Source organism: Nomascus leucogenys, chromosome 10 (assembly GCF_006542625.1).
Source record: "Nomascus leucogenys isolate Asia chromosome 10, Asia_NLE_v1, whole genome shotgun sequence".
In the NCBI taxonomy this organism is placed as follows: domain Eukaryota; kingdom Metazoa; phylum Chordata; class Mammalia; order Primates; family Hylobatidae; genus Nomascus; species Nomascus leucogenys.
Window position 1 is genome coordinate 65,404,436 of NC_044390.1, and position 104,794 is coordinate 65,509,229.

The window sequence follows — 104,794 nt, forward strand, 5'->3', positions numbered from 1 at the left end:
TCATGTGGTTCTGTCTCATTGCAATATTGTCCCCTGCCCTCCTTCTTTGCAGCACACACTCATCCTTTGAGAGCCGGTTCAAACATCACCTCCTCAGACAAGCTGCATTCCCCACGCTGTCCCCTCTCCCAGCCCCTGTACTTTCCCACAGCTTGGATTATAGCAGAGTTTATCAACTGTTGTTGGTGGGCCAGTTCAGGTTCTTGACTTTGCGGCACAAAAGAATTTGAGAGCGAGTCCAAAGTAAGAGTAGGCAAAGAAGTTTATTGCAAAGCGAAAGTACACCCTGAGAGGCAGAGGGAGGGAGAGACAGCCCCTAGCGTCTCAAGGTAATTCCTTTCATGGGAGCTATACATACATATTCATAAAATATTGCTGAGTCCAGCATGAAAAGTATGCACTCAGCATCTACGTGCTCTAACACGCATTGCATGTATCATTAGCATATAAAATCTCCACCTAGGGGTGTATTTTCTATTATTCAAATGAGGAAAAGTTCACTATAAGCTAAACCTTGAACCTAGCTTGCACATGCAGAACCCTGGAGAAGTTCCCAGCTCCCCCAAGGCAGGAATTTGTAGCTCACAGCTTCTTGGGTTTTTGGTGTTGATTGGCTGGAGACTGGGGAAATACATCATGAATAAGTGGCTTTTGTTCTCTTTCCCAGGTCATATTGAGTAACAGGAACTTGCAACCATCTGGTGGTCTGCTGGTATCCTGTAGGACTGTTTATCTTGCAAAAGAGTTAGGTGCTGACTCACGAGAGTGCAAGCCAAAGAATCTACTTCGAAAGGGATCCATGGGGCTTCGCACAAGGAGACAAGTCAGTATGGCCTCCTAACCTTACTTATCCTGCCTCACAACCTTGATGCTATTCATATTCTGGCATTTGGGGCTGGATAATTCTTTCGTGGTGGTGGTTAGGGGAGGGTGTGGCAGGCCAGGTCTCCCTAACCGCTGAACAGGAAGGCCTTCGTAACAATTGTCTCAGCACTGATTGCTGATTGAGTGGTTAAGTTAAATATTAAAAGCTGACAGAGCCAGTGCCCTCATACAAAGGCTGGAATGTAACAAAAACCCACCAAGAGTTTTGCCCAGGCCTTTTCTGGGCCTTGAGCATGACAAGATAGTGAAGAAATTATTAACAGGATCCGTGTAGAATTAAACAAGTTTTATTGGAGGTCTGAAGAAACTCCTCAAGCCTCCACAAACAAGTTTATTGGGGGTCTGAAGGAACTCCCCAAACCTCCATGATTTAGCAGGAGACAAGATAAGGGTAATCGCCCCAGCACCTGGACCCATTTAGATTAAGTAAATTTACTGAGGCTACAGAGGAAGACCTTCAGGACTGAGATCTTAGTTATAGATGGGAAGAATTTAATCGCTTAAGTCTTTAGATGAATGCACTCTTACATGTAGACAAATAGCTTAGAAGGTATATGAGCTCTGGAAAACTTTGTAATTTTGAGTTGGTCTGGCAATATTTTCCAGATCTTCTCCCTGTGCCCAGTTACAGAAATAAACTCGCTTCTCTCCCAGTTCACCTACATCTTGTCATTGGGCTAAGAGAATAAGCAGCCTGACCCTTGGTTTGGTCCAGGAACAAGGGTGCAATGTCAGATGTTGAACAGCATCTCTAGGTTGTACACACAAGATGTCAGTAGCTCCCCTAGTCCAGTTTTGACAACCAAAAAGGACTCCAGATATTGTCAGGTGTCTATCAGGGTGCAAAAAAGCACCCAATTGAGAAACGCTGAACTAGAGCCCTCCTCCTCTGTATTACATAGATACTTGAACAAAATTAACTTTCTCTAGTTCTTCTTTTCAAGGTCACTACAAAAACCACTATGTTGCCCAATTTCTTTTTTTTTTTTCTTTTTTTCTTTTTTTTGAGACGGAGTCTGGCTCCATCACCCAGGCTGGAGTGCACTGGCGTGATCTTGGCTCACTGCAACCTCCACCTCCCGGGTTCAAGCAATTCTCCTGTCACAGCCTCCCAAGTAGCTGGGACTACAGGTGCCTGCCACCACGCCCGGCTAATTTTTGCATTTTTAGTAGAGATGGGGTTTCACCTTGTTGATCAGGCTGGTCTTGAACTCCTGACCTCAGGTGATCCACCCGCCTTGGCCTCCCAAATTGTTGGGATTACAGGCGTGAGCCACCGCGTCCAGCCGTTGCCCAGTTTCAAAACAATTTAGTGCATTCGAAGAAGTTTATTGCAAAGCAAAATTACACCCTGAGAGGCAGAGGGAGGGAGAGACAGCCCCTGGCGTCTCAAGGGTCTCAAGACCCCCAGTAAAACTTGTTTAATCCTAAACGGGTCCTGTTAAGAATTCCTTCGTTATCACATTTATGAAGAAGGTCTTGAGAAATCCCGAGGTTCTAATTTCTTTGTTTTCCAAACTTTTCCTGCATGCCTACTACATGCTACACCGATACAGGAGTTAAGAAAGAATTACTTAGGCCCAGAGCAAGGGCATGGGAGTCCTTGGTAAGGCTTTTCTTTTTAATGAAAAGCAGCCCCAAATCAGTTTCTAACAAAGAGCAGCCTGCAACCTGGGAACTTGCATGAGTGAATGACGGCAGGAACTAAGGACTAGACATTTTTAAGATGGCCGCTCCATCGTCCCTTCTCTATCACGTGTGCTGTAAGGAGCAGACAAGACGGCACCGATCAACTGGAAAGTCCATTTGCATGAGAAGATTAGGGTGGGGTTACCAGCCTTCCTTTTGCGCTATTTAAACATTATACCTGATCAAACCAATCTATGAGCCTTATGTGAATCAGACACCACCTCCTCAAACCGGACTATAAAATTCGCAGCATTCACCACCAGGTGGTATTTTTTTCTGTTCCAAGACCCCCTTCCTCTATAGAGGAAGCAGTTTCTCTTTCTCTTCTCTTCTACCTATTAAACCTCCACTCCTAAAATCCTCGTGTGTTTCCATGTCCTAAATTTTCCTGGCATGTGCCAGTGGAACCCCAGGTTTATACCCCAGGTAACCTAGCTGCTTCAGCTCCCCCAGGAACATCAAAAGGAAGAAGATACAGTCCCTGGCTCATATGAAAATATAAACTTAGACACATTAAAATTTTAAAGGGTTTATTTGAGCTGACATTCATGAATCCAGAAGTGCCAGACCACCCAGTGGGCACACAAGGAAAACTTTTATAAAGGTATTCCGGAAATCAAAACAAAGAAAATAGTTTCATTTGGTTAAAGGGAAACAGTAGCCTTAAAGTTTGTAATTAGAGGTCAACTGGCGGCTTCTGATTGGTGAAGTCTCTACTTAGAGTTTAGTAGGTAGTTTCGATTGGTTAAGCCTAAGTTTCATTTTTCTAGGATATGACCATTCACTTTGAGTTAGGTTTCAATTTGCTTACTTGGAAACAAAGGCCTTGGAACCATCTCAGCCTAACGGCTTCCCAATTAGTTATTCTGACAATTGGGAGAGCTCAAGTTCATGGGGTAAGGTTTGGGAAAGGGACAGAAACAGGTAACTTACTAAAACACAGTATGATAAGGTTCCTATAAAGATGGCAAAGGATATAAATTATGAGGATAATTATGGCCTAGGGTCTGAGGAGCCAAGGGCGAGAGCTTTCAGGGATGGGAAAGAAGTTAGAAAAGGCTTCACAGAGGAAGCTCCTTTCTAACTGCACCTTGAAGGGAAAGCAAGAGCTGGCCAAGCAGAGAAGCAAGGAAAAGCAGTTTTTTTTTTTTTTTTTTGAGACGGAGTCTCGCTCTGTCGCCCAGGCTGGAGTGCACTGACGCAATCTCGGCTCACTGCAAGCTCCGCCTCCCGGGTCCATGCCATTCTCCTGCCTCAGCCTCTCAGAGTAGCTGGGACTACAGGCGCCTGCCACCACGCCCAGCTAAATTTTTTGTATTTTTAGTAGAGACGGGGTTTCACTGTGGGCTCGATCTCCTGACCTCGTGATCCGCCTGCCTCGGCCTCCCAAAGTGCTGGGATTACAAGCGTGAGCCACCGCGCCCGCCCGGAAAAGCAGTTTAAGTACTGATAATATCAATTACAAAGCAAGGAGGTAGAAGAGGGGCTGGCAGATGTTTGGGTAATAGCAGTCAGTCTGCCACAGCTAGGGTAAAGGGAGCAAAGTCAGGTCCTCTCTCGGGAAGTCTATCTGGGGCCTGCTCTGCAAGCTGCAAGGGCCATGGAGTAAGTCCCTGGAGGATGACCATCATCCTTCAGTCTGTCACATTAAAAAAAAAAAAATCTGCACATAAATAAGGCAAGATTTTATCCAAAACAATTATTCCAATAAAGGGAGAAGAACCTTTGCAGGAGTGGAAGGTGAACTGCTGCAACAGGGAGGTGGAGACTGTTGTAATAGGGAGTGGAGGTCTCCCACGTACCACAAAACAACACCAAAAAGTGAGCTTCTATTCTAGTGGCACAGTCAAACCATAAACAAAAATATCATTAGCAAATGTGTTAGGTAACAGGGGTACCTTAATGGCGCCGGTTCCAGGTTCTTCTCCCCTCCTTGACCGGGCACTGTCTGAACCCGCCAAAGGAGGGCCAATCAGAAAGAAGCATCTCCCGCCTTCCCTTGGGCCTGCCCCACGTAGGCCCAAGGGATATAAAACCCAGCACACCAGCAGCTCTCTCTCTCTCTCTCCTCTTCTCTTCTCTCTCTTCTCTTCTCTCTCTCCCCCGCGCGACCTGACCTCTACCTCTCCAATAAAGATCTCTTGGCTGCCACCGGTGTCGTCTCTGACTAGCCTGTCGCCCTTCATTTTGGTGCCATGACTCGGATCAGGATTCCCCACCTTTAGGTGGGACCCCAATCCCCTTCCCAGGCTCAGTCTAGAACTCCGGCCAGCCTTCACCCATTTTCCTGTTCCCCGAGCTCTTCGCCCAACACCGGCCTCATCTCGGTAAGTTTTCCCCTCCCGGGCCTACCTCTCGGGCCAATCGCCAGACCCTAGCAGCTCCCGTGACGGACACATTTTGCCCGACGCCCTTACGGCAGTGGTAGGCCCGTATCATTCACTTCTGCCTCGGCCTGCAGGGAACGGAGTTTTCTCCCTCTCCTCCTCGCGTCTCCGGCCTGGGCCCCTCTCCTTCGCTTGTTAAAATCCTGGTACCAGGTGACCCACGGCCTCCCGCCTCTCAGAGGCTCCTCAGTCCTTCCGTTTCCGTGACGATCCATCCGGAGGCTCTGACTCGCTCCGCGGCAAGCAGCCAGCAGGGGGCGCCCTGCCTAGCTGGTCGCCGTCTATTCCTTCCTCTCATTATGGGAGGCTCTGCATCCCTGCCGGCCGACTCACTCAAAACTGGCCCACCTATTCCCTAGACAACCAAAACAAATGGCCTCCTTATGGCTGTCTCGATCCTGATCTTCTTCGGGATCTCTACAACTATTGCGTGCGAACAGGAAAATGGGTAGAGACCCCATATATTCACGGCTTCTTCCTCCTACGGGACACACCTAACCTCTGCCTCCCTTGCGAACCCCAACAGCTCCTTGCCGCTCTTAAACTGCCAACCCCTCCCTCTGCCCCCGACTTCGACCCAGCCGACGAGCCCCCCCCTCATACCACCACCCTCCACCCCGCCTTCCGGCCTCCGGCCCAGATCAACCAGACGCCCCTCCCAGCGGCGCCTGCCCACCCCCACCAACTGCACCTACACCACTGCTCCTCCAAACTTCCCAGCCCCCGAAGGCTGGTGCAATGGCTCCCTACACAAGTCTATCAACTCTTCCACTGGTGGCCCCTGTGTTCCCGTCACTCTCTTTCCCCAACTCACCCTATTACCCTTCTCTGCTCATCAGCACACCGACACAAGAGAGCAGTTTTCCTACCATTCATTTTCGGGCTATCCCTCACCACCTCCCTACTAGGCTCAGGACTAGGGGCTGCCTCCCTAGGTTACAGCGTGTCTCAGTTTTCCGATCTCAAGATTCCGCTTTACAACGTCAAATCACATCCCCAGCAGGGGTAACACTTCAAACCGCCGAGCTCCAGATTTACTCACCGCTGAAAAAGGCGGTACTTGCATCTTCTTACAAACATTAAAACTTACATAACATTAGGAGGAAACTAATAGGGGCCAAGTCGTCCCCATCATTGTGGGACACCCTGAAGACCCCCTCCTAGCCTGGATCCTCCCATTTCTAGGCCCTCTCATGGGTCCTCTTGTGCTCTCCTTCCGTGCCTTCTCAAATCCATGAGACAGCAAGTCTCATCCATCTCTAACCAAACCTTTAACCAGCGTCTCCTTAGACATCATCTACTCCTAGCAATCAAGCGAAGCACCGGCTGACTCCAGAGACAGACTCCGAGCGCCTTGTCTCAGTTCCACCAGTTCCTAGACGATCTCCGCAAAGACTGCTGGCTCATCACAGACCCCTCCCTGCCCCTTGGCTGGCTACAAGGAACATTCATGGACTTCACAACCGAGGAGGTGTTCGCATACAGCGCCCTACTGCTTGGCCTTATCCTCCTGCTGTGCCCCGTACACAACCCCCACAGTCCTGCCATACCCCTCCCCCACGACGCCCCCACTCAGCAGGAAGTACTCAGACGAACTACAAGGCCCATTTCCCCACTTCTTAAGAAAGAAAAAAGGGAGGAATGTTAGGTAACGGGGGTACCTTAATGGCGCCAGTTCCAGGTTCTTCTCCCCTCCTTGACTGGGCACTGTCTGAACCCGCCAAAGGAGGGCCAATCAGAAAGAAGCATCTCCCGCCTTCCCTTGGGCCCGCCCCACATAGGCCCAAGGGATATAAAACCCAGCACACCAGCAGCTCTCTCTCTCTTCTCTTCTCTTCTCTCTCTCTTCTCTCTCTCCCCCGCACGACCTGACCTCTACCTCTCCAATAAAGATCTCTTGGCTGCCACCGGTGTCATCTCTGACTAGCCTGTCGCCCTTCAAAATGATATTTAGCACAAAGTGTTTTTGTTACAGGAAAGGGGTTCTGATCCAGACCCCAAGAGAGGATTCTTGGATCTCATGCAAGAAAGAATTCAGGGCTATTCCATAGAGTAACGTGAAAGCAAGTTCATTAAGAAAGTAAAAGAATAAAAGAATGATTACTCCATAGAGCAGCCCCGAGGGCTGCTGGTCGCCCATTTTTATGGTTATTTCTTGATGACATGCTAAACAAGGGGTGGATTATTCATGCCTCCCCCTTTTAGACCATATAGTGTAACTTCCTGACATTGCCATGGCATTTGTGAACCGTCATGGTGCTGGTAGGAGTGTAGCAGTGAGGATGACCAGAGGTCACTCTCATTGTCATCTTGGTTTTGATGGGATTTGGCTGGCTTCTTTTTTTTTTTTTTTTTCCTTTTGAGTCAGAGTCTCACTCTGTTGCCCAGGCTGGAGTGCAGTGGTGCGATCTCAGCTCACTGCAACCTCCACCTCCTGGGTTCAAGCGATTCTCCTGCCTCAACCTCCCAAGTAGCTGGGGTTACAGGTACCTGCCACCACGCCCAGCAAATTTTTGTATTTTTAGTAGACAAGGTTTCGCCATGTTGGCAGGCTGGTCTCAAACTCCTGACCTCAGGTAATCTGCCCACCTCAGCCTCCCAAAGTGCTGGGATTACAGGCGTGAGTCACCGCGTCCAGCCTTGGCTGGCTTCTTTACTGCAACCCGTTTTATCAGCAAGGTCTTTATGGCCTATATCATCCTGTAACTTAGAATGCCTTAGCCCTCTGGGAATGCAGCCCAGTAGGTCTCAGCCTCATTTTACACAGCGCCTATTCAAAACGGAGTTGCTCTGGCTCAAATGCCTCTGTCATTTTGAAAGTGTAACGGGTAAGAAAGTGCGTGACGGATAAAGTGTGAGAAAAAATAAACAGGGTTAAACAAGAGGAACGGAGTCCTCAGGGTTGGAGAGGAGCGTGGTTTCATCAGCACGGGCTGGAAAGGCCTTGCTGGGAAGAAAATTGGCCCACAAACTACCCTGGCACCGCCCCCGGCTGCGGATTGGCTTAAGCCCTCAAGATCCAATTGGGCACAAAGGTTGGAGGAGGGAGTTGCAGTTGCAGTTCCTGATTGACTCTGGCAGCTGTGCATCAACTCCCAGGGGCACACGCCTGTGGGCACAATGCTTCTTCTGCCTCATTGATTGGCTGTAGAATAACCTCAGCAGCCTCTGATTGGCTGTAAAATAAGCCCATGCAGCCTCTGATTGGCTGTAACATAAGCCCATGCAGCCTCTCATTGGTTGTAAAATAAGCACATGCAGCCTCTGATTGGCTGTGTAAAGTAAGCCCATGCAGCTGCTGATTGGCTGCGGGGTGGATGCACTCACCTAAGGATACGAGCTAGCAGGTCTTGCAGCGGCTATCTCTGTGCAGCCGACTGAGGATCCCTGGTCGCACAAGGCTGTGCCTGGCCTGTTGGCGTCCCTGGCAGTTGTTGGGTTCTGGCGGTTGTTGGGTCCCTGGCAGTTGTTGGCGGTTGTTGGGTTCCTTCATTGAACCTGCACTAACTGGCCTTCCAGTCAGCGTCAATCGGCGGATCCTTGGGCCGTGGGGCAGCCGCAGGTCGGTTAGGCCACCAGGGCGGCTCTCGTGCCAGTGAGGCCCCTGAGAGCCGTTTGGTCAGACAGAGGCTAAATGTGAACAGTCAGGCGGTGAGATATAGTCAGGGGGTTCGCCAGGAGCCAGCGTTCCCCAGCCTCCACCACATCAGTCACCTGGTCAGCCAGAGGGCAGCAGGGGCGACATCCATCTACCAAGAAGGTAAGCAAGCGGCTTGTGGGTTCACAATCAGGTCAGTGCCCTTATGAGTCAACGGTTAGTCCCCTTGAAAACCAGTTAATGAGAAAATCCACTCCCTTCAGAACCTGCCCTGTTCATTGGTTAATTAGGCTCCCGCTAAGTCGGTCTGTTGGTAAGTTACACCCCTGCAAGGCACCCAATCATTACTCACACAGTTATCCCATGCGTGTCTATCAGTTTCATTGTTAGTTATCCTGGCTTTCCCTAGAAAATCGTTTTCCTCACCGTAAATAGGTCAGTCATTAGTAAGTCAGCCCTTCCCTTAGAAAGCCGAACACCTTTGCATCACTCACACCCTGCTAAGGAAATACACAGATGGAAGTGTGCTGAGAACAGAGAATATCCTGGAGCCCTTTGGAACAAGAGACAGAAGGAAAATTGAGAGACGTGATGGTCAAGGAAAATAGGCCCGGCGCAGTGGCTCACATCTGTAATCCCAGCACTTTGGGAGGCTGAGGCCGGCGATCACTTGAGGTCAGGAGTTCGAGACCAGCCTGGCCAACATGGTGAAACCCCGTCTCTTCCAAAAATACAAAAATTAGACGGGCATGGTGGCCCGTGCCTGTAGTCCCATCTACTTGGGAGGCTGAAGCAGGAGAATCACTTGAACCCCAGAGGCAGAGGTTGCAGTGAGCCAAGATTGTGCCACTGCACTCCAGCCTGGGCAACAGAACGAGACTCTGTCTCAAGAAAAAAAAAAGAGAAAGAAAGAAAGAGAGAAAGAGAGAGAGAGAGAGGGAGAGAGAGAGAGAAAGAGAGAAAGAAAGGAAAGAAAGAAAGAAAGAAAGAAAGAAAGAAAGAAAGAAAGAAAGAAAGAAAGAAAGAGAAAAGAAAAAGAAAATATAATGGGTGCATGGGGAGTCATCACATGTATGCTCTAAAGCTGATGGAGAGAAGAAAGAAGAAATCAGAATTTTGTAGTTAAATGGATCATTACATCTCCAGCAGTAAAACCCACTCATGTTACACATGAGGAAATAAGAGGAAGGAAAAATACTTGACCACAGTTATTCAGTGTTTTACTGGCAAATCCTGGGCCAGGACTTAGACAAGGCTCATTCCGACCATCTAACATGGGCTTTTAAATGGAAGAAAGGGGAAGGAAAAAAAAATTGACAATGCAAAAAGAAAGGGGATATGTGGCGTGAATGAGAGAGGCATTTAACGACCTGGAAACTTGGGCAATATCTTTTTTATGTGAGAAGGAAAAAGGGCAATCAGTCTGGAGGCTAAGGGTTGGGATCACAGACCACTCAGAGAGGTCTGGTAAAACATGCAGAAATATGGAATAGGAAAGGACAGGGCTGGTTCCAGAACTCTGGGAAGGGATTAGGGGTGGTCAAGAGTGGTCCCAGGCTGAGTGTGTTGGCTCACGGCTGTAATTCGAGCTCTTTGGGAGGCTGAGGTGAGACTATTGCTTGAGTCCAGGAGTTCGAGACCAGCCTGGGTAACATAGTGAGACTCTGTCTCTACAAAAAAAAATTTTCAATTAGCTGGACGTGGTGGCTTGTGCCTATAGTCCCAGCTACTCTGGAGGCTGAGGTGGGAGGATCACTTGAGCCTGGAAAGTTGAGGCTGCAGTGAGCCGTGTTAGTGCCACTGCACTCCAGACCCTGTGTAAAAAAAAAAAAAAATGGGGGTTCCAAGTTAAATGCTGATAGGAGCTAAGCAGGGAACCTAATACATAGTAACTAACCTTTTTTGAGTGCTTACCAAATGTGAGGTTCTGTTCTACTGACTCATTTAATCTTAACAACAACCCTAAGATGGGTGCTATTATTATACATGATTTTAAAATGAGCAAATAGGCCTAGAGAGAGGTGAAGCCACTTGCACACTATAAAACAGCTAACCTTCATATCTAGGCTTGAATTTAAAATATCTTGACTTGAATTTAAAATAAAAAAAAGATATTTAAAATACCTTGACTTGAATTTAAAATAAAAAAAGAGAGAGAGAAGCTGGTTGTTTGAATTTTTTGTGAAGTGCCCTGATTATTAAATGTTATCCCATTTTAAAAGTTAATTTTAAAAAGTAAGCATTTGTAGGCCAAACAAAACTCATTTATGATTCTTTTTAGCCTCTGAAGCAGGCTGACAGTGAGGGAAGTGACTTACCCAGAATCACCCAGGAAGTAGCGACAAAGATTAGGTCTTCGGACTTCTGGTCCACTTCCAGGAAAAATCTAAGTATACTGTGTGTCACATCAGGGCTAGCTGATTTATTCTTATATTTTATTCATGAGGAAATGAACTTGGAAAGGAGAATGAACTTCACCATGCCTATATAGCAGTTTTTAAGGCAAAATAGAATCATGAAAAAGACACCACATTCGTAGTCAAAGGCTGAGTCTGAAATCCATCAACCTAACGGCTACATGTCTTGGGGCCAGTCACAGTACTTTTCTGGATCTCTGCCTTCCTCTTTGAAGTGTTGATAATGAGATGTACCTCACAGAGTTGTTGAGACTAAGATAAAAGTTAGATAAAATTTCTACGTCTCTGGAGTTGTAAATGGCAACCACAGTTTCTCAATAGGTGTTAACCAAAAAAGTAGTTAGCAGTCATAGCATGATTTAGTCATTCAGAATTGATTCACAGCAGGGCACAGTGGCTCATGACTGTAATCCTAGCACTTTGGGAGGCTGAGGCGGGAGAATTGCTTGAGCCCAGGAGTTCAAAACCAGCCTGGGCAGTATAGCAAGACTCGACTCTCTGTCTGCAGAAAATATTTTTTTTAAATTAACTGGGTCTAGTGGTGCGCCCTTAAAGTCCCAACTACTCGAGAGACTGATGTGGGAGGACTACTTGAGCTCAGGAGTTCAAGGTTGTAGAGAGCTGTGATTGTACCACTGTACACCAGCCAGGGTGACAGGGTGAGACTCCATTTCTTTAAAAAAAAAAAAAAAAGGATTGATTCACAGTAGCCAAATAGTAGAAACAACCCAAATGCCATCAACTGATGAATGGATAAACAAAATGTGGTCTATCCATACAGTGGAATATTATTCAATGATAACAACGAAAGGAGTACTGATATCTGGTACAACATGAATTAGCCTTGAAAGCATGCTAAATGAAAGAAGCCAGACACAAAAGACCACATATTATATCATTTCATTTATATACAATGTCCAGAATAGGCAAATTTATAATTACGGAAAATAGATTAGTGGTTGCCTACAACTAGGGGGTGGAGTTGGGGTTTGGGGAAACGGGGAGTAAATGTTAATGGATATTGGTGTTTTTAGAGAGGTGATGAAAGTGCTCTGGAATTAGGTAATGGTGATGTCTGCATATCTTTATGGATATACTAAAACTCCTAAATTGTGTGCACTTTAAAATGGCGAATTTATGTTATATGGATTATATCTCAATAAAAAATGAATTATAAAAAGGTTAGCTACCTGTAGACCCATGGCTAAATAAAACCCTGAGAATTTTAGGGAAAACTAGATATCCACGTGGAAATTGGACACTTACTTTATACCAAATACAAAAATAAACTCAAAATGGGTTAAAGACTTAAATATAGCCAGGCGCAGTGGCTCACGCCTGTAATCCCAACACTTTGGGAGGCCAAGGAGGGTGGATCATTTGAGGCCAGGAGTTCGAGACCAGCCTGACCAATATGGTGCAACCCCATCTCTGCTAAAAATACAAAAATTAGCCAGGCATGGTGGAGCACGCCTGTAATCCCAGCTACTCAGGAGGCTGAGGCACAAGTATCGCTTGTACCCAGGAGATGGAGGTTGCAGTGAGCGGAGATCATGCCACTGCACTCCAGCCTGGGCAACAGAGTGGGACCCTGTCTCAAGAAAAAAAAAATGACTTAAATATAAGACCAGAGATTGTAAAACTACTAAAAGAAAGCATCGGAGAAAACTTCTGTATATTTACATGTAATACACAATAAAAATTATTGGTTTGGGAAATAATTTTTTGGATATTTCTGCAAAAACACAGGCAACAAAAGCAAAAATTGATATGCAAGATTGCACCAAAGTAGTTTCTGAACAGCAAAGGGAACAATCAACAGAGTGAAGAGACAACCTACAGAATGGGAGAAAATATTTGCAAAGCATCCACCTAGTAAGGGGCTAATACCCACTCGATAGCAAAAAAATCAAATAACCCAATTAAAAAAATGGGTGAGGACCTGAATAGGCATTTCATAAAAGAAGACATACCAAAATGGCCAACAGGTATATAAAAAAAAATGCCTGATGTCACTAATCATCAGAGAAATGCAAATTAAAACCACAGATATCACCTTATACCTATTAGACGGCTATATCAATAAGGCAAAAGATAGCAAGTGTTGATGAGGATGTGGGCAAAAGTAAACCTTGTTCGTACACTGTTGGTGGAAATGTAAATTGGTATAACCACTATGGAAAATAGTATGGCGTATCCTTAAAAAATTAAAAATAGAACTACCATATGATTCAGCAATCCCACTTCTAGGCATATATTTGACAGAAATGAACTCAGTATCTTGAAGAGATATCTGCATTCCTGTGTTGATTACAGGATTATTCACAATAGCCCAGATGTGGAATCAACCTAAGTGTCCATTAATAGATGAGTAAAGAAAATATTATATATGTATACATGCATGCGCACGTGCACACACACACACACCATTCAAATAATGTCATTTTGTTCAACATTGTCTAATCATAAGAGAAAAAAATCAATTCCCCGCCAGGACCAGTATCTGTGTGGAGTTTGCATGTTCTTATACATGGTAAAATTGGTTTCATTTTACATCATTTCACTTAAACTAGGAGTTTCCAAGAACTGAATGATGATGGTGAGGATTTATTGTACACACACACACACACACACACACACACACAGTGGAAGTTATTCAGCCTTAAAAAAGGACATCTTGCCATTTGCAACAATGTACATAAACCTGAAAGACGTTATGCTATGTGAAACAAGTTAGACACAGAAAGACAAGTACTGCATGATCTCACTTATATGTAGAATCTAAGAAAGTCAAACGCATAAAAACAAAGTATAGAATGGTGGTTGCCAGGGCTGAGGGCTAAGGGAAATGAGATATTGGTCAAGGGGTACAAAGTTTCAGCTAGGCAGAATGAGTAAGTTCTGGAGGTTTCATGTGCACCATGGTGACTATAGTAAATGATACTGTACTGTATACTTGAAATTTTATGACAGTAAACATTAAGTGTTCTCACCACCAAAAAAACGGTAACTGTGAAGTGATGATTATGTTAATTCACTGGATTGTGGTAATCATTCCACAGTGCATACATACATCAAAACATCATGTCGTACACCTTAAGTATATACAATTTTTATTTGTCAGTTATACCTCAATAAAGCTGGAATTAAAAAACTGAAAATTCTATAATCTCATCTGTGATCACTGCTCTATCCATAGGTAAGCACTGGTATCAAATTATACATCATTCTAGATCTTTATTTTACTCATTCATGTATGTATAGTTATGAGTGTATTATATATGAATATGTAAATATATCTTTACATATTATATATATAAAGCTTTTATATAAATGACAAATAATCCAGTTTTCATTTAAAGATTGTGAAGTATTTCAGACATATAGAAAGATATAAATATGGTATAATGAGCATACACCCACCACCAGCTTAACATTGAAAACACTGGCTGGGCACGGTAGCTCACACCTGTAATCCCAGCATTTTAGGAAGCCCAGGCGGGAGGATTGCTTGAGCCTAGGAGTTCAAGACCAGCCTGGGCAACATAACAAGATCCCATCTCTACATAAATTAAAAAATTAGTCAGGCATGGTGGCACATGCCTGTAATCCCAGCTACTTGGGAGGCTGAGGTGGGAAGATTGCTTGAGCCTGGGAGGTCAAGCCTGCAGTGAACTGTGAATGCTCTGTTGCACTCCATCCAGCCTGGGTGACAGAGCAAGAACCTGTCTCAAAAAAAAAAAAAGAAAGAAAGAAAAGAAAGAAAGAAAGAAAGAAAGAAAGAAAAAACACTACCCCTGGTATACCCCCTTCCCCAAACACATCTCCCACTCTCAAACATAGAGATAACTGCTATTACGAATTTGACATTTTATTCTGTGTACTAAGGAACTTAACCTTGCCTGAAGAGAGGGCTGGCCTTTGCCCTTGGCTTCTGGAAGACACTCCCTAGCTCTTAGAATGTCACACCTCATATGGGGTGTCTTTGTTTGCCCAGGGACCTTGCATCACACTGAATATTCTAGAAATGTGATTTAGGGTGAGGGCTGGCCACACCAGATAATGTCAACAAGGTGATTTAGAGTGGAAGCAATACCAGATAGTCTAACAATGTGATTTAGAATAGGGGCTTTGGATCAAATGGTATCAGCTCAACTTCAGGAGGAGCTGGATGCTAAGATCCACCATGAGGGAAGTCACCATGTTACACGATGGAGGCCCAATAAAAACACTGGACACAAGGCTTGGGTGAGCTTCTTTAGTTGACAATACTATGCATATTGTCCCACATTATCACCAGGAAAGTTAAGTTACGCTGTCCGTGACTCCACAAGGAGAGGATAACTAGAAGCTTTGTGTGGGGAACTTCTGGCCTCTGCCCTGTGTGTCTTCCTTTGGCTGATTTTAATCTCTATCCTTTAGTTGTAGTACACAGTAATCATGAGTATAACAGCTTTCAGTGAATTCTGTGAGTACTTCTAGTGAATTACCAAACCTAAGGGTAGTCTTGGGGTTCCAAAACCTTGCAAATGATTTGAGAACTGAGGGTAATCAGTTGGTGTCAGAAATGAGGGAATCTTGTGGACCATTCCCTAACTTTTCAGTTGTATCAGAAATGTATCACTAGAACAGCCTTGACTCACTGAAACATGTGGTTTGAGAAGAGGAAGGATGTGAAGTCAAGATGATAAGCCTTTGATTCCTGGGCTGCCCTGCGGTCACCCGTGGGTATAGAAATGCAGCTGTTCTGCAAACAGTTACAGGAGGTAAAAGTTACCATTGCTTTTTCAATACAATGGATCCAACCCCCAAGGAGCTGACCCACTGGATGCATAAGGAAACAAACTAAATAGGCAATCCCTTTGCTATTTTCATCTGTAATCGTTAAAATGAAAGTGGCTGAGGCGGATCCTGATGCTGGCCCAATCTTGGGCTCTGGCCAGCCTGAGCTACAGCTGCTAGCCTCAGGGCTGCTGCTAAAGGGAAAAGTTAGGCTGAAATGACAGATGGCAAAGAAAATTAGAGTGGTTCACCAGAGAGTGAGAAAAGACGAACATTTCTAAGAGGGTGGAAATCTTTAAACAGTTATTAAGAAATGAGATGAGTTAAGCGGACATTGAGGGAGTCAAAACAAAGAAGGTCTCAATGGAGCACTCTTTGAAATTAGGTGGGGCGGTGAGAACCCAGACGGGCCTCCAGTGTTGAAGGGCCCCCATCAAGTCTGCTATATTTACCCTGGTTTGGAGGAATTTTAAAAGCCAGAAGGCAAACATGACAATGCGAAATCTGACCTCAGATCTCCTGCAGGAACTAACATGTTATCTAATCAAGATAAACGACAAAAGGGCCTGGGTTGTTTGGCCTGACCCCTAACTGAGGATCCAAAGTCATATGCACATTAGTGGTAAAATAGTCAGGGGATGGATAAGAGATATTCCTGGGACTCACGTGGGAGCCTTATACACTGCGATTCCAAAAAGGTTGGTGAAATTCTAATAGCATCTATGGTTAGATTGCAAAGACATAGGATTGCAAAAGTGGATGAGATTCAGGTGAAACTTTGGATGACAACTGGAGTGTTTGGAGAGACTGTGTGAATATGTTATGTGAATGTATTTACCTAAATGTATTATAAGGAAAGATATTGTGTCCAACTAGGGAAGAGTTCCCCTACGTACTGTTATGAAACAGAAGGCATGTAAATCTTCCCTTCAACCAATATTGATTGAATATGCTAAATAGGAACCAATAAGATTGCCCAAGCCCACACTAATTGTTAATTTGAAACAGTACAGGATATCTGGTGGACAAAACATGTTAGAAGCTTAATGTTTGCTTTATTTAGGCGGACTGGAGCTAAGGCCGGTGAGCACCACCCAGTGGTGAATGCTGGGATTTGGGGCCAGAAAATGTCCAATTGAATGACAAGTAGCTGCCTATTGGGCTTTGGGTCTGCCCCATCATTGAAGGACATAATAATCCTGACACCTGAAATCCTCACCATGTGTTTGTAATGTTGGAAAAACACTGTAGTAAGGAAGGCCATGCCCAAAAGAGTCTCATAATAAAATGGAAATTGTTTATATAGGAACATGCTACCAGGGAAATGCAAGGAGGTACTCGTTATATTTATGAACAGGTGGCCTTTTTCCCTACTGAAGAGCTGCGAGATCCTATTATTACTTGGATGATGTCTGTTAATAGCTCTTGATTGACCAGCTAAGAGCTGTTTGATTTATGGATGGCAATTCCAAAGTGAATTAATAACATCCTATTTGGAAGACTAGCACTCATACTGAGGAAGGTAAAAACAAGTCACTTCAGTGGGCTGAACTGCCTCTACATTTGGGTTTTTACCAATTCATGGGCAGTGGCCAATGGCCTGGCCATATGGTCAGGCAGATGGGCAATGGGAGACTGTACTATTAAAAGGATGCCTATATAGGGTACAGCCTTATGGAATTCACTATAGCCAGTATCTCAAAAGACCTGTTCATACCCCCTACAAATGATAAAATAAACAGAGAAACAGACCTCCTTCCTCCCAAAAAGGCAGTTAATATCCTACCTTTTATGCTGGACATTTCTTGGCAACTTTTAAAGGATTTTTACTACTTGTGCGTGCATTCTTAAACACTTGATTTTGCCCAGTTTTTTTCAAATTTTTAAGAAATGCTGCCATACATTATTACTTACTTGTGTCTGGCTTTGTTCATTCTATATTTTATTCATAAGAATGGTCCATGTTGTTGCATCTAGCATTAGCTCATAGGTTTTTGTTGCTGTGTAGTATCTCATTTTTTAAAATTCTGTGTTTACTGCCATTTGGATTGTTTAACTTTTTAGCTATTTTTAAATAATACCACTGTAAACATTTTTGCATTGCTTTTTGGCATACATATTCACAAACATTTCTATAAAGTATATATCTGGGAGTGGAATTGAGGGTCATAGAGTATGTATATGTATCTTCTGCTTTGATAAATAACTTTGTTGCCCCGATTTATATTTCCACCAATAGTGTGTGAAAGTTGAGTACAACATTCTCACCAAGATTTGATATATTTTCTTGGATATGTACTGGTATCTGATGGTTTTAACACGCATTTTGCTGGTTATTAATGAGATTTTAAATATTTTCGTGGAAATTTTGTTCAGATTTGTCTTATGATCGAGCTATGGTCAATTTCTGTAAATGTTCTCTGTGTGCCTACAAAGACATCGTATTCTGCAGTTATTGACTGCAGTATTCTCTACACATTTTTGGTCAAATTTGCTGATGAAGTTGTTGAAATCTTTATATATTCCAATAGTCTGTTTGTTCTATCAGTTTCTGAGAGAACAGTGATTAAAATGTCACACTACTATTGTGGATGTCTGTTTCTTTTTATTTTTGTAGATTTTTTGCTGTATATGTTTTTGGACTATGTTAGTAGGCAAACACAAATTTTAAATATATACTTTATCCCTGTTAATGTCATCTTATCATTAGGAGATATGCCATTCTATCTTTGGTAATGCCTTTTGCTCAAAGTCTGCTTTATGGGATGTTAATGTAGGTATGTCTACATTACCTGGCTTTCTGGTTGGTATTTGCTTGGTATATGTTTTCATTCTTTGTTTTTTTTTTTTTTTTTTTTTTTTTTTTTTTGAGATGGAGTCTTGATCTGTCGCCCAGGCTGGAGTGCAGTGGCGTGATCTCAGCTCACTGCAAGCTCTGCCTCCCAGGTTCACACCATTCTCCTGCCTCAGCCTCCCGAGTAGCTGGGATTACAGGTGCCCCCCCACCACACCCGACTAATTTTTTGTATTTTTAGTAGAGATGGGGTTTCACCGTGTTAGCCAGGATGGTGTCGATCTCCTGACCTCGTGATCCGTCTGTCTCGGCCTCCCAAAGTGCTGGGATTACAGGCATGAGCCACCGCGCCCAGCTTATTCTTTGGTTCTTTAACTGTCCTTTACACTTATGCTTTGGTTGTGTCTTTTGTAAACAGCATAGAGTTTGGCTTTGCTTCTTTTTTCCAATATGATGATCTTAGATTCATAACTGGATAATTTAAGCCATTTATATTTAGTTTAATCACTGATGTATTGGAGTTTAAATCTAACATCTAGGTACATGATTTCTACTTGTCCCAACCATTCTATATTCTCTTTTGTATCCTTTCTGTTTGTTTCTCTGTCTTTATTTTCAAACAAGCTTTTAAATCAAAGTACAATTTTATACAGATAAATATTAATACAGATAGTAAGTATACAACTCAAATTATCACAAAGGGAGCAGACCAGTGTAACCACCACTGACGTCAAGAAATAGAGCATTAACAACACCCCAAACACTCCACTCATGTACTACACCATTCATTACCCTCTTTATCCTTGCTATGTTCTGGATGCAAGCACATTGTATGTGTTGCAAGTATGTTCTCCAGCCCTGTAACTTGCATTTGTCCTCTTTCATGGTATCTTTTGATGCAGAAATTAATTCTGATACAGTCCATTTCATCCATATTTCCTCATAGCTAGTGCTTTTTGGCCCTTTTAAAGAAATATTTGCTTACCTAAAACTTACCAAGATACTCTCCTATATTGTATTCAAGAATTCTGCTGACCAATATGGTAGCTACTAATTACATATGGCTATTGAACCCTTATATTGTGGCTAGGCTGAATTGAAGTGTGCTGTAAGCGTAAAATATATACAAGATTTTGAAGAGTGTATAAAGAATGTACCAGATCTTAACAATTTTGTGTTGGTTGCATGTTGAAATATTGGGTTAGGTTCAATATGAATAACCTAGTGAATGGCCTAGGTTTCTTTCACTAGGTTAAATGAAACATCATTAAAATTAATTTTAACCATTTCTTCCTTTTTAATGTGGCTACTAGAAAATTTAAAATTATACATGTAGTCCACATTTATAGCTCACATTATATTTCTTCACACAGCACTGTTCTAGAAAAAAAGTCTAAGGACTTTCCCAATGTCCCTAGAAGTTATTTTTATGTATGACATGAGGTAGGGGGTCTTATTTCCTTTTGCTCCATGCCTATCCAGTTATTCTGACACAATTTATTCAAAGGAGAGTCCTTTAACTTCTATGCAGTGCCATATTTATCCTAAACCAAGTGATCACGTATGTATAGGTATTTTTCTCAACCATATAGCCTGTCCCATTGGTATTTTTATTTATCCTTGTGTCAATACCATACTCTCTGAATTATTATGTATGTATGTATGTATTTTATTTATTTACTTACTTATTTTGAGATAGAGTCTTCCTCTGTTGCCCAAGCTACAGTGCAGTGGTGTGATCACGGCTGACTGCAGCCTTGACCTCCCCACCTCAGGTGATCCGCTCACCTTAACCTTTCAAGTAGCTGGGACTACAGGTGCATACCACCACACCCAGATAATTTTTGTATTTTTTGTAGAAACAGGGTTTTATCATGTTGCCCAAGCTGGAATTACTATGGACTTTTAAGTCATGATATCTAGTAGGAATTGGAATTGGCCATTTTTTTGAGACAGGGTCTCGTGCTGTCTCTTTTTTTTAATAGAAATTTACTGAAAACAAATTTATTAAATAAATATCTACATGGGATATCAAAGGGAACATTGTGCCATGCTATACAACATTACTTACACCATTCATTTCAAATTTTATGGCAAAACAATTATACTGTGGTGGGGAGATGTTGTTTTACACTTCTCACCAAAATAAACATTATCATATTTTTCCTGAGAGAATGTCAACACTTTTCTATCTTAAGTGATCACACCACTGCAATCCAGACTGGGTGACAGAGAGAGAGAAAGACCCTGTCTCAAAAACAAAAACAAACCGGGCATCGTGGCTTATGCCTGTAATCTCAGCTCTTTGGGAGGCCAAGGCAGGTCAGGTGTTTGAGACCAGCCTGGCCAACATGGTGAAACCTCATCTCTATTAAAACTACAAAAATTAATTGGCCATGGTGGTGAATACCTGTAATTCCAGCTACTCTGGAGGCTAAGGCAGAAGAGTTGCTTGAACATGGGAGACGGAGATTGCAGTGAGCCGAGATCGAGCCACTGCACTCCAGCCTGGGCGACAGAGTAAGATCCCGTCTCAAAAAACAAAAATAAAACAAAGAATAAAGGAGACATGACACCGAGGCTTCACAAACGATCTTAGTTGCCTCCCTGTCCCTACATGCTCATGAGCGTCTCATCCCATATAATTCCTGCTTCTCCAAGTGAACAGGCCTTCACGATGACCAGAGACAGAAGCCCCTGACTTGGCTAAAGATACTTTCTGCTCTCCCTATCCCCACATCCTCTTTCAGTTACCCATCACCTCCCTCCTTCTGAACCACATGGTTCTGATGTCAGAGCCAGCGTACTAAAGAGCTTCTGCTGTTCCTGAGAACTGTTGCTGCTGCAAGTGATGCTTCCACTGCTACAGCTGGGTAAGTAAGGTGAGAAGCAGCACTGGAGGTGTGTTTGGAAGCCAAGACTCCAGGGCCTGGGTGTTGGCAGGGCAGAGGATGGGCTATGGAGGCATGGAGAAAGAGGACATACGGGCATAAGTACCAAATAATCAACGTGAATTAGACATCTTCTGTGTGTCAGATTTTGACAGGGCTGGGGTGTCTGAAGCAAATAGCAAATTGGGAAGGGAGAGGGATGGAGAGTGCGGGTGCTATGAAGGCATGATGGCACTAAGAGCTGTTTAAGACATTACTGGAAGTCCTGAAGTTAAGTTTTTCAGCGTTTCCATGGGCACACTTTGCCAGATGGAAAAGACAATTCAAAGAACAGCCATAGAGGGGGCCGTATATGAGAGTGCCCCGCAAATTCCTCAACAGCGCCCCGCAAGTGACTCAGGTAAAGAGACCGAGATTAGGAGCTACTGGTTAGGGGAAAACTACCCCTTTCTTCCAGTAACCTCAAAAAACTTCAATGAAAAAGTGTGTGTCAACACTGAAGACAGATTCCTCACTATTAGAGACCTTGATGAATGTGACTGTTCCCTCCTAATCAATGCTATTCATCAAATGGCCACCATGTCCTATCTGTTCTAAATAGACCGAGGCAGTTTCCAACATTCTTACACAGAAGACGCCATAGTACATTTGGCTTCCAGTGAATGTTCCACCAAAGGCCACTTGGGACCGGGAAGAAGGAAATTAAGAAAGGTGTTCTGTTTATTGAATGGGTAATACTTCACTGTGCACTGAGCTGGGTGCACTGCAAATCTTGGGGCATTCATTCTTATAACAATGATAATATGAGATAGGTTCAGCAAATATCCAGATTTTCCAGGCTAGGAAACAGCAATGATAAGGGGAGTGACTTGCCCAGCAGCATCCAGACAGTAAGTGATGGAGGGAGAATTGATTGTAGAACCTAAGAGGAACATTGCAGGTGGGAAGAAGAGAAGCAGAGTAGGAGCTGGCTTGGACTTCTAGCCTTGCGAGGTAGGTAAGGGATCACAGACAACATAGAGCCTCAGAAAATTTACTTGCCACCCCTCAAGAAGGTCTAGCGATCAGGTTCAGGCCAGATGAGTGGAGAAGATAGAGGGGAACTGGTCTGTGAGGCCTGAATCCTGTGGGCTTCCAGAAAGTCCTTCTGAAGCTCCTTGTGAATAGCACATAAAGAGAAGGCTGCATCCTGGAGAAACTGGAAGAGGGAAGTCAGGATGCCTTGCTGACTCCTGACCCTTCCTCCCCACAGTACCTGCTAAGCTGGTCAACTCCTCTTGCTCCTTGGAGAAGACACTGCAGTGCAGCTGTTCCTTCCATGGGATTCCCACACCCTCTGTGCAGTGGTGGATGGGAGGAGTCCCCGTGGGTGTGGATGGCATGGATGGCAGCCTCCAAGTGACTTCCACCATGCTTGGCCCCTGGGCTAACAGCACCATCAGCCTAACTGAAGAGCCAGAAATGGGCATGAGACTTCTCTGTGAGGGGAAGAACCAAAACGGAACCCACGCTTTGAGCATCCTACTGATGTCAAGTGAGGGTGGAGGGGGCTCGGTGACTGGGTGAGGACAATAAGCGGGATGGGGACAGTCACTGGGGCTAGAGAGTGGAGCAGAGTTTTGGCTCCAATGCCAAACTTCTCACATGCTCTCTGCTTCCAGGAAAGAGTTCTGTGGCTTCCCAGGCCTTCGTGAAAGGGCTGATCCAGGGTGCTATCTATGCGGGAATTGTAATTGTGCTGCTCTTCCTCTGCCTCCTCCCTCTCATGTGAGTACTAGGGTTAAAATTCACCTGCAAGCCTACTACCCGGCAGGCCCTGGCTGCAACCCAAGAAGGGGCTTGGCAGCCCTGGAGAAGGCAGCAGCGAGTTCCCGGGGTGCTGTCTGTGGTGGGCCTGCAGGGCTCAGTACTCATTAGCTTGGTGGAAAGTATTAACAGTACAGGTTGAGTATCTAATCCAAAAATCCAAAATCCAAAATGCTCCAAACTCCGGAAGTTCTCGAGGCACCGACATAATGCCACAAGTAGAAAATTCCACACCTGACCTCCTGTGATAGTTCAATGCACACAAACTTTATTTCATGCATAAAATAATTTTAAATATTATATAAAATTACCTTCAGGCCATGTGTATAAGGTATATATGAAACATAAATGAATTTTGTTTTTATACTTGGCTCCTATCCCCAAGATATGTCATTATGTATAAACAAATATTCCAAAATCTAAGAAAAAAAAATTGAAATCTGAAACACTTCTGGTCCCAGGCATTTCAGATAAGGGATACCAAACCTTTGTATGCAGATGCCCAGAGGCATGTTTGAGGCATTTCCAGTGTCTTTGTATAGTGTCAGGTGCATTGAGAGTGCCAGGTAATGGCTAAAAATGAGGTTGAAAGACATCGTTGGTGTTGGTTCACAGGGTGTTAAAACTTAGCTGTACATATTAGCTAGAAGCATGGAGTGAGAAGGGCTGAGTTGCAGGAAGTCAGGCCAGAGAGTCGGGCAGGGGAGCCTGTCCAGACAGCTTCGACTGAATCCTCAGTTCGGAGCACTCTTAGGAAGAGTGCTAAGCTGTGAAGGAAAGCTTGAGCTTGGGGTGGGACACAGATTAGAGAAAGTGACAGCCAGAAGGTCAGAGGCCAGGCAGGAAGCTGGTACAGGGGACTAGGCAGGAAGCTGGTACAGGGGACTAGGCAGGAAGCTGGTACAGGGGACTAGGCAGGAAATAGTAGGCCTGACCTGGGGCAAGTGATGAGGGGCAGCCAGAGAGGTGGGACTTGGGCATGGCCAGCTATGGGGAGACCAAGATGAGGAGTGAGGTGTCAGGGCAAACTGAGGAGCTATTTTCAAAGTATAATCAACTGGACTTGAAGACCAGTAACAATCTCTCTGCCAGTTGCAAGGCCCTTTCGTAGCTGACCTCATCTGAGCCCCACAGCCTAATAAGCAGGGTATCCCCATTATTCAGAGTGTGAAACTAATTCCCAGAGAGGATGTGTGGCTTGCCCTAGGTCATACAGCAAGCTGGTACTGTTGTTGAGGCTCTAAATCAGAAGTTCTGGTCAAGATAGAGCCCATTTGGGGATTCAGGGAGATGGAGAGCCAGAACCAATCCAAGGCTTATTTCCTTAGAGTGAAACATATCAGAAAGAAGAAGGCGAAGAAAGCTGCAGCGATCAGAGCAAAAAAGAGCTCGAAAGTCAGAGCAAGCCAAGAACTCGAGATGTCTCTGAAGCCTGAGGAACCAGGAAAACCCATAGTCGCCACATTTTCTGAGAGCCGCATATTGGTATGTACCTATTGCATCTGGAATCTAGTCTATCAGAATACTGATAATCAGACCCACAGGGAAAGGAGACACAGTGTTTTGAAGGTGTTCTCATCCTCAATCCTGCAGGATACCTAATGCTAGAGTGTGCTTTCAGGTCATTTTATAAATAGGAAGCTAAGGCCCAGAGAGGGGAAGGATGAAAGTTAAGAAAAACAATTTAAAGAACAATTAAAATCAATTTACACACACACACCGTACATTGAATCCCCACTGAAAAGGCAGTTGGGGAAAATCCTAATAGCAGTTGTAGCATCAGAGTGGAAACCAAGGATTTGGCCTCTGAGTGTATGGCCGGCAGCAGTCAGCTTGGTGTAGATGCCACAGGCCAAGTCAGCCTGAAGTGGTTAGAGATTAGGCCAAGCCCAGGTTACTCCTTCATTCACCCTGTACCCCACATCCTCAGCAGGGCTTGGAAGATACAGTGTCCAAGGTTGCTAGGCCTCACTGTTGTTTACCCATTTATGATTTTCTAGAATCAGAATTGTCCTGCTGCCCTCCTAACACCCTGCATGAACAGTTAGTGTCCTTTTGTGGATAAACCATGTGTTAAATTCTGCCAATATTTCCTGCAATGTCTCCTAATCTTTGTGCTGGGCAATGCTGGGGTCTCAGAAATGGGCCAAACCTAGGCCTTGTCCTCAGAGAGCAACTAGACTGGTGGAGAAGGCACCTGCACCTTAGGGGATGCTGAGCTAGGGAGTTATGGTGGTGCAGAAGAGGGAGGGACCAAACCTACCTGAGGAAGTTAGGCAAAATTCCCTGAGGAGTCTGGGGAACAGTCAGTGTTACTGGTACTGAAGATGTGCAGAGAGGAACCAGAGGCAGAAGACCGAATTGCAGGCTCCAACCATGGGGTTGTGAGGAAGGGCTAAGCCAGGGCTCACTCCACGTTGCCTTAATTCTGTGCACAAGGGGGTGTCTTTTTAAGATTTGGATACCTCACCTCTAGACCTGTTCCCACATTCTTTTTTCTTTGTCCTATTTTGCACCTCGCTTTTAGGAAAAGCAAGATAAATGAGCCAGCTAAGCCTGTGGAATGTGCATCATACCTGGAGTCACCATTATCCCTGGAATTACAAAAGTCTGCAAAATGTATAGAGCCCACAGAAACCTTAGAGGCTATAATAAACCTGGAGCCCCCTGGACTCTTCTCAGCTCACAAAACCCTCTCAATTCCCACACATCTCTTACGCTCATTCTCCATGAACAAGTGGTTACTCTTAGACCTAGTTTTAGAACCTCTGAAGACAAACTTTGTAATTTGTTGTTTGGCTAAACCAGAAGAAATCTGCACCACCCTGGGAAGGTGTCAAAAGAAGGAAAAATACATGTGACGATATGAATCAAGTCCATCAGCAAGTTGCTTTTGAGCGCCTACTGTGTGTCAGTGCCTGAGATACACCTACAAGAGCGCCAGGCTTTCAAGCCTTCATACCTGGATAGAATCCCAACGTCAGTGCTTGGTGGCTGTCTATCTTTGGACAAGATCTTTCATTCCCCAACCCTTGAACACCACATGACCCATACCTGGCTGGAGAGTGGGTGAAAAGTACTGTTCAGAGATGCAGGTGAGAAAAAACATGGTGATGGGCCCTGAATGCCAAGATTCATTGGAACTTTGGAGCTTTATCTTGTAGGACCTTAACCTGACTCCCTTAGAATGTAAGTTCCAAGAGAACAGGGACTTTGTCTGCCTTGTTTTCTACTTTTATCACCAGCACCCAGAATGATGCCTAAAATACAATAAGATCTCAAGAATGTTTGTCAAATGATTTAATTAATTAATTAATTATAAGCTGTTGTAAGGTTTGAAGCAAGCAAGTAGAGTGACCAGATATATACAGAAAAATCATTTCCCTACCCTGACCCCACATATGACATATTTGGAATGGGTAAGGCTGGAGGTAAAGATGCTAGTTAGGAGGTTATCGCAACAGTTCTTGGCCAGATTGAAACGCAGGCATGCAAGGAATGGGAAAGGGATTCTGGCATTAGAATGAACCACAACTGTGTATTGTTCCTCTCAGAATGGATGACAACCTCCTTTCTAGCCAGATGCTAGTAGATTTTTTTTTTTTTGAGACGGAGTTTCACTCTTGTTGCCCAAGCTGGAGTACAATGGTGCAATCTCAGCTCACTGAAACCTCTGCCTCCCGGGTTCAAGCGATTCTCCTGCCTCAGCCTCCCAAGTAGCTGAGATTACAGGCACACACCACCACACCCAGCTAATTTTTTATAGTTTTAGCAGAGACAGGGTTTCACCATGTTGGCCAGGCTGGTCTTGAATTCCTGACCTCAGGTGATCTGCCCACCCCGGCCGCCCAAAGTGCTGGGATTACGGGCGTGAGCCACCGCGCCTGGCCAGATGCTAGTAGTTTTCACTGAGTGGAAAGAGGGTCATCTCTTCCCTGGGGCAATATTTGGGAGTAAATACAGTGATCCTGTAGCACCAGCTAGATGGTCATCTTATACTCAGGGTGGACGTTTATGTTAGCCCCCACATGTATAAGCACCTCTCACAGGAAGTTCACATTTCACAGAAATATCAGATGTGCCACCATGTGCCAGATAATGAGGGGAAGAAGAAAGACACTGGCCCTGCCTCCATGGAGTCATGGTCTACGTAGATAGACAATGAAGAAATGCAGACGAATTTATAGCTTAAAATGTTGATAAGTGCTAGAAAGAAAAAAGGATAGAATACTACGAAAAAGCACAGGAAAGGAAGCTAGGTTGGATTACAGAGTCAGAGAAGGCCTCTCAGAGAAAGTGACACTTGCCTTGAGATTTATTGGATTCTTAGGAGCTGGCTAGACAGAGGGAGCAGTAGATCCTAGGCTCTGACATGAGAGCAGTTTGGTGAGTTCAGGAGCCCAGAGCAGGCCGCTGTGACTGGAATTGACTGAGGGATGAGCTCCTGAACGGCCAGAACTTGCAGGGCTTCAGGGGCTCTAGTGAGAAGTTTAGGTTTTGTCCTCACTTGTGAAGGGTTATTTCCTCTTATGCTTTGTAATTCTGGAAAGTGCAGATTGTATGAGAATCATATTCAGTGGAGCTGTATGAGAATCCTGTGCAGCAGAGGTTTTGAGTTGAGGATAGAAGCCTCTACATAACAGGTATGGTGTTTGCTTCTACTAAAGATACATCCTCTGTTTGGGAGGGAGAGGCAGACAAGGCTGGGGAGAGGGAGAGTGCCAGCGTTGGGAAAGAAGAGAATAAAATGTAGAAGAGGAATGGGAGAGGCCGGGCGCAGTGGCTCACGCTTGTAATCCCAGCACTTTGGGAGGCCGAGGCGGGCGGATCACGAGATCAGGAGATCGAGACCACGGTGAAACCCCGTCTTTACTAAAAATCCAAAAATATTAGCCGGGCATGGTGGCGGGCGCCTGTAGTCCCAGCTACTCCGAGAGGCTGAGGCAGGAGAATGGCGTGAACCCGGGAGGCGGAGCTTGCAGTGAGCCGAGATCGTGCCACTGCACTCCAGCCTGGGCGACAGAGCGAGACCCCGTCTCAAAAAAAAAAAAAAAAAAGGAATGGGAGAGAGGATGAGGATCGGGTTGGAGATAGGTCAGAGATGGGTTTGGGAATGGGAATAGAGAGGCTGGGCTTCATCGTGTGTCTTGTTTTCTTGGTGATAGGGGCCTCGGGTGCAGGACAGGAAACAAGGAGTACACAGGGTGCCTTCTGACCAGCCCTGGGGGTCCAGCACTGGGTATTTTGTTCCTTAGTCAATGCCTTGACCTCCCGCACGTACTAGGTTGAGAGAGGAACGTCCCTTAGCAACTGATTAGCCTGGAGTCTAGAGTACTGGTGGGGGTCTGTAACCACCTGCCCAAGGAAAAACGATTCTCTCAGTGACCGGGGGACCCAGTAGCGACTGTTGCTTCTGACTAGCTCAGGTTCTGGAGACCCGCGCGCTCCCTTATGCGGCTGCGCATCCCAGCAGCTCCCGCGAGAAGGGTCAGGCGCTGATTGGCTCTGGACAAACTCGCGTGAGCTTGCGGGGCGGGGCTTCACGGGGTTGGTATCCCCGTGCAAGGAGGTTGGCGAGGCCTCGGGGGACTCCCAGTTCAGCGAATCGGTTAGCCTTCTTCTACCTTAGTCACTTCCCCGTGAGGCACTCCGTGTTTGTGTACACGGTTATTCCACGTGTCAGTCAGTTCATCGGGTGCATCTGGAGTCATTGAAAACAGTAATAGGAAGTCACACAAACCCGCTTGATGCAAAAATTCAGGAGGACATTCGGTTTTTAAGGAAATAGTGCTGACGAAGGACCAGGCTGGAGCTCTTTGGAACCTGAGACTGGGAGGTAAATATGGAAAAAGAAATGATAATTTAGGGGGAGGGAAAAGAGATCACCTGTGAAGACAACTCACGCACACACCAGGGCCTGGAGAAGGAAGTGAGACTGGAAAGAGATCAGAATTTTATTTTTATTTCATTATTTTATTCATCTATTTAATTTGAGACAGTGTCTTGCTCTGTCACCCAGGCTGGAGTTCAGTGGCACAATCTCAGCTCACTGCAGCCTCGACCTCCCAGGCTCAAGCAGTCCTCCCACCTCAGCTTCCAGAGTAGCTGCACCCACGATGCCAGGCTAATTTTTTAAATTGTTTTGTAGAGACAGGGTGTCGCTATGTTGCCCAGGCTGGTCTCAAACTTCTGGGCTCAAGCGATCCTCCCACCTCAGCCTCCCAAAGTGCTGGGATTACAGATGTGAGAGATCAGAGTTTTTGAATATGAAGGACTCTTACATAGTCTGCAGTAACCCTCCCATTTTACCGAGGAGGAAAAGGAAGGGGAAGCAGAAAGGGGACAGAACTTGCCCAGAGCTATCCAACAAGTTACTGGCAAAGCCCCTGCTGGAACCAGCCCAGAGCTCTTCCCAACCTTTGATTCGAGGTTGTAAATTAAAGGAGGAGGAGGAGGAAGGATTTTGATAGTGAAAAAAAAAGCAAAAGTGGGTTATGATGCAGAGATAGGATTTGTTATCTGGAAGCCTGAGTAGCATCTTGGTGTAAGGAGGGAGTCGTTTTTTAAGAGAGACAGAAATCAGAATGGAAAAGCAGAGGGCTGGTTCTTGAATCAAAACATCACTGAGAAAAGAGATGAGTAAAGAGCGGTCACAATTTAAATGCTGAGGGAACCAGGCAGGTGATGTGAATGATAAACACTTGCCTAGCACTTATTTTGTGCTGGGGTCTGTTCTGAGAGTTTTACATGCATTCATTCATTTAATCCTCCCAACAATTCTGCCAGATGAATCCTGTTAAAATCTACCTGTTATAAGTGAGGAAACTGGGGAAACCCAGAGACGGGAGGTAATTTGCCCACAGTCACACAGCTGGCAAATGGTGGAGCCAGACTTAAACTCAGGCAGGCTGACTCAGCACACGGTCTTAACCACTGTGTTATATGCACCTCCCAGGTGGGTGCAGCAGGGAGAGCAGGGGCAGAAATGGACTGGAGAACAATTGTCCAATATTAAAGGGAAAAGTTAGTATCTGCCATGTGTTGTCAGATCTAATTTATTAAAAAGTAGCTGCAAGTTCAGACTTTTATGTGAGGATCCTGATTTTTAAACATTGCAACTAATTAAAGGAAGTCTGTATGCAGGTTTCTTAATGCAGGCTAAATAAAACCCCCTGCATTTTAACTGCCTCACAAAGCCACTAATTTGCAAACTCTAGACTATCTTTTAAACGAGGAAGCAGTTCCCTAGTGAGGGAAGGGCCTGGCCCAGAAACACCCAGAAAATGGGAGGCAAAGCCTTTGGACTGCTGGCTGTCCATTCACAGAAGAATCTAGAACCCTTCCTTTGAACTGGCTTCACATCCAAGTTGTATGGGTTTCCTGTTGCTTTCATAAGAATTACCACAACTTTAGCAGCTTTTTTGTTGTTTGTTTTGAGACCAAGTCTCGCTGTGTCACCCAGACTGGAGTGCAGTGGTGCAATCTCGGCTCACTGCAACCTCTGTCTCGTGGGTTCAAGCTATTCTTATTCCTCAGCCTCCCAAGTACCACCACGCCTGGCTAATTTTTAAAACATATTTTTAGTAGAAACAGGGTTTTGCCATGTTGTCCAGGCTGGCCTGGAACTCCTGGCCTCATGTGATCCACCTGCCTTGGCCTTCCAAAGTGCTGGGATTATAGGCATGAGCCACTGGGCCCAGCCCAACTTTAGCAGCTTTTAAAGTAACACTCATGTATGGTCTCACAGAAGGTCAAAAGTTCTGGTGTAGCGTGGTTCCCTTGGTTTTCTGCTCCAGCTTTCACAAGGCCTGAATCACAGTGTTGGCAGGGCTGTGTTGCTTTCTCCAGTCTCTTTGGATAAACCCATTTCCAAACACATTCAGAATCAGTTCCATGCTTTGTAGTAGTGAGGTCTGCATTCCCTTGCTAGCTGCCTGCTGGGGTCATTGTCAGCTTCTAGGAGCTGCCCTCATGGGCTCGTGGGTTCGTTCCTTCATCTTCAAAGCAAACAATGGTGAGTCGAATCCTTCTTATGCTTCACATCTCTCTGACCTCCACTTCTGGCTCATCTACGCCCTTTCTTTCTCCTGAATCTCTCTGACTTTTCTGCTTTGCAAGTTTCACGTGATTACATTCCATTCACTCAGTGCGGGATGATCTCCTCAATTTAAGATCAGCAGATTAGTCACCTTCACTCTATCAGCAAAGTCCCTTCACTCCATCAGCAAAGTCCCTTCACTGAAGCATGTAGATTAATGTTTAATTGAATAACCAGGGCACAGGAATCTTGGAATGGGAGACATCTTTAGAATTTTGCCTACCACACAAGCCCAGGGGGAAGACATTTGTAACTCACATGGTGCATAACTATATGCTTTTCCCACTGTCTTTCTCGAACCTTGTGAGGTGGACAGGACAGTTTGATTTATTCCCATATTTTATACATGAAGCATGGGACTCAGAGAGGAGAAGAGGTTTCAACCATGATGCCCAGCAGTTCTGAAGGCAGCCTGGCATACCGGAAAGAACACTGGGTTCGCAGTCCAGGGACCTACATTATGACTTCAGGGTGTCAATTTCTTGGCCCTGTGAACCTGACCAGTTCCTATCCTATTCTGGGCCTCAGTTTCCTTATCTGTGAAGTGATGCAGTGCTGTTGTGAGGTTAAGAATGATAAAGTATGTGAATCTCCAGTGCACAGCACATGGGCCACCATGATTGTTTAGTATTTATTTATTTATTTAAGATATCTGCAGAGCCACAGCTAGAACCCAGATTTATTTATTTATTTATTTATTTATCTCTGTCTCTTTCTCTCCATCTCTCTCTCTTTCTCTCTCTCTCTCCCAAGCTGGAGTGCAGTGGTGCCATCTCTGCTCACTGCAGCCTCTGCCTCCTGGGTTCAAGTGATTCTCATACCTCAGCCTCCCGAGTGGTTGGGACTACAGGTGCATGTCACCACGCCTGGCTAGTTTTTGCATTTTAAGTAGAGAAGGGGTTTTGCCATGTTAGCTAGGCTGGTCTCGAACTCCTGGCCTCAAGTGATATGCCCCCCTTGGCCTCCCAAAGTGCTGGGATTATAGGTGTGAGCCACCGCGCCTGGCCAAAATCCCAAATTCCTTGGTTCCAAATCTTCTTTCATTTGATAAAGCTTTATTATGCACCAGCTGTATTCCAGATTGTGTATTGGGTACTAGAGACACAAAAGTGACTCAGACTTGACTTTGAAAGGTGGACTCCATTATGTCACACAAAAGTACCTTCGGCATGACACACAAAGGCCACCCAGAAGTGGTACACAAAGGTGATTCCAACATGACACCCGAAAGATATCTGGATATGACTAACTTTCTCAAGGAACTCACGTTCTGGTCAGAATAGATACAGAGTGACTTCCCTGCGTACTGTGAAGGGGCAGAAGCTGCCCAAGGAGAGAAAAGAGAAACAGAGGGGAAGTAGGGTTGGTAGTATTTCTAGCAGTCTGCTAATAATCTGTCAAAGTTTGGAGTTTATTTTGACAGTAAAGTGAAGCCAACAGATGGTAATTAACAGGGAACTGACATGATTGATTTATAATGTAAAAGGATGCCATGTGGATGTGGAAATGTGAAGGGGCAATGGTGGAAATATCACTGGAACAATGGAGTAATGGGAATGCCACTGTCCTTCCTCAGGGGCAGAGCCCCCTGTGGAGTCTCCTTGTCATCTTCCTCTAAAAGTTTTCTAGAAGTCCCCGAAGAGTCTCCTACGTCTTCACAAACAGGCCCCATTCATCTGGTACCTGCAAGCATGGAAGCTTTACTTTTTTTTGTGGCGGGGATGGAGTCTTGCTGTGTCATCCAGGCTGGAGTGCAGTGGCGCGATCTCGGCTCACTGCAACCTCTGCCTCCCCAATTCAAGCAATTCTCCCACCTCAGCCTCCCGAGTAGCTGGGACTACAGGTACGTGCCATCACGCCAGGCTAATTTTTGTATTTTTAGTAGAGATGGGGTTTCTCCATGTTGCCCAGGCTGGCCTCAAACTCCTAGGCTCCAGCAATCTGCCCGCCTCGGCCTCCCAAAATGCTGGGATTCCAGGCGTGAGCCACTGCGCCTGGCCTAGAAGTTCACTTTTGGCTAGATTCCCTGGTAAGGCATCTTATCAGTTTCCCAACTAGCACGACAATCAAATGGAGAAGAGATACGGCAGTGGGCTGTGTGGGGTTGTTGCAACAGCTCCACAAGGTCATCAGAAAACCAGGCTCCCCATCTTGTTGTCGGCAACATCCCCAGATCTCTAGCTTTCATCCTCACAGTTGTCTCATAGACGGCTGCACCATCTCCAGCATCACATTCATCTTCCAGGAAGGAAGAAGAGGAAGGTGAGGAGGAGGAAATGATGGTGCCAGTGTCAGAAAAGCAGAACTCCCAAAACTCTCCAGCAGATAGCCTCTGAAGTTTGGTATTTTAAGTAGACAAGTCTGTCAAAATGTGTGCTCGGTAGTAAATCTAGCGGAGTTAAAGGTTTTTATTTATTTATTTGTTTATTTATTTTTGAGATGGAGTTTCACTCTTGTTGCCCAGGCTGGAGTGCAATGGTGCAATCTCAGCTCACTGCAACCTCTGCCTCCCAGGTTCAAGCGATTCTTCTGCCTCAGCCTCCCCAGTCGCTGGGATTACAGGCGCTTGCCACCACCCCCTATATATATATATATATATATATTTGTATTTTTAGTAGAGACGGGGTTTCACCAGGCTGATCTCAAACTCCTGACCTCAGGTGATCCACCTGCCTCAGCCTCCCAAAGTGCTGGGATTACAGGCATGAGCCACCGTGCCTGGCCAGGTTTTTATTTTTATTTTTTGCATTGTTCATGAGAGGTAGAGTACAGTCCTACAGATTGGTATACAATTTAGGAAAACAGAGATGTCAATTACAATGTTATTATTACCAGAGCAAGAAATCATCAAATAAGACAACCCGTCAGAATTCCATTTTATTTGGGGATCATTTTCATAAGACATGGAATAATTTCTAACATCTTTGTAGTCTCATAAGACCATTTTGTTTAAGTTATTCTTCCAAGAGCAGATTCGTATTAACAAAGACTAGAACAAGTCAGCAACCGTCATGAATATTCATACAAAACTGTATATTGAAGAGGAGAACATAAATGATATTCTTATAAACAGTCTCAGTTTTGCACAACATCAAATCAAATTCCTTGAACCATTTTATAACACAGAACAATATCTTTTGATTTATTGCTGCAGGGGCAGGAAACATGTCCTTCAACTCTTTCTGAGAGTCATGTACTTTATAATGAAAACTTATGTTTTTAAAACCAAGCCCTGGAATTTTATTAGCTAGTATTACATGGAAAAAAAAAATACCCTTGGGAGCTCAGTTGGGATGGCAAAAAAAAAAAAAAAAAAAAAAAAGGAGAAAAGCTGAGTAGGGTTTTATTCACTGATAGTGATTTGATAACATTTTTCTTCTCCTTGGCTCACTGGCCAGAACTCTGCCATATGGCCACCCCAGATGAAAATGAGACAAGAAAATAGAGATATTGTTTTTCAAATTGGTGGCTTGATCACCTGAACAAATTTGAAATAATAAGGAGGAAACAGAGGTTGGATATGAGGTAAGCAACTCTCAGGGTCTACCTGAGATACTGCCCTAGAGGAGATGGATAGCTAGGGCTGCTGAAGAGAGTCTGAGAGAGGAGGCTTCTTTCTGGATGTGAGATCCAGGAGAGAACTTCCAGGAGGAGGTTACATTTGACCTGGACTTGGAGAGAGAGGGAGGGTTTGAATGTGCGCAAAGGACAGAGCTGCAGAAGGACGCCATGACACGGGGAGTGGCCTGAGTAAACAGGCAGAGGAAGGATGTGTAGAGCATCTGTAGAAAGGATCCCCATTTCGGCTGGTGCATTGGCTCCCGCCTGTAATCCCAGCACTTTGGGAGGCCAAGGTGGGCAGATCACCCAAGGTTAGGAGTTTGAGACCAGCCTGGCCAACGTGGCGAAACCCTGTCTCTACCAAAAATACAAAAATTAGCTGGCCGTGCTGGCAGGCACCTTTAGTCCCAGCTACTCAGGAGGCTGAGGCAGGAGAATTGCTTGAACCCGGGAGGCAGAGGTTGCAGTGAGCTGAGATCGTGCCATTGCACTCCAGCCTGGGTGGCAGAGCAAGACTCTGTCTCAAAAAAGAAAAAAAAAAAAAAAAAAAAAAAAAAAAAAAAAAATATATATATATATATATATATATATATTTGGTATGGAAAGAATGATGGTGCAGGCATGGGGGCTATCAAGGTAAGGGAAAAGCGGGGCAAAATCAGGGAGAGCTCAAATGAAAGGCAGGGGAGTTTGGAATGTATCCTATCAGCCACTGAAATGTTGTTTATTTCGCAAATATCTCTCTTAAATATGTCACCTTCTCTTTGTCCCCCATAGCTATTGTTCCAGCTCAGACTTCATCCTCTTTCTCCTGGACTGTTGCTTCCTCCTCATTGCAGACCCAGAGGGACCTTTAGAACACCCAAACCCGTTCTCCCATGGTTCAAAACCATTCCATAATTTCCATGACTTCCCCCATTGACGTGGGAGGGAGTCCGAGCTCCTCAGCTTGGCATTTGAGGCTCTTTGAAGAGGCAATGGAGTGGGAATGCAGACTAGAGAGAGGAAAGCAGTCATGGTGTTGAGGCTTCACAAAGAGCGTGGGGACAACCCCTGTTCTTTTGTTTTTGAGGCAGGGTCTCGCTCTGTTGCCCAGGCTGGAGTACAGTGTTGTGACCACAGCTCACTACAGCCTCAACCTCCCAGGCACAAGAGATCCTCCCACCTCAGCTTCCTAAGTAGCTGGAACTACAGGCATGTACCATTATACCCGACTAATTTTTTTTTAACAATTTGTAGGGAGAGGGTCTCCCTACATTGCCCAGTCTGAAACTCTTGGACTCAAGTAGTCCTCCCACCTCAGCCTCTCAAAATGCTGGGATTACAGGCGTGAGCCGCTGCGCCCAGCCCAACCTCTGTTCTTGAAGATCCCCAGCATCTGGTCCCATCAGGCCCCTAATTCACAAGATTAACAGACCTTAGCGGTGGATTGAAAAGACAAGAGCCCCTAGAAAGTGGTGGACTTCTTTCTAGCCTCACCCCATGCTTCTTACTGCTGCCCCTCTCCTCATCCATTCCAAATCCTGCCCTCCAGGACAGACCAATCTGAGGTCAGAGTTAGCAGCAGGATACATCCTGGTCCTCTCTTGCCCCTGAGATCTCGCTGGGGCTGATGGCACTGCCACTGCTATGGTTGGGTAAGTAGAAGGAGAGGCAGCATGGAGGCGTCTTGGGGAGGTAAGGGTGGGTGGGGGTGGAAGGCAGACAGGGCTGAGGTAGGATGAAGGCCGAGGTAAGATGAAGTACCTAAAAAATGAGGTACTTGGCCAAGCACAGTGGCTCATGCCTGTAATCCCAGCACTCTGGGAGGCCAAGTTGGGCAGATCTCCTGAGGTCAGGAGTTGGAGACCAGCCTAGCCAACATGGTAATACCCTGTCTCTACTAAAAGTAGAAAAATTAGCCAGGTATGGTGGTGGGAACCCGTAATCCCAGCTACTGGGGAGGCTGAGTTGGGAGAATCACATGAACCGAGGAGCAGGTGTTGCGGTGAGCCAAGATCGTGCCACTGCACTTCACCCTGGGTGACAGCAAGACTCTGTCTAAAAAAAAAAAAAAAAAAAAAAAGTAGAATCTTTATTCTACAATATAGATCCTCAAAAAACCCTCAGTCTTTGAAGACTAGAGTTCAGGTTCAAGCTCTACCACCTTCAGTAATTCTCTTCAGTTTGCTCACCTAGACAATGGGGTGTTCCCCTTCTACAGAGCGAAAGGAAATTTATTTGTGGAAACCATTCAACCACAACAATTCTAGTTTTCACAAGGCTGTTGGGGAGGGGAGGGGGTTCCAAATGAGCTAATGGTTGGTGAGCACAATTATTCACTAACTGTTCACTATGACATGGTCTCTTGTAATGTAATGTGACTGAAGTCACAGTCTGCAATTATCATTACAGGGGGCCACGTGCCTCTGTAGTTATGGTCCTTAATTATCACAATACTGTGGCATCATTAGTATTATCATACCCGTTTCTCTGATTGAGAAACTGAGATTCAGAAATGATGCAACATGGCCAAGATCACAAGATACAGTTAATACCAACAAGAAGAGCAATAAAAAATCCAGCAGACTAGATTGGAGTGGTGCAGTTTAGGAGTCCCCAAGATGCCTCTGATTCAGTGATCCACAAGAAGGACTCAAAACTCAGCAGAACTGTTTTACTCTTGATTGCAGTTGATTCTAGCAAAAGAATACAGATGAAAATCAGTACAGGGAGGAGGTGCATAGGGCAGGGTTCAGGAGAGAGCAGGCATGAGCTTTCAGCTGACCTCTCCCAGTGGTGTTGCACCAACAGAGCTTACTTCTTTCAGCAACAATGTGTGGTGACATGCACAGACGTGCCAAGAAGAGAAGTGCACCCAATCCTTGGTGTCCAGGGTTTTTATTGTGGGTCTGGTCACTGACTTAGCTTAGTCTTCAGCCCCTCCAGAGATCAAGCTGATGCCCCAGGATCCAGGGCTCCCACCATAAATCATAGAGTTAGCATCAACTGATGAAGTCCAAGGTCCCAGGTAAACAAAGACACTTATCAGGCAGGATATCCCAAGGGTTTAGAGATCACCTCATAGGAGCTGGACAAGTGTCAAGCCTTTCTTAGGTAAGGTGACTCTTTCAATGCACAGATATAATACAGGAGTATGCTAGGTGGGTCTGTTTTTCAACTTGGATCTCTCCTTACAGGGTTACTTTCTCATGTTTTGATGGAAGTCAAGAAGATACCAGTGGAAGAGGGGCTGTGGACTACAATCCCTTGTGCATTTGAATTTCCCAAAGAACCCCCAAGCAATTCCGTGATCATGTGCTACTGGCTCAACAAAAACATCAGCTCCCTGGTAGCTACAAATAAACCCAGTGCTACCGTTGGTGATAACACCAAGGACAAATTTTACATGACTGGGAATCTTGCTGAAGAAGGCTGTACCCTACTCATCCACATTATACTCAAAGGGAACAGCATAACATATTTATTCTACGCAGATCTAGGAGAACAAAAAAGTGCTTTCCTGGGGGAGAATATCAAACTCTTTGTGTCAGGTGATGTTCAATATCATCCAATAAGTGGTTTGGAAAGAAGGAAATCCAAAAGTGGTTCTGGTGATTATGTGGTTTTTACCTGATGGGCACTGGGCTTTACAAAACCTTAGGTATTTGAGTTTTACAATGATGCAATGAGATCAGTATAATAGGTACCTTTACTTTTCTAAATAGAAATGGCAAAGAGAGAAGCAACTCGCCCTGTATCATCCAACCAGTACAAAATAGAGAGGAAATGATCACAGATTGGGCTGGGAAGGGGCAGAGTCTAAGGGGAGAACTGGTCTGGAAAAGGGAGGCAGAGTAGGAGCTGCCACTAGCACATGTAGTCTGGGACTCAGGTAAGGGGTCAGAATGTAGAATCCTCATTCTACAAGGTAGATCCTCAGAAAACTACTCACCCTCAGTCTTTGAAGACCAGAGTTCAGGTTCAAGCTCTACCACCTTGAGTAGTTCTCTTCAGTTTGATCACCTGGACGCTGGGCTGTTCCCCTTCCATGCAGAGAGAGGAAATCTATTTGTGAAAAACCATTAAACCCCAACAATCCCAGGTTTCACAAGGCTGCTGGGGAGGTGAGGGGGTTGCAAATGAGCTAATGGGTGGGGAGCACTTTGTAACCTGGAAACACTGCATCAGTGAAGTGTCCATGAGGGTCCCTTTTCCCCCAAGGTTTGGGTCTACTTCTCTCTTCTCTAGAGCTAACCCAAAAGCCAGAGCTTCACATCCCAGAGATTCTTTTGGCTGAGAAGCCTGTGACCTTGAACTGTACCCTCAAAGGCACCTGCAAAGAAACCAAAGCCCTCTTCCACTCCCGGAAGAACTCGGCCGTCTCCAGCAGCTCCTCCCCAGTGCTGCACTTCACCCTGAGGCCTGGGGACCATGGCAACACCGTTGGATGTCACTTGAACTTCTCCCTAGCCAATGTGACCAAAAACAGCTTGGTCAATCTCCAAGTGGTCTGTGAGTGCTGGTGGGCACAGGCAGGATCCTGAGAAATAGTGGGCTGAAGAAAAGGGAAAGAAATCTTAGGAGCTGTCACATCTTCCCCCTGACATTTGGGGCTGAAAGGCCAGAGGTAGGAGCTGAGCCCGAGTCTGAGGCAGATGTGGAGAGAGGATGAAAGGGGACTGTATTGAGTCCCAGCCCCACTCTGGGTTGCCAGAAAGTCTTTCTGAAGCTCCTTGTGAATAGCGAGTAAAGAGAAGACTGGGTCTTAGGGGAAGTAGAGAAGCAAAGTCAGGACATCTTGATGATCCCTGATTCTTCCTCTGCACAGCACCTGCCAGGCTGTTCAATTCCTCTTGTTCCTTGGAGAAGACAGTTCTGTGCAGCTGTTCCTTCCACGGGATCCCCACGCCGTCCATGCAGTGGTGGATGGGAGGTGTCCCTGTGGATGTGAACAGCATGGATAACATCCTCCAGGTGACTTCTTCCACACGTGCCCCCTGGGCCAACAGCACCATCAACCTCATCGGGGAGCCAGAAATAGTCATGAGACTTCGCTGTGAGGGGAAGAACCAATATGGAATTCACACTTCCAGCATCTTCCTGATGCCAAGTGAGTATCCAGGGACTTATGACTGAGCTGGAAAGAACACCTAAAGACCAGATGCGGATGGGCACAGGGCCGGAGGAAAGGGTAGAGCGTCTTAGCTCAGACTTCAAAGCCTTTGGAGAAAAGTGAATCTCACTTTCCTCCAATTCCAGATAAGAAAGCAGTTTCCAGTGTGTTCGTGAAAGGATTAATCCAGGGCATTGTATATGGAGCCATTGCATTCTCATTGCTCTTCTTCTGCCTCGTCCTCTTGTCGTGAGTATCAAAGTTCCAATTCATCAGCAGCCTTTCCCAAAGCCTACTACCTTGATTTATGTTCTCCATTTCCTTCCTCATACTTTCTTCTAATTTATTTTGCTTTGTCTTTTTTTTTTTTTTTTTTTTTGAGACAGGGTCTCCCTCTCTCACCCAGGCTGGAGTACAGTGGCTCAATCACAGCTCACTGTAGCCTCCACCTCCCTGGGCTCATATGATCCTCCCACCTCAGCCTCCTCAGTAGCTGGGACTACAAGTGTGTGCCACCACACCTGGCTAATTTTTGTATTTTTTGTAGAAATAGGATTTCACCATGTTGCCCAGGCAAGTTTCCAACTCCTGGGCTCAAGTGATCGACCCACCTTGGCCTCCCAAAGTGCTGTTGGGATTACTAGGCATGGCCCACCGCCCCTGGCCTTGTCTACCTTTTAAAAATGGTATCGTTAACTTTCTTATATCGTTAACTTTCAGCTACTCTTCTTTTTCAATATTTGTATTTAGGGCTATAAGTTTCACTCTAAGTGTGACTTTAGCTGCATCTCACAAATTTTAATATAAATATTTCATTATCATTTGGTTAAAATATTTCCAATTTCCATTATGATTTTTTGACCCATGAGTATTTTTTGTTTGTTTGTTTTTTGTTTGGTTTGGTTTGGTTTGGTTTTGAGACAGAGTTTTGCTCTTGTTGCCCAGGCTGGAGTACAATGGTGCGATCTCGGCTCACCACAACCTCCGCCTCCCAGGTTCAAGTGATTCTCCTGCCTCAGCCAACCAAGTAGCTGGGATTACAGGCATGTGCCACCACACCCGGCTAATTTTTTGGTATTTTTAGTAGAGATGGGGTTTCTCCATTTTGGTCAGGCTGGTCTTGACCTCCCAACCTCAGGTGATCCACCTGCCTCGGCCTCCCGAAGTGCTGGGATTACAGGCGTGAGCCACCTACCACCCCTGGCCGGACCCTTGAGTTTCTTAGGCACATTACTCTCTTTTTAAATGTTTAGCTTAAACTGAATAAGGTCAGAAAATATACTATGCATGATTTCAATTCTTTATTTTCGTTGTAACACATTTTTTGTTTAGTTTTTATAAATATTCCATGTGAACTTGAAAAGAATGTATATTCTATGCCTGTTGAATGCGGTATATATGTCTCTGTGTGTGAGTCTGTGTGTGTGTACACAATCACATACATATACATATATACCCTTTAAATCAAATTCATTAATCATGTTTAAATCTTCTCTACTTGTACTGACTTAATTGCCTGCCTGCTCTAATGATAAGAGATATGTGTTTTTAAATCTCCCACAGTGATTGTGGATTTGTTTGTTTCTTCTTGAAATTCTGTCAGTTTTTGCTTTATAAATCTTGAGGCCATGTCATTAGCTTCAAGTCTATTTTAAAATGTGCATACAAGGCCGAGCATGGTGGCTCACACCTGTAATCCCAGCACTTTGGGAGGCCAAGGCAGGTGGGTCACTTGAGGTCAGGAGTTTGAGACCAGCCTGGCCAACATGGTGAAACCTCGTCTGTACTAAAAATAAAAAATTAGCCGGGCATGGTGGCGTGTGCCTGTATTCCCAGCTACTTGGGAGATTGAGGCAGGAGAATGGCTTGAACCCAGGAAGTGGAGGCTGCAGTGGGCCAAGATCATGCTGCTGCACTCCAGCCTGGGCAACAGAGTGAGAGACTCTGTCTCAAAAAAAAAAAAAGTGCATACAAGTATCTTCCTTATATCAGACACCATTTTTCTTCTTCACCTTTGTATTAAAGCCTATTCTGTCAGATATTAGTATAGCTCCACCAGCTCCTTTTTTTACACCTACTCTCAATCTGTGATCTTAAGGTTTAGATATGTGTTTCATAATCAGCATATGATTTTGACTTTTTTTAGTCTTGTAATTTTTAAATTGGATTTAAATTAATTTACTTGATGTAATTACTGGTGCATTTAAATACTGATGGTATTTCAATGTACCATCCTAGTTTGTTCCATATGTTTCTTTTTTCCCTTTACTTGTCTTCATTTGGATTGGCTGGGTATTTTTATCAATCCATTCTTTTCTTTCTACTAGTTGAAAATTATGCGATTATATGTTTTTAAATATTCTTTTACTGGTTACCCAGAAATCACAACATCTATACTTCAGTTATCAAAGTATATATTTGATAATTTCAAAGTATAAAACCTTTACCCTCCTCCAGATAATATAAAGACCTTAGAACAGTTGAACTCTAGTTTTCCTCCTCACAACTTACATGCTATTTTTATAACATGCTTTGTGGATTTTATCAATTCCAATATACATGTTATTTCACATTCAAACATCTCTGAAATAGAGATATGTCTTCAACTGATGGTGATTTACAGTTGCTGTTGGTCCCAGGTGGCAGTCCTGATAAAGTTGTCATTGCCTGCAGGTGCATGAACTCTGTCATTGCTGTTCATATTATCACTTTAATTGAATTATTTATTCATTGATACATGTTTACTTTATTGCCTTTTCAAACATTTGCAAAAGTATTACATTATTAGCTGGTACTGAAACAAAGTTATTGTGTATACAGAAGGGCACAGAAGTAAAAGAGTAAGCATACCTTTCATTCTGTGACACCTGTAACATTTGTTTGAGAAATGACCAGAATTCCATATTTTTTTGTAAAGCAACAATCTGGTGCTTTATAGAACCTAGGAAAGAGAGATACCCACATGTGGATGAAGCCATGTTACTTTTTCTTGTAAGATAAAAAGCAAAAGGGTAATTTATCTCATAAACTGTCAATGCAAATGAAATCAGAAGAAATTGCTTAATCCTTCAGAAGACATTTTTAAAATTTAAATTAACACGACATGGGATGATTCATGTGCTGTTCAGGACTGTGTTAGTTCTTAATAGTTTAACTGGCAACATTTTTTTTCCCTTAGTGATATATAAATTATGCATCTTACTATTAGTGGCATTTTATTATGAATGAAATACCGATTCTATATTTTTGAGCCCCCAAAGATATCACCATCATCTTTGGTTTTATTTTGTACATTCACTGCTCATTTTGATTTACATACATATTTACCATACTCTCTATTCTTTATTCCTTACATTCTGTTAGTATTCTGAGGTCTTCCATCCAGAATCTTTTTTCCTGAAATATATTCTCCTGGGCTCAAGTGATCGACCCACCTTGGCCTCCCAAAGTGCTGTTGGGATTACTAGGCATGGCCCACCGCCCCTGGCCTTGTCTACCTTTTAAAAATGGTATCGTTAACTTTCTTATATCGTTAACTTTCAGCTACTCTTCTTTTTCAATATTTGTATTTAGGGCTATAAGTTTTGCTCTAAGTGTGACTTTAGCTGCATCTCACAAATTTTAATATAAATATTTCATTATCATTTGGTTAAAATATTTCCAATTTCCATTATGATTTTTTGACCCATGAGTATTTTTTGTTTGTTTGTTTTTTGTTTGGTTTGGTTTGGTTTGGTTTTGAGACAGAGTTTTGCTCTTGTTGCCCAGAAAGCCCTTTAGAATTGGTTTTCTGGTAGCAAACATTCTTGGTTTCTTCTCTCACTCTCTCTCTCTCTGTCTACCCCCACTCCCCACTCTCTTTCCCTCTCCCTTCATAGTTGAAAGATATTTTGGCCAGACGTGGTGGCTCACGTCTGTAATACCAGCACTTTGGGAGGCCAAGGTGGGTGGATCACTTGAGGCCAGAAGTTTTAGACCAGCCAAGCCAACATGGTGAAACCCTGTCTCTACTGAAAATACAAAAAACAAAAATAGCCAGATTTGGTATTGTCCACCTGTAATCCCAGCTACTCAAGAGGCTGAGGGAGGAGAATCGCCTGAACCCTGGAGGCAGAGGCTGCAGTGAGCTGAGATTGTGCCACTGCACTCCAGTCTGGACCACAGAGTGAGACTCTGTCTCAAAAAAAAAAAAAAAAAGGTGTATTTGCCAAGTTTGGAATGCTGCACTGCAGGCATTTTCTTTCAGTATCTTGAACTATTCCATGTTCCACTATATCTTGCTTCTATTATCACAGGAGAAAAGTCAGCTGTGACTCTCATCTGCTGCTCCTTTGAAAATGATCTCTCCTTATCTGTCTCTGCCTTTAAGACCTCTTTGTCTCTGACATTTCTGATTTGGCCTCACACTTTACACTTTCATAACACCAACTTGCCTATTTGTCTGTGACACATGCGTTTCTTGCCCTGCAGCTTTGCTGACAGTGTGGCTTCTGCCCAATACTCCCCCTCATCTGCATTTCATCTTCTACCCCTGCTCCCCTCTCACACCTGGCTGACATTTACTCATCATTTAGGACTTAGCCTACACCCCTTCCATCACACGCTCTGGAAAACTTCCCCCGGCCTCTCTCCAGGGCCAGGTGTCTTTTCAGGACTCCTGTAGGTCTCCTGGACTTTTGGGTATTAGCACTAACACTTCTACTTTGATGTGACTGAGTGTGGATATCATTTTTTTAGATTTGTCTTTATTTATATTTATTTGGCCTCTTCAATCTATGCTTTGGTGTCTTTCATCAGTTCTGGAAAGATTCTTAACCACTGTTTATATGCCTCTGCTCTTTGTTTTCATTATAGGGCTCTTATCTGATGTTTGTAAAGCTTTATCTGTTTCCCCTCTTACCCTGTGTCCTGTATTTTCCAGAGAGAGGGAGTCAAGTAAACAAGTAATAGGTTAGAGGTCTGTATGAGGGAGATGCTAAGAGAACCCTACTCTTTCACTGTCTCTATCCTTGGAGCAGAGGTAGGGGATCAGTATTGCCCAGATATCCTTTAGCTTGCCTCTAATCAACCCCCTCCAACTTCACAACTCTGTCAATATGCCAGGTGTTTCTCTCTTTCCCCCAATCTCTTATCCTGTCATGTTCAACAATAAGGTTTACCTACTTTCAAGGAAAAAATCAACTCCCCAACACATACAACGTTATTACCGTTGACATTGAGTGATGTACTCCCTGCCTTTTTTAGGGAAAGAGACTTCCTTCCTCCCGTCCAAGGTAAGCCTCACCTCCTCTGCTTGGGAATCCTTCTCCTCCACTGCCTTAGGAGCTGTACTCCACCAGTCATCCCTTCTGGCTCTTAAATTTTCAATCATTCTTTCTTTGCTGGCACAAATCTCTCCTGCCTCAGCCCCACAGGCTTCCTCTATGTACTATCCAATATTCTTTTGAGAAAGTATCTTACACCACTTCCTGATTCTCATCACTCTTCCACTTGTTCCCCAGCACCAGGCCACTGACACGACATTGTCTAAAGCAACCAGTTATCCTTATTCTCAACGTTATTCTCAAAATTCAGTGGTAGGTGTTCTTTCTCTTGTTCACCTTTAGGCAGAATTTAGGACTGGGGTTGGTGGGGTGAGGCCCTCCCACCCAGTGGCTTATTTTCATAGCAAGGGAAGCATGGCAAGGCTGTCTGCTGAAAATGAGATGGGTGGGAGCATGGGGGATCCGTGGGGGATTGAGAAGAGGCGTGATGTGTTAGGGTGGTTGGAATAGCCACTGGGGAGAATGAGCAGGATCTGTATAAGGACAAGGAGAGCAACCACTGAGCAGTAGCAAAGGCCCAATGGTTACTGGAGATTAGTAATCATTAATGGTGGCAAGCGTCATTGCTATGTGACATCTCCTCCCAGCAGTGGTCATTGGAAGATGTCTTAGTCCATTCAGGCTGCTGTAACAGAATGCATAGACTGGGTGGCTTATGAACAAAAGGAATTTACTTCTCACAGTTCTGAAGGCTGGGAAGTTCAGGATCAAGGCACCAGAAGATTCGGTGTCTGGTGAGGGCCTGCTTCTTGGTTCACAGACGGCACCTTCTGGTTGTGTCCTCACATGGTGTACCGGGAAAGGGAGTTATCTGGGGTCCCTTTATAAGGGCACCGCAATCCCATTCATGAGGGCTACACACTCCCAACCTAATCACTCCCCAAAGGCCCCAGCTCCAAATACCAGAACACTGGAGATTATGTTTCAACAGAAGAATTTTGGAGGAACACAAACATTCAGACTATAGCAGAAAAAAAGGAGTAGATGATGGCATTGGTCTAGGTTTGAGTATTCACGGACAAGACGCCAGGAAGGGTGATGGAGTGCGGAGGTGGGAGACGGGCAAGCGAGGAGGCTGGAAGGAGAGAGAGAGCACTTTAACTGGGGAGCCATTGTACCTAGTGGGGTGGGGAGGGAAAGAAAGGAAGAGAAACAGAGAGTCTTCATAGACTCTAGAAAATACAGTGTCTTGGAATTGAAGCTTCCACCTGTGACATCATATAATGGGAACAGTTGGAAGGGGAGCACCAAAAAACTGGATGGATAGAAGAACTAGGCAGATCATGAGGTATTGGAATTTACATTTTCATAAGTGGAAAAGTTTTGGGAGATAATGAACCCTTGGTAGTTAAAGGAAACAGTTGCATTCATCAGTTCTCTTCCAGTTGTGAGTTATGAGGGCTGTATTCAACAAGCTCAAAGAGAAAGGGAACACTTCTGGTCATCTGTTGCTATGTCTCTACCCCTGTCTTAGTCCCTCTGGGCTGCTACAACACAATGCCATAGATTGGGTGTTTTGTGCATAACAGAGATTTATTTCTCACAGTTCTGGAAGCCAGGAAGTCCAAGGTCAGGGTGCCAGCAGGTTCAGTGTCTGGTGAGGGCTCTCTTCCTTAGAAATGACATCTTCTCACTGTGTCCTCACTTGGTGGAAGGGACTGGGGGTCTCGCTGAGGTCTCTTTTATAAAGGGTCTTGTCTCATTCAGGAGGGTTCCGTCCTCATGAACTAATCACCTCCCAAAGGCCCCACCTCCAAATACAGTCACCTTGAGGGTTAGGATTTCAACATGTGAATTTGAGCGGGGGGTGTAAACATTCAGACCATAGCAATCCCCCAAAATACAGTGGCTTCAGACAATAATCATTTTAGTATTTTTCATGATTTCCTAGATTAGGAATTTGGGCAGGGCCCAGCTGGCTGATTCTTCTGCTCCCTGTGGTGTCACTTGAGGTCACTTGCATTGGGCTAGCATGGAGAATCCAAAATGCTTTCATTCACAAACCAGGCATTTTGGTGTGGACAGCCAGAAGGCGAGGCTCAGCTGGGCCCCTCTTTCTTTCCACGTGGGCTCCGAGTCTCTCCGTGCGCTCTCTTCCAAAGCAGAAGCTGCCAGTCCTCTTAAAGGACAGGCCCAGAATCAACAGCACATCACTTCCACAACATTCTCTTAGAGCAAGTCACAGCCTGGCCAAAATTCAAAGGGAGAAGAAATAGACTCCACCTCTCCTTAGGAAAACTGTCCAAGGATTTGCCACCATTTTTAATCTGCTGTAGGAACAGATTGACTGTTAAGTCTAAAGGTATGCATTAGTTTGCAGGAGCTGCCATAACAAAATACCACAGACTAAGTGGCTTAAACAACAGAAATTTGAGGCCAGGCATGGTGGCTCATGCCTGTAATCTCAGCACTTTGGGAGGCTGAGGCAGGCCGATCATCTGAGGTCGGGAGTTCGAGACCAGCCTGACCAACATGGAGAAACCCTGTCTCTACTAAAAATACAAAATTAGCCAGGCGTGATGGCGCATGCCTGTAATCCCAGCTACTCGGGAGGCTGAGGCAGAATCACTTGAACCTGGGAGGTGGAGGTTGCAGTGAGCTGAGATCTCACCATTGCACTCCAGCCTGGGCAACAAGAGCGAAACTCCATCTCAACAAACAAACAAACAAACAAACGAAAAACAGAAATTTGTCCTCCCAGCATTCTGGAGGCTGGAAGTCCATGATCAAGGTGTCAGCAGTGTTGGTTTCTCCTGAGGCCTCTGTCCTCACTCTCTTACTGCCTCTTCTCATGGTCATACCTCTGTGCACACACCCCTTGTCTCTCCCTCTTCTTGTAAGGTGCTATGGTCTGAATGTCTGTATGCCCCCTACCCCTGCTAATTCATTTGTTGGAATCCTAACCCCCAAGATGATGGTGTTTGGAGGTGGGGCCTTGGGAGGTGATTAGGTCATAAAGGTGGAGTCCTCATGGATAGGATTTGTGCCCTAATAAAAGAGCCCCCAGAGAGCCATCTCCTCCCTTTCACCACATGAGGACACAGCTAGAATTTGCTATCCATGAACCAGGAAGCAAGCCTTGCCCAGACATCAAATATACCAGCGCCTTGATCTTGGGCTTTACAGCCTCTAGAACTACGAGAAATAAATTTCTGTTGCTTATAAGCCACCCAGTCTATGGCACCTTGTGATAGCAGCACAGACAATCTAAGACATAAGGACACCAGTCATATAGCATCAAGGCCCCACCTGAACAGCCTTCATTTGACTTGAGGCGCTATTTCCAAATACAGTCACATAGACTATGGCCTACCCATAACGATCTCATTTAACCTTAGTAACCCCTTAAAAGGCCCTATCTCCAAACACGGTTACATTCTGAGCTACTGAGGGTTGGGACTTCAACATATATATCTGTGGGGACACAATTCCGCCCGTGACAGGCAGATCTACACTTCAGGCATGTCTGAATCCAGGCATGCAGATGGCTTCACCAAGAGTCTGTCTTGACCCCACCCCATGGCTCTGCTTCCTTCTGGTTAATATGAGCTCTGGAGGCTCTCTTCACCTTACAGGCAAGATGGCCAGCCCCAGATTCACGTCCTCCTCTCTTAGCTAACTCCAGCTGACAGAGAACTTGTCTTCTCATGGTGATTTAGCAATCCCAGGGAAGACTGATTGGCCCTGCCTGAGTCAAGGGTTGATGCTGCCTCTAACAGCCCATCCCAGCTGGCTCCCCCAGGAAGGGATTCCAGCCATCGCCACCAACAAAAAGGAACCGGCCTCAGGAGCTCTGGGAGCTGACGTGTCGGGGTGACAGTTGGGTCTGTCCATGGGAATGCCAAAGGCACCCAAAATGATGACAGGAATCTGGGGAGAGAAAGACTGTGAGTCAAGCATAAAAATCCTCTGGGAATACAGAGGCCTGGCCTAGGGGGTTGCCAGTGACAGAAATGAGGAGAGGAAGGGGATGTTCTGGCCCAATAGCCAGAGGCTCAAAGTAGCAGAGGGAGACTCTTTCTTCGGAGGATGAGGGTTCTAAAACAGAAGAACACAGGTGTGGGCCCCAGGCCTCCTGGAGAATCAGGCCAGAGGCAGGGTCGCTCTCACTGGGGAGAGGACTTCGGAGGTGGTGTCCTGGGGAAGGAGAAGGAAGGGATCTGGGAAGAGTGGGGTGCAGGGGGTAGGTAGGGGCCAAACACAGCAGAAGATAGGTGGAGAGTCCAGGACAGGAGAGTGGGGTGGTGGTGCCCCAGCCAGAGGGCTGAGCAGGAGGCATGGGGGCAGTAGATTGGGCCACAGGTGTGGAGGTGTCCCCTGCAGGCGGGCTGGTGGCTCTGGAGCTGAGCTGTGCCAAGTTCCCTCAGGAGGCAGACACTGGGGGCCTTGGGAGGGCAGGAGGAGAGTCACAGTGTGTCCAAGCAAATCCAGTACAAGCATAGGAGCGGGTTGTGAATGGGAGGAAAACCTACAATAAAACAAAATGGCTTCCAGACGCAGTGGCTCATGCCTGTAACCCCAGCACTTTGGGAGGCCAAGGCGGGCAAATCGCGAGGTCAGGAGTTCGAGACCAGCCTGGCCAACATGGTGAAACCCGTCTCTACTAAAAATACAAAAATTAGCCAGGCGTGGTGGCATGTGCCTGTAATCCCAGCTACTTGGTAGCCTGAGGCAGGAGAATCACTTGAACCCAGCAGGTGGGGGTTGCAGTGAGCCAAGATTGTGCCACTGCACTCCAGCCTGGGCAACAGAGCAAGACTCCATCTAAAAGAAAAAAAAAATGGGGCTGGGTGCATTGACTCATGCCTGTATTCCTAGCACTTTGGGAGCCCAAGGCAGGAGGATCGCTTGAGCCCAGGAGTTTGAGACCAGCCTGGGAAACATAATGAGACCCCATCTCTACAAAAAAATACAAAAATTAGCTGAACGCAGTGGCGCATGCATATAGTCCCAGCTGCTCAGGAGGCTGAGGTGGGAGGATGGCTTGAGCCCAGGAGGGAGAGGCTGCAATGAGCTGTGATCACACCACTGCACTTCAGCCTGGATGACACAGTGAGACCCTGTCTCTCAAAAAAAGAAAAGAAAAGAAACAATATTTGCAATAATAGTCTTGAATTCAAACCATCTCACAAGGCTGTTTCAATATTTTGCTATTTTCCTGCATGTCTGGATTTGTATGCTTTGGCCTCATTCATAATTATTTAGACTGTGCAAAACATGAAAATGGCCTTTATAACAGTGCACATGCTGCACACTGATGCAACAGAGATGTGTGATGCAAAGCCTTTCTCCATGCCTTAACTCAACAGAAATTTACTCAGCAAATTCTACATGCCAGGTCATACTGTTACAGGAAAGGGATCTGGATCCAGACCCCAAGAGAAGGTTCTTGGATCTCGCACAAGAAGGAATTCAGGGAGAGTCTGTAAAGTGAAAGCAAGTTTATTAAGAAAGTAAAGGAATAAAAGAATGACTACTCTTTTTTAGACAGAGCAATGACAGAGCCGTCCGGAGGCCTGCTGGTTGCCCATTTTTATGGTTATTTCCTGATATGCTAAACAAGGGGTGGATTATTCCTGCCTCCCCTTTTTAGACCATATAGGGTAACTTCCTGATGTTGCCATGGCATCTATAACCTGTCATGGTGCTGGCGGGAGTGTAGCAGTGAGGATGACCAGAGGTCACTCTCGTCGCCATCTTAGTTTTGGTGGGTTTTGGCTGGCTTCTTTACTGCAACCTGTTTTATCAGCAAGGTCTTTATGACCTGTATTTTGTGCCGACCTCCTATCTCATCCTGTGACTTAGAATGCCTTCACTGTCTGGGAATGCAGCCAAGTAGGTCTCAGCCTTATTCTACCCAGCCCCTGTTCAAGATGGAGTAACTCTGGTTCAAATACCTCTGACAATATCGTAGAGCAAACCAGGCCTCAGGGAGGTGGACACTGCACGATGACATAAACAGATGTGTAGGGACAAATGTTGGGAAGTGCCTGGAGGAAAACGGGGAGCTGGGAGAGAGTGTGGCAAGGGGAGGGGGCAGGGAGCAGCCTTCAGGTACTTGCTCTGAGGCCTAAAGGAGTGTGGGGAGCTGCCCAGAACGAGGGATCCACAGTTCTAGGCTCTGAGATTGCAAAGGTTTATCGAGTTCAAGAGCCCAGCAGGGCCAGATGAGCTCAGAGCTTCGGGAGAGCTTGGGAGAGGCTAACCTGCGGGCAGAGCCTCAAGGGCTCTGGTGAGAAGTTTGGGTTTATCTTCTCTCGTGGAGGGCTATTTCCTCTCATGCTTGGTCATCCTGGAAGGTGAGCTGCTCTTCAGTGGGGACTTTACCTGCAAGAAGTATATGCGGACAATGCGGTGGGCAAGTCCCTCCGAAATGAGTTTCGTGTGAGTTGCCCAACAGCGTAACAAACCGGGGGCTATTTGTGTTCATTGCTCACATTGTCGCTCTCTGATGCAGATCTCTGTAAATGGAGGCCTCAGCTTCTAAGAGAAATAAAAAACAGTTTTTTTGCAACCCAAAGCCCAGGCGGAAATAGACACGCTTCCTTGTCATTCCTTTGACCAACGACTAGATTTTTTTTTTTTCTAGTGCCCCCTTGAGGTGGGGGTGTTATATCCAGGTCCCTACCTACTATGGACCCAAGGCCTTGTTGTCTGCTGTCACTGGGCCATTTAAACCAAGTCCCTTGGTTATTATAACAGCAAGCCCCCGCTTCCCCACAACCCAGCGGTGTGCAGCCAGCCCTCAGTTGATGCGTGGCCTCTGATCTTCAGTCCCCAAAGTCCTTACGACCTCAGCCCCATCGGTGTTTTCGGATGTTTTTGTAGAGCAAGAGTTTGCAGACAGGAAATGGACGTTTGAATCTTATTGTCTGAATGCAGAAAGAAACAATGGAAGGATCTCCATCTGGGGAGGAACAGATCGGGTCTTTAAAGCTTGCTTAGGCTGCTCTGCAGGGGACACGGGGCAGAAGGACAGAGCCGCCAGCCAGGGACCAGCAGGTGGCTCCTGCAGCTGCCAGAGCAAGAAAGGAAGGGGAACAGTTATATAATCCATGGGACATCCACACAACAGAACAACACAGCTGTCAGAAAGAGCAAGGCGGTGTGCCGGGCACGGACACGCACACATGAGCCAGAAATATTCGGAGGAGGAAGAAAGGTGCAAAATAAAAAAGACCTGTCCAAAACTAAAAAGTATATATGGAGACATCACAGGGCAGCAAGAGAAGCAGGAATGGACCAGACACTAAGGGCCACCAGGCTGAAGGGCTGGGCTCTGTCTTGGGGGAACTGGGAAGCCATGGGAGGGCTGTGAGCAGGAGAGGAGCCAGGCAGCTCTGGGGGACAGAGTGAATTCCAGGAGTCCCAGAAAGAGGCTTGGGAGAGGGTTCACTCCAAGAGAATAGAGGTTCTTATCCCCATTTGACGGGCAGGGGTGGGGCTGTGCTGGTTGCAGAACCAGCAAGCGGAGGAAGCTGGTGTTCTGGGCCCAGCCTAGGGCTCCTTCTGGGAACTGGGCGGGGCAGGGACTGAGCACAGCATTCACCACGGGGCTTCCTGCCTTAGAATGAAGATGCTTACCTGGTGGGAGGAGCATCAGAGTCCCAAGACCAAAGAAGTCCTGCCCCTTAAGAAACCAGAGCTGCTGGAGGAAACATAAGTACCCGAAATGCCTGAAGCTGACACCCCACCAGACCGGGCTGGAGGTAAGTCCCTGGGACAGTCACAGGCAGGCCGTCAAGCAACAGGGCCACAGGCCAGGGCCCCCACCCCATCACCTGGCAGAACCACTGGGAGGCACTTGTTCAGGACGCAGAGTCCCAGGCCCCCTCGCCCCACACACCAGATGCTACATTTGCCAAAACAAAGCCCCGCAGACTGGGTGGCTTGAATGGCAGATACGGATTTTCTCCCCCTCTGGAGGCTGGAAATCCCAGGTCAAGGTGCCAACAGCAGAGCTTCCTTCCGAGGCCTCTCACCTTGGCCCGTAGATGCCGCCTTCTCCCTGTGTCCTCACTGGGTCGTCCCTCTGCGTGTGCCTGGGTCCTAATTTCCTTCCCTTGTAAGGACACCAGTCATTGAATTCAGGCCCACCATGTGACATCATTTAACCTTAATCACCTATGTTAAGACCTGTCTCCAGTACAGTCACATTCTGAGTCACTGGGGGTTAGGATGTCAACATATGAATGATGGGGGTGGGGTGGATTCACACTTCCGCCCATAACAGAGGCTTAAAGAGGCTGCTTGGATTCCCCCGTGTTGGGTACTTAGAGAGGGGATCGGGCTTGCCCAAGGCAGCGGAGCAACCGCGTCTGGTTCTCCCAAAGTCTAGGGCTCTGGAGAGAAAGAGGAGTGTAGACTCCGAGATGGATCATGGCACGCGGCCCAGGCCGTGGAAACCTGGCCCAGGCAGGGGTGCAACTCCATCCTAGACTCCAGACCCAGAGGCCGACGCCCGGCTCTCACCCATTTCCTCGGGAAACATGCCCCGGGGCCTCCCCAGCGCCAGCCCTCATGTTAGCCAATGTAGGGGACACGCCTAACACCTGACACCTGCCCGAGGGACACACCACCCCAGCAGCCAGGCTGGCAGGAGCAGAAACAAAACACACAGGGACACGCCAGGCGGGCAGCACCAGGAAACAGGCTGCTGCCGCCACAGGGGCCGCTGTGAGCCCCGAGTGGATCCAATCCAGCCTCAGCCTTCTTCAGAGAGAGAAACTGAAGCATGCTCAGCACGATGGGAAGTGGCTGAAACCCTGAAGAACCCCCAAGAGCACATCCACGGGGACACTGGGAACCATGAGGCCCCGTCCTCTGCACATCTGCATTGCAAACAGAGAAACTGAGGCTCACCGTGCCTCGGGCCACGCTGCAAGGCTGTGCGCTGCTCAGGACTCCGGAACCCCGGACCCTTCCCCCGCGCTGCAGCGACTGACCCTGTCCTGAACATTTTCTCCTGACTTTATGAGACTCTAGTGCAGAGGTTGCCAACTCAAATGCTCACAGCCACCAGGCAGGGAACAAGAGGGGCACAGCTGGCCTAATGGGGGCCGTGTCTGTCTTGAAAGCAGCCGCCCCTCCTGAAGGCGGCGGCTCACAGTGGCGGAACTCCCTCTAACTCCTCCCCACCCCCTCCCCACAGGTCAGGAACACGGGGTGACCACAGCTAGCTCTTCATATTTTTTTTTGTTTGTCTTTTGAGGAGAATCCAGAGATCTCTATTTCAGTGTGAAATGTCTTGATTCCAGCACATTAGCAATTGAGAACATGTTTTTAAAAGGCAGCGCCGCGTGGGTCAAAGAAAAGCACTGGTGAGGCCTCTCATTTGCAAACTCAGATCAGAGGCCTAGATGTGGAGGGGACTCCTGCTCCCTGAACACCCTGCCCACAGCAGGCGGGGTTATTCAGAACGCAGACGCTTTGCCAAGGGCAACAGGAATCCCCACGTTCTGGGAGGAAGCTTGGGTGTGGAAGAGTAAGGAGGGATTTCTAGGTAGAGAAAACATTCCAGGTGTTCACTCATGTGGCCACAAATCCCTGGAGGCCTCCTGTGTGCCAGGCCGCGGGCTGGGGACAAAGAGGAGTCAGACCCAGGTCCTGCCCATAAGACCTCCAGGTTGTTACAGCCCTTCGAGCAGGGCCAGGGGTGTGTCCCAAGAAGCATGGGGAGAGGGGAGGGGAGGAGGAGCTGGCGTTGAGGGAGGGAGGGCTTGACCCCTCTTGGGGAGCTGAGTGTTGCTATCTGAGCCCAGCAGGCATGCAGGGAGAGGTGACGGCACCGCCAGGCACAGAAAGCTGCAAGATTGAAGGCAGGAGGCATGGTGCTAGGGGTCAGAGCACTCCAGCAAGGGCAGAGCAAGCAGCATTTCTAGGGCAGGAGGCGGACGACGGTGAGAACTGAGCCAGGCAAGGGACCACAGGCTGGGCCTGGGTAAAGCTCCCTGCAAACAGGCCTCAACTGTCGCCCCACTCACCCTCAGGAGAAGCAAGGGAGGAGCTGATACCTGGGGGGATCAGCTTCCGCCTCTCTCTGAAGGACATGCACAGTGGTGACAATGTCCCTGAGTTTGACTTCAGTCCTGATCCCCCACCAATTGAAGAGTCGTGAGGACTAGGAGGGTGACTTCAGGAAAAATGTGGCATCCCTATGGGTGGGCTGAGGGGTGAGCGCAGCAGGGGCCCAGCAGCTCCACAGATAAAGGTGAGATTGGAAAGTGGAATCATCTCCCAAGAAGTGGATATTGGGCTAAACTCTTTCCCCAGAGTCAAGGGAAAGACACAAGAGGGCACTCCAGGTCAGACAGACAGATGGGCTCTAATACCAGGCTGTGTGTCCCCGTCTAGGCTGAGGTCACTGCTGGCTCCTCGAGATTTCCCATAGGGACCAGAGGGGGCTGAGTCCATGGGGTAAACTGCTAATTGGCCAGTGGTCAGTTGTGTGCCATTTGTACATCTACAAGGAGAGGTTGCAAGGAGGAGGCCATGGTAGGTGGCTCTGTACAAACCACTGTTCCCTCAGGAGATGACGGAAGCAACCGTGATCACTGTCCTGGCCAGGACTGAGGGTGACCCAAACCCTCACAGGCCTTCATTCACTTAAGCCAGAGACCCTGTGGAATCGGTCCCATTACCATGCCCATTTTACAGAGGAGGAAACTGAGGCCCAGAGAGGCTCAGAAGCCTCCCTAAGGTTACATTCCTACCTTCTGAGACAGATGCTATCCCCCTGCCCTTACCCACAAGGAAGTTGAAGTTCAGAAAGGAGAGGGTCCTTCCAGAATCTCACAGCCTTGGGACAAAGCCAGATCTGAGGTGCCCCTGCCCTCTTCTGCCTGCTCCTAGGAGCAAGGCCCATCGGGATCACATCAGGCTGACTTCTCCCCACTCCAGAGTGCAGACTGTGGAAGGGAACTGTCTGGGCCATGCAGCCACTTCAGGCTTTGCTGGCTCCGGGAGCAGGTCTAGGCTGTCCTTCCAATTGACCCTCAAAGTCTAGTTTCTCTGTCTCTGTTTCTCTCTCTCTCTCAATTCCATGCACAGATGGTTAACTCTCTGTGTGCCCTGTACCCTGCTAGATTTGGAGAATGGCTGTGGATAGGGCTGCCACCATCCCTTCCTCTCCCAGGTGCAGATCCCCCCAACCACGGGACACTGCAGAGGGTGGGGTCCATGGGATCATGAACATCTGCGGTGGCCACTTGGACAACAGAGCTGAGCCACCTGTGTTTAGATCCCAGCTCTGGCCCTGAGTGTGGGCCACTCCCATGTTCCCTAACCCCAGCTTTCATCTGCAAAATGGGGGCATAGCAGACTATGGATCACTGCGAGGCACAGATGAGTTAATGTTTATTCAGTAACCAGCTCGGGGTTAAGGGCACGGTGACGGCAGCCTGTGTCTGTTGCACACTGTGTCTGTGCCAGGCCATGTTCTAAGCACATTACATGGGTCCTCTTGTTTGTATCCACCAGGGAAACAGAACGAGTAGCCGATCCTTATACAAAGGCTTATTGCATGGAAGTGGCGTATGTGATTCTGAGAGCTGGCTAGGCAGGTGCTATGGGCTGGATGTCTGGGTCTTGCCAACATTTCTATGTTGAAACTTAACCCCCACTATGATGGGGTCTGGAAGCCTCGGTGTGGACTGCTACAACAAAATACCATACACTGGGTGGCTTATAAACACAAGAAATTCATTTCTCACAGTTCAGGAAGCTGGGAAGTCTAAGACTTCTTATTTCTTCTCCTGGGAAACCTCCATTCTGCTCTTAAGGCCTTTTGGGGATGTGATTAGGTTATGTAGGTGGAACCTTCTTGAATGGGATTCATGCCCTAAGATGGCCGGGCACGGTGGCTCACGCCTGTAATCCCAGCACTTTGGGAGGCTGAGGCAGGAGGATAACTTTAGCTCAGGAGTTTGAGACCAGTGTGAGCAACATGGTGAAACCCCATCTCTACTAAAACTACAAAAATTAGCCAGGCATGATGGCACATGCCTTAGGTCCCAGCTACTCGGAGGATGAGGTGGGAGGATCACTTGAGTCTGGGAGGTGGAGGTTGTACTACTGTACTCCAACCTGGGCGACAGCCAAACCCTGCCAAAAAAAAAAGGCCTAAGAGGCCAGACGTTTCCTCTTCTACCATGTGAAGACGTAGCATAAGGCATCATCTGTGAACCAGGATGCTGGCCCTCACCAGATACTAAACATGCTGGTGCCTGGATCTTGGACTTCCCAGCTCTCAGAACTGTGAGAATTGAATTTCTTGTGTTTATAAGCCACCCAGTCTGCGGTATTTTGTTGTAGCAGTCCACACCGAGCAAGACAGCAGGTCTGAAGTCTGTAGGGCAGGCAGGAGGGGCAGGCTGGAAACTCCAGCAGCAGCTGAAGCGAAATTCTTTCTTTTCCCGGGAAACCCCCATTCTGCTTTTAAGGCCTTTCAACTGATTGAATCAGACCCATCTACATTATTGAGGATAATCTCCTTCACTTAAAGTCAACTGATTAAAGCAACAACAACAACAACAACAAAAAGGTAACTATGAGATGTGACAGATATGTTAATTTGCTTGACAGTAGTAATCATCTGATTATGTGTGTGTATATATATATATATATCAAAACCACGTTGTATACCTTAAATATATACAACACAGTCAACTGATTAGAGACGTCAGTCACAGCTACAAAATCCTTCCACAGCGACACGTCTTGGTGTTTGATTGAGCAGCTGGGGTCTGTAGCACAGCCAGGTCGGCATATAAACAGACCATGGCACTGCTGGTCCCCACCATGGCCCTGTGAGGTGGGTTCTGAGATTATCCCCATCCTGTAGAAAAGGATGAGGAGACTCAGAGAGGATAAGGAACCTGCCTGACTGAACGAACGGCCGAGACACCTGAGCCAGAGCTGGGAACGCCCCTTCCTCACCCCCCGCAGCACGTCACCGTCACCACGTCCCATCCAACCTTGCTCAGGGAATGTCTTCAGCTGCTATTATTAGCACCAAGCACGGCTCCAGGGACATGGCACAAAAAAGGAAAGTACGTCTCAAAGTGGGTAACCATACCTGACCTTGTCCTAGGAAACAGAGTCAGGGAGGGAAGTCTTTGAAGATGAGAAGAATTCAGTCAATGAAAGGGATAGGAACTAATTTATTCTCTCAAAAATATACTGAGGGCCAGGCGCGGTGGCTCATGCCTGTAATCCCAGCGCTCTGGGAGGCCAAGGTAGGCGGATCGCTTGAAGTCAACGTGGTGAAACCTTGTCTCTACTGAAAATACAAAAAGTTAGCTAGCTGGGTATGGTGGAGTGCACCTGTAGTCCCAGCCACTCCGGAGGCTGAGGCAGGAGAATTGCTTGAGCCTGGGAGGTGGAGATTGCAGTGAGCCGAGATCGTGTCACTACACTCCAGCCTGGGTGACAGAGCAAGACTCCCTTTAAATATATACTGAGGCTGGCTATGATGGTATGTGCCTGTAGTCCCAGCTACTCAGGAAGCCAAGGCAGGAGGATTATTTGAGGCCAGGAGTTTGAGACCAACGTGGACAACATAGCAAGACCCCATCTCTACAAAAAATAAAAATAATAGCTAGGCATGGTGGCATACACCTATAGTCCCAGCTACTTGGGAGGCTGAGACAAGAGGATAGCTTGAGGCCAAGCACAGTGGCTCACACCTGTAATCCCAGCACTTTGGGAAGCTGAGACAGGAGGATCACTTGAGCCCAGGAGTTTGAAACCAGCCTGGGGAATATAGTGACACCCCACCTCTATAAAAAGTTTTTAAAATTGGCATGCAGCCAGGCACAGTGGCTCAGGCAGCACTTTGGGAGTCTGAGGCGGATGGATCACCTGAAGTCAGGAGTTCAAGACCAGCCTGGCCAACATGGCAAAACCCCACCTCTACTAAAAATATAAAAATCAGCCCTGCATGGCGGCGGGCACCTGTAATCCCAGCTACAGGGGAAGCTAAGGCAGGAGGATCGCTTGAACCTGGGAGGCAGAGGTTGCAGTGAGCCGAGATTGTGCCACTGCACTCCAGCCTGGGTGACAAGAGTGAAATTCCATCTCAAAAAAAAAAAAAAAATTAAAATTTTAGAAAAGAATTAATTATTTTGGAAAGGTTTTGCATGAATAAGGCATGAATCTTTGCACACCCCTGAGCTTTCTAAGCATTGTATTCAGTGGGCTTCAGGCCTTGACTCATGCCCTGCAAAGCCCCCTAGCTGAATGGAACGCTGTCAATGAATGAAGATAAAAGCCAATGATGGTGCTAGGTCATGAGGTCCTGGCCTGAAAGAGACAGCCCCCCAGTGGGATTTCTTAAACAGACTGTCTAATAAAGGTACCGTTTGCAGAGGTGCGAGCAGGGTTAGGGATGTAAGGATGGTAAGGATCTCTCAGGTGCCAGCAATGGGAGGAAAGGGTTCCTGCCAGATTCTGCTGAGTCCTGGAGGAACAAGGGGAGGAATGGTGTGACCCGAGGCCTTTGTGAGAACTGGGATCATGGAGGAGGGGCTCCTGATGGCATTGAGGCTCCCGAGGTGGGCAGCAGGCAGGGAGGAAAGGATCCTCCAGCCCCCTCCAGTATTCTGCCTGTGCCTCCCTTTGACCAAACCCACCTGGAAGTTGAAGGGCAGGGGAGCTTGCTGATGGGGTCAGTAGAGGTCAGCCTCATAGGCAGAGGGGATGGAGGAGGGATGGTGTGGTGGACTGAATGATGGCCCTCAGAGACATCAGTCCTAACGCCTGGACCTAATGCCTGTGCATGCTACCTGATAAGGAGAAAGGGTCATTGCAGATGTGATGAAGTTAAGGCTCTTGAGATGAGATTACCCTGGTTTATCCAGCTGGTCCCTAAATGCAATCACAAGTGTCCTTTTCTTTTCTTTTCTTTTCTTTTCTTTCCTTTCTTTCTTTCTTTCTTTCTTTCTTTCTTTCTCTCTCTCTCTCTCTCTTTCTTTCTTTCTCTTTCTCTTTCTTTCTCTCTCTCTCTCTTTTTCTCTTTCTTTCTTTCTTTTCTTTTCTTTCTTTTTTTTGAAACAGGGTCTCACTCTGTCACCCAGACTGGAGTGCAATGGCAGGATCTCAGCTCACTGCACTGCAACCTCTGCCTGGGTTCAAATGATTTTCCAGCTTCAGCCTCCCGTGTAGCTGGGACTACAGGCACAAGCCACCAATGCCCAGCTAATATTTGTCTTTTTTGTAGAGACAGGGTTTCACCATGTTGGCCAAGCTGGTCTCGAACTCCTGGGCTCAAGCTCTCCTCCCACTTAGGCCTCCCAAAGTGCTGGGATTACAGGTATGAGACACATTGCCCGGCTCACAGGTATCCTTATAAGAGGGAGTCAGGCCGGACGCAGTGGCTCATGCCTATAATCTCAACACTTTGGGTAGCAGAGGCAGGAGGATTTCTTGAGCCTGGGAGGTCAAGGCTGCAGTCAGCTATGATCATGCATAGCTATAGCTCTGTCCATTCAACTACCATCCAGACCAAGAAGTAGGACATGCCCACTACAGAAGTCTCCCTTCCATGAACCTCCTGCTGGATCTCCACGACATGTCTCCTCCCGGACTCTCCCCAACCAGAGTAATTACAATTCTTACATCTGTTGCCATGAATCATTTTTGCCAGGTATGAGACTTCATATAAATGGAATCATACAGTATGTAATCTCTTGTATCTGGCACTTTTCACTCCACATTATGCCTGTGAGTTTCCACCATGTTTTAGCATGTATCAATAGCTCATTCCATTTTATTAATGAATTGTATTCCATGGTATGAGTCTATATTAATTCATTTACACATTCACCTGTTGCTGGATTTTTTAGTTATCTTCAGTTTGAGACTTGCATAAATGAAGCTGCAGTGAATATTCATTTGCCAGTCTTTGTGGACATGTTTTTATTTCTCATGGATAACTACCTGGGGTGAAATTGCTGGATCATAGGAATGCTCAGCTTTAGTAGACACTGACAAAACCTTCCCCAAAGTAATGGTGCCCATTTACACTCCCACCAATGATACAAGAGAGTTCCAGGTGCTCCACATCCTCACCAACACTTATTATTGTCCATCCTTTTCATTTTAGTCATTCTGGCAGCAGAGTAAGAGTATCTCCTCATGGTTTTGATTTGATCTCCCTGATAACTGATGCTGAATTCTTTTTCATGTGATTATTATTACTATTATTTTTTGGTCTAGAGTCTTGCTTTTTCACCCAGGCTGGAATGCAGTGGTGCAATCTTGGCTCACTGCAGCCTCTGCCTCCTGGGTTCAAGTGATTCTCCTGCCTCAGCCTCCTGAGTTGCTGGGACTACAGGCATGTGCCACTACACCTGGCTAATTTTTGTATTTTTAGTAGAGACAGAGTTTCACCATGTTGGCCCAGCTGGTCTCAAACTCCTGACCTCAGGTGATCCACCCCCTTGGCCTTCCAAAATGCTGGAACCACAGGTGTGAGTCACTGCACCCAGCCTGAATATCCTTTTTTTTGTAAAGTGCTTGTTCATGTCTTTTGCCCATTTTAAAAATCAAGATGTCTCCTTTTTGTTGATTTTTGAGAGTTCTTTATATATTCTGGATACAAGTTCATTATCAGGTCCACGTATGGCAGATATCTTCTGTCATATTCTGAGGATATAGGAAGAAAACTAAAATTTTTGGCTTACTGCAACCTCACCTCCTGGGTTCAAACAATTGTCCCATCTCAGCCTGCCGAGTGGCTGGGATTACAGGTGTGCGCCACCACACCTGGCTAATTTTTGTATCTTTAGTAGAGATGGAATTTTGCCATGTTGGCCAGGCTGGTCTCAAACTCCTGGCTTCAAGTGATCCGCCCACCTTGGCTTCCTGAAGTGCTGGGTAGAGCTGCCAGGCTCTCAGCAGGTGCACCACCCTCCAGGAACCTCCATGTGTTCAGCTATCCAGAAGCTCTCTGAACCCAGTCGCTTTGGGTTTTTAAGGAGGCTTCATTACAGAGGCATGGCTAATTAAAGCATTGGCCACTGGTGATGAACTTAACCTTCAGCCACTCCCTCCTTCTGAGAAATTGGGAGGTGGGCTGAAAGTCCCAACCCTATAATCCTGCCTTGACCTTTCTTGTGACCAGACCCTATCCTGAAGCTACCAGCCATTAGTCAATTCATTAGCATACAGAAGACATCACTTTGGAGGTTCCAAGCATTTAGGAGTTGTATGTCAGGAAAGGGGCAGGAGGAATGAAGACCAAATATATATTTCACACTATCACACGATTCACCCCTGGTCTTTGGACATGGTCCCCTTATACCAAAAGAATATACAGAATAAGAGAAGCTGGCTTACTGCACTCATGAAGTTTTGGAAGTTTTGGGCAGCAAACCAAAATTGTAGCATGTTACCAGAAAGCATTTTTTACAGTAATTAAAAAAAATGTAATGGAAGAATCCTATCATCATATAGCACAGAAAACAGGCAATCTGACCTGTTGTTACATGTATTTTAGTTTCAGCAAAAGAGTATCATGTCAAAGTATATGAATTCTGCTAACTCAAATTTTGTTGGTTTTGTTCTATGTAAATTTGTACATTTGTTTTGGCTTATAGTTGCATGAAAACTAAAGACATAGGAAGTTTATGTCTGGTTTTATGTTTGTATATCTGTAAGACACATAATAAAGATAATTTATGCCTAAAAAAAAATACAACTCAAAAGATACTGCCACATTACTAGAATCCCATTCAATCATGGCTAATTGGTTCAGTCCATCATATTGAATGAGTGTCTCCCAGAGTGAGACCACTCAGGTTTGCAGCCTTCCATTCCATCTTGTCAGGTTCTAAAAGCAGGAGTGGTCTCTGCACACATACAGTTTCACCCTCTCAGGCATCTGGTGTAATTGAGCTAAGAGACAATATCATCCCACGTTCTGAGCATCTTTCAAGGTGTTCATAATATTAGATTTCCTTCATTACATAACCCATTTATTCATTCCTTTACCTTCAGCTACCATTCTTCCTTCTCTTCATTTATATCCAAACTTTTCCACCTTTGCAAGGAACACTGTGCTTGTCTAGACTGCAGGCAGCAATACTAGTCTAGCAAGTACCTGCCCCCAATCCACTCCCATTCAGACTAGGTAAGGTTACACAGGTGCAGAACTAGTGGGCTGGTTTCACTACCAGACAATATAGCTGCATCCACTATTAGCCCCAGTTTTGCCACATAGGTTGGAGGTACAATCTGCCTCTATCAGGCCTTTAGGGAATTCTGACAAAAAAGGGATATGAACAGATTTGTTAAAGGATACAAAATCACAGCTAGATAGGAGGAATGAGTTCTGGTGTTCTATAGCACTGTAGGATGACTCCAGTTAACAATAATGTATAGCTTCAAATAGCTGGAAGGGGGACAGTGAATGTTCCCAACACAAAGAAATGAAACATTTTTGAGATGATGGATATGCGAATTACCCTGATTCGATCACTATACATTGTGTGTATCGAAATATCACTATGTACCCTGTAAATATATACGATTATTATATGTCAAGTACAAAAAAAAATAACCAACAAACGAAATAACATAGCTGAATTTTGTTGCTTAGGAACCATCCCTGCTTCCAGCACTTGTAGTTTCAAGACCTAGTTCTCGTCCTAGTGTTACCAACGTGCCAGGGGTTTAGTCTAGTTCCCATTGCTAGATGCATAGAAAACCAACCCCTGAGACAATAAGGGTTGCTGGGGAAGATTTTAATAGGGTGCTGAAGCCAAGGAGAATGGGAAATCAGTCTCAAATCTCTGCCTCAAAAAAACAAAACAGTAATACCACTTCTATGGGGCAATTGGGTTGGTTTTACTAGGACCACTGCATCAGGTAGGAGAAAAAAATGAGATTATATCTGGAAGAAAGAAAAACATATATAGTCAGTATAGCAACTTGGCAAGAATTGCATAGCCACACCAGCATTCTCCCCACCCCCACTTTCCCAGGTCAACCAGAAAACAGGAAAGTCTAGTGGTGATGCTCCTCTAGTCCCATCAGACTGAGTGTGAACACACACTCAGGAGGGTGTGTGTAAGCCAAATCTTCCTGTTTTATTTTTATTTTTATTTTTATTTTTATGGTACATTAAAAAAATTTATGGGTACATCCTTCATGCTTTTATCTCCCCTGTTTTAGACAACCAATGTTTTAATTGCTCATTCCACTTCTTGATCAAATTGTTACCCAAAGGAGGACAGCTCTCTGCCCATTGCTGGACATTATGGGCTGGACAGTGTGTTCCTTGGTCGGAAGAAATGACAGCAGCCTGTGCAAATGTGTGTAATATATTCTGTTCTGATTCTTTTACAGCACTCTGAGCATTTGCATCTTCCACCGGGTAAGCAAAGGCCAGCCCAGAGTCAGCATCTATTCCTGTCAAGACCCATCTGTAGCCCCCCAGGACTACCAGCATCAGCCTCACTTGCCAGCTGTGCTTGGGACCTTCCCACCAGGGAATCTGCCCATAGCCAAATGCAGTTTCTGTCTCTCTTGCTGGCAGACAGAACAGTTCTTATTCGCATAATGTGCCTGAGAGGGTGCAATAGAAACATGCTTAGGTTCAGCCTATCTCTGCACTGCTGCAGTGCCCTCATATCCTCTCATTTCATGGACCCAGGTGGCCACCTTAAGTGAGCACACAGGGATATCTGCTTGTCGATTTCAATCACCTTCCAGACCTAGAAGAGAGCTCTTCTGATGGGGATTGACATGTCCTACTTTAAAGAACTCTCAAATTTCCAAAGGGCCATGTGTGTCCCATATGGGCATCCCTTTAATCGACTAGGTTTCCATTATCCACCTGCTTGACTATATGGCCAAGCCATTGGCCACCACCTGTGAGTCAGTAAAAACCCACACAGAGGGGCTTTTACTACTGTTTAATTCTTCAGCATGCAATTCAGCTCACCAAACGGATTTGTTTTTATCTTCTTTGATCAGAATGGCATCCTTCTAAATAGGACGTGGTCTTTTCATCTTGGCACTGTCATCTGCACACCAAGCAGCTCTTTGTTGGTTAGTTGAGAGCTGTTTATAGGGCACTGTCCAAGTGGCAGTAGGATCCAGCTGCTCCCCATACGGTCCCAGAGTCAGTCCGAGGGAGAAAGAGGCTCCTTTTTCATTAGTATCTCCTCCTTGCATTCCCTAGGTAGCATGATCCTGTATAAATCATTTCTAATTTATTAGGGGACTCTTCTGGGCATTTTAATCTCCATTAGAGTGTTTTTAAACATAATCCAAGATACTATTGGTATTTCAGGCTTCAAGATCATTTTATGTCCTCAGTCATAGGGGTAGCTTGAATTAATATCCCATAGAAAGTAGTATTATGCTCTTCAAATTGAAATTCTCTAGTCCAGAGTCCCAGTAGTTGTCACTGGAAGGTGTTTATAGGCTGTTCCCATAGGCCCCAGTCTAGGTTCTGTACAGGGCTCTGTCTCAGAGAATTCGTCCATAGCATCACTCCGTCTTCTATTCTATATTCTGTGGGCTCCAAAGATCTGACTGGTTCCTATTTAGCACGTCCAATTAATATTGATCAAAGGCAGATTTACATGGCTTTTGTTTCATAATGCTAGGTATGGGAAACATTTCCCAGTCTGCTACAACGTCCATCCCCACAATATAATCAGGTAAAATCACTTCAGAGAAAATGTGTTCAAATATACCAACTCTCCTATAAAGTTTTGTCTTAATTCCACCAACCCTCACTTTCTTAACTGTAGCCTCTATTAGAACTTTATTAATGGGTTTTGGTTTTACAATACTACAATCCTTAAATTTTTATGTTCTCTCAATCTAATCCCAAGTCAGGACTTCACCAATGGATGTTGGTACCATAGTCAGTGGACCTCCCATATCAAGGAGTCCCAAGAATTTCTCTTCACCATCCCTGATCATTTTGTCCACTTGTGTACATAAGGCTTTAGGTCCCCATCAGGGCATTGAGCAAAGGAACTCTTGCTTGTTGGTTAATCTTTATCTTGATTAAACTGCCAGACTATTGCCCCAGAAAATTTCAGATCAGATGTCTTATTTTAATCTTTGCTTTCTGACTTTTAAAATTTCTCCAAACTAAGGTAAATATAGCAAACTTTTTTGGAACCCTTTAATGTTAGGGAAACAACAAGTACTCCCTTTGGCCCACCCAACCTTAAATAGTATTAAGACTTTTGTTCTAACTCCACCAATTTCTATTTTACTCATCCCACTTCTGACACCAAATCTGAGGCTATAGGGAAGACAACCAAAGTGTTTTTTCTATTCTCTCACTCAACAATCGACACTTCTCTGTTGATTGGTGTCACCGAGAATTGTGTAGGGATTTCTCCCCACCAGCAACCAATTAATCAGTTCTGCAGTGGACACCAGTTGGGTGTACTCCAATTCAATCCTCATACATCTACCTGGACTTCACAGCAGATCTCACAAGTTGAGGGCTTGGTCCCACAAGACTGTCCCCCACTTCCAATGCCAATTGTAGGCTCCAGGTTCTTTACCTGTGCTTCTGACTGACCAGCTATAAATTGAGGTTCTCATAACACCTTTCTCTTCAATTAATTTTTTAGAGTAGCTCAAAGAACTTAGAAAAACACTTATGTTTACCGGTTTATTATAAAGGATATTACAAAGGATACAGGTGAAGAGACGCACAGAATGAGGTGCAGGGGAAGGAGAATGGAGTTGCCATGCCCTCTCCAGGCATGCCACCTTCCAGGAACCTCCATGTGTTCAACTGTCCAGAAGCCCCCTAAACCCAGTCTTTTGGGGTTTTTTAATGGAACATTCATTACATAGGCATGATTGATTAAATCATTGCCCATTGGTGCTCCACTTAACTTTCATTCCCTCTCCTCTCCACAGAGGTTGGGAGATGAGCTGAAAGTCCCAACCCTTTAATCATGCCTTGTTCTTTCCTGTGACCAACCCCCATACTGAAGCTACCTGGGGCTTGCCAGTGGAAGTAGGGGGAGTGTTATGAAGACCAAATATATATTTCACAGTATCACACATTTATAGCTCTTGGGATGTAAAAAATTCCCCATGTCTCTTTTTCCTCACCTGTGAAATAGGGATAAAGATCAGTTCTGCCTCAGAAGCGTGTCGTGATGCTTCAGGGAGATAATATGTACAAAGTGCTTAGAAAGATCCCTACACCGAATAAGCACTCATATTGTTAGGAGGCATGGGATGGGCCATTTCAGGAAGAGGGAGCTCCTGTTCTCATCCTAAGTCTGAACGGTCCAGAATTCAAAGAGGATCAAAACATGGCCTTTCACCAGGATCACAATGGATTTTGTAGAGTGGTGGGCTGGCAAGCTGATTCAGTGTTCACCATTGCTGTGGTGTAAATCCTCCCAACATGGCCAGTTTCAAGCTAATAATGGTTTAACACCTGGCTTGCACAATTTCTGAAAATTTAATAATCAGCTCTTTTGAGCCAGTGCAAGCCACCTCCAGAACACCATTAGCTTTTGCATCACCCAGTTTTGTGAACGCAGTCAGGTCTCCTCCTCCCTCTGTATCTTATTTCCCTCCATCTCTCCAAACAGAGCTAAGCCATCCAACTCATTCATGCAGTACATATTTGAGTACACACTACATGTCAGTCACTAGGTTGGGCTCTGGAAATGCAGCCTTGAACAAAAGCAGACCAAAACAAAAACAAAAAACTCTGTGAAGCTTACATTCTGGAAGTGGGAGTAGGGGGAGAGCAACTAAAAATAACAGTGAAAGAAGAAAATCGGCCGGGCGCAGTGGCTCACGCCTATAATCCCAGCACTTTGGGAGGCCGAGGCGGGCAGATCGCCTGAGATCAGGAGTTCAAGACCAGCCTGACCAGCATGGAGAAACCCCCATCTCCATGGGGTTTAATAGGGTTTAACACTATTAAAAATACAAAATTAGCCGACTGTGATGGTGCGTGCCTATAATCCCAGCTACTCAGGAGGCTGAGGCAGGAGAATCACTTGAACCCAGGAGGCTGAGGTTGTGGTGAGCCGAGAGCATGCCATTGTACTCCAGCCTAGGCAAGAAGAGCAAAACTCTGTCAAAAAAAAAAAAAAAGAAAGAAAGAAAAGAAAAGAAAAGGAAAAGGAAAAACAAAATTGTTAGTGCTATGAAGAGGTATGACATAGAGTTGTTGTGTTGGGAGTAGCAGCTGCTTTGGAAACTATGATCAATGAAGGCTTCTTAAAGAGGAGAAGGTGAGCCTTAAATAAGAAAGTCATCTGCCAGTGTGGTAGGAAGAGCATTCCAGCAGAAAGAATGGCAAGTGCAAAGACCCTGGGGCTGGAATTGTTTGGTTTGTTTAAGGAATGGAAAGAAGGTCACAGTGGGCCAAGTGATTGAGGCAGGGGGTGGCCCCAGCTGGTCCAGGTGTTTAGTGGTGGTTGTTCTGAAGGTGGAGGCAAAGGTAGAGGCCAAGAGAGTAGAGCATAGGCTGCTACAGCCAGAGTCCTATGGGGAGAGGTGGTGAAAGCTCAGACCAGGATGGGAGAATAAGAAAAGGACAAAGCAGAGATTTGTTTTGGAGGCAGAGCCAGCAGTTCTTGCAGACAAATTGGATGTGAGTGGAGGGGGAAGGAATTGAGGGTGGATATGTTTCTGAGGCAGAACAGCCCCTACTGGGTAACTTCAAAAGCTCCTGCCTTGAACTGCTACAGAAATAACATAGGCTCAGAGATGATTTTGCTCCCGCCTATGCCAAGGGGACAGGAACAGGAGGGTGGAATACACCTAGTAAACAGATGCAAAGTGGAAAGGGGAGGGAGAAACTCACTACAGGTTGTTGAGGTGCTGGGTGGAGCCAGGATCTGCTCCAAGATCTCTCATTCTTCTCAATAACCTTGGGCAGTAGGGAATTTTCCACCTTGCAGGGGAAGACGCTGAGGTTCTGGGAAAAGAAATGGCTTGTCCAAGGTCACACAGCCAAGTCAGTGAAAGAACAGGGAGCCAGGATGTTTTGCACCTAAACCCTGGATTATGGTTTCCTCCCCACCTGCTCCCCCAAGATAAGTCCCCCAATCCCTTTCCATTGCCTTATTATACTGGGGATGAGGGTTGGGGTGGAGGGAAAAAGCAAATTTCACTCCAAAAGTCAGTGTTTTCGTTATCCATGAAAATAGATGGAAAAGCTGAACTGTGGCCCACAGGAAGAGGGGTCTGGGGGCCCGGACTCCGGGGTCTGAGGGAGGAGGGGCTGGGGGCCTGGACTCCAGGGTCTGAGGGAGGAGGAACTGGGGACCTGGACTCCTGGGTCTGAGGGAGGAGGGGCTGGGGGCCTGGACTCCAGGGTCTGAGGGAGGAGGAACTGGGGACCTGGACCCCTGGGTCTGAGGGAGGAGGGGCTGGGGGCCTGGACTCCAGGGTCTGAGGGAGGAGGAACTGGGGACCTGGACTCCTGAGTCTGAGGGAGGAGGGGCTGGGGGCCTGGACTCCTGAGTCTGAGAGAGGAGGGACTGGGGCTAGTCTCCTAGGTCCAAGGGAGGATGAGATTGGGACTTGAAGGAGGAGGGAGCTGGGTTTTAGGAAGTATCCCAGACTCCGTGTTCTGCGGATGTGGTGGAAAGACGTGGGGACGCCTGGGGCGGGAGGGGGTAGGGGCCGGGCCGCAGTAACAAAGGCCTCTCCCTCCAACAAGCAACCCCCCCTCGACCCCGCCTCCCCGGCCCCCCACCTCTCCTGATTGGCCGGTCTCCCTGCCCGTCAGCGCCGCCCCCCTCCCCGGGTCTGCAGCAGCTCCGGCCGCCTCGTCGCGCCCCCCCAGCCCCCTCCCCCCGCCCCCGCCGCCCCCCGGGCCGGTGCAGCCGCAGGCGGGGTCCCCCTCCCCCTCCCCCCTCTCCCCCCCGGCCTCGCGCGCCCCGGACCGGCCCCCCCTTTCCCCTCCCCCTCCGCGCCGCCTGTGCCGCGATGCCCCCCCTGCGCCCGGGGCCCGGCTCCGGCTTCTCGCCGCCGCCGCCCTGGCCGGCTTGGCCGTCATCAGCCGAGGTACCGCAGCGCCGGGGGCGGGGGGCTCGGCCGGGACGCCAGGGTCTTGGGTGGGTTATCGGGGGATCGGGGTGGGGGTCGAGGGCTGCATCCCTGGGCCGGCTGGGGGAGGCCCCGGGACGCCGAGGTCTGGGCCCGGGGGCGGGGTCTGCATCCCCTGGCTGGCTGGGCAGGGGGACCTCGGACGTGGGGGTCCGCGCCCTGTGGCAGGGGTCGGCGTCCTCGGGCCGGAGCCCGGCTTAAGAGGCAGAGGTCTGCTTCCCCGAGCAGGCAAGAGGGTCATAGACACCTAACCAGGCCTGGGGGCGGGAGTCTGCGGCTCCTGATGAGGAGGGGGCAGACACTGGAGTCGGGGTCCCTGGGTCGGATCTCCGAACCGAGTTGGGGTGGGGGGCAGGGGATAATGCCCTGTGAGGGGTCTTCATCTGTACGTGGTGAGGGTCCCTGAAGAGGTCCTTGCCGGGGGCTAGGGTAGGCATCTCGGGACAGAGGTCAGGGGATGGATGTCTTCCCAGGGTCAGTAAGAGGAGGGGACAAGGGTGTCCACAGACCTAGTCCCAGGGTCAGGAAAAGAGGGGAAGGGTCTGAAATCCCCCAGCAGGGTCATCTAGGTTGAGAGAAAGTGTTGGTACCTGGGGAGGTTGCAGTTATGTGGGGGAGAAGGGAGCTGGAGATACAGGAAGTTGGGGGTGCTGGGCTGGGGTCTTGGATTCTGAAGCTCTGATTGAATGTCTAGGTTCCTGGGGCTGGACAGTGGAAGAGCGATGGGCATGGGCGGATGAAGGACAGAGGGAAGGGAAGGGTTAATGCAGGGTTGAAGGGTTAACCCCGGCCCTCCCAGTTGGGGAGAGGGCCAGGAGCAGGTTTCTGCACTGAGGTTAGGTAGCTGGACCTTGAGTCTCCCCAGTATGGCCTGGCAGGCAGGGGGTGGTCAAGGAGATTCCTAGATTCCCCCCTAAGAAAAGGGAGGAGAGTGCAAGGAGGCAGGAGGCTGGAGGGTGGGCGCTCAGGAGGGCAGGGAGCTGGGTTAATTCAGACCTTCTGGAGGATTTCCCCAGGCCCTCCCCTGAACAAAGAGTCCCAGGGACAACCAAGAACCCCGACAGAGTCCCCAAGAGTCTCAGGGAGGCCGCCCACATAGACCAAGTCTGGCACAGAAACCCTGTCACAGCGTCCCACCCGAAGCAGCACCTGCAGACACCAGTCACACAAACACAGCCCCATCCACGCAGGACGCAGGGACCTGGTGGGCCAGAGCCTCAGTCCCTTGCTAGTCCTCTCGCTGCCTCCCACCTGACCAGTCTGAATCGCCCTCTGACTTTCTGACCACCTGTCTCTGTCTCTGTCATGCATCTCTTTAGGTCTTTGTGTGTCTGCCATTTCTGGAGGTTCCCATCCCTTCCCATCTCTGTTATCTGCTGCTGACTTTCCACCTGCCTCTGTCTCTGGGTCATTGTCTCTCCATCCCTGCTGCAGACAGCACAGTTCCACATCTGTCCCTCTCTGCTTTTCAGACTGTTGCTCATTGCATGACTCAGTCTCTGGGTTCTTGCTTGCTTCCTCACTTACGCCTTAATCCTCATTAACTTCTCTCATTTCCTTCTCTCATTCATTTACTTCTCGTTCCGACCTACCTTTCTCTTTCTCTTTCTCTTTCTTTCTTTCTTTCTTTCTTTCTTTCTTTCTTTCTTTCTTTCTTTCTTTCTTTCTCTTTCTTTCTTTCTTTCTCTTTCTTTTTCTTTCTTTCTCTCTCTCTCTTTTTTTCTTTCTTTCTTCTCTCTCTCTTTTTCTTGTTTTTTTGAGACAGGGTCCCACTTTCTCACCTAGGCTGGAGTGGAGTGGTGCAAGCATACACAGCTCACTGCAGCCTCAATTTCCCAGCCTCAAACGATCCTGCCACCTCAGCCTCTGGAGTAGCTGGGACCACAGATGCACGCCACCACACCTGGCTAATTTTTAATTTTTTTTTCTTTTTTTGTAGAGATGGGGGTCTCATTATATTGCCCAGACTAGTCTCAAATTCCCGGCCTCAAGTGATCCTCCCACCTGGGCCTCTCAAAGTGCTGGGATTACAAGTGTGAGCCACTGCACCAGCCACCTCTTCTTTCTTTCTCTCCTTGTCCTTATCTCTTGTCTTCTTCTTCCTCCTCCTTTTCTTTCCCCACTCCTTGTACCCTTTGTGACCTTTCCCCTACTTTCCTATTTCTTCTCTCCCTCACCTTCTCTCTCTCGCTCTAACTTCCCATTTTTCACATTCACTATTTTTTTTTTTTGAGACAGAGTTTCGCTCTTGTTGCCCAGGCTGGAGTGTAGTGGCATAATCTCAGCTCACTGCAACCTCTGCCTTCCGGGTTCAAGTGATTCTCCTGCCTCAGCCTCGCAAGTAGCTGGGACTACAGGTGTGTGCCACTATGCTGGGCTAATTTTTGTAGTTTTAGTAGATACAGAGTTTCACCATGTTGGCCAGGCTGGTTTCGAACTCCTGACCTCACGTGATCTGCCCACCTTGGCCTCCCAAAGTGCTGGGATTACAGGCATGAGCCACTGTCTGGCCCCCACATTCATTCTTAAAGTCCCCATAAATCGTTATGGGGCCAGACTGGGGCAGGAAGCTGTGGCAGAGCCAGGAGGTGGCCTGTGACCCTGGTCAAGTCTTTTCCCACCTCTGGTCTTAGGTTCCCTATTTGAGAACTGGGGACGAGAGGGGATGGGGTGGGGTTGAGACAGAACAAGATGCCAGAAAGACACCCCCACCCACCCATGGACAGTTTGAGCTGTTTGGGAAAAAAAGCTCATGGCAAGATATGCAAGCTAGCATCTTCTGTCTCCTTTTATTCATGATCTTGTCCAAGTTGCAAGAGGAATACACTGCAAAACAGTCCACCTCTGATAAGGGCAAACCCCACTGTGCTCCCGCCCTGCCACCACTCTCATAACCACTATCTTGAGAGAACCGGCCTGTGGCTGGAGCACATCCTTCCATAGCTTTCTCTCATTTCTGCAGACTCAGACACAACACACAGAGGTCAACATAAGTGATGGATTGGTTGATTTGTTGATTTTTTTTTCCCCAAAATAGAAACAAAATAAGCCCATTTCTCTGCAATTGGCCTTTTCCCACTTAACCATACCTCCCTTACATCCATAAATATTCATCTATCTTCAGTTCTTTTCTAAATCTTTTATGCCAACACACGCACCCCCTCACACATACATATTTATTTACAAAAGCGGCTACATTGTGGTATTTTAAAACAATTCAACAAAATCAAATGGCAGTTTCTGCAGCAGCAAATGAGGTGGGTGATCCCTTTGCTTCTGCGGCAGCTAGCAGAGTGATGATGGTCAGGAGGGGACAGGAGCCCCAGATTTGAGTCCCAGCACTGCCCCTGACCAGCTAGCTCTCCCCAGGATCTCTGAGCTCCGGGTTCATCTGGCTTGTGGGCTGTGCTTGGTTGTTGATTCATATAGCAAATGCTTATGGGGACCAGGGCCGCTATTCTAGACACTGGATATATACATATGGCAGTGAGTGAACCAGGCAGTCACTGTCCTCACGGAGCTTAGATTGTAGTGGGATGGAGAGAGATCAAAGACCAAAACCAAAACCTGAAAACAAATAAAAGATAGTTTCAGAGAGTGATGAGTAATGTAAAGAAGATAAAAGTGACTTGGCCTTTGAAGTTCAAGTGGTTGAGGAAACCATCTCTGAGCAGGGGAGAGTGCAGTGAAGACCTGAAGGAAGAGGGGAGGTCAACCTTTTTTTTTTTTCTTTGAGACAGAGTCTTGCTCTGTCGCCAAGACTGGAGTGCAGTGGCGCTATCTCAGCTCACTGCAAGCTCTGCCTCCTGGGTTCATGCCATTCTCCTGCCTCAGCCTCCCAAGTAGCTGGGACTACAGGCGCCCGCCACCACGCCTGGCTATTTTTTGTATTTTTAGCAGAGACGGTGTTTCATCATGTTAGCCAGGATGGTCTCCATCTCCTGACTTCGTGATCCGCCTGCCTCGGTGTAGGGACCAGCCCCACAGGGTCAGTGGGTCTCTCCCTGTGTGTGGTGACGAGAGAGTGTAGAAATAAAGACACAAGACAAAGAGAAAAGAAAAGGCAGCTGGGCCTGGGGGACCACTACCACCAATGCACGGGGACCCGTAGTGGCCCCAAATGTCTGGCTGTGCTGTTATTTATTGTATACAAAGCAAAAGGGACAGGGTAAAGAATGTGAGTCTTCTCCAATGATAGGTAAGGTCACGTGGGTCACATGTCCACTGGACAGGGGGCCCTTCCCTGCCTGGCAGCCGAGGCAGAGAGAGAGAGAGGAGAAAGAGAAAGACAGCTTACGCCATTATTTCTGCATATCAGAGACTTTTAGTACTTTCACTAATTTACCACTGCTATCTAGAAGGCAGAGCCAGGTGTACAGGATGGAACATGAAGGTGGACTAGGAGCATGACCACTGAAGCACAGCATCACAGGGAGACGGTTAGGCCTCCACATAACTGCGGGAAAGCCTGACTGGTGTCAGGCCCTCCACAAGAGGTGGAGGAGCAGAGGCTTCTCTAAACTCCCCTGGGGAAAAGGAGACTCCCTTTCCTGGGCTGCTAAGTAGCAGGTGTTGTTCCTTGACACCTTTTGCTACCGCTAGACCATGGTCCGCCTGGCAACGGGCATCTTCCCAGATGCTGGCGTCACCGCTAGACCAAGGAGCCCTCTGGTGGCCCTGTCCAGGCATAACAGAAGGCTCGCACTCTGGTCTTCTGGTCACACCTCACTATGTCCCCTCAGCTCCTATCCCTGTATGGCCTGGTTTTTCCTAGGTTATGATTATAGAGCAGGGATTATTATAATATTGGGATAAAGAGTAATTACTACCAACTAATGATTAATGATATTCATATATAATCATATCTAAGATCTATATCTGGTATGACTATTCTTGTTTTATATTTTATTATACTGGAACAGCTCGTGTCCTCGATCTCTTGCCTCGGCGCCTGGGTGGCTTGCTGCCCACACCTCGGCCTCCCAAAGTGCTGGGATTACAGGCATGAGCCACCATGCCTGGCCAGAAGTCAACCTTTCAAAGTTAACAGCAGAGGTAAAGACCTTGAGGTGAGACCAACAGAAAGGAGAGTCAGGCTGGGCACAGTGGCTCACACCTGTAATCCCAGCACTTCAGGAAGCCAAGGCGGGTGAATCACCTGAGCTCAGAAGTTCAAGACTAGCCTGGGCAACATGGGGAAACCCCATATCTTAAAAAAAAAAAAAAAAAAAAAAGCCAGGTGTGGTGGCATGTACCTGTAATCCCAGCTACTCGGGAGGCTGAGGCAGGAGAATCGCTTGAGCCTAGGAGGTGGAGGTTGCAGTGAGCCGAGACGGTGCCACTGCACTCCAGCCTGGGTGACAGAGCAGTATCCTGTCTCAAAAAAAGAAAAAGAGGCCAGGCACGGTGGCTCACTCCTGTAATCCCAGCACTTTGGGAGGCCGAGGCGGGCGGATCACAAGGTCAGGAGATCGAGACCATCTTGGCTAACATGGTGAAACCCTGTTTCTACTAAAAATACAAAAAATTAGCCGGGCGCGGTGGCGGGTGCCTGTAGTCCCAGCTACTCCAGAGGCTGAGGCAGGAGAATGGCGTGAACCCGGGAGGCGGAGCTTGCAGTGAGTTGAGATCGCGCCACTGCACTCCAGCCGCCTGGGCGAGAAGCGAGACTCCGTCTCAAAAAAAAAAAAAAAAAAAAAGAAAAAGAAAAAGAAAAAAAGGTAAAGGAAAGGTGCCTCTAGTTTCAGGAATCTTGGCACGGTGTCTGGGCTCCCCTGGCGTTGGTGACGCTAATGCCCTCAGATTTCTTCTTTTTTTTTTTCTTTTTTTCTTTCTTTTTTTAGATGGAGTCTTGCTCTGTCACCCAGGCGGGAGTGCAGTGGCACAATCTAGGCTCACTGCAACCTCCACATCTGGGTTCAAGCAATTCTCCTGCCTCAGCCTCCTGAGTAGCTGGGACTATAAGCGCATGCCACCACGCCCAGCTAATTTTTGTGTTTTTAGTAGAGACAGGGTTTCATCATGTTGGTCAGGCTAGTCTCGAACTTCTGACCTCAGGCAATCCATCCGCCTTGGCCTCCCAAAGTGCTGGCATTACAGGCGTGAGCCACCATGCCCAGCCAACCCTCAGACCTCTGAGGTCAGCAAAGGGAGGAGGACCCTCCTGGGGGCTCCTGGGTGCCAGACATAACAGGCCCAGCCCCTTCTCACAGCCTTTTCCAGCCAGAGCCGCACCCCCTCCTCCCTGCCCCAGTCTCATGCCCCGCCCCTCCACTCCCTACCTCCCAGATTTCCCACCTGTGTCTTCTGAGACTGTGGAATCAGAGTGTCACCCTCCCGACCCCTGCCAACCATTGCAGGGTCCCAGTTTTGCCTAAGTTCCTTGGCAGAGAGGCAGAAGATTCTCACCCCCAACGCGAGGTCACTCAGCTTGTTAGGGATCTCTTTCTGTCTTAAGAAAAGTCACCTGCCTACCACCTGCATTCCAAGGTTTATCAAACAGGTATGAGGCCTGTGCATCTGGACTGTAAATCCCATGAGAGCAGGGACCAAGTGAGCCCTCCGATCACTGCCAGACACCTCCCTTGCCGCAGGCTGGTGCCTGCCCCGCAATCACCCTAACAGCCAGCTCACGGACGGCTGTTTGCAAGCACTTAACTGGCAGGCACTGTAGGAGAACCTTTACTTGGATTACCTCTTGTAATCCTCCCCACAACCCAGTGAGGAAGGCATGATTATCATTTCCATTTCAGGTAGGGAAACTGAGTCCCAGAGAGGTGAAGTAACTTGTGTGGCTCAGCAGCAAAGCTGGGACTTGAACCCAGCTGCCTGGCAGCCACACTGTGTTCCCTGGGCCCCCTGGTTATGCAGGGTTGGCTTTATCAGTAGATGCTTACCAGGGCGTCTGCCCAGGAGTCAGTGACTCAGAGCAATTGACAGCGCAGTTACAGCCCTGCCCTCCCCGCTCCCCTGAGCAGAGCATCTAGGTAGACCTGTGCCAAGCCAGGGATAGCAATAGATGGTTCCTAAAAAAGAAGGTGCTGTTAGGAACCGCTAGCATTTGTTGGGTTCTTTCCGAATGCCAACAGCTGAGCTAAACACTTCTGCTTGCATATTCTCACGGAATCCCTCACAGGAACCCTCGAAGGGAAGAACTACTATTTTTCATCTTGTACGGTTGGAAAAACTGAAGCTCACACTGGCCAGGAGTGGGGGTCATCCAGCTGGGAAGTGGTGGGACAGACATTTGATCTTCCAACCCAAGCTCCTCAGGGATTTGTTATCTGGTCTCGGAGGACCATCCATGCCCTTTGCACAAACACTTCCCAGTTCTGAGATTGGCTCGACCCTGTGGGGACACAGCTAAGATTCAAGCCATCACAAAGCTCCTCATCACTGTCTCAGCTAAGTCAAACAGTGCCCAGAAGAAGGAGCGGGGGCTCTGCCTTGAACAGTCAGAAAGGTCCTCCTGGGGCAAGGGACATTTGCATTGGGGTCCTGAAGAATGAGTAGGAGTTCAAGAGTTGGAGAGTGTTGCAGGCATCCATTTATATTCATCCATTCAACAAATATTTCCCAAGGCCTCTGGTGGGCCAGGCCCAGTGCTGGGGGATGCTGGAGAGACAGACTTGAGTCAGAACCAAGCTTTACCCCCAAGAAACTTCTAGTCTGATAGGGAGGCCAGACACAGACAGTCACCAGAGTGCAATGGACTATCCCCAGAGACCAAAGAGTAAAGTCCTGAGGCACCTGGAGTCCTGCCTTCCCTGCAGGGTCCACTTCCCATCCCAGTGACCAGATAATAAAGCCCTGACCGGGCACTCTGGCTCACACCTGTAATACCAACATTTTGAGAGACTGAGGTGGGAGGATAGCTTGAACCCAGGAGTTCGAAACCAGCCTGGGCAACATGGCAAAACCTCATGTCTTAAAAAAAAAAAAAAAAAAAGTAGCCAGGTATGATGGTGCATGCCAATAGTCCCAGCTGCTCAGGAGGCTGAGGTGGGAGGATTGCTTGTCCTGGGGAGGTTGAGGCTGCAGTGAGCCATGATCTTGCCACTGCACTCCAGTCTGGGCAACAGAGCGAGACTCTGTCTCAAAATAAAAATAGAAATAAAAAATAAAGCCTCAAGAAGCCTGGAGTGGTGTGTGGGCTCAACTCATGGGGGCAGCACCTGCTTCAATCAGCGGCTGAGTTTGGAGCCCTGGAGCCCCTGAACCTTAGGGTAGGCATCTTGGACAGCTCCCTCTTCCCCGCTTCTTGGTTCCTGTAGGACAATGGCTCTCAACAGGGAAGTAGGAGTGTGATTTTGCCCCTAATGGGGCATCTGACAATGTCTGGAGGCATTTTTGGTGGAGTAGGGGGAGCTATTGGCATCAAGTGGATCCAGACCAGAAGCGAGACGCTGCCGACCTCCTATGTTGCATAGGACAGTCTGGCCCCAAATGTCAGCCATGCTGAGGTTTAGGAACCCTGGCCCAGAAGGTGTGTCAGCAGGAGCATAGCAAATCCTGTGTGTGTCTGGGGGATAGGGCAGGGTACGTGCCTGTCTGTCTTCACCAGCCTGGGAAGGGATGTAATTGTGTATGGACTTTGCAGCCATGTGTGGGGCTGTTGATGTCGATAGAACCGTGCGGGAACTATTGTATATGATGGGGTGACTCAGGGAGCAGCAGTTGCTTGGCCTGAATGTGACAATATGAGTGCTCCTGGGACAGATCCTCCTTTCCAACTGACCTGCTGCTGGGTGCCTGTGCGGAGCTGGGTGTGTCAGCATCACTGTATATGCACACCTGTCCCTCTGAGCAGGTCCACAGCCATGCGTGTGACTGAGAGGGTGGGACTGTCTCCTGTGTTTGTACGCATGTGACTGTATGTGTTTGTGTGTGTGTATGGGTGTAGCTGGAGCTGTTTGTGTCTGTATGACTGTGTGTGTACCTCTCTGTCTGGGTAAGGACATAGCAAGTGTGGGGACTATTTCTAGGCCTGGAGAGGTCTCTGTGCCTTGTCCAAGCCTGTGTGTGTGTGCACGTGCATGCACGCGTGCATCCATCATCCATCCCCGAGCTGTCTCCTGTTGTTCCCAGGGCTGTATGTAGCAGTGTCCACTGTGTTTAGCTCGGGGAGGGTAAGCCCCCTCTCTCCATTCTCTTCAAGTCCGAGCAGTGACTCTGGCGTGAGGGGACCCAGGGTGAGGGGCTGCAGGGCCCAGCCCCAAGCCCCAGAGCCTGGCCAACCCACTGCACCTGGCTCCGTCCTGGCCCCATCCTGTGGGGCTGCTGATGGAGAGGGCCCCTGGGAGTCATTGGGGCAGCACGGGCCATTAATTCATTAGATTAATTAGCTCTTCGCCTGGGCTGGGGGCAGGGCAGCCCCGCGCAGGCCCCTCCCGCTCCAGGAGTCCAAGGTCATCCAGCCTGCCTTCCTCCCTCTCCGCCTGGTGCTGGCTCCACCGCCTCCGCATGCCCAGCCCCCACTCCCTGGCCCTGGTCCAGCCTGCTGGCCACGGTCTACAGAGAGATGACTGTGTGGGGGTGATGGGGCCTGCCTGCTGTGCTGAAGTGTGCGAGCGGGCATGGGCTCACACCTGCAAGCATGCCCTGGCGAGCTTGGGCACACAGTGTGTCTGTGTAGATGTGTGTGTCTGCAAAGGTTCGTGTGTGTGTGTGAGGGTGTATTTGTGCATCTGTGACGGATGTGTGTCTGAGAATGTACATGTGTGGATCTCTGTGTGCACGTGTTCATATTTGTGTGTCTGCATGTCTGTGTACACATATGTGTTGAGTTATATACATGCATCTGGTTTTGTGTGTATGTCTTCGGTGCATTTCTGAGTTAATGTACGTGTGCATCTGTGTACTTGTGGGCCTGTGTGTATATATTTGTGTGTATTCATGTATATATGTATGTTTCTGTGGGTATGCATATATACTATGCACTCATCTGTGCATAGGTGCGTGTGTGTCTGTATACTGTACCTATGAATATTTGTGTGCCCACGTACATGTGTATTTGTGTGTATGTATGTGTGTATACATGTATCTGTGCGTATGTATTCTGTGTACACAAGTATCTGTGTGTTGATGTACCTGTGTACGTCTGTGTGTGTAGACCGTGTGTGGATGTGTGTACATATCGCTGCATATGTATATGTATCTATGGTAATTGTTGGGGGTTTTCTTGAGACCAAGTTTAGCTCTTGTTGCCCAGGCTGGAGTGCAATGGCGTGATCTTGGCTCACTGCAACCTCCGCCTCCCGGGTTCAAGCAATTCTCCTGCCTCAGCCACCCGAGTAGCTGGGATTACAGGCGTCCTCCACCACGCCCGGCTAATATTTTGTATTTTTAGTAGAGATGGGGTTTCACCATGTTGGCCAGACTGGTCTCGAACTCCTGGTCTCAGGTGGTCCTCCCACCTCGGCCTCCCAAAATGCTGAGATTACAGGTATGAGCCACCACACCTGGCCGTATCTATGTAATTGTTAATCTGCTCATATTGGTATGTGTGTCGCTGTAGTCTATATCTGTGAATGTATGTGTTCTGTGTACACAGGGTATCTGTGTCTGTGTATATGTGTCTGTGTGTATGTCTTATGTGTACATGTGTCTGCATGTATATGTTTGTACATATGTCTCTGTGTATATATATGTGTCTGTGTACACATGCATCTGTGTGTATCTGTATGTGTGTGTTTGTGTGCTACGATTGTCTCTGCATCTCTGGAGGTGTGTAGGTTTGTGTGTCCATGGGCACCTACCCATCTGAGTCTGTGAGTCTGTGTGGGTTCATGGGAAGATACATGTTGCATGTGTCTGCTCTGATTGTGTCTGCTGTGGGTGTATCTCTGAAAACATCAGTGCATGTGTGTGGCAGCGGGCGCAGGAGACGTCTGTGTCTGCAAGGACGTGCGTGTGCACATGTGTGCAGGTGCTACCATGCCCCGGCCTTGCCTGAACTGCCAAGGCTGAGCCATCCCCACCTTCCACAGGGCTGCTCTCCCAGAGCGTGGAGTTCAACTCTCTTGCCGACAACTACACGGTGTGTGAAGGTGACAACGCCACCCTCAGGTACCTCCCTCGGTGGGTGGGGACTCAGATCTCATGGAGCCATGCAGTCCTGCCCCTTCACCTTCGGAGCTTCACCTTCCTGGGTGGGGATCCTGGTTACAGGAACAGCCTGGGATGGGAAGACTTGGGCTCCACATTCCCCCTCAGTAGCGACACAACTATGAGCTGGCTCCCCCTCGTCTTCAGTGTCCCCATCTGTCAAAGGGGTGGAGAGAGGGGGGCAGAGACACACACACAGAGAAGCACAGAGACCCAGAGAGAGACAGAGACCCAGAGAGAGACTCAGAGAGAAGGGGACAGAGATCCAGCAGAGAGGGACAGGGTTACTGTTTCCCGAGGTCTCCACCTCTCCTCACCCTGGTCTCTGTTCCCCCCTCTCTCCACGCCTCTCTCTCTCTCGCTTGCTCTCTCTCTCTCTGTTTCTGGGTCTCTGTCCCCCCTCTCTCTGGGTCTGTCTCTGGGTCTCTGTCCTTCTCTGTGTGTCTCTGTCCCTCTCTGCTGGATCTCTGTCCCCTTCTCTCTGAGTCTCTCTCTGGGTCTCTTTCTCTCTCTCTCTGGGTCTCTTTCTCTCTCTTTCTCTGGGTCTCTGCCCCTCTCTCTGTGTGTGTCTCTGCCCCCCTTTCTGTGTGTCTCTGTCCCTCTCTCTCTGGGTCTCTGTACCCCTCTCTCTCTGGGTCTCTGTCCCCCTCTCTCTGGGTCTCTGTCTCTCTCTCTCTCTGAGCCTCTGTTCCCCTCTGTCTCTGGGTCTCTGTTCCCCTCTCTTTGGGTCTTTGTCTCTTTCTCTCTGGGTGTCTGTATCTGTGTGTGTGTGTGTCTCTGTCTCCTCTCTGGGTCTCTGCCCCCCTCTCTTTCTGGGTCTCTATCCCCCTCTCTCTAGGTCTCTGTAGCTCTCTCTCTGGGTCTCTCTGTCTCTCTCTTTCTCTCTCCGGGTCTCTGTCCCCCTCTGTCTCTGGGTCTCTGTCTTTCTCTCTCTCTCTCTCTGGGTCTCTGTCCCTCTGCGTGTGTGTGTGTGTCTGTCCTCTCTCTGGGTCTCTGTAGCTCTCTCTCTCTGGGTCTCTGTCCCTCTCTCTAGGTCTTTTTCTCCTTCCTTCTGCATCTCTATTCCTCTCTCCCAGATTCTCTGTTCTCCCCTTTTTGTGTCTCTGACACACACGATCACTCAATAACCATGAGCTATTGTTCCGTTCTGCACTTGGGCTCACAGCTTTCCCTCCCTGAGGCTCAGCTTACCCCCAGCTGTATGGTGGGCACAGCAGCATCCACCTCACAGGGCTGTGGTGGGACCTGGAGATGCAGTGGCCTCCTTCTCCCACCCAACCCCTCGGTGGGGGAAGGCTCAGGCTGGTTGGGTGGAGAAAAACCTTCCCACTCTCATTCTCCCTGCAGCTGCTTCATCGACGAGCATGTGACCCGCGTGGCTTGGCTGAACCGCTCCAACATCCTGTACGCCGGCAACGACCGCTGGACCAGCGACCCGCGGGTGCGGCTGCTCATCAACACCCCCGAGGAGTTCTCCATCCTCATCACCGAGGTGGGGCTCGGCGACGAGGGCCTGTACACCTGCTCCTTCCAGACCCGCCACCAGCCGTACACCACTCAGGTCTACCTCATTGTCCACGGTGAGCCCTTGGCCGGGGCCTGGCTGAGTGGAGGGGTTGAGAGCGTGGGGGAGACGAGGCATGATGACAGATACCACGTGTTCCCCAACCCCAGGGTTACATAGCAAGAAAGACGGACACAGCCTTGCCCTTGGGGATTTCAGCCCAGCAGAAGGGGGCCAGTTACACAGACACATCAGCATGATCGCTTTTAGGGCAGGAGAGCTACAGGGATGAGGGGGTACTTGGGGGAAGACCACGTTCATTTGTTCAGCCCCATTCCTGGAGGGCCTACTCTGCATAAGCATTGATCTAGGCACTGGGGCTACAGAACAAGGCAGGTTGTCCCCACACCTTGGGAGCTGATTTTCTGAGGAGAGGCTCAGAGAGGATTTGCCAGACGTGACGTCTGAGCTGACGCCTTTGGCTGGGCACAGGGCTGAGACCAGAAAAGAAACAGTGTGTGCAGGGCCAGGCGAGAAAATGAGCCAAGTTTGCAAAGGGAAGTCCCATGAGGCTGGAAGCGCCAGATCCAGAGCAGGAGAGATGGGGCTGGAGAGCTCCACAGTGAGGCGAGAGGTAGAGGGCATCAGAAATGGAGGAGGGCAGGGAGCACCTGCAGAGACGGGACATGGAGACACAGAGAATCCAGGGGGATCCTGGCAAGCTCCATCTCTGGAGCCAGACTGCCTGGGTTCCAACCTCAGTGCCGCCGTCCACCAGCCCAGGGATCCTGAGCAGGGGAGAGGCCGGGACTCCTCTGCAAAATGGGGATGGCGCTGTCATATGTCAAATCCCAGACGTCGTCAATTGGAAGAGCTACTTTTATTTTGTGCCCTACTAGAAAATAAAATCAAAAACACTGCCAGTGGTACCCTGGCATCCTATCTCGAGGGCCATCCTGCTCAGAGAAATGTTCGAATGGGAGAGGGGGGCGGAAAGCACAGACATGACTTAGAATTGATGAAATACAGTAACATCCACCCCAGAGGCTGCTGGTGAGCATCTAATCAATGGATTTTGGTAAAGCACTTCGAATAGAATCTGTTACACAGAAAGTCCCATGTGGGTATTTGTTAAATAAATTAATTTAAAATAATAATAAATACAAATAGAGACAGGGAGAGGAATTCAGACCCCAAGATGAAGAAACCAAGTTAGGATGAAGGTGGAGAGAGAATAGAGACAAGACCAGCAATTAGATAAAAAGATGCCAGGCCCAGACAGAGGTTTCGGAGAAAAGGGCAGAGACTCCTGGGTCTGAGGGAGAAGGGACTGGGGTACTGGACTCTTGGGTCTGAGGGAAGAGGAGCTGGAGGTCTGAACTCCCGGGTCTGAGGGAGGAGGAGCTCCAGGTCTGGACTCCTGGGTCTGAGGGAGGAGGGGCTGGGGGTCTGGACTCCTGGGTCTGAGGGAGGATGGGGTTGGGGGGCTGGACTCCTAGGGCTGAGGGAGGAGGGGCTGGGGGCCTGGACACCTGGGTCTGAAGGAGGAGGGGCTGGGGGCCTGGACTCCTGGGTCTGAAGGAGGAAGGGCTGGGGGCCTGGATTCCTGGGCATCCACATTCAGCCTCTCCCGCTGCCCGCAGTCCCTGCCCGCATTGTGAACATCTCGTCGCCTGTGACGGTGAATGAGGGGGGCAATGTGAACCTGCTTTGCCTGGCCGTGGGGCGGCCGGAGCCCACGGTCACCTGGAGACAGCTCCGAGGTGAGGACCCCATCCCAGGTCAAAAGCCCTGTCCCCCACTGCGCAGTCTGGGCCCCTCCATTCCCCATATCCCTAGCTAGTTTCCCGAGCCCCCTTCTCCCTGGTCCCTTGGCTTTCCCTCCCACCCTGCTTCCAGTTATTTCATCCGCAGACCCCAGACCTAAGAGGCGTCACCACTGGCTTTCCACCTGCGGTCCTAGGCCTGGGCCACTGCTTCTGCATCACTTGCCAAACCCCAGCCTGCTCCACTTCCCCAACCCCAATGTCCCTGATGTCTCCCCACACGCTCACAGCATTCTCCTGGGCTAAGATACCCTGCCGCTAGGTGCCCTAAGCCAGGCTGCACCAGCGGTCCTGCGTACATCTCTGCCTCTCTTCTGCTGGACACTATAGCCCAGCCGGCCTCATGGTGTGGACCCCAGACCCGAAGGATTAGCATCCCTTGGGAACTTGCCAGGAATGCACTTTCCCAGGCTCCAACCAAGATCTGCTAAATCCAAAGCTCCCTCCCGCTCCACAAGCCCCAAGAACCAGTGCTCAGGGCTACCCACAAACAGCGCCAGAGTGCCCATATATGATAGTCCAGGTCCTAGACATCCCCCACCAGCCCTTTTATGTGGGTGATGCCAGATCCCAGATCCCTGGATCCTCATTCTCAGGGTCTTTGAAGACCCATGGTACCAATCACTAGATCCCATTTGCTGAATTCCTGGCTCTTACCCCACTGGTCATCTGAGCCCCATGATCCTGGTCTGAGATCCGGGATCTCTAGATGCCCTAAGTCCCAGAGGGTCTTCTGAGACTGCTGCTGTGTTATGAGACCCCCCCATATACTTGGATTGCTGATCCCAATCACCAGATCCTGATTCCCTAGACCCCATGAATCAGATCCCAGAATGAGGGACCCTACCCCACTCGTTCTCTATTTGCTAGATCCTTCTGAGACGTAACATCCTGGGATCCCCCTCCCCATTGGGGTCCTCCCCACGGAGCTCCATGATCTGAGTCAGATTCCTGGAGGGATCTCCTGAACCCTTAGATTCTCTAACCCACCCCACTGGGTTCCGGGAACTGAGTCCTAGACCCTCACTCCTTCCCCCACCCCCAGCTGGAGAGATCCCAGGCCCCGGCCCCGCAGCCCCTCCCCCACAGCCCCTCCGCCACCCCACCCCCATTGACCCGGGCACTCCAGGCCTTGCCGTGCCCGCCCCGCTGATGTGTGTCCGTGTTGTGCCCGTGTTGTCCCGTGTTAAGTGTTTGTGTCCGGCCCCGCCCCCTCCTCCTCCTTCCCCCCACAGACGGCTTCACCTCAGAGGGAGAGATCCTGGAGATCTCTGACATCCAGCGGGGCCAGGCCGGGGAGTATGAGTGCGTGACTCACAACGGGGTTAACTCGGCGCCCGACAGCCGCCGCGTGCTGGTCACAGTCAACTGTGAGCCCCCCTGGCACTGGGCACGAAAGGGTGGCGGACCCCTCGAGTCCCTGGGGAGGAGGGGTCTGAGGGAAGAGGAAGGGGGGGCGAGACTTACGGGCCTGAGGGAGGCGGGGCTGGGGGCGGGACCCCTTCGTCCCCACGCGGCTAGGAGAATTCGCTGACCCTCGCCCCTCGCCAGATCCTCCGACCATCACGGACGTGACCAGCGCCCGCACCGCGCTGGGCCGGGCCGCCCTCCTGCGCTGCGAAGCCATGGCAGTTCCCCCCGCGGATTTCCAGTGGTACAAGGACGACAGACTGTGAGGACAGCACTGAGGGGGCCGTGGGAGCGGGAAGGGGAGGTCCTTAGTCCCTTGGATTGTGAGGCAGGGGGACGGAGCGGGGCTGGGGGAGGCAGCAGAGCTCTGGGTCCCGAACCTGGGACGTCCAGCTTCTAGGTGATGGGATCTGTCCAGCCCCGGAGACAAGCTTGGGTCCCCGCTTGATGAATGCTGGAGCCCCGTCACCCCGGACTTTTCAGGAGCTCCCTGAACTTTCCAGGGGTCTCTCCGGACTTTCCAGGGGTCGGGGGTCAATGCTGAGGATCTGTCGGGCAAGGTTTAGGGGACCAGCAGAGTTCAGGAGTCCCTAACGACTAGGGGTGCACCACGGGAGAGTCCAGAGTCCCTGAGAGGCCAGGGTGCCTGGAGGGGGGCGGCGGTGGGAGTGAGCCGAGGTCCATGAGGTGCTAGAACCCGAAGCGATGGGTCACTGGGGTAGGGGGCAGAATGCTGGGTCTCCGGGGAACGGAGGAGCCTGAGAGTCCGGGGGCTGGCCTGGCTGGGCGCTGCGGCCCGGCTGCTAACCCGGATTCCTGGCAGGCTGAGCAGCGGCACGGCCGAGGGCCTGAAGGTGCAGACGGAGCGCACCCGCTCGATGCTTCTCTTTGCCAACGTGAGCGCCCGGCATTACGGCAACTATACGTGTCGCGCCGCCAACCGACTGGGAGCGTCCAGCGCCTCCATGCGGCTCCTGCGTGCGTCTTCGGGTGGGGCGGGGCCGGGAAGGTGGGCGGGGCCGAGGGCGGGGCTAGGGAAGTGGAGACGCCGGGACCGCCCTTCAGGCTGGCCCTGAACTTAGGAGATGGACGCTGAGACTGAAAAGCAATGCGAGTAAGAAACCGATCCACGCAATCAATATTCATTGAGCGCCAGCTAAGGGTTGGTCGTGGGGGACACAGCTGTGCACAAAAGAAACAAGATTTGGCGATTCGCAGAGCTTGTAGTCTAGTAGGAGTAGAAAAGCAATAAACAAGTGTTCATGTAGATAAATAAGCAAACACATACATAAACAAAAAATAATTTTGGAGGCTGGGCGCGGTGGCTCACGCCTGTAAATCCCAGCACTTTGGGAGGCCGAGGCGGGCTGATCACCTCAAGTCAGGAATTTGAGACCAGCCTGGCCAACATGGTGAAACTATGTCTCTACTAAAAAAAAAAAAAAAAAAAAAAAATACAAAAATTAGCCAGGCGTACTGATGGGCACCTGTAGTCCTAGCTATTCAGGATGCTGAGGCAAGAGGCTTGCTTGAACCTGGGAGGCAGAGGTTACAGTGAGCCGAGATTGCGCCTGGGTGACAGAGCCAGACTCCGTCTCAAAAAAAGAAAAAAAAAAAAAAAAAGAAACAGAGTCAGAAAAGCAGGCACACCCAATGAGAGATCCAGAAAGGACCCTAAAGAGTGGGCTCAGAAGAGATGGGGCCCCTGGAGAGACACACATGGGGTCCCTCACTCTCAGGCCTCCCTCCATGACTCCTTCTCTTCCCCCAGGCCCAGGATCCCTGGAGAACTCAGCCCCGAGGCCCCCAGGGCCCCTGGCCCTCCTCTCCACCCTGGGCTGGCTGTGGTGGAGAATGTAGGCGCAACCCAGTGGAGCTCGCCTCCCCCTGCAGGGGGCCCCAGGCCAAGAGTGAGAGAAAAGGGGGAGCAAGAGCCGTGGGTCTCACGGGGGCAGAAGAGCTCTCGGCCACCAAGGAAGAGAGAGGAGAAAGAGGAGGAGGCAGAGGAAGAAAGATCTTTAGAGAACCCATCACTGTGAGGGATAACGCAAAATTATGCATCTTTCTACAGCCATTCTCGCCACCCGTTCACGTTTCCGATTGTGACCCACTCCCACCACCCTATACCCCTCTCTCTTAGCTCAGGCTGTCAACTGGCTTGTGTGGGTGTGGGTGTGTGAGTGTGAGCCTGCATGCGTGTGTAGGCGTCTGTGTCTCTCTGTGTGTGTGTGGGTGGGTGGGCTGGGGGAAGGGACTCAGCCGTCCTCCCACCCCTGAAACCCCCATGTCCATTGTCCCCAACCCTACTGCCTCTCACCTCTGGCTGGAGGTAGGTATGAGGCTCTGCAGTGGAAGCTGTGAAGAGAGGCTTACCAGGCTCCCTGCTTCCCCAATATATGCACGCACACTACCCCTCCCCCTGTCGAAAAGGCAACTCCTGGCAGGTTGGGAGTGGGGAGGGGTGTCGCAGTCACCTGTCAAGCTGTCATTCAGCCTTTGTGAGTAAGTGGGGGACTCCACCTGGGCTCTGGGCTTCCCTGCTGTCAACCACCAGCTTCCTGTAGCCAGAGGCCCATCGCTGGCTCAGTGGCCTGAGACCTTCCCACTTTTCCTGTCCCTCCCCACCCTGGATTTTCTGGCCCCCTCCTGGGCCAATCGGTGCTTCCATCCAACTGTCAGACTGGTGGCATGAGTCACCTGTTTCAGTGCTTTGCCCTACCCCTGCCACCACTCCCCTTGGCCTTGATTTCCCCACCTGCAGCACCAGCCAGCTGCCCTTGGGGCCTTTGCAGCTGGCCCACAGGTGTGGGCTTGCTGGTCTATCACTTCCTGGCCTCTCCACCAACTGTACCTCCCAAAGGCTACCTGACCACCCTCACACACACTCAGACGCACCACAGACACACACACACAGACACACACACAGAGACACACACACACACACCAGCGACTGTGACCAGCAATAGCCCCCTGGCTCCAGCTGTCCGGTAGCTGGTGACTAGCTGTATTTCCCCCTGGGTAGGCATCTGTTGTCAGGAAGGGACGCTGAGAGGCTGCAGCCTCAGCTCTGATTGTAGGAATACTCCACCCTGGTACACCACACCACACAAAGTGGGCGACAGAGAGGCATCACACAGACATCCTGAGCCCAGACAAAGATGCCATGTCACCAACTCCGACTCCCAGGAGACCCTCTATACAAACACCCACCCCAAACCACACCACCCAGAGTCTGGTGGAGAAAAGGAGAGGGCAAGGCGCAGTGACTGTACCTCAGACGGGGGCATGGGCCCCATCCCACATTGTCTTCCATTCCCAGGGTCCAGGGGATGGGGTGGGACAGGGGAGGGATGCTAGGGAGGGGGTGGGGGGCCCTGGGGGCCATGTGTTCCAATTCATGGGGAGTGTTGAGACCACCACACCAATAAACGCCTTTTTCCAAAGTCTGCCTGCGGGTGTCAATGTCATTAAGGATTAGAGTTAATGAAGGGCAAAGGGTAGCAGTCAACTGGTGGTGCCTTTCCAGCATCATTCCTGTCACCTACTTTCTCACTGGTAGACTTGGAATGGACTCATTACAGAGATGCCGTGTGATTGGCCTAAGCCACCCAGCATAGCCCATTTCCCACCGTGACTGGCTCAGAGATGGGCACATGACCCGGTAAGGCTAATGAGAAAGTGAATGGATTCCCAAGAAGAGATGCTTTTCTGCTGGATATTGAGGCTCCATGATGTGAGGTCTACATCTGTAGGGTTGCTTTTCTCCATCACATGGAGAGCTCTTGGGTCTGTGGGGATAGCAATGGTGGGGAGGACAGCATATGGAGCCTGAGAATGATAGGAACACTGAAGTGCAGAGTGGAAACCTTAGAGAAACTGAGTCCATGATGATATCATTTGAGCAGCCGGATCAAAACTTAACTGATGCCAATCTTCACTTATATAAGCAATAAAGTCCCCTGTATACTTAAACCAATTTGCATTGGATTTTCTATCTCTAGTAATAAAAAAGAGAATGAAAACCCTAATAGATACAGAAGAGATGTAGAGGGCCCAGAACCCCAGCCCTCACCTTTCCAAAAGAATACAGGGGTTCTATTTTCCAATGGCCTTTTCTACCCCCAATCATTAACCAGAAGTTCTCTCACATGCTTTCCTTCCCTGAGACAGATGCTGGTTGCCCACATTTGAGTTGTTTGGTTCCCCTTTCTTCTTTGCTGGCAGATCCATATGTTATGATACAGGCTAGATATTTGGTTTCCTAGCCTCCTTTGCAGCTATGTGGCCAGTTTGGGCCAAACAGACATAAATGTAAATCTGCTTGTAGGTTTCCAGGAAAGCTTCTCTCCCACCCCATGAGAGGGAAGAAGGCAGTGATAGAGGGAGGTAGGCGGTGGGGAAGATGTATAGGGAGGGAGTTCTGCCCCCTTCCTTTTATCTTTGGATACAGTTGTATGATGTGATGACTGGAGCTGCAGCAACCATCTTGCTACATGAGGCAACATACTTAGAGTCAATGTGCCAACCCACTGAGGGTGGCAGAGCAGATGGATGCAAAGGGCCCATGTCTTTAATGGCATCACTGAGCTGCTGAGCCAGCCTGAAACCAGCCACCTCCATAGTTCTTGCCACCATTTTATTTTGTTACTTGCAGTCAAAAGAATCCTCACCAATGCACTCTCTAAATTCTCAATTCGAAACCCAGCTGAAAAAGCAAGACTTATGCTGAAGACAGCAGCAGCAAGCCCAACTCTTCACTGGCACCAAAACATTTGATCAGTCAACAAATATTTATTGATTGCCTGCTGTGTGCGAGGCTCTGGGTTAAGTGCTGAAATAATGATGTGGTCTCTGCTTTCGTAAAGCCCTTAGTTTAGAGACAGAGTCTCAGGCCACACAGGTAATTACATATTTATGTATCAGGAACGGCAAATTCAAGGATTCTGGGACTTAACCCAAGACTAAGGGAGGGGTAAGGGAACGGTCGTCTAAGATGGCAATTGTTACTCTTAGGCTTGAGAAATGAATGACATACGGGAAAAAGAAGTGTTATAAGCACAGCAAACTCTAGGGGCAAAATAAATTGTGGCTGCGAGACAGACTGTGATACTGGAGGCAGGGGGCAGAGAAAGAATTGGGAGGGGAGGTCAGGGAGGCCAACAGAGGCCAGACCACAAGGTTTTGAAGGTCATGACGAGGCGTTTGGATAATATCTGAAGGGAAATGCACAGGCCATAGAAGCGTCTAAAGAGAAGAGTGACGTGATCTGATCTGTTTTAAGATGAAGATGCTGGGAGCTGGATGGGGTGTAGCCTACAGGTGGCAAAGTGAATGTAGGGAGACCTTTTCAGAGAACATGGCCAAGCTCCCTCTCTAGCTCAGAGCAACACAGCAAGCCCTGCCTGTCTGCTGCAGAGGCTTGGAGGTTGTGCAAACCACAGAGTTAGATCAGCAGGAGTTTCCCAGCCAAGAAGTCACATCTCCTTACTTGCACAAATACAGGAAGACTCTTCTTCTGCAGCAAGAGAGGGAGACAGAAAGTCCCACTTTCAGGGTCCAACCCTCAGTCATAGCAGGCCCTGCCTGCTGCTGGAGTGAAATAGGAAGTTCTGGCCCAAAATGCCCTGTGCAGGGCGGACCACTGGCTCTGATCACACCTGTGTGGCTGCCCGAACAGTCTTTGAGCCTCCACCTACAGAGACAACTGGACTGGGGTCTGTGGCCTGGAAGAGAGAGGTGGGGTGAGGGGAGAACTCAGTAGGTACCGGTGGATGTGACACGACTCACCCACCTAACTTTTTCTAGCTCTCGCTTGAACTTTGTAGAGATTATCTGGGAACCCTCCATTTGGAGAGGGGAAAAAAAATGTCTGGCTATCCTTGGTGGAGCGAAGCCAGCCAACGACCCAACCCAGTTATTGTTGTTGTTGTTGTTTTTGTTTTTTTGAGACAGGGTCTCCCTCTGTCATCCAGGCTAGAGTACAGTGGTACCGTTAGAGCTCACTGCAGCCTTGACCTCTCAGGCCCAAGCAATCCTCCCACCTCAGCCTCCCCAGTAGCTGGGACTGCAGGCACGTGCCACCATGCCCGACTAATTTTAAAATTTTTTGTAGAGATGGGGTATCCCTGTGTTGCCCAAGCTGGTATCAAACTCCTGAGCTCAAGCGATTCTCTCTCCTCAACCTCCCAAAGTGCTGGGATTACAGGCATGAGCTACCACACCCGGTCACAACAACCCCTCTTTTATGGGGAATGAGGTAACTCTACCCCACTTCATAGAGAAAAATGGGCCTTGCCCAATTTTTATGGAAAAGAAAAAAGGAGGGGCCGGGCGCAGTGGCTCATGCCTGTAATCCCAGCACTTTGGGAGGCCGAGGTGGGCGGATCACTTGAGGTTAGGAGTTCGGGACCAGACTGCCTAACATGGTGAAATCCTGTCTCTACTAAAAATACAAAAATTAGTCAGGCGTGGTGGTGCTTACCTGTAATCCCAGCTACTCAGGTGGCTGAGGCAGGAAAATTGCTTGAACCCAGGAGGCGGAGGCTGCAGTGAGTCGAGATTGAGCCACTGCACTCCAGCCTGGGCAATAGAGTGAGACTCTGTCTCCAAAAAAAAAAAAAAAGAAAAAGAAAAAAAGAGAGAGAGATCCTATCTCCCTTCTTGGGAGAAGAAACTGGAATGCACTCTTATTTTAATATACATCAAAGTTGGGCGGGAAGCTCTGTCCAACTTTGATGCATTTTTAAAAAGGATAAAGTCATACAGACTGTAAACTAACAAGTAAAACTGGAGTGAGATAATTGAGACCCTCTCATCTCCCTGACTATAATACAAGAAGTTCCACCCCAATTCCAGGAGGAAATGAGGGCACCCACACTCACTTGGTAGACCCTAGTTGAGCTGTGGTCCTCCAGCGGGACTTTGAGGTCCAGAGGCCATGAAATCTCCACTGGGGTCACACTATGCATCTTCTTTTCTGAGGGGGTGACCACGGGGACCAAGGTAGAGGGATGCTTCTTTTTCTCAGGAGTCTTTCCTGATTGAGAGGAGGAAGAGAAGCAGGAACACGTGATTGGCTGCCCCAACATGCCAACCCAGCCAACAGCAAGGGAAGCTGGTCTGAGAGGCAGAGCCTTATGCTGATTGGCTGATTTGGGGGTAGGAAGGCAGGATGAATGACCTATGACGGCACTGATTGGCTCAGCCAGGTCTTCCATAGGCCTCTTTCTAGGGTCCCTCCCGGTTGGTCATGGTTGCCCCTTCCCCAGTCCCCTTGCTCACCACGAAAGCGGCACAGGCAGCAGATGCAAAGGAGGAGAAGTACGGCTAGCAGTGCCAGGCCCAGCAGGGAGCCCAGGACGATGCCGGCGATGGCCCCATGGCTCAGTGTGGGGCCTGGAAGAGACAAAGAGAAGAAAGAGAAGGGGAACAGGAACCAAGGTTGGACCCAAGTTTCCTAAGCCCCTTAACTTTGTGCTGGGACCCAGGAGTCCAGCCCCCACTGTCCCTCCCCTCTCAGAACCCAAGAATGTGGGACCCCAACACTCTCAACTCATTTAACAGTTACTGAGTGACTGTGGTGTGCCTGGCTCTGAGACAGGTAGTGAGGATTCATTGGTGGGCCAAACAGGAAGGATATCTACCCTTATGGGGCTTAATTCTAGGAGAGAAGTCAGAAACAAATGAGCAATACATAACATAATCACAGATTGTCCCGAGAAAGAAAGGGTGATGTGATAGAGATAATGGGGGTCGGCTGTGGTGGCTCACACCTGTGATTCCCAACACTTTGAGAGGTCAAGGTGGGCAATCACTTGAGCCCAGGAGTTGGAGACCAGCCTGGGCAACATAGCAAGATCCTGCCTCTACAAAAAATAGAAAAACTAGCCAGGTGCGGTGGCTGGGCCTGTAGCCCCAGCTACTCAGGTGACTGAGGTAAGAAGATCACCTGAGTCTGGGGACGTTGAGGCTGCAGTGAGCCCAGATCGTGCCACTGCACTCCAGCCTGGGCGACAGAGCGAGACTCCGTCTCAAAAAAAAAAAGAAAAAAAAAGAAAACAAACAAACAAACAAAAAAGGAATAATGGGAAGGGATGTGACATTTAGAAACAGTGGTGAGCTAAGGTCCCTGAGGAAGTAACATTTAAACAGAGACTTGAAGAATAAAGAGCAGAGGCAGTCATACTAAACCTGGGGAAAGGGCGTTCCAAGAGGAGGAAACAGTAAATGCAAAGGCCCAGAACTAGGAAAGATCTTTCTCTGTTCAACGAAGGCCAGCGTGGGTGGAGGATAAGGAAGGAGGGGGCTGGAGCTGGAGGGTGAAGTAGAAAAGGTTTCCAGGAACCAGATCCTAAAGGGGTCTTGCAGAAATTAATGGAAGGCTTTTTGTAGGGCAGCCTCATGATCTGATTTGCATAACTTTGGCTTCTGTATGGAGAATGCATTATCTGACAGCAAGAGGGAGTATAAAGAGACCAAATAAACTGCTGTTGCAGTCCAGGCAAGAGAGGATGCTGTGTTTGACCAGAGCCTTGGGGTGAAGATGGAAAATATTTTAGAAGGAAAATGGACCGAACTTGCTGGCAATTAGGATGTCAGGGGTGATGTGGCCTGTAAGTGGTGACATTTATGAGGTTGGGGAAGACTGGAGGGTTGGAGGATGCAGTTTTGAGGGAAAACATCAAAAGATCTGTTTTGGGCATATGACATTTGGGATGCTAATTGGACATCCAAGGTGAAGATCTTGACTCACGCCTGTAATCCCAGCACTTTGGGAGGCCGAGGCAGGCAGATCACTTGAGGTCAGGAGCTCAAGACCAGCCTGGCCAACATGGCAAAACCCTGTCTCTACTAAAAATTCAAAAAAAATTAGCTGAGCATAGTGGCTCACACCTGTAATCCCAGCTACTCTGGAGGCTGAGGCAGGAGAATCACTTGAACCCAGGAGGTGGAGGTTCCAGTTAGCTGAGATCATGCCACTGCACTCCAGCCTGGGTGACAGAGCAACACTCTGTCCACACCCCCCACCTCCCCAAAAAGTGAAGATCTTAAGTAGGGAGCATCCTTTTCAAGAGAGAAGTCAGGGCCCAGGATAAGACATTTGGGAGTCATCTGATGATGATTATTATTTTTTTTTGAGATGGAGTCTCGCTCTGTCGCCCAGGCTGGAGTGCATGGCGCCATCTCGGCTCACTGCAAGCTCCACCTCCTGGGTTCACGCTATTCTCCTGCCTCAGCCTCTCCGAGTAGCTGGGACTACAGGCGCCAGCCACCACGCCCGGCTAATTTTTTGTATTTTTAGTAGAGATGGGGTTTCACCGTGGTCTCGATCTCCTGACCTCGTGATCCGCCCGCCTCGGCCTCCCAAAGTGCTGGGATTACAAGCGTGAGCCACCGCGCCCAGCCGCATCTGATTATTAATATTGTTGAAGGCCATGAGCGTGAACACGATCACTCTGGGGAGTGAGGCCTAAATCCTGAGACACTCCAACGGAGGCATGTTATCAACTGAATTGTGCCTATCCCAAAAGAAAAACATATGCTGAAGTCCTAACCCCTGTTCCTGTGAATGTGACTTTATTTTGAAATAAGGTCTTTAAAGATGTAACCAAGTCAATTTGAGGTCATTAGGGTAGACCCTAATCCAATATAACTGGTGTCCTTAAAAGAAGAGGACAGAAGCCAGGTGCGGTGACTCAGGCCTGTAATCCCAGCACTTTGGGAGGCCAAGGTGTGTGGGTCACCTGAGGTCAGGAGTTCAAGACCAGCCTGGCCAACATGGTGAAATCCCATCTCTACTAATACAAAAATTAGCTGGGTGTGGTGGCGCATGCCTGTAATCCTAGCTACTCCGGAGGCTGAGGCCGGAGAATCACTTGAATCTGGGAGGTGGAAGTTGCGATGAGCCAAGACCATGCCATTGCACTCCAGCCTGGGTGACAAGAGCAAAAGTCCGTCTGAAAAAAAGAAGAAGAAAGAAGAAGAAGAAAAAGAAGAGGAGGAAGAAGAGAAGAGGAAGAAGAAGAAGAAGAAGAAGAAGAAGAAGAAGAAGGAAGGAAGAAGGAAGAAGAAGGAGAAGGAAGAAGAAGAAGAAGAAGAAGAAGAAGAAGAAGAGGAGACACACACACAGGGAGAAGCCTGTGGGAAGCTGGAGGCAGAGGTTGGAGTGATGCAGCTGCAAATCAAGGAATGCCAAGGATGAAACAGCTGCCACCAGGAGCTAGGAAGAGACAAAGGAGGATTCTACACAGGGTCTCAGAGGGAGCAGGACCCTGTCGACACCTTAATTTTTTTTTTTTTTTTTTTTTTTTGAGACTGAGTCTGGCTCTTTGACCCAGGCTGGAGTGCAGTGGCTGATCTCGGCTCACTGCAAGCTCCGCCTCCCGGGTTCGCGTCATTCTCCTGCCTCAGCCTCCAGAGTAGTTGGGACTATAGGCGCCCGCCACCGCGCCCAGCTAATTTTTTGTATTTTTAGTAGAGACGGGGTTTCACCGTGTTAGCCAGGATGGCCTCGATCTCCTGACCTCATGATCTGCCCGCCTCGGCCTCCCAAAGTGCTGGGATTACAGGCGTGAGCCACCGCGCCCAGCCGACACCTTGATTTTAGACTTCTGACCTCCAGACTTGTGAGAGAAGAAATTCCTGTAGTCTCAAGCCATGCAGTTCATGGTACTTTGTTAGGGCAGGCCCCAGGACACTAAAACAGGGAGACAGGGAGGATCTGGCACAACAGAGAAGGTCTACTCGGACAGCCCCAACTCACCGGCCCGGTAGACCCGGCTTTGTGATGGAGTCCCTGGCTGGCCCCCCAGGATGGGCAGGATCCGAAAGGTCCAGGTCCCTGGGTTCCGAGGTGGAAGGGGCACCACAGCTGACCGCTCCTGAGGCCCCAGGATGAGCAGGGAGACCCAGTCCCTGTAAGTGGAAGTCCTGCCCAGAGGAGGCCCATCTGGCCATGCCTGGATCTCAAAACTGCTGATCAGGGCCCCACGCTCCACATCCCAAGTCAGCACAGCTGCATCTCTGGCTCTCTGAAGCCTCCACGAGGATATAGAGGGTCCTGCAGGGATGTGGGGGAGGCCAGATTCTTGGGTGCCAGAGGGGAGAGGGAAGGGGGCTGGGGGGCTGGGCTCCTGGGTCAGAGGGAGGAGGGGGCTGGGGGCCTGGACTCCTGAGTCTGAGGGAGGAGGGGGTGGGGGCCTGGACTCTCGTCTGAGGGGGGGGGTGGGGGCTGGACTCCTGGGTCTGAGGGAGGAGGGGGCTGGGGGCCTGGACTCCTGGGTCTGAGGGAGGAGAGGCTGGGGTCCTGGACTCCTGGATCTGAGGGTGGAAGGGGCTAGTGACCTGGACTCCTGGGTCTGAGGGAAGAGGGGCTGGGGCTAGACCCTTGGGTCTGAGGGAGGAGGGGCTGGGGCCTGGACTCCAGGGTCTAAGAAGGAGGGGCTGGGGGCCTGGATCCGAGGTCTGAGGGAGGAGAGGTCTGGGGCCTGAACTTCTGGGTCTGAGGGCTGGAGCGGCTGGGGACTTGGACTTCTGGGTGTTTTGAAATAATGCGGCTCACCAATGAGGGTGATCTGGTCACCGCCAGCACCCAGCGCCCCACTGCACAGCACGGAGTAATTTCCCAGGTCCCAATCCAGGCTGAAGTTGCCGATGTGGAGTTTCCGCCCATCTTGACTGAGCCACAGGCGACTCCCGCCTCCGGGAGCCAGGGGCCGCCCTTCCCGGGCCCAGGATGCCCGTGAGGGTGGGGGACAACCAGAGGCCTCCAGTGCCACCTCTGCCTCCCCCAACCGTGTCTCTGCCACCAGCGGATGCAGCAGCACCTCTCGGGGGGCCTCTGCCGGTGGGAGAAGTCCAGTTAAGAAAGTCAAGACCTTACCTTGGATTCAAAGAACAGATCCTATGCCCTACTTTAAATCAGATGATGGTAAGCCCCGGCGCTTTGGCCACCTGAGAAAGAACTGCCAATTTACTCACTCATTAGCTCATTCATTCATTCATTCATTATCTGATTTCCTCATCAAACACTTATTGAACACATACCATAGGAGCAGGCCCTGTACTGGGAAACTCATATTATTTTCAGCTATTCATTCTTCTATATTATTATTATTATTATTTTGTAGCAATAATAATTACAAGACTGGGTCTTGCCACACTGCCCAGGCTGGTCTTGAACTCCTAGGCTCAAGCAATCCGCCCGCCCCCAGCTACCAAAGTGCTGCAATTATTGCGCCCGGCCTTGTTACTCTTTAAAATATCACTGCTTTATCTCTCTGAACACGTGTGAAAGTGATGGCCTTCTTCCTGTGTCCAGAAAAATACCCCCATCCCTGCACCCCCCCACCATGAGGTATAGGAAAATCTTTGTCCCTTTTCTAGTTTGAAGACAGTGAAGTCCTGCCTCTTTCTTGGACTAAGGACGTACCCCATACGCTTTCAGAATTTTCGAAGGACCAGAGAAAAAGTCTCCCCCTTCCTCGAGAAACAGCAAAAAAGCCCCGCGCCCTCTCACCTGGCGTGACTGTGCAGGTACGCGTGGCCACCAGGTGGCGAGCAAGGCAGGTGATGGGGACACCGCTGAGCCGGGGGTGGGCGGGGACGGCCGCCAGCAGCACAGAGGACACTGGCCCGGCGCGGATGCCTTCGGGGAGACCCTGGAACTGCAGGGAGGCAGCAGGGACCCCGCCGGGCCACGAGCAGCGGAAGCGGAGGCTGCGGTCCCCGGGACCCCCTTCAACTGAGCACTGTGGGGCCCCGGGGGGCAGGTCTGCGGAGAGAAGGGAGAGAATGAAGATGGAGTCCCTTTCTTATTTCTTCTCCAGCCCCTCCTCTCCTCGCGGTGACTCCACCCTTTCTTCACGAGCCCCGTCCCATAGGCGCTCACACTCCCCCCTTTTCCTGCGATCCCGTTCCCTTTTCCCATTAACTTCCCCGCTCAGTGGGTAGCCCGCAGCCCTGCTGACTGCCCAACTTTCTTAAGAAAGCTGCATCTTCACACCATGATATTTATCTTCCCAAACGTAACTCAGCCCCTTCCTTTCCAGCTCCACCCACTTCTGCCAGGTTACTTCGCCCCTTCCTGGATTGCCCTCCGAGAAGCCTCCCCTTTTCCCAGATATCTCCGCCCTTCCTTGTGGACCCCGTCCCCTTTTCTAAGACAATTCTGCCCGCTTTCCAAATGACCTCACCCCTTTCCCTGGTGACTCCGACCCCCTTCCCAGGTACCTTCTCCCACTTACCTGCCCAAGCAACTTAGTTCTTTCCCTAACTCCCACTCTTTGCCATTTAATTCTGCTGTCGACTTTGTTGAGTGTTCCATGCCCAGGAATGTCCGCCCTCTCAGTGCTGGGCCGGCCCGTCAGTACTGGTCATCCCTGCCACTCTATTTGGCTCCTTCTCTTATCCTCTTTCTGGCCCCGCCTCTTATCCTAAGTGTCTCCGCCCCTCCGCGCTGGCCCCGCCCACCACGGGTATCCCAGCTCCTTCTTGGTGACCCGCCCTCCCGCGGCCCCTGCCCCACCCACCGGTATGCTGCTCCTCCTTTGCTGGTCCCGCCCCTTTCATCTAGCCCCGCCCCGTTCTGGCCCCGCCCCTCTCCCAGGCACTCCCCTACTCCCGCCCCAGCCTCTCACCCGCCACTGTGAGGTTGAGCAGCGAGCGGCGGCGGCGGCCGGTGCGCGGGTTCGCCGCCAGGCAGGCGTAGGTGCCTGCGTGGCCCGGCCCGACCGCGGGCAGCAGGAGGCGCGACCCCGCGGGCACCGCGGCCTCGGCCGGGTCCGCCAGGCTCCACGTGATGTCGGCGGGCGGCCGCGAGGCGGCGGCGCAGCGCAAGGTCACGTTACTGCCCGCGGTAACAAAGAGGGCAGGCGCGGCGTCGCGGTCCGAGGAGACCGTGATGATCGGCGGGTCCGGGCCGTCTGGAGGGAGGAGGGGTCGGGACCGCGAGTGTCAGGGTCACCTGGGACTCCGCTAGGACTCCCAGAGACTGGGCCCCCAGCCCCCTTCTCCCCAAGGACCCCCCGACCCCGACTCGAGGCATCCCCCACTCACAGAAGACGGTGACGTCGACGGCAGCCTCCCTGTGGCCGAAGGGGCTGCGGACGCGGCAGGTGTACCGGGCGTGGTCGCTGCGCACAGGGCGCGCGATGAGCAGCTGGTCGCCCTCTGAGCGGATCCGGGGCGTCTGGGCTCCCTCGGATTCTGCCTCCTCCAGGGCGCGTCCGTCCCGGCTCCAGCTCAGCTCCCCGCGACCTGGCCCCCACCCCAGGCAGCGCAGCCGGAGCTCGGCCGCCCCCTCCTCTGTCTCTGGAGACTTGGGCTGAACCGACAGCTGGGGTAGGGGTTCTGGGGGAGGGAGAATGGACTCAGGACCCAGTCCTCGAGCCCATCTTTGGTCCCCTTAGAGGGAGCCCCAGCCGCTGCTCCCTCTAAGCCCCTGGAGTCTCGGCCCCCATCCCTCTCCTCTCATAAATCCATGAGTTTGAGCCCCCAGACCCCTCCTCTCCGGGACCCAGGAGTTCGCCGGAAGAGTCTCCTAGCCTCCTCCTCCTCCCTCAGACCTGGGAGTTCCGGTCCCCAGGAGTCTCCATCCTAGGTCCACCTTTGCTCAGACACCCCTGCCTTGACCTCTAGCTCTTTTTCTCCCTTCCTCAACCCAGAAGTCCCCTTCTCCTATCCAGGGACCGCACAGCACCGTGATTTGCCCAAAGCCTGGCAGAGCAGAGCAGCCTCTGCCGCCTGCACGCCGGACGCCAGGGCCCACTTACCATACACACCCACCGTGAACTCGCGAGTCTGCCGGGAGACCCCTGCCCGGATGACCTCAGCCGTGTAGACCCCTGCATCGTCCAGCTGGGCAGAAGCGAGCTCCAGAACCCCCCGGGCCTGGTCAAATCGCAGGCGGTCTCGGTGAGCAGGGTCCAGGCTGATCAGAGGTGCCCCTGGCCCCAGGCCCCCAGCTGCTAGCACCTTAGAGCCCCGGCGCCAGACCACCAGAGAGGTGGGGGGCCCAGGGTTGGGGACTGGGACCAGGGGGAGTCGGATGGTGGTCCCCACCAGCACAGCGAGTGGGCCCCCCACCTGCTGGGGGAAGCTTGCAGCTGAGTGGGTCTCTGCAGAAAATTTGGATTCAGGGCTCTGGGCAGAGAGTTTAAGATCCATATCATCCGGGGAGAATTTTGAATCTGGGGCCTCAACAGACAGTTTGGTATTGGAGACTTGAGTAGAAATGTTTGAAACTGGGGTCTTAACAGTGAAGGAAGGCTTGGGGTCTTTGGCAGGAACTTGAGGATCCGAAATATCAGGAAATACTTCAGAACCAGGGGTTTCAGAGAAGGGGGAAAACAGGCTCAAATCTTGGCCCTCAGCAGAAACATTTGACCAGAAGGACCCAGACATGTTGGAACTCAGGGCCTCAGGAAACCAGCTGGAATCAGAGATTCCAGCAGAGCCTTTTGAATCCAGGGACTGATCTGGAACTTTCCAGCTGGGAGGTTTGATGGAGGGAACTTCCGCACCCAGCCCCTGGGAAGAGCTCTTTGAGTCCGAAGAGAAGGCAGAGGAGAAGTTGGTTTGCCGAAGTCCAGAAGAGGCTCTGAGGGTGAGGACCCCTACCAAGGAGGCTGCAGAGAAGAGAGAAAGGCACTGGGGGAGGCTGCTCCAGGGGACTGGCGGGCAGGGGACTGAGCGGGCAACTCACCCAGGAGTAGGAAGAGTGGCAGAGCCTGTGGGGTGTCCATGGTGCTGGCCTCACTGAAAGGACACTGGAGAGAGACCCAGGACTGCACCCATCCCTCCCGGGTCAGACGAGTCCAACAGGACTGGTAGCTTAGCTTCCTGGGAGGGGAAGGGAGCCAGACCCAGAGGGCGGTGCCAGGATCCCCAACCCCGATGTGGTGGCTGAGCTGCGCACCCCACCCCACTCTCTTCATTAGCTGGTCCCATCTGCGGGGAGGCCCAGCCTGATCCCTGCACTCCCCACCCCCAGGGGGAAGCTGGAGAAAACATTCCCAGCTAAAAATGTGGTAGCAAATTTGTGGGACAAAGCCAGGAAGACTTCCTGGAGGAGGGTGAGGTGACCTTTCCTGAAGCCCCACCTCTGATGGCCACAGCTTCAGAGCAGGCTTCCTCCTCCCCAGCCTCCTGGCCCCTTCCACTCTGTCTTGCCTGCAGCCTCAGATACATCTGACCCTGCTCCTCCTCTGCTCCAAACCCTCCCACGGCTCTCTGTTGCCCTCAGAACCCAGTCTCCAGGTGCTGTCTCCTGCCAGGGCCTCTATTCTGAGACCAGAGCTGCATTTCCGCATCCCCGAGGCCCTCACATGGCCTGTGTCCCGCTAAACTCAGAATCTTTCCTCTAACCCAAACTTCCTCACACCTCCAGGATGGCTTCACTGTCTTCGCAAATGCTGGGGAACATTCCTACCTCCTCCCTCCCTGTCACCACTGTCAATCTGAGTCCAACCCTCCTCCCCCTAGTTCTCCCTGGCCAGGCTCTGTCTTCTCTTCCTGCCCCGTCTCCCTCCTCTGCCCACTCTCCTCCAGTCCCTGCCAGGGTCCTTCTACACCCAGAGCTGAACCTGCCTCCCCCTGCTCACAGCCCTCCCGTGGCTCCCCAGCACCTTCTGGAGACATCCAAGCTTCAAAGCAAACTCATGCACACGCCCCACTCAAGCACTTGAACATCCTGCCGTTCTTATCCTGCCCGCCCATCTCACCTCCCAGTCCTCTACCTGGAATGCTCTCTCCTACTCTCCACCTCCCTCCAACCTGGCTAAACCACTACTTGTCCTTCAGGTCTCACCTTATTAAGAACCATAACAATTACCACTTAGTTTGAGCCAGAGACTACGCTAAATGTTTCCTATGCATTATCAGGCTGAACACTTCTAAACACCCTATAAGCTGAGTGTCATTATACTCACTTTGCAGGCCAGGGGACTTAGGCTCAGAGGGGTCAAGGGACCTGCAGGAGGTTGCACAGCCAGAGGGAGAAGCTGGACTTGGGACTAGGATGGTCAAACCATTGACTTCTTCTGATAGCTTTTCCCACCATCCCATGCTGAGCTTAGGGCCTCTGCTCAGCTCCCAGTCCTCTAAGCTTACCCTGGCCCAGTTCTCACCAGTAATAATACTGGTAATATATATATATTTTGAGATGGAGTCTCGTTCTGTCACCCAGTGAGTGCCTCAGCTCACTGCAGGTTCCATCTCCCGGGTTCAAGTGGTTCTCCCATCTCAGCCTCTGGAGCAGCTGGGAGTACAGGCGCGCACCACCATACCCAGCTTATTTTTGTTATTTTTAGTAGAGATGGGGTTTCGCCATGTTGGCCAGGCTTATTATGACCTCCTGACCTCAAGTGATCCGCCCGCCTCAGCCTCCCAGTGTTGGGATTACAGGCGTGAGCCACCGTGCCCGGACTAATACTGGTAATAATATATATTTAGCATTTTTTGCATAGCAGGTGTGGTTATGGGGGTGCTACATAAATTAACCTTTCAAAACTCCATGGAGTAGATTATGTAGCTTAAAGAGGGCTGCAAATTTGAGCATCCTCCTGTTAAGATGTCCCCACTCCTTGGATCTGAGTAGGCTATGTGACTGCTGGACCAAGACGTGGAAGTGACCCTGTGCCAGGGTCTGCATCTAGGCCGGCATATGCCACTTTCTGTATCATAGGACACTCCCTCATGGAACCCAGCCGCCACACTGCGAGGATCAGCAGCCCCACGGAGGGGAATCACGGCCCCTGGTCAGCAGCCCCAGCCAGCTTGCTGGCCATGTGGGTGAGCCCTCTTGGAAGTCAATCCCCTGGACCCATTTGAGGCACCTGAACTGATCCTGAACTGGATCCAGGAATGGATCCAGTGGGATTTGACCCAGGGCCCTGGGACCCAGAACCCATGCCCTTAACCCCTACATGATGCTTTTACTATTTTGATCTGCAGATGAGGCAACTGAATCTCAAAACAGGAAGGAACTCACTCAAGATCTAGCTGGCAAAGGTGAGAGTGAGCACATGAAATCAATATATCCGACTCTATCAGAAGGCCAGAGGAATGGAACACAATTTTTTAAATAAAAAATTTGTCCAGGCACTGTGGCTCACGCTTGTAATCCCAGCACTTTGGGAGGCTGAGGTGGGCAGATCACTTGAGATCAGGAGTTCAAGACCAGCCTGGGTAACACGGTGAAACCCCGTCTCTACTAAAAATACAAAAATTAGCCGGGCATGGTGGTGCAAGCCTGGGCAACAGAGCGAGACTCTGTCTCAGAAAATATAACTAAAAAAAAATAATCTGACTCTAGACCCAGGCTGTTCATTGCCACACTAAGTTTTGATTCTCTGTGGCTTGTCTGTCTCACACCAGAACCACAGCTTCTGGCCTCATTCTCTCCTGTGTCCCTGCTGAGACTGGGGACACAAGAGACAATGAGTGTCCTGCAAACATCGTGGATAAAAGCCCTTCTTCTCACCTACCTCACTGATATTTGTGTTCCAACACTCAACTTGGAAGTCATCTCCCCGGGAAATCTCTGACCCCACGG

At 48.9% G+C, this 104,794-nt stretch overlaps 4 protein-coding genes across 5 annotated transcripts; 3 read left to right on the forward strand and 1 right to left on the reverse strand.

The window, feature by feature from the left end:
* Nucleotides 1-21,403: 21,403 nt before the first annotated feature.
* SIGLECL1 (SIGLEC family like 1) lies at nt 21,404-25,794 on the forward strand. Of its 2 annotated transcripts, XM_003269841.4 has the most exons (5): nt 21,404-21,425; nt 22,696-22,977; nt 23,105-23,210; nt 24,578-24,734; nt 25,777-25,794. In XM_003269841.4, the coding sequence occupies exons 1-5, from the start codon at nt 21,404-21,406 to the stop codon at nt 25,792-25,794; spliced, it is 585 nt and encodes a 194-aa protein (XP_003269889.4). The 2 variants fall into 2 exon arrangements, with proteins under 2 accessions (XP_003269889.4, XP_030677777.1); XM_030821917.1 differs by lacking the exon at nt 22,696-22,977.
* Nucleotides 25,795-38,296: 12,502 nt separating this feature from the next.
* LOC101179596 (sialic acid-binding Ig-like lectin 10) lies at nt 38,297-52,990 on the forward strand. Its single transcript, XM_030821918.1, has 5 exons — nt 38,297-38,441; nt 39,139-39,402; nt 39,719-40,000; nt 40,150-40,252; nt 52,897-52,990. Exons 1-5 carry the CDS (start codon nt 38,297-38,299, stop codon nt 52,988-52,990), a joined length of 888 nt encoding a protein of 295 aa, XP_030677778.1.
* Nucleotides 52,991-58,104: 5,114 nt separating this feature from the next.
* IGLON5 (IgLON family member 5) lies at nt 58,105-89,687 on the forward strand. Its single transcript, XM_030821786.1, has 9 exons — nt 58,105-58,133; nt 70,076-70,353; nt 81,384-81,462; nt 82,849-83,081; nt 84,649-84,768; nt 86,067-86,201; nt 86,383-86,503; nt 87,065-87,219; nt 88,013-89,687. The coding sequence occupies exons 1-9, from the start codon at nt 58,105-58,107 to the stop codon at nt 88,099-88,101; spliced, it is 1,239 nt and encodes a 412-aa protein (XP_030677646.1). The 3' UTR covers nt 88,102-89,687.
* Nucleotides 89,688-90,863: 1,176 nt separating this feature from the next.
* Nucleotides 90,864-101,984, reverse strand: VSIG10L (V-set and immunoglobulin domain containing 10 like). Its single transcript, XM_003269843.3, has 10 exons — nt 101,945-101,984; nt 101,013-101,867; nt 100,297-100,590; nt 99,879-100,163; nt 98,759-99,013; nt 97,802-98,080; nt 97,004-97,300; nt 93,523-93,636; nt 93,123-93,277; nt 90,864-91,964 (listed from the first exon to the last, which is right to left on the reverse strand). The coding sequence occupies exons 1-10, from the start codon at nt 101,982-101,984 to the stop codon at nt 91,893-91,895; spliced, it is 2,646 nt and encodes an 881-aa protein (XP_003269891.3). The 3' UTR covers nt 90,864-91,892.
* Nucleotides 101,985-104,794: the final 2,810 nt, after the last annotated feature.

Excerpts from the sequence above, each read along its gene's own strand:
- IGLON5 (XM_030821786.1), top strand. The coding sequence starts at position 58,105 with ATGGCACTGCTGGTCCCCACCATGGCCCT. Across the intron at positions 84,769-86,066 it reads CACCTGGAGACAGCTCCGAG|ACGGCTTCACCTCAGAGGGA; the intron begins GTGAGGACCCCA and ends TTCCCCCCACAG. Across the intron at positions 87,220-88,012 it reads CGCCTCCATGCGGCTCCTGC|GCCCAGGATCCCTGGAGAAC; the intron begins GTGCGTCTTCGG and ends CTCTTCCCCCAG.
- LOC101179596 (XM_030821918.1), top strand. The coding sequence starts at position 38,297 with ATGACTGGGAATCTTGCTGAAGAAGGCTGTACCCTACTCATCCACATT. Across the intron at positions 39,403-39,718 it reads GGTCAATCTCCAAGTGGTCT|CACCTGCCAGGCTGTTCAAT; the intron begins GTGAGTGCTGGT and ends TCCTCTGCACAG. Across the intron at positions 40,001-40,149 it reads CAGCATCTTCCTGATGCCAA|ATAAGAAAGCAGTTTCCAGT; the intron begins GTGAGTATCCAG and ends CTCCAATTCCAG.
- SIGLECL1 (XM_003269841.4), top strand. The coding sequence starts at position 21,404 with ATGCTTCCACTGCTACAGCTGG. Across the intron at positions 22,978-23,104 it reads GAGCATCCTACTGATGTCAA|GAAAGAGTTCTGTGGCTTCC; the intron begins GTGAGGGTGGAG and ends CTCTGCTTCCAG. Across the intron at positions 23,211-24,577 it reads CTCTGCCTCCTCCCTCTCAT|AGTGAAACATATCAGAAAGA; the intron begins GTGAGTACTAGG and ends TTATTTCCTTAG.
- VSIG10L (XM_003269843.3), bottom strand. The coding sequence starts at position 101,984 with ATGGACACCCCACAGGCTCTGCCACTCTTCCTACTCCTGG. Across the intron at positions 101,868-101,944 it reads GCCACTCTTCCTACTCCTGG|CCTCCTTGGTAGGGGTCCTC; the intron begins GTGAGTTGCCCG and ends TCTTCTCTGCAG. Across the intron at positions 99,014-99,878 it reads GCTCAACCTCACAGTGGCGG|ACCTGCCCCCCGGGGCCCCA; the intron begins GTGAGAGGCTGG and ends TTCTCTCCGCAG.